The following is a 144,179-nucleotide window of genomic DNA, read 5'->3' on the forward strand; positions in this document are numbered from 1 at the left end:
TCCTTGAGCAATGAGAATAAAAACAAAAATAAACAAATGGGACCTAATGAAACTTAAAAGCTTTGGAGAGCAAAGGAAACTATAAACAAGACAAAAAGACAACTCTCAGGATGGGAGAATATATTTGCAAATGAAGCAACTGACAAAGGATTAATCTTAAATATATACAAACAGCTCATGCAGCTCAGTATCAAAAAGCAAACAACCCAGTGAAAAACGGGCAGAAGACCTAAGTAGACATTTCTCTAAAGAAGACATACAGATGGCCAACAAACACATGAAAAGATGCTCATATCATTAATTATTAGAGAAATGCGAATCAAAACTACAATGAAGTATCATCTCACCCCAATCAGAATGGCCATCAATAAAAAATCTATGAAAAATAAATGCTGGAGAGGGTGTGGAGAAAAGGGAACCTTCATTCATTGTCATTGGTAATGCAAATTGATACAGCCACTATGGAGAACAGCATGGAGATTCCTTAAAAAACTAAAAATATAACTAACATATGACACAGCAATCCCACTACTGGCCATATACCCAGAGAAAACCATAATTTGAAAAGACACATGCATCCCCATGTTCACTGCAGAACTATTTACAATAGCCAGGACATCGAAGCAACCTAAATGACCATCAACAGTGGAATGGATAAAGAAGATGTGGGACATGCATACAATGGAATATTACTCAGCCATATAAAAGGAATGAAATTGGGTCAATTATAGAGACATGGGTGGACCTAGAGACTGTCATACAGAGTAAAGTAAGTCAAAAAGAGAAAAACAAATATCATATATTAACACATATGTGGAATCTGAAAAAATTGGTATAGACACTCTTATTTACAAAGAAGAAATAGAGGCACAGACGTAGAGAATAAACTTATAGATACCAAGCAGGAACAGGGGAGAGGGTGGGATGAATTGGGAGATGGGAATTGACATATATACACTACTGGTACTATGTATAAAATAGATAACTAATGAAAACCTACTGTATAGCACAGGGAACTCTACTCAGTGCTCTGTGGTGACCTAAATGAGAAGGAAATCCAAAAAAGAGGGGATATATGTATACATATAGCTGATTCACTTTGCTGTACATTACAAACTAATGCAATATTGTAAAGCAGATATGCCAATAAAAAATAAATTATAAAAATAAGGACTGGGATATAATGGATAACATGATGACTATAATTAACACTGCTGTAGGGTATGTTTAAAAGTTGCTAAGTGATAAGTTTTAAAAGTACCTATCACAAGGAAAAAAACATTTTTTGTAAATGTATGAGGTGATGGATATTAACTAAGTTTACAATGGTAATCATTTCACACTACCATATGTAAGTAAAGTCATTATGCTGTACACCTTAAACTTATATGTGCTGTATGTCAATTATATCTCAAAACAAAAATATAAGTGAGAAAAATGCAATCATTTAAAAAGGAAAGTAATACTTAGGTGTAAGTCTGTCAAAACATTTTTGGATTTGCATGCTGAGAACTACAAAATGTTGATAAAGTAATTTAAAGATCTATATAAATGGGGAGACATATTTGTTCATGGATTAGAAGAACTAATATAGTAAAGATATCAATTCTTTTGAGATTAATATCCATGTTTAAGGCAATTCTTATAACCTGCCAAGCAAAATATTTTGCAGGTACAGACAAGATTATTCTAAAATTTATAGGTAAAGTCAAAAGTACTATAATAGCTAACAATTTTGAAAGAGGAGAATAAAGTGGGAAGAATGAGTCTACCTAATTTCAAGACATTATATAGCTAGTGTAATCAAGACTGTATGAAATTGGTGAAAGGATAGACATATAAATGAATGGAATGGAACAGAGAAGCCAGTAAACAGACCTAAGTCACTTTTTGATGAAAGTGTAAAAGAAATTCAATGGAAAAAGAATAGTCTTTTCAAAAAATAGTGCTGGAATAATTGGACAACCATATGCAAAAAAATTTAAAAAAACAAAAACAACTTAAGCCTCAAAACTTATGTAGAAATTAATTCAAACTAGGTCATGGGTTTAAATGTAAAATTCAAAATAATAAAATATTTAGAAAAAAATAGAGTATCTTTCTGATTAATGATTAGCAAAAGATTCTTTATTAAAATTGACACCAAAAACACATCCATTAAAAAAATTGATAAATTGAATGCTATTAAAATTGAAACCTTTTGCTCTGTGAAAGACAAGAAATGAGTGGATAAAATATTTGTGACTACACATCTGGCAAATAATTAGTATCCAGAATATATATAGAAATGTCAAAATTCAACAATTGGATTTTTTTGTTTTTGTTGAGACTTTTTCCTAATAGGTTTATATATGCATATATATTTTACTCTATATGTATGTGTGTATATATATATGTGTGTGTATATATATATATATATTTATATATAGTGTGTGTGTGTGTATATATATTCTTTGTATTGCCCCAGTATGTTTGGTAGATGAAACACATAACACATTTACAATTACTGGGACATTTTTTTTTTCAATTCTGGAGTGTGAGGCATATTCCTTTGTGAATGATTATAAATATCTACTTGTGTATATATTTGTGTGCTTGTAAAAGGTTAGGGAGAGCTGAGTGTGTATGTATGCATCTGTGTGCATTGTGTGCATTGGTAAAGCACTACAGTGACTCTGATTTACCCTAGAATATGTATCCCTTGTCACAAAGTTGAGAAAAATTCATCTAGAGGGAAATATATACAGGGAAGCTTTTGGGAAAGGATTGGCCAGGCCACTCTGCCTGTTTTTTTTTTTTTTTTTTTTTTTTTAATTTACTTATTTATTTTGGCTGTGCCGGGTCTTAGTTGCGGCACGAGAGATCTTTGTTGCGGCATGCATGTGGGATCTGGTTCCCTGACCAGGGATTGAACCTGGATCCCCTGAAGTAGGAGCACGGAGTCTTACCCACTGGACCACCAGGGATGTCCCTCACTCTGCCTGGTTTTATTTTAGGTCTTTACAAGCTAGCCTAAATAATCAGAATATTATTTCATCACTGTAGCATGCATTCTTAATGATATCACCCCCAAAGAGGCAAAACTTGGTTCTTTAGGGTCAAAACATTCTTACTTGTTTTATGGATAAAGCACAATTACATATTCAGTACATAAACAGATGTACAGTATATCTGTTGCAAAAAAACATGTAATGGGGATGCCATTAGGTGAAAACAGGCTTTTTGAGATGTGTGATAAAAAGATTGAGAAACACTGTTCTATAGTAATAAACAAAATGAATTGATTCCCTTGCATATATTCATTTGCATCTGTTTTGGCAATAGGTGGCTGCTTAAGGATTTGTGAACACAATATGCAGACCTAATAAAATTTCATGAATCTTAGCTAAAAATTGGCCTAATATTTGAAAATTATATAGTGAATGTTGACTAACATAGGAACAAATAACCTTTACAAAATCCATAGTCAAAGTGATTAACCTCATGATTAAAATAGGTCTTAAATCTTAGATGAGAAGGGGGGAAGGGAGAGACAGAATGAGATTTAAAAATGGGGAGATGCCGTGATGAGGAGTGGCCCCCGCTCACTGCAACTGGAGAGAGCCCTTGCGCAGAAACGAAGACCCAGCACAGCCATAAATAAATAAATGAATAAATTTAAAAAAAAAAAAGATCGGCAGCTTGAGCCATCTATAAAAAATAAAAAAATAAAAAATAAAAATGGGGAGATGGACTTCCCTGGTGGCGTAGTAGTTAAGAATCCACCTGCCAATTCAGGGGACGTGGGTTCGAGCCCTGGTCCCGGAAGATCCACCATGCCGTGGAGCAACTAAGCCTGCGTGCAACAACTACTGAAGACCGTGAACCTAGAGACCGTGCTCTACAACAAGACAAGCCACCGCAATGAGAAGCCCGTGCACCACAACGAAAAGTAGCCCCCGTTCGCCGCAACTAGAGAAAGCCTGTGTGCAGCAATGAAGACCCAATGCAGCCAAAAATAAATAAATAAATAAATTTAAAAATAAAAAGGGGGAGAGAGAAAATTCAATTAAAACAGAGTTGGAGTCACTTTATTATACAGCAGAAACTAACACACCATTCTAAAGCATTATACTCCAATAAAGAAAAAAAAAAATAGAGTAGGAGACCAGAAGGAGGTATTGTCATGCTCTGCAACAAAAGCAGAGTCCAAAAGAAGAAGAAAGATCTTTTTTATTTTCTGGCAAAAAAGACCACCAGTGTAACAAAATCGTTTTAGGGGGGAGTGAGGGAGGAAATGATATTATGTAATTTTCTTTAATATTCTGTTTCCCTCCACCACACATTTGATGATGATCCTTCCACAGAAAATACTGTTTGTTTTTGTTTCCTTTTGCTGTTATTGTTCTGTTATCACAATTCTCTTTTGATGGATATTTCCAAGCAGATAAGAGTAGTCTGAGATAATAACTCAGTGGCAAGCTCAGTAGGAAGGCACACTCTTTAATGACAAGAGCAATCTGACAACATCAAGTTGATGTGAGCACTCTGGTAAGGTCTCTAGCTTTCAGTGGAGATCATTCCCTTAATGACTGATATTATGAGATTGTGCTATATTTTGCTTCTTGGCAAGCCCATAAAGAATACTATATATAAATCATTAGCTTGGAATAATAACTTCACAGAATTTAATTACTTTAAATACTATTTAAAAAGAAGGTGAAAAAGGGTAGTCTCAATACAAAAGGGCATTAATGTTCTATTAGAATTCAAATGGTTGTTTCTCATGTAAGTAACACTAGATATGCCATCTAAGTGATCTGTAACATTACAGATGGCAGCATTATTTCATACAGAAGGTAGATTTATACACCAGGCTAATAGGCAATCAAGGCTTTAAGATAGATATCAATGTGCAGTGGGACAAACTCAAGGAACCCTAATTACATTTACATTAAACAATCAAGTAAAGCAAATTCCAGCAGAAATGTAAAAACACAAGGACAGCATTACAGGCCAATAGATGCATTACAGCATTACAGGCCAAATAGATGAGTAGTAAAATTATTTCAAAATGTAAGCAAGACTCTTCTCCTTCAAAATGATCTCTGATAGTGTTTGTGACATTGCAATTTATAACAAGAAGTATATATTTTGTCTTTGTTCTTTTTTTCCTGGTGCAGAACTCCTAAAATCCTTGGAATTTTCTAAATGATAAAACCAATAAAAGTGTCTTTTGTTATTCATAATAAGCCCTTTTCATCCACACCTGAGTTTATGTTAATGGAGTAATTTTTGGAAAGCTCCTAGGTAACCAAGGATAGGAGTTGGTTGCTAGGGGAACCAAAGATGTAATTAGAATGCTGTAACTTTCAGCCCTAAGTTTTGGGGGCTAGAGGTTCACTTAACCACACATGGCCAATGATTATTTAACTGTGGCTACATAATGAAGCTCCCTAAAAACCCCTCCAGCACAAGGTTTGGAGAACGTCCTGGTTGGTTAACATGTGGATATTCTTGGGAGGGTGGCATACCCAGAGAGGGCATGTAGGTTCTGTATCCTTTCCTCCATACCTTGCTCTATGCATCTGTCATATCTGGCTGTTCCTGGGTTATAGCCTTTATAATAAATTGGTAATCCTACTAAGTAAACTTGTCCTGAGTTCTGTGAGACATTCTAGCAAATGATGAAACACAAGGAGGGAGTTATGGGAACACTGGATTTATAGTTAATCAATCAGAAGCGCAGATGACAACCAGGACTTGTGAGTGTTGTCTGAAATGGGACAGTCTTGTGGGACTGAGCCCTTAACCTGTGGGATATGACCCTCTCTCCAGTTAGATAGAATTAGAGTTGAGTTAAATTAGAGGACACTCAGCTGGTGTAAGAGAATTACTTGATGTGGAAAGCCTTTCCAAAGATCTGATGTTAAAAGTGAAGTATTGAGAATAGAGGAGAAACAGAGTTTTTCCTTTCAATGTTGAATTTAAAAAGATTGTAAATTGTGCAGGCTTCTTAGAAGACAATACATGGATATCAAAAAATTGTATACTGTCATAGAATAATCATAACCTAGATTTCAGAAGTAGAATGAAAGATCATAAGATTAGCAGGAAAACACTGTGATAGAAACTCATTGAATATTCAGTAAGAACTTTGTTTAACAAATATGTTTGGCTCCTAGACTCTAGAAAATTACTCTATAGAGAGAGAAAAAGGTGAGATATGCACATAATACAAAGGTAATAATAGTAGAGATAAGGAAATTGAGCTAATGATCAAGGACCTGCAGCTTGTAGTCAAAATGACCTGCATTCAAAACCTAGGGAAATTTCTTACAAGCTTTGTGGTCTAATATAAGATTAGCAAACTTTTACTATAAAGGACCAGATAGAAAATATTTTAGGCTTTGTGGACCACATACGGTTTCTGACACATATTCTTTGTGTATGGCTGTGTATGTGTGTGTTTACAATTCTTTAAATTTACCATTTAAAAATGGGTCATATGGTATATTAGGCCTATGGGCCATAGTTTGCTAATTCCTGGTCTAGGCAAGTTACTGATCCTTACGATCCTCAGTTTTCTCAATTTATATTGGGAATAATAGCTCTCTTGGAAGTCTGCATTTAATATTAAATAAGATAATGCTTCCAAAGCATGTAAAATATGGTATCTGTTCAATAAACAGTAGGAACTGGAGTCCTTATGGTAGTAGTCATAGTTGAGCAGTTTAGTTTTCACATTATTATTATAAGATAATTATTAGTTTTATTAAATCATTACTATTATTATACAATTACAAAATTACTAATTTTTATTCTTCAGAGTGTAGTGGTTGTTTCAGAAAAATATTATGTCTATTTTCAGGGAGGGAAGTCTTTGAGAAGAAAATACTTCAGCTCTGTCCAGTATGTGTAATAAGTAGACACAGAAAGGGAAGTAGTAGATGTAATAGCAAGAGCAAAAGCTATTCAATAGAGTGCTGAGGATCACGTGCAGTGTGCCATTTCTAGCACATATATTCAGTGTGGTATTACATGTAATTTTAAGCAAATACATTCAGTAAAATATGAAAGAGTTTTTCCTGAACCTTAGTCAGGCTCCTTTGATTACTCTTCCCAACTAGGCCTTGGATTCTGTGCTTCCGTGTCCTACTTTACATTGCCTAATTTTAGCAAGAATCCCACTAAGCTGGTTTAGGCAGAATTCCCCACCCTCAGTACCTGATTACCCTTGATATCTGATCAGGTTCTTCATCTTCCATGATTCCCCAGATGATGTCTTATTACCTTGGCCTGCCTTCCGCAAGAATCCTATTCAGTTGGTTTAGCCAGAATTCCTCCTTACCTCTCTTAGTAATTTTCCATCCACTAATCCACACTCTCCCAACACTAACTCTACTCTTTGACTATAAATTTCCACTTTTCCTTGTTGTACTCAGAGTTGGGCCCAATTTCTTCCTCCTACTGCAAAACCCCATGTAGCAGTCCTCCTGAATAAAGTCTGCTTTACTGTTCTTTAACAAGCATCATGAATAATTTTTTCCTGAACTAGTATCACATGCAGGATAAGGTAAGGCTACATCATACAGGACTTTTGCAACACTGTAGAGCAGGGGGTATTACCATCTAGGAAAGGATCTAATAGAACTAGGCAAAGGATTTGAAGTATGGGAGTCATACGGGTCTTACTTTTTTATATTGTGCAAATACATGTGCAGATCTCTTGACCAAGAAAAACAGGTCATTCTGGCTTGAAAGCAAAGAATGAGTTAAACAAGGGTTAAAATGAGAGCAGTAAAAACAGTTAGAAAGTATGCAGATCAGTGATTATGAGTGTCTGAAATGGAAGGAGGAGTGGAGGGGCTAGCATTGTGGGCATGATTTAAAAATTTTTTTTCAAGAAATAGTGCTGGATTTTATCTAGTACATGCTACAGAGGTATGTAGGATGAGTCTTGAGTTTCTGGCTCAAATGCTACTTGGATGGAAGCACATTAATAGTGATTATGATGACAGGAACAGGCACAGATTGGGCAGAGAACATATAGTCAATTTTGGACATGTTGAGTGCTATGTCTACCATGGTCACATATTCAACAGGTGGTTGTATATTCAAGTTTGAAGGCCAGGTTTGAAGATGTATATTTTTAAGTCATTTCACCTAGGTGAGTTTTTAAACCATGAAAGTGAGTGAATTTGACCAGGAGAATAAGTGGAGCAAAAAGAAACATGGGTAGAAAAAATGTGGGGAAAAAAAATGGTTTTGTGTTAAAACTTAAAGGAAGTAGTTTGTGTCCCTTAATCCATACCCTTATCTTGACCTTCCCCCCTTCCTTCTCCCCACTGGGAACCACTAGTTTTTTTCTCTATATCTGTGAGTCTGTTTCTGTTTTGTTATATACATTTGTTTGTTTTATAAAATAAATGAGAAACAAAGGTATATTGTACAGCACACGGAAATATAGCCATTATTTTGTAATAACTTTAAGTGGAGTAAAAACTATAAAAATATTGAGTCACTCGGTTTTATAGGTTGAAACTAATACAATGTTGTAAATCAACTATACTTGAAAAAAAAGAAACATAAAGGAAGGACTAATTTTGCAGCTGTAGTTTATGTAAACTATGCTAGGAAAAAAGAATGGTGTAAGGAATCATGCAGTTGACAGTTTAACCTGATCACAGTCCCTGAAAATATTTCAATTTCTAAAAATCAATATATCGTAGAATTTCCCCAAATGCACTTTCAGTGTGCATTAACATTAATTCAGTTAAGTCTTGCAGTTATAACCCGCATCAAAATGACCCAAGAAGAAATTAGACAAGTGAAATTTCTATTATACGTAGTGTTAAGTAGGAACTGTCTTTTCTTTATGTACTCATTATCTCACATTGTTTTAAAACCAGTTAGGCCAATTAAATGAAGATCTTTCTGTTAATGCAAACAGAAAGACAAGTATTCTCCTTTTTACTGATCATAGGACCTTATTGGTCTTTAAACTGGCATGGAAAAAAGAGGCAGTTGAATCTGTTTGCCAATATCAACATTAATTATGTCAAAATCAGATGGATTGTATTCACCATAAGAAATTGATCTTTCTTAAATAATTCTACATAGCAGGACAAAACATGCAACAATGATGGTGTTCTGTAAGCTACAGGCAGGTTTTTCAATATATACAGCAGTGTGCTGGCATATTTTCTAAAGATTTTGCAGACCCAAAACACTCATATGGCACAAACATTTGCAGTCATGTATATAAATATTGAGATCAACCTGGTAAAGATAATATACTTCTTTCTTGTCTCAAATGTTCTAAATTAGAGCAGTCAAACAATGTTAGCTGGGAGGCCAGCTACTTCAAAATAGCACCTGCATACCTTGCTTGATGCTTGGTAACTTTCATTTTATTTGGTATAATTGAATCTGGCTAAGAAAAGCATAATCACCACTACCATAAGCACTTAATACAATTTTAATTATGGAAGGTAGTCTCCTCCAATCTTCACATGAGTTTACTCATTTAATTCTCACAGCAACTCTATGATTTAAATGAGGTTGTTATCAACATTTGTGAAGATAAGGGTGTATAGAAGGTATAAATACTTTGTTCACATGTTTGCCAAGTATCAAATATCTAGTAAATAGGAAAAGTGGGCTTTATGCTCCGTGGCATGTTTGCATGGTTCATACTTTTAATCACTGTCTCTCACCACACTAATACTGCCTCTCACCTTACTATAAAGACTTCTTAAAATTATAGAATCAGGGACAGGGAACAACAGGATTCAGATAGGTCACAGGCAGAAGAATGTCAGACCAGCAAAGATTGGGTTAGAATGTTACAAGATTTTCATCTACTTGGAGAGAGGAAATTAATTCCTTTCTTCAAGGAGGTATTCATTATCAGGAAAATGGAGACAGTTCATTTAATCCTTGCCTTTGAATGAGGAGGCAAAATTCAGTGGAATAAAGGAATTTCAACCATGGCTATTTCAAAAGTCTGTGAATAATGCTGATGGGTAGTTTGGGGCAGGTGAGCTTAGCAATCAGATGTCTCAGAGCCGTAAAGAATATCATGTAGTCTTCAAGTAATGTAACTTCCAGTTTTCTATGACTTTAGACTAGAAACAAGTATAACTTGCCAATTTATTTATAGACATGGAACTTACTGATTGTTTATGCAGATGTGAAAATAAATGAAATCCATCTAAAAGAGTACAAACAGAGGCTATTTATTCAGAGCTTGTTATAACATGGGAGTTAGCCACCATCACTTGCATTTGGCAGAGACTCAAAGAAAGGCAGAGGAGTGGGAAAGCTTCATAGTGAAAAATAGAAGGAAGCCACCATTGGTTATGTCTATGCTCTGATTGGAGGTTGTTGGCATGATGATGCTGGGGGCAGGCTAACTAGAAGTACCATTTTATATGATTGTTTGGAAATCATACTTGTCTTTTATCTGGTTTGTCCTGAGTTGGGAACAGGGGCAAAAGTGAAAAAGCTGACCGTCGTTGACCAAGTTCTGAATGTTCTGGGAAGATTGATTCAGAGGTTGTAGGTCAGAGTTCTATTAGTATATTTGGTCTGGTCATTGTTTGTATATTCAGTATCACAGACAAATTTTAAGTAGAAAATTGGGCAGACTTCAGATCTGTGTGGAAAATTTCTTCAGAGGTAAGAATGGTTACAGTGTAAGTGTAATGAGGAAAAGGCCAAGATCTAACTATTTAGGCACATAAAGCAAGAAGACACAAGATTTGTTCTCTTCGTGCATTTACAAAAATACAAGGTATAGAAGTCAGGATCTGGATGGAGCTGTGGTGTTAGCTACTGCCAACAGATGTCCCATCATGGGGCAGTGGTAGGTGTAGACCCAGGTGCTGGTTGTTCTCAGGAGTATTATCTTATCCTCTTTCCATGTGAGGTAATCCTAGCTATCAGTCTATTCTGGGAAGGATATAAAATATAGGAATAGATTACAATGATAGGAATGGCTCTTAACAGAATTTTCATGAAACCAAAGATTAAATAGTCATTGGCAAAGTTAAAAATACATTAATTAGTATGAAAGAAGAATGTTAAGCAATCAAAAGTGTGGTGGGGTGGGTTTGTGTGAGGTAGTAGTGGACTTGAGAGTTAGGGTATCAGAGAGCTACGGTAAGCCAAGTAGATGGTGGATAGTAAGAAATTTGGGAGGAACTAAGTAGGGCTCCCATTAAACCTTTAATAACCCACATATTTCCCTTTCACATAAATGAAGAGGACATTTAAAGGAGTAAAACAACATAAGCAGCCATGTTTGGGGGCATAGCACATGTTGAAAAAGACAAAGACGTTGTTACCATGGTTTTCAATAGACAGTTATTAAACACCCAGCTAAAGAGATCCATATAGATATTATCTATTTCTTCTAAGAAGCTGAGGAGCTATACATTAATACTTACGGGAGGTACAATAAATAATAAGAACACTGATCATTCACTCATTCATTCATTATTTTTCTGTAAAGTAGGTTACTAATAGCACCTACCTCATAGAATTTTTGTGACCTTTCAATGAATTAATTATGTGAATTTCCAAAGAGTGTCTTACACAGAGAAAAATGCTGTAAAGCACCAGCTATTATTATTATTTTTATAATAATAATAATATTTATTATTATCATTACTATTCAACAAACTTTGAGAATTGTACAAAAGACCAAAGAAACAAAAAGAAATAAGACATAGGCCCAACCAGAAAGAGAATGAGGCATATAATCAAATCATTACAATACAACTTAAGTGCCATGATTAGTGTTATATACAATGCACCATGGAAACAGAGAGGAGAAAGTCACAATTGGAATACTAAGCCTGGAGCTGGGACACTCTACTGGTGAAATTCTATTAACATCAAAATCATAATTTTGCTTTTCGTTATAAGTGTTCCAGATGGCAGGTGATTAAACTTGACCTGAGTGAACTTTCAAAAAGATGAATTCTGTTATAAGAGACGAGTGAAGGATTTGCTTTTTAAATTTCTAATTTAGAAGCTCTTTAATTTCACATAATTTAAGTCAAACTACTTTAAATTGAGACATGTCTCAGTAGGGCTGGTCTGTATTCATTGATTATTTGCATATGTAATTCAAATTACTTATCTTAGTTACTGCTCCTGGAGATGAAATTAAGTAAAAACAACATTACTATTATTTATTAAGCATAAATATATCACTATAGCCTCTAAATACTCTTATCGTAAGTGTATCATTAATTCCATTTAATAAATTAAGAAGTTTTATATCAAAAGATTGAGTAACTTCCCCCCAAACATTTGTCAATATTTTATTTAAACTCAGGTATATCTAATCTGAAGATAAAATTTTGGAATGATTTTTAAAATTCATGCTGCTTCCTATAACATAAACATCAATAATTATTGTCTAAATTAATACGAATACATATTTATAAAGTTCTTATCTATGGTATTTAGTCATAATATCATGATACACGTTTCCATACAATCTATTCTCTCTCTCTCTCTGTATATATATATGTGTGTGTATACATATATGTGTGTGTGTGTGTATATATATATATATATACCATTAACACATGTTTCCTTAAATAGATTAAAATTACTTGTTTGCAAGCATCTCTAAGCTTTTTTATTGATGTAGAGTTGAAGTACAATATTATACAAATTTCTGGTGTACAACATACTGATTTACAAAATTTTCAGGTTATATTCCATTTATAGTTATTATAAAATATTGGCTATATTCCCTGTGCTGAACTGTATATCCTTGTAGCTTATTTAATTTTTACATAGTATTTTGTACCTCTTAATCCCTTACTTCTGTCTTGCTTCTCTCTCCATCCCTCTCCACACTGGTGACCATTACTTTGTTCTCTATACCTGAGTCAGGTTCTTTTTTGTTATACTCACTAAATTATTTTATTTTTTAGATCTCACATATATGTGATATAATACATTACTTATCTTCCTCTGTCTGACTTATTTCACTTAGTATAATACCTTCCAAGTCCATCCATGTTGTTGCAAATGGCAAAATTTCATTCTTTTTTTATGACTGAGAAGTGTTTTCATTGTATGTGTATATATACATATATATATATGTATATATACACCACATCTTCTCTGATTTTTTTAACCGAGATAATGGTAAAGAAGATATAACGTTGTATTAAAAATACATGACTAGATTGAGTGAATGCAAGGGAGGAGGATAATATAAGAAATCCTCATATCAAAGAACAAAAACAAAATTGACCATATTAACAATGCAGAAAAAAATTCTTCTTGATAAAATAAACACCAATTCTTTTTTAAAAAAAAATTTTGGAGTATAGTTGATTTACAATGTTGTGTTTGTTTCAGTTGTACAGCAAAGTGAATCAATCATATATATATATATATATATATATATATATATATATATACACACACACTTTTTTAGATTCCTTTCCCATATAGACATGACAGATACTGAGTAGAGTTTTCTTGTGCTGTACAGGTTCTTATTAGTTATTTATTTTATATATAATAGTGTGTGTACATCAATCTCAATCTTCCAGTTTCCCCCCCCCCAACCTCCTTGTAACCATAAGTTTTTTTTTTGCATCTGTATCTCTATTTCTGTTTTGTAGATAAGCTCATTTGTACCCTATTTTTAGATTCCACATATAAGCCATATCATATCATATTTGTCTTTCTCTGTCTGACTTACTTCACTCAGTATGACAATCTCTAGGTCCATCCATGCTGCTGCCAATGGCATTATTTCATTTTTTTTATGACTGAGTAATATTCCATTGTATATATGTACCACACCTCCTTTATCCATTCCTCTTTTGGTGGACATTTAGGTTGCTTCCATGTCCTGGCTATTGTAAATAGAGCTGCAATGAACATTGGGGTGCATGTATCTTTTTGAATTATGGTTTCCTCTGATATATGCCCAGGAGTGGGATTGCTGGATCATATGGTAGCTCTATTTTTAGTTTCTTAAGGAGCCTCTATACTGTTCTCCGTAGTGGCTATACCAGTTTACATTACCACCAACATTATAGGAGGGTTCGCTTTTCTCCACACCCTCTACAGCATTAATTGTTTGTAGCCTTTTTGATAATGGCCATTCTGACAAGTGTGAGGTGATATCTCATTGTAGTTTTGATTTGCATTTCTCTAATAATTAGCAATGTTGAGTATCTTTTCATGTGCTTTTTACCCAAAACCACCAATTCTTGATACAAATATAAGCAACTAAGTATAGAATAAAACTTCCTTTGTCTGATAAAATATATTTATCATAATCTATAGCAAAAGAATATTTAGTGAAAATATAAGAAATATTCATTTTAAAATCAAGAATAAGTTAAGAATGCTATTATCATTATTTCCATTAAACATTTTACAGGAGGTCTAGTAGTTAATTTACCAAGTACTGTGATAAAATATTCAAAAAGAAAATTATATCAAGATAAAGAATAAGATGTCATCAATATTGTAATTGCATCGGTTTCCCTGAAATTGATTTATTGAATAAATGCAATTCTTATCAAAATTGAAACATTTTTATGAAACTTGACAAGCTACTTCTCAATTAATATTGACTAACAAAATTTGTATGGATTTTCATGGAGGAAATATAGAACCCTATGAACTAGGAGAACAGAATCAAGAGCCCAGAAACTTATCTATGCATATCTGGGAGCATGATATGTAATAGAAGATACATAACACTAGAAAAAATTAAACTGTTTCCTCACAGAAATTATAATATTTCCAGGTAGACCAAAAAAAATTTTAAAAACAGGAATATCTTATAAATGTTAAACAAGACATAAAAATCCCAAAAGAAAATGGGCTAATTTTAATAAAAAAGTTTTCCTAGATGTTAAAAGATATCTTGAAAAATTACAAACACAAACCACAAGCTAGGATAAGAAATATGAGACCCATATAAGTAAAAAAGAGTTAATACCCATAAAATACACACACACACACACACACACACACACACACATATAGAGAGAGAGAGAAAGAGAGAGAGAGAGAGGGAGAGAGAGAGAGAGAGAGAACATTAATATCTTTTCAAAGTGGAACAAAAAAGCTCAGTAGAAATTGAACAAAAGACATCAATAGGCTTTTCACAGAAAGGACATAGAAATGACCAATAAAGATGAAAATACTTAAAACATTAGTGTTCAGGAAATCCATACTAAAGCTCACTGCATTCCATTTAATGGAAACCAGACTGGCAAAAATTAAAAGGTCATCAAGTTTTGGAGAGTGCTTAGACTAGTAATAAGAATTTCTATCTACTGCTGGAGAATATGTAAGGTTATATAGCACTTTTGGAAAACAGGCATTATCTAGTACAATTGAAGTTGTACAAATCCTAAAATCTCAGCACTTCCTTCTAGGAGTGTAGCCCTCAGAAACTCTATCATATGTGCACTAAGAAGCATACATATGAATGAAAAGTGCAGCAATGCTTGAGTAGCAAAACACTAGAAATAATGCAGATATCCATCAACAAGGAGAATGGACAAAAAAAAAGTAGTTTTCAATGGAACACTATGCAATAGACTAAGTAATGAAATAACAACAAATTCATAAACTTTAATGAACTTCAGAAATATGATGATTTGTAAAACAAGGAAGCCACAGAAGAATGTGTTTTAATCTAATTTACATAAAGTTAAAAATGTCAACGTAGTTTTAAGGATGATACATACATGTAAAAAATCAGGGAATTATGTAAAAAACTACACAGAAAAGCAGGAAAATATAAGCATACAATTCAGGAGAGTCTTTGGTTTCCGTTCTGGAGGAGAAGGGGAATACATCATGAGATATGCAATCAGAGAGAGAGAGACTCAGAGTATTTCAATTTAATTGATAATATTTAATTTCTTAAGTTGAGTGATATGTCTTAGGTGTTCATTTTATTAATCTTTCTACTTTATGTCATAATATTTTTATATATTCAATATTTCATAATAAATAAAGAAGCAATTTGAGCATTTAAAGACTTCTGAGATATATTATCAAATGCAGTAATAAGAAGACAAAAGCAAGAACAAGTACAGACCTGGGTATATAAAATGCTGCTATTTTTGTAAAAAAATACTACATAGGATATTTCCTCATATATTTAAAGAAATTAACTCTAGAACTAATAGGCAAAAACATATTCCTATATCTCTTGAAATTGGGTAGCAAATGGACAAGAGATTTAGAACCAGAGAGGTTAAAAACCTTTCTCAAAGTCCCAAAATGCTGGCAGAGTCAGGCCTAATTTCATTCCTTCCTTTAGCAATTACTTGCTGAGTACCAGTTCTGTGTCAGGAATTGGTCAGGCAGTTTGGATGTATTAGAGAACAAAATGAAGAACTCTGTCTTTGTTTAATCAAATTCTAGCTGGAGGAGATGAGAATAAAAAATAAACACAATTCATAAATAAACAAGTAATATATCATGTTAGATATATGTTAGAATGTGATAAATGCCGAGCATATGATGACAGGGTAGAACAGCGTTGGACATAGTGAGGCCTGGGAGGGGGAGGGCAGTGTTAGCTTGCAGAGTTAAATAGAGCAGTCAGGGCAGGTCTCATCAAAAGGGTGAGGATTGAGAAAAGCCTTGAAGGAAGGAAGGAAGTGAGCTAAGCTAAGCATGTATCTAAAGAAAGAATATACCGGGCAGCTAAAGCAGGCCTTAAGGAGCAGATGCAACATGCAAGCTGATGAAGTCAAGTTTGCTGATTTAAAAAGTTTCATCATTGTCATTACTATGCTCCACTGATTACTCTGAGTTTTACTGTTTCTCACACTGGCATGGATTGTTAGACACAGCTTGTGTGAATAGAAACAAATTTTTCCTTTTAGAAATATCAACTAATTTGTAATTTAATATTTTAAATCAGTTGTGTATGGTCCTAAAATGGGAATAAATTTGTATTACACTATGGGGTCAACCCACAGAAATATCATGAAAGACTTGAGCAAGGATGATGTGCAGAGACTTAAAGCCTTTCCCACCTTTCCTATCATGGGGCACATATAAAACTCACTTGTTTCCAAAAACTGAATACATTAAATCCAGAATAAAGGAAATAGAAGAAACAATACTGCCTAGGCTTGCATCATTGTTTTCTCTAGGGTATTTGTAAGACAATGGTGGGAAGCTTTCTCTAAAACCTTCTCTTTTCAAGGAGAGTTTCTCAAAGAAAAATATCTTTTTGGGTTTTAAAAAATATATATCAGCCTATAAAGAAGAAATATAGCAGTCAATATTAAAAATGTAACATGATGTTAAAGGAGAAGAAAAACCCGCCCACAGTCTACCTGGGGGATTTGTAGAGGAAAAAGGAAAAAGAACAAGCATTGCAACTGTTATCCTCCCAAAATAAGCTGCTGTAAGGACTTGTTGTTTTAATCTTCTCTTTATGTACCACTAGTTTTCTTGACCTAGCAAAAGTCATTCAGTATGTGTTCATATATCTGTGAAAACAAAGGACAATGACCCCATCTCTCTGTGGATCCTTTGGGATAATTTAGTGACTTTAATATCTAATACCAACTTACTATTATGCCCATTGCCTTTGTTCTCAAAATTCTCACCACTACCTAATAATAGACAAAATGACAGTCATGTCTATAGCCACTTGCAACAAAAGACTCTCAGTAGTGTCGTATTGCAATATAATGAAGAGAAATTACAAATGAGTAGAGAGGCAGCAACTACCCAGAGACAATCTGAGGACTGAATGAAAAGAACAGTCTTGATGATGTCCTTATAAATGTGCCACCAGGCTAACGGGAGAGAAAGCATGCTTCCTAGTTAATTTTCCATATTAGTGTAATGAGAAGAAATAGATAAACTGCCAGAGAGTTCATTTGTCTAATGTTTCAGCCAGCAGACATGGCACACCTCCCACTTAAAGGGGTTAAAGGTGGACGAAAAATATATATAATTCTAAGCTGCTTGTTTTGACCTTAACAAATCAGGGCCACTATGGATAGTGGTTTGAGGATGACACCAGTCATTTATAGTTCATTTCTCCTACCAGATTCTGATTTTTACAAAATATTTCATTTTAGTAAACTGCTGGCTGAATTACACCTACAGGATCAAGGCTAGCCTTGTACTTCCCATTACTATGGATAGTTCCCTGAGCAGTCAAATAAATATGTTTTTGTAGATGCTCATTCAGCTGTTTTCTGAATAGTGTGTATTCATTATTCAAACCATATAGCAACTAGTCAACCTAAAGACCAACTTCTCTTAGAATTTTGACAAGGAACAAATGAATAAAATATAAGTATGTAGTAAATACTTTTCTTTGTTTATAGACTAGAAAAACTGCTGATCCCTAGCACAACTGCCTCATATTGTAGCCATAGAATGACTGGTTAAAGGACTGCGCTTATTAGGTCTAAACATTACAGATCCACTGGGAATACAATATTGGTTGTAAAGTATTTATATGTCATAGTTTTCTAAAATGCTCTACAATCATTAGCTACTCCTGACAACAACTCTATGAAAACAGCTCTATGTGAGGTGGGTTACTATCTGCTCAGTTCTACTTTGGGGAGTCTGGTGTGGATAGTATCTGTCCGAAAATTACCCAGGGCAATAATTCACAACAGGAGTTGGGCTGACATAAAGATATACTGTTACTATATCCACAGTCAATTCATTGACCAAGCTCCTCATTTGAGAAAACAGTCATTGCTTCTTGTTCATTTTGTTCCTTAAAACACTGAAATCCCAAGACTATTTCAGACAACTCTCTCTTTGTAATAATCATAAGAATTTAAAGATATTGATTATCTATAAATGGATTACCTTTTACTGATTATCCACCATGACCATGACTAATATGCTTGGTGTAATGGAAAGAAGAGAGGATTTGGAATAAAGCCTAGCTCTGCCATTAATTAAAGAGATTTTGTCAAGTAACTTCACTTCCTTTTGTTCATCTGAAAGATAAAAGATTTTGAACAACTGATTTCTAAGGTCCCTTCTGGCATTAAAAGCCAGTCATTTTATATCCTTTATGTTCATATAATGGCAAATTCTATGATTACATTCATTTTTTCCTGATTACGTTCTGGAAAAACATCTGAGACTATCTAATACATTAACCGATATTTCAGTGATTGCCTTTTTGGAAAATCATTGTATGTGGGCTGACGGTGTCCCTGGTCTTAAAGGACTGGGTTAATGTAACAAATTCATATCAACAGGAGAGATGAGATGGAGGTACAGGTAGATGACAAGGAACTGTGAGTAAATGCATGACCCATTGTGCACGTGAATGAAATCTATCAAATTTACTCTCAGTGGAAGAAAAATGGAGGAATACTCTTACACTAATTACATTTCAAAACCATATGTAAATAGTCCAAAATTGTTTTCAGCTCACTTTATTTAGCATAAACAGTTGGAATGTGGTCATGCTTAAACATCACATGTCCTTGTCTAACAACCCTGAAATAATTCACACTAATTTGATGCCTTGGGCTGTTGCTAAGCTTTCAAGCAATGGAGGGTAAAATGCCAAAATCTTTGAGCAAGGTATTAGAAGTTTTAAATGGTCATTAACACTTGAGTGAGAATTAATTTCTGTGGTTTACTAATCAGACTGTAAAGGAATAGGACATAAACATGTGATGGTGTGGTAGACAATACAGTACAATGTTTACAACTAGAGTAATTTAGGGAGGGCAGGTATGGATAACAAGAAAGAATGGGTTGCTGTTGAGGAAGTGATTCCAGAATCCTCAGATTGATGCCAAAAGAAGAAAGGAGCATAGAAAGATAGAATAACTTTCAGTATCCTTTTGTACTTTTCACTATTGCCTCTGGTTGATCTTGGCTTCATCAAATCTTATGTGGAAAATTAAATTATTGGTACTGATTCTTCACTTTCCTATTTGAAAGTGGGTATCCACATCCTTACCATGTCATCATGGTGAAATTCCACATACTTTTACTTTGGGCTTGGCTATGTGACTTTCTTTGGTCAATGGAATGTTTGTTAGTGGATGTGATGCTAACAGAGGCTTGAATTATGATTGCTTATTTTGACTTGCCTTTTATATTTGATAATTTGCCATGAGGAAAATATACACCAGATAGCAACAGACCAAAGAAGAACGAGAGGCATATAGACACAAGCTTCAGCTTTCAGTTAAGCCCAGCTAACCCACAGTCCGAAACAGTGCCATAAAGCTGCACAGCTGAACCCAGCCTGTGTTATTAGCAGGGCTGCAGTTGTCCTACAAACCCAGAGTAAGAAAATTCTTACTGTTATAAAACACCAAGTTTTAGGGTCTTTTTTTCACAAGATCAGTATATTGAACAATAATACTAAACCATGCTTTAGTAATGCCTTCTCACTTTTTCAGAAAACTCTTTTCTTGTTTATTTCTTGAATATCAAAACAATACATAATCAATGCAAAAAATTTAGAAAGTAACTTTGTATATTTTACCAAATATATGAACATATTTAAGCTTATAGCAATTTTGACTTGTATACATATAAAAAACAAATAAAATAACATTGTGTCTGTAAAAATAAGTCCATATTAAATAACCCTACTTTCACAAATAATTGCATCTGTATTGTAGATCTACAAAGAGATATCAGAGTTGAAGTTAGTCTTGAGCAGGAAGAAACATTCCTTGAATGTGGACTAATTTCAAAGAGGTTATAAGCAGAACTTATTTATAATAGTGTTTTTAATGGAAGTAAATAATCAGGTTACTTTAAAAAATTTGAACTAAATATTGACAGATTCTGTGTATATCTGAAAATATAAACTTGTGGAAAAATTCTGATAGTTGAAGAGATAGGTCTGTTACACACTCTCAAAAATGAGACCCAATAGTTATACATAATTTTCTTAGTAATTGTATTTAAAACTGTAATTTTAATTGATTATTTACTCCATTTTAATTTTACTCAGGTGTGCAAAAATACTTTATTTTAAATTTATAAATTTAATCTGAGCTGTTATTTGTAATATATTTGCACTGAGTTTTTTCTACTCTCTGAGTTTGCCAGGCCATATAAAATCAAACCATCTCATATCAGATGGTCAGTGAATAATGTGTGAAGAGTATGCGATGCTATATCTAGAAACAAAATTACATGTTTCAAAACTTGTATATTATACAATGATGGAAATAATATTAATTGTAAAATGCACCATTTTTTGAAGTGCTATTGTATCCCAAGCACTGTGATAAGCATTCTACATGGATTATTTTATTTGTTACAGCAGCACTTTGAGTAGGCCCCATTAATATTCTCATTTTAATAGCTGAGGAAGTTATGGCAAAATTCTCCATTTTTCTTAGATTTGCTTCCATATTGAAGAAAAATGTTCTTGTGTCTGTTATCAATATAAGGAAAATATGATCTATTGAAAACAACTGATTTACATAAATAACTGCTCTTCATGTTAGACCACCATAGAATAGGGTAGGGATTGGTGTGACCCCCATCTTCCAACCCTGTTATCATTGACATTATGTCAAAGACTTTCCAAATATCTGCCAACCCTCTAATAAGTATAGACTCGGCCACATTTTTCCTTGTTTGTTAATGATCGATGGTGTTAATGGAACAGCGTTGAAAATCTTGTTAACATCAAGATATATTTAATCTATTGCTTCTCCTTGATCTCCTAAGTCACTCTGACATATAAGGAAATTAGATTAATCTGACATGATTCATTCTTTATACAGCCTTTTTTATTACTCCCCAGTACGAGGTAGCTGCTGATGTTCATTTAACTGTTGTCAATTGATTTTTGATGATAAGTTCTATCTTCATTTTTTGTGTTGGATTTTAGTTAAAATGTATCATTACTTTGTGACCCTTATTTTAGATTGGGAAAAGGGTATAAATATATTTAATTGTATTGATCAGTTTTATTAAGAATTCTTAAAATTTAGTTTGTTGATTCTTTAATTTAAAAACTTTAAATATATATATCATGATTCAATTAATATCTTCATTATCAGAGGCTGTTGGTCACTAGAAACAAAAGGTTTGAACACATAAAATTCAGTCCTAATTTTTAACTCATTTAAATTTACTTCCGAGGATTAACCAAGATGGCGGAGTAGAAGGACGTGCTCTCACTCCCTCTTGCAAGAGCACCAGAATCGCAACTGGCTGCTGGACAATCATTGACAGGAAGACCCTGGACTTCACCAAGGAGGATACCCCACGTCCAAGGACAGAGGAGAAGCCACAGTGAGACGGTAGGAGGGGTGCAATCAGAGTAAAATCAAATCCCATAACTGCTGGGTGGGTGGCTCACAGACTGGCGAGCACTTATACCACAGAAGTCCACCCACTGGAGTGAAGGTTCTGAGCCCCACGTCAGGCTTCCCAACCTGGGGGTCCGGCTACGGGAGGAGGAATTCCTAGAGAATCAGACTTTGAAGCCTAGTGGGAATTGATTGCAGGACTTTGACAGGACTGGGGGAAACAGAGACCCCACTCTTGGAGGGCACACACAAAGTAATGTGTGCATCGGGACCCAGGGGAAGGAGCAGTGACCCTGGGGGAGACTGAACCAGACCTACCTGCTGGTGTTGGGGGGTCTCCTGCAGAGGCGAGTGGTGGCTCTGTTTCACCGTGGGGATAAGGACACTGGCAGCAGAGGTTCTTGGAAGTTCTCCTTGGCGTGAGCCCTCCCAGAGTCTGCCATTAACCCCACCAAAGAGCACGGGTAGGCTCCAGTGTTGGGTTACCTCAGGCAAAACAACCAACAGGGAGGGAACCCAGGCCCACCCATCAACAGTCAAGTGGATTAAGGTTTTACTGAGCTCTGACCGCCACAGCAACAGGGAGGGAACCCAGCCCCACCCATCAACAGTCAAGTGGATTAAGGTTTTACTGAGCTCTGACCGCCACAGCAACAGTCAGCTCTACCCACCAACAGAGCCTCCCATCAAGCCTCTTAGATAGCCTCAACCACCAGAGGGCAGACAACAGAAGCAAGAAAAACTACAATCCTGCAGCCTGTGGACCAAAAACCACACTTACAGAAAGACAGAGAAGATGAAAAGGCAGAGGGCTATGTACCAGATGAAGGAACAAGAAAAAACCCCAGAAAAACAACTAAATGAAGTGGAGATAGGCAACCTTCCAGAAAAAGAATTCAGAATAATGATAGTGAAGATGATCCAGGACCTCGGAATAAGAATGGAGGCAAAGAATGAGAAGATGCAAGAAATGATTAACAAAGACCTAGAAGAATTAAAGAACAAACAAACAGAGATGACCAATACAATAACTGAAATGAAAACTACACTAGAAGGAATCAATAGCAGAATAACTGAGGCAGAAGAACGGATAAATGACCTGGAAGACAGAATGGTGGAATTCACTGCTGCGGAACAGACTAAAGAAAAAAGAATGAAAAGAAATGAAGACAGCCTAAGAGACCTCTGGGACAACATTAAACGCAACAACATTCGCATTATAGGGGTCCCAGAAGGAGAAGAGAGAAAGAAAGGACCAGAGAAAATATTTGAAGAGATTATAGTCGAAAACTTCCCTAACATGGGAAAGGAAATAGCCACCCAAGTCCAGGAAGTGCAGAGAGTCCCATACAGAATAAACCCAAGGAGAAACACGCCGAGACACATAGTAATCAAAGTGGCAAAAATTAAAGACAAAGAAAAATTATTGAAAGCAGCAAGGGAAAAACGACAAATAACATACAAGGGAACTCCCATAAGGTTAACAGCTGATTTCTCAGCAGAAACTCTGCAAGCCAGAAGGGAGTGGCATGATATACTTAAAGTGATGAAAGGGAAGAACCTACAACCAAGATTACTGTACCCGGCAAGGATCTCATTTAGATTTGATGGAGAAATCAAAAGCTTTACAGACAAGCAAAAGCTAAGAGAATTCAGCACCACCAAACCAGCTCTACAACAAATGCTAAAGGAACTTCTCTAAGTGGGAAACACAAGAGAAGGAAAGGACCTACAAAAACAAACCCAAAACAATTAAGAAAATGGTCATAGGAACATACATATTGATAATTACCTTAAACGTGAATGGATTAAATGCCCCAACCAAAAGACACAGACTGGCTGAATGGATACAAAAACAAGACCCATATATATGCTGTCTACAAGAGACCCACTTTAGACCTAGGGACACATACAGACTGAAAGTGAGGGGATGGAAAAAGATATTCCATGCAAATGGAAATCAAAAGAAAGCTGGAGTAGCTATACTCATATCAGATAAAATAGACTTTAAAATAAAGAATGTTACAAGAGACAAGGAAGGACACTACATAATGATCCAGGGATCAATCCAAGAAGAAGATATAACAATTATAAATATATATGCACCCAACATAGGAGCACCTCAATACATAAGGCAACTGCTAACAGATATAAAAGAGGAAATCGACAGTAACACAATAATAGTGGGGGACTTTAACACTTCACTTACACCAATGGACAGATCATCCAAAATGAAAATAAATAAGGAAACAGAAGCCTTAAATGACACAATAGACCAGATAGATTTAATTGATATATATAGGACATTCCATCCAAAAACAGCAGATTACATGTTCTTCTCAAGTGCGCACGGAACATTCTCCAGGATAGATCACATCTTGGGTCACAAATCAAGCCTCAGTAAATTTAAGAAAATTGAAATCATATCAAGCATGTTTTCTGACCACAACGCGATGAGATTAGAAATGAATTACAGGGAAAAAAACGTAAAAAAGACAAACACATGGAGGCTAAACAATACGTTACTAAATAACCAAGAGATCACTGAGGAAATCAAAGAGGAAATAAAAAAATACCTAGAGACAAATGACAATGAAAACATGATGACCCAAAACCTATGGGATGCAGCAAAAGCGGTTCTAAGAGGGAAGTTTATAGCTATACAAGCCTACCTAAAGAAACAAGAAAAATCTCAAGTAAACAATCTAACCTTACACCTAAAGAAACTAGAGAAAGAAGAACAAACAAAACCCAAAGTTAGCAGAAGGAAAGAAATCATAAAGATCAGAGCAGAAATAAATGAAATAGAAACAAAGAAAACAATAGCAAAGATCAATAAGACTAAAAGCTGGTTCTTTGAGACGATAAACAAAATTGATAAGCCATTAGCCAGACTCATCAAGAAAAAGAGGGAGAGGACTCAAATCAATAAAATCAGAAACGAAAAAGGAGAAGTGACAACAGACACCGCAGAAATACAAAGCATCCTAAGAGACTACTACAAGCAACTTTATGCCAATAAAATGGACAACCGGGAAGAAATGGACAAATTCTTAGAAAGGTATAACCTTCCAAGACTGAATCAGGAAGAAACAGAAAATATGAACAGACCAATCACAAGTAATGAAATTGAAACTGTGATTAAAAATCTTCCAACAAACAAAAGTCCAGGACTAGATGGCTTCACAGGTGAATTCTATCAAACATTTAGAGAAGAGCTAACACCCATCCTTCTCAAACTCTTCCAAAAAATTGCAGAGGAAGGAACACTCCCAAACTCATTCTATGAGGCCACCATCACCCTGATACCAAAACCAGACAAAGACACTACAAAAAAAGAAAATTACAGACCAATATCACTGATGAATATAGATGCAAAAATCCTCAACAAAATACTAGCAAACAGAATCCAACAACACATTAAAAGGATCATACACCACGATCAAGTGGGATTTATCCCAGGGATGCAAGGATTCTTCAATATACGCAAATCAATCAATGTGATACACCATATTAACAAATTGAAGAATAAAAACCATATGATCATCTCAATAGATGCAGAGAAAACTTTTGACAAAATTCAACACCCATTTCTGATAAAAACTCTCCAGAAAGTGGGCATAGAGGAAAGCTACCTCAACATAATAAAGGCCATATATGACAAACCCACAGCAAACATCATTCTCAATGGTGAAAAACTGAAAGCATTTCCTCTAAGATCAGGAACGAGACAAGGATGTCCACTCTCACCACTATTATTCAACATAGTTCTGGAAGTCCTAGCCACGGCAATCAGAGAAGAAAAAGAAATAAAAGGAATACAAATTGGAAAAGAAGAAGTAAAACTGTCACTGTTTGCGGATGACATGATACTATACATAGAGAATCCTAAAACTGCCACCAGAAAACTGCTAGAGCTAATTAATGAATATGGTAAAGTTGCAGGATACAAAATTAATGCACAGAAATCCCTTGCATTCCTATACACTAATGATGAAAAATCTGAAAGAGAAATTATGGAAACACTCCCATTTCCCATTGCAACAAAAAGAATAAAATACCTAGGAATAAACCTACCTAGGGAGACAAAAGACCTGTATGCAGAAAACTATAAGACACTGATGAAAGAAATTAAAGATGATACCAACAGATGGAGAGATATACCATGTTCTTGGATTGCAAGAATCAACATTGTGAAAATGAGTATACTACCCAAAGCAATCTACAGATTCAATGCAATCCCTATCAAATTACCAATGGCATTTTTTACGGAGCTAGAACAAATCATCTTAAAATTTGTATGGAGACACAAAAGACCCCGAATAGCCAAAGCAGTCTTGAGGCAAAAAAATGGAGCTGGAGGAATCAGACTCCCTGACTTCAGACTATACTACAGAGCTACAGTAATCAAGACAATATGGTACTGGCACAAAAACAGAAACATAGATCAATGGAACAAGATAGAAAGCCCAGAGATTAACCCACGCACCTATGGTCAACTAATCTATGACAAAGGAGGCAAAGATATACAATGGAGAAAAGACAGTCTCTTCAATAAGTGGTGCTGGGAAAACTGGACAGCTACATGTAAAAGAATGAAATTAGAATACTCCCTAACACCATACACAAAAATAAACTCAAAATGGATTAGAGACCTAAATATAAGACTGGACGCTCTAAAACTCTTAGAGGAAAACATAGGAAGAACACTCTTTGACATAAATCACAGCAAGATCTTTTTTGCTCCACCTCCTAGAGTAATGGAAATAAAAACAAAAATAAACAAGTGGGACCTAAGGAAACTTCAAAGCTTTTGCACAGCAAAGGAAACCATAAACAAGACGAAAAGACAACCCTCAGAATGGGAGAAAATATTTGCAAATGAATCAACGGACAAAGGATTAATCTCCAAAATATATAAACAGCTCATTCAGCTCAATATCAAAGAAACAAACACCCCAATCCCAAAATGGGCAGAAGACCTAAATAGACATTTCTCCAAAGAAGACATACAGACGGCCACGAAGCACATGAAAAGATGCTCAACATCACTAATTATTAGAGAAATGCAAATCAAAACTGCAATGAGGTATCACCTCACTCCTGTTAGAATGGGCATCATCAGAAAATCTACAAACAACAAATGCTGGAGAGGGTGTGGAGAAAAGGGAACCCTCTTGCACTGTTGGTGGGAATGTAAATTGATACAGCCACTATGGAGAACAATATGGAGGTTCCTTAAAAAACTAAAAATAGAATTACCATATGACCCAGCAATCCCACTACTGGGCATATACCCAGAGAAAACCGTAATTCAAAAAGACACATGCACCCGAATGTTCATTGCAGCACTATTTACAATAGCCAGGTCATGGAAGCAACCTAAATGCCCATCAACAGATGAATGGATAAAGAAGTTGTGGTACATATATACAATGGAATATTACTCAGCCATAAAAAAGAACGAAATTGAGTCATTTGTTGAGACGTGGATTGATCTAGATACTGTCATACAGAGTGACGTAAGTCAGAAAGAGAAAAACAAATATCGTATATTAATGCATGTATGTGGAACCTAGAAAAATGGTACAGATGAGCCAGTTTGCAGGGCAGAAGTTGAGACACAGATGTAGAGAATGGACATATGGACACCAAGGGGGGAAAACTGCGGTGAGGTGGGGATGGTGGTGTGCTGAATTGGGCGATTGGGATTGACATGTATACACTGATGTGTATAAAATTGATGCCTAATAAGAACCTGCAGTATAAAAAAACAAACAAAACAACTAATACTAAACTTTCATTGGGTTATTTGTATGGAAATATGTTAATATAAATGTTTCAGACATTACATGAAATTTCTAAAAATCTTATATTTGTATTTGTATGGAAATATGTATGGAAATATGTTAATATAAATGTTTCAGACATTACATGAAATTTCTAAAAATCTTAGATTTGTATTTGTATGGAAATATGTATGGAAATATGTTAATATAAATGTTTCAGACATTACATGAAATTTCTAAAAATCTTATATGTTCTGGTATAATGTTATAAGTAATAATCCTAGTTATTACTTTAAAATGTATATCTCAGAAATAACTAATTCTCTTGTCAACTGCATTATTATGAACTTTCATCAAATCTTTAACCGTGGTCATTTTTAAGTCTTTTGTCATTTACACACAGTTCTGGGTGTACTCTGATGATTTTGCAAATATGTTCCTATAAAAGGGTTTCATCTTCAAGAAATTCATGGAAAAGACTCTGACAAGTACAGGTTTCTGGTAACTGACTGTACTGCTGAACTGAATGAATAAGCATTTTCAGAACTCTAATGAAAAACTGATGAACTCATAAAAGTGCTAACAAAAGATCAAGATGAAAAAAAAAATTAATTACATGGGACTGAGTGAACTGATGAGGATGAGTATAATTTTTGTGCCTTTCTGTCTGAATTAAAAAAAAAAAAAATCCCACAAGGACTCAGAGGCAAAGAATATACAAATCAATTTTCACTGCAAAGTAAAGGAGCTGTTACAGTGGAGGATTACTGGACTGAATGTCAATATTATGACATAGTATGAGTGTGTTTCATGTTTGGTAATTGCAATCATTGTTGCTTTTGTTGTGGTCATCCATGTACAATGCTTGGTGTCAGTCTATTTATCTCTTGTAAAAATAAAATACAGTGTGTGTGTGTGAAAAAAAATAAAAATAAAAAATAAATTTACTTCCTTCCACTCTGGATCAAGTGTAGCATTGTTTTTTTTTTTTTTTCTTTTTTCTTTTTCTTCATATTACTATAGTGGGAGTTTTAAAATAAAACTGAAGACAAAAATAACACTAAAAGTTTTGTGTTTTGAATGTTCTTTCTGTGTGTGGATACTTCAAGTTTGATAATTTAGCTAAACAACCATTTTAGAATTAATTTTGAGAATCCACCACATTATTCTTTACTCTAAAAGCATTGTGACCAAAGCAAGATATATAATGCATTATGTTTGTCTTCAAAGAACTTACGATGTTTTTTTAGTCAAAATAAACCAAGTAATTAAAGGATAGATTAATATCAGGTCATCAAGGTGCATAGGTCTGAAAACCTTGATGAAAAACTTAGTTCCTCTGATGCCCTACACTTATTTTACAGACAGGGAAAAGGACATCCACTATTCTTCGGAGAGGTAGAACAGGGGTTGAATTCTTGTGATCATTTTAAATCTTGCTCCTTCAAAAAACCTATATAGAACAAAAAATATTTCTGCTTAGGGTGGGAACCAGATATTTATGGCCCACCTAGTCATTTCCTGGTCCTATTGTCCACTAGTTGTCCAGATCTTTGGCCAACAATGCACACTACCCTTTCCATGCAGCCACTCTCTGGATATCACTTATATTTCATAGAAGTCTCCTAACCAGTCCTTCTGGATGCCACAGCTTCAAAGGTCACGCACTATTGGGAAGAAGAAAAATTATCTAAGATAATAATAAATAATATTTAAATCTTTAAAAACAAGAAAGCAGAACAGAAGAGAACAATTGTGTCTCAGAAAGAGTAGAGAGTAGGGGTGTAGGGACAATTTTATGAGCATGAACAGAGAGGTACCTAAAAGTTCTGCCATCACTCTCGCTCCCGTCCATAAATATGCACAAAGAATCTCATTTCCAAGTTGCCTCTAGATAATCCCTTGTTAATCTACTCTAAGGTGTTATCTTTTTCAGTCAGTACTCTCAGTTAAACTTTTCCCAATTTGGGAGCACAAAAAAAAATGTATGAAATTAAATGAAATAATGTAGGTTGACAGTGTTTGGCACAGTTGTTGAATATAAATACAGTACTCTTCAATATATTTCTAAAAATTATCTTTTGGGCTTAGCTTTTCTGATTGTATCCTAATGTATTATATTTTTTCATTTTTCATGTTTTTAGGGAAAAAGCCCTGTAGTATCTATTTAGCTTTATACTTCTTCCTACCCTTTCTTCATAGCTTGGTGTAGGGGCTGGAATGTTTTGTCATCTAGATATCAGTAATTTTTAATGATTTTCCTAGACTCTTCTGATGCTTATACTGCATTTCCATGGATCATCATCTCCTGTGATCTCCATTAAATCCTCTGAAATTCACTTTCTAGCACAGTATACTGAAAATTTCTAATGGTCTGAAAAGTGCACAGAATGACATCAGGTTGAAGAAGCAAAGAGAGGAGCTCAACAAAAAATCTCACTTCAAAAGTTCAAAGCCCTTTTATGCATTCAGCTGACTATTCACAGAGATTCTTTCTTCTACTCGGGTGTTGGAAGCAGCTTCTGAAGAATTTGCAGAGGTTGTCTCATTATATCTAGCTAGGCACATTGAAAACACATACAAAAAAGTGGTTCTATTATTATATGTTACATTTTGTGCCCAATAATGTTAACCATGGAAGAAAACATATATCAAACTCTGAGGTCAATTAAATCCTGGTAGTTAAGTAGGTGAGATTAAAAAAAAACCCAAAACAATGTATGTTTTTGAATATTATCTTTTTATTATCACAATGAAAGTAACTTAGAAACAATAGTTTTTTTCTAACACCAAAAAAAGAAAAAGAAAGAGGAAACCTCAAGAAATGCCTCTGGTATATACACTTTTCAAAAAAGAAGAGAGGAAAATGGTAATTTTTATCAAATTAATTTTCTAGGTCTTACAATTTTAATATTTGTTCTGTAAACTTGTTTCCTATGCATGTGGTACTTTTCCCTAGTTTATTAATTTATATTTTATCTTTATTAGAATGATTATAACTGTAACCAATTTTGCCCGCCCCTTCCACCCAGATGCCTTTGTAATAAATGAGGAATTGAATTTGCTTAAAATTTTAGAGGTTTGAGCCCAGTGAGATCTAACTAAGCTAATATTAAATTTAATCACAACTTATTTAATCTTTTAATGTTTTTCAGTATGGTTTTCAATATGATTAAAATGTAACAAATAATAATAATACAATTGATAGTCAAAAATGTGAAGAAGGGAAAATATGGATCATAAACAGGAACTATTAACATTTGTTCATCATCATTCCAGTTATTTCTATCAATGGACAGATAGGAAGATAGTAGACATATAGGTAGATACATAAAACATTTATTAGTATTTAATGATATTTTTAGTTAAATATATTAACTTTTGCATGAATATAAGAGGATATAATAAACCTGAAATGAAAAGGAAGACATTGCAGAACTTAAGGTCAAAAGTTTTTCATGAGGTAATAGTTCCTTAAAAATAATCCCTCTGAAGCTAATGGGGGCAGAGAAGTCTTGAAATATGTCAAAGATTGGAGTTATTGTAGTTTGTCTTTTAGCCAAGTGTTCTCCAAATGTCTAGCATTTCCAACATTTTAAAAATTTCCAGTGTTAACTTCCTGCCATGAAAGAACAAAAACCAGTGTATTGATACTTTTACTTCCCTTTCTCCAACCCTATTATCTTATGTGTTTATTATTTTTTACATTATTACATTTTTTTAAATTAATTAATTAATTTATTTTTTGGCTGTGTTGGGTCTTCGCTTCTGTGCGAGGGATTTCTCCAGTTGCGGCAAGCGGGGGCCACTCTTCATCGCGGTGTGCGGGCCTCTCAGTATCGTGGCCTCTCCTGTTGCGGAGCACAGGCTCCAGACGCGCAGGCTCAGCAGTTGTGGCTCACGGGCCAGGTCTCTCCGTGGCATGTGGGATCCTCCCAGACCAGGGCTCGAACCCTTGTCCCCTGCATCAGCAGGAAGACTCTCAACCACTGCGCCACCAGGGAAGCCCACTATTACATTTCTTAAAGTATAACTTCCACAGTTACAGGACTTTTGTCATTTTTGTGATTCACTTTTATTTCTTCTTTCCTCCATTACAGCCTTTATAGTTTTCATATTTGTGAATCTGTCACACTAGTGCTCAATAAATACTATTTTTCATTTTTCCTTCCCACCAGTAATACCAACTGATTTGCTCCATTACAGATCAGCTTTTTCTTTCTTTTTTTTTTTAGCTAACTTTTACTCTTCCAATGATTTCTCTGAATCAGTGTTGTGGGCATTTGTATCTCTCTGAATATATTATGATGAATCGTTAGAATTCTTTTTTCTCTGTGTCACATGTAAGATTTGCATGCACAACAAAAGCACAAATCATTACTTTTTTTTTTTTTTTGTTATTCACATAAGATGCATTCGGGGGGAGGGGAAATCTAAATTACAATGATTTAAAAGAATGTTCACTTCCCAGGAACATACCAGGAAGATTATTTCACTGTAGCATAAAAATGACTGATGACCTTGTAGGAATATATCATCTAAATAGTTTTGTCTTTGCAGTCTGTATTAATATGATTAGTAAACATTTGGGATTTATATTATGCTTGATAAACTAAAGCATCATAAAAATAAAACACATAGCTGATCTTCATTTTTGAAATGAATAAAAGTAATAAAATAATGAAATACAGGAGATTCTATATGACATATTTTTGCATAATTTAGAATACTTTTATTTTAGAGCAATAGTTTTGCAAGAAGAATTGCATCCACACAGAAGTGACATATCTTTTGTTAGTTATTGCTCCCCTCAATTCCAAGTTTAGTAACATTGATAGTAAGAAAGACTAGTAACATATATTTCTACTGCTTTATCTTCTAGAGGCACACAGACTTTCAATAATTGTGATTTTAGCAAGTATGATGTTCATCTTTTCAATAGCCACAGAAAGCAAATGGTAAGTGGTAAGAGAATCATAACAAGCAAGTAGTAAAAGAATCACAATGATCACTGTCTTAAAATCATTTTAAAGGCCAAATAAAATGTCCCAGAATAATTTATGACATAATCTAAGATTTTTAATTCCAGTTAAAGATGCTGAAGCAGAAGGAAGGGGCAAAGTAGAAACAAAATCCATAGAAAAGGGGAAGATAAAAAACACACACATGCATATACACAGGTGCAGGCATCCAAGGATATTTTAGGTTTTCAAATAAGACTAAAAAATATTATTTATATCTTCTCCTAATATCTCTTAATTAAACATGTCCAACATAATAACATCAGTAACAAATCAAGTAAATCACCATACATTTTACATATTTAAACTACCAAAGAGTCTTAGATGTATAAAGATACTTAACAATAATAGTATTACTCTGGTGTAAATTTTGCTAACTGCTCATTATTGGAAAATTTTAGTATTTTCAATGTCTTCAAAATTTTTGGAGTTCTGCATTTTTGCTATTAGTTCAAGGAATCCCCTTTTCTGAAACTTTCTGATGTGAAAAACCATGCTATTTTACCTAGTCTTACAATGGTAGGCCCCATTTGTTTTATTAAAAGCTTAACATTTTTTGAGAATTCATGAAGTGAAAAAATTATAAACACATTAGAAATAATTTATAACTAAATATTAATCTATATCAGAGAAGTCTATGAAAAATATTTTTATTGTTCTGATTTTATCTAGCTTTGTTTGGGTTGAAAATCTAAAAGCCCCTATTCTGGATATTTTCTGAACACATATGACTTTTCTGACCCTTAAGACAGAATAAAATAATATAATGACATGTTTATAGTTCAGATGTTAAACTAGTATAAGCAGTACTCTTTTTTTTAATTAATTATTTTTGGAGTATAGTTGCTTAACAATGTTGTGTTAGTTTCTACCGTATAGCAAAGTGAATCAGCTATACGTAGACATATATCCCCTGTTTTTTGGATTTGCTTCCCAGTTACATCACCACAGAGCAATAAGTAGAGTTCCATGAGCTATATAGCAGGTTCTCATTAGTTATCTATTTTATACATAGTATCAGTAGTGTATATACATCAATCCCAATCTCCCAATTCTCCCACCCCCTCTTTTCTGCCCTTGGTGTCCCATACGTTTGTTCTCTACATCTGTGTCTCTATTTCTGTTTTGCCAATAAGATCATCTATACCATTTTTCTAGATTCCACATAGATGTGTTAATATACAATATTTGTTTTTCTCTTTCTGACTTAATTCACTCTATATGACAATCTCTAAGTCCATCCACACCTCTACAAATGACACAATTTCATTCCTTTTTATGGCTGAGTAATATTCCATTGTATATATGTACCACATCTTCTTTATCCATTCCTCTATTGATAGACATTTAGGTTACTTCTATGTCCTGGCTATTGTAAATAGTGCTGCAATGAACATTGGGGTACATGTATCTTTCTGAATTATGGTTTTCTCTGGGATTACTGGGTCATATCATTGTTCTATTTTTAGTTTTTTAAGGAACATCCATACTGTTCTCCATAGTGACTGTATCAATTTATATTCCTACCAACATTGGAAGAGGGTCCCCTTTTCTCCAAACCCTCTTTATTGTTTGTAGATTTTTTTATTGATAGCCATTCTGACCAGTGTGAGTTAATACCTCATTGTAGTTTTGATTTGCATTTCTCTAATAATTAATGATGTTGAGCATCTTTTCATTTGTTTGTTTGCCATTTGTATGTCTTCTTTGGAGAAATATCTATTTAGGTCTTCTGCCCATTTTTTCATTGGGTTGTTTGTTTTGGGTTTTTTTTTTGATATTGAGCTGCATGAGCTGTTTGTATATTTTGGAGATTAATCCTTTGTCAGTTGCTTCATTTGCAAATATTTTCTCCCATCCTGAGTGTTGTCTTTTCATCTTGTTTATGGTTTCCTTTGTTGTACAAAAGGTTTTAAGTTTCATTAGGTCCCATTCGTTTATTTTTGTCTTTATTCTCATTACTCTAGGAGGTGGGTCAAAAACGATCTTGCTGCAATTTATGCCAAAGAGTGGTCTGCGTATGTTTTCCTCAAAGAGTTTTATACTGTCTGGCCTTACATTCAGGTCTTTAATCCATTTTGAGTTTATTTTTGTGTATGGTGTTAGGGAGTGTACTAATTTCATTCTTTTACATGTACCTGTCCAGTTTTCCCAGCACCACTTATTGAGAAGGCTATCTTTGTTCCATTGTATATTCTGACCTCCTTTGTCATAGATTAGGTCACCATAGGTGTGTAGGTTTATCTCTGGGCTTCCTATACTGTTCCACTGATCTATATTTCTGTTTTTGTGCCAATACCATACTGTCTTGATTACTGTAGCTTTGTAGTATAGTCTGAAGTCAGGGAGCCTGATTCCTCCAGCTCCATTTTCTTTCTCAAGATTGCTTTGGCTATTTGGGGTCTTTTTTGTTTCCACACAAATTAATTTTTTTTGTTCTAGTTCTATGAAAAATGCCACTGTTAATTTGATAGAAATTGCTTTGAATCTGTAGATTGCTTAAACTCTACTCTTGTCTAAGATACTGTTGTGCTAGTTAGCTTGATCTCAATTTTAAAATCTTTGAACTTTTTGCATGGCCAAAGCTTTCCTCCCTATATTAAGCCATGAGGTCAAGCCCCTCTCTGCTTCAACTGGTTATTAGAAGGAAATAAGCTATTAAAGAAAAAACCTCCACTTTTAATGTCATGGCACTAATTCAAAACCACATGGAGAGCTAGTTCTACTTTGAAAGACAGGGTGTTGGGACTTCTGAGAGAAGCTACTATCAATCAAGGGCTTGTGATGCTATAGAGCACATCTCCTTCTGTCAAAGATGGCTAAATAGCCATCAGGAATTCCTGGCATTTTCCCCATAAAAATGTGTCAAGTAACAAACAATGGAAGCACAACATAGAAAAGACCCATACAGGTGGGCCTTGACTATTTGTGACTGAGGAAAAACATCCAGTTTGTGAGACTATTTTACCTTAGGATTTTCTGTGGGCATCACAGAAGTAGTAATTAGAGCCATTTCTATTATTTCATTTTTGCCTTACATTTCCTTTAAAGTGCCTGGCATTAAAATATAACTAGATTTAGCCATGAGGTGAGTGTTTTTAAATTAAACTCACCTAAAAACCATTCTGTAATTAAGATCACATTCAGAATTTATCAGTTATAAATATCAACATATATCATTTTGACTGGACAGCAGTACTTCCTGTGAAATACAAAATATGTGAAATACAAATGCACTCAATTCAAATGCACTTTTATTAACCAATGCATTCGTGACAGCACAACATAATTAGCCTAGGTTACAATTATAAGCAGTTTGATATTACTTGCCATAAGCATAAACTAATATTTTATCTTTGTCCATCAAACATAGACTTTATGGTGAATGTCCTCTAAGTGCTTACATGTTGAGAAAATACATTGAAGACAGTTTTTCTTATTCTGCTTTTCTTATCCAAACAAACACTCCTGATTTTGCTACATTTTTAAGCCACAGCAGGCTACTCTGAAGGGTAGAAAAGCCTGGTTTGGCTCATGGGGTTTCAGTGTGTTTACCCTGTGTTTCCACAGTTCTTTCTAAAACACTTTGGCTTACATTTCTTGTACTCTAGCTCTTTGCTCTAATGCCTGATTTCACACCATTGTCCAGTTCCAGGAGAGCTGGGTTTGTTTGTTTTTTTCTTATTCATTGTCAGATAAATCCTAGAAGCTGACTCAATACTTTGCTAATATTGGTTCTCATACATATTCAAGAATAGATAGATTAATTAGTCTAGCAAGATCCTGAAATGTCGAACTTAAACTTAAGGCACATTCAAGCCACCACTGACAAGCAAATAAATTTATTTAATTAATCACTGAAGTATGGAGCACAAGCCTAATTTATGTACCTCCAGTGATTTCCCTTCAGCAATAGTTATAAAAATAATTTTCTATGTCATTTTGCTGAGATTCCATCAAATATAAATCTCTAAAATAGAAGAATGGACATAAAGATGCAGCAAGCAGATGAACATTTGTTAGAGCTGCAGACCAGTAAATATGCCTGCTCATAAGTAATGAATCCATTTTATATTTTATCTCACTGGCCTCTCCAAAACTCATGCCTCAATTTTTTGTTTTGCCTCTTATGAGTATCTTCTAAATATCTAAATATCTTTTTCTCTTAAATAATAAAGTTACATCTTATTGTTGGCACTTTATTTTCCCCAGGGTGAATAATTGAAAATACTAAAAGCTGGTGAGACCAAGAAGCAGGTGTATTTCTTATAGCATTCTACAGTGTTCTTTCCATCTGTCCAAGTTTTTGATTCAACTTGACAGGAACTAAATATGCTTAATTCCTGTGAGGAATAAAGTTCTCCTGGCGATCACCTTCAACCAGAGTTGGGAACATGCTGTAAGACTGAAAGCCAGGATTTTATTTTTGCTTGCCCTGGTGATCTTGTCTCCCCAAAGGCAAAACATATATCTGAGGAAACATCGAGGAGAATACTGTTTTACTTGGTGCCATGGACTCAAAGTAGATGTATGTTGATCTTCAGTATTTGTTTATACATACTGTCTTTAAATATAATGAGAAATATAGACTGTCTCTATTCTAAACTATTTCACTGCCTGTCAAGATGAAATTTACTCAGATTTATTGTTGCAGGGAGAAAGTTGAGTATTTTCAAGAGGTTGTTTGATTTGGCACCTGACTTTTCCTGTTTGTGAAGTGGGTAAATAACACCTCCCTTATAAAATATTTGTGAAGACTACATGAGAATGTAAATACAAATCGAAAGTGATATGTAGATTAAAATGCCTAGAACAGTTCTTCAAAGAGTGAAATTGCCCCCCAAATATTAATCTCATCATTCCATCCTTTTCATTTTTAATTTAATTCATTTTCATTTTTAATTTTTTCCTCTATTCCATTGGGAACCTGAAAAAAAATTAGTACTCAACTGTAATCTGAAAGACAGAAAAGAAACACCTAGTACTGTTGAGCTGCCATGTGACTAGATGATCAGTTAGGACAACGAGCCAAACTGAAAGTAACAATCAAGCCTTTCTTCACTTTCTGTGATAGTGCAATCAGGAGGCAAAAATTATCTCCAGCTTTCCAGTGTTTTATTTTCCTCAAGGAGCAGCACTGGTTGAGGAACGGATGACAAGGAGTGTAGGTACAAGAAATCTTCCCACTGCCCAGATGCACTAAACAAAAGTCTTCTGTCTTATCATGGATCCAGGGTACCAGGGGTGGGGAAGAGAGGCAGGGGGTGGAGTAGGAGTGGGAAAAGACTGAGTCAGAGTGGACAAAATGCCTCAGCTAAGGGCCCCTGATACAAAGTTCTCTGTGATGCACCTGGAGTAGGATTGCAAATCTGTACATGACCATGGCTGAGTGGGGGGAGGGGGTACTGAGTCCTTAACTGCAGTTCTCTCCAGAAAGCAATGCACTGTCTGTGCACCAAGTCTGGTGTGAGGAGGGTAGTCTTTCTCCTTGAGATCTGCCAGGCTAAACCTTATCTTTGCCAAAGGTCAGGCTTGAAAATTTACACATAAGATTTTTGCCTGGAGTTGGACTTCTCAGTTACTTTTGTGAATGTGAAATTGGAAAGCAGCTAATCCGTATTAGAAAAAAAATGTATATGCTAGAGAAAAGGTCCTTGTAATTCTAAATAACAAAGTAGACATAAATGACTTCAGGAAAAAATGAATGTGCCCAGTTTTGGGGCAATAGTTAAATAGATTGTGGTTCATCTACATAATGATATATTAAGTAGTAGCTATGAAAGGTGTTTTCAAGAATATTTAATGATGTGTGAAAATATTTGCAGTATAATGTGAAATAAAGACTGTAGAGTACTCTATGTGATATAAAGCATGAGCCAGTACCCCAATTTATAGTTATATTTGTGTGCATGTGTGAAACCTTGTGAAAGCATATCTAATGTTAAAAGTAGCTATTTCTGGTTAATTGGATTATGAAAAAAAACTTTGTAACTTCATGAGACTTAACAAATTCTCAATAATGAGCATATATAACTCATAATTATTAAGTATATTATTATAAAGGCAAGTATAAAAACTTTAAATATATGGTGTCTGAGTAAAGGGAAAAGGAGCTGAGAGCTTACACAGATGCACTTGTTACTACTCTCAGCACAAGCAGATGGAGCAGATGAAAAAAGGTCCCAGAGGTGTAAAGGAACATTCATTGGAACCTGCCTCTCAATGAAACTTATGTCTGCTTCTTTTCTGGGCTTTTAGCTCACCCTTTTTTGTGTGTGAAAATATTGTACATACATATAGTAATTTAGTAAACTAAATGTGAATTGACTTATAACAAATGAGCAGTGATGTTTGGAAGGATATGGGGGAAGAAAGCACTTTTTGAAATAAAAAGTGGAATTATGACTGTTAATTATGAACGAACCACTTCTTTACTCCCTCCTTATTTTCTCCTAGATGCTATGCTGCCTTCCTTCTTCAGGAATGTGTGCCCAGCTGAGTAGAATCCTGATTCTCTGGGTGCACACCTGAGAGGCTTGCTCACACTGTCTCTCTGCAGATGTAACCTCTGCCATTTTAGTTGTGATACATGCTATTGAGAAGAAAGGGTATTGGAGAACATCACTGCATTTTTTTCTATTTTGCGTCATCTTGACAACTTAAAATGTCCCCTAACAGCACAATCCTTCCATTACTTTTTGACTTTAAAATTTAAAATTAGAGATTTGTTTCAGAGTATTAAGAACTCTTCACCTCGGACTCACCCTTTCCTAATCAGTGGTCTTGATCCTGACATTCAAATTTTATTTTCCTCAAGAAATTCGAAGGCTAAATTACCGCCATTTAACAAAGCAAGAGGAGCAGATCCTGAAATAACAGAGGAGGACTATGAAGATTTTTCCTGAATAACTGATGTAGAACTGATGCCATTAATGCTTGTGTTTCTTTTCAAAATAATTCTTTGTGTACACAGCTGTTCTCTTCCTGTTCAAAATAATCCGAAACAGAAGCAAGTAAGTTTCAGAATTACTGGAAGCTCAGCTTGTAATCACGGAGCAAGTTAATCAAGAGAACACATTTATATCAATATGAATATAAATTTTTAACAAATTCCATGTGTAATGAGTATAGACAATCATGTATTCATTGAGGAAGGCCAAAAGGTTGGATATTTCACTTTATTGTTTTTCAAAATTGCCTTTAACCTTAGTAGCCACTATTTTCTCATTTGGATAGATACACAATAATGGAAATTTTAATATTTTAATAGCTTTGATTATGTACTTCATTTCATTCAGACAAGAGGAGAAATTGCTGCCTAGCTCCAAGGTATTTTAGAAGAGTAGGCCATCTCATAGATATAAGGATATAGTGGAGCCCCAGGCTATGAAGATAGGTGGAATGTAGTGTTTTCAGTGAAAGGAATAATGGATGTATACACAGACATGAAGTAAGCAGCTTGTATTCTTTGGCTTTTTTTTCTTTGATTTATCTTGAACCCCATTATCTCTTGTAGACTATGGTAGGCAGCCCTCTACTGTGTTTGAGGCAACCCTGCCTTTGGAAAGTCGCACAGGAGCCAGGATGGAGACTGAGGGAGACAAGAATCTGTCCTGACTCCTCTCTAAACCAAGAGGGAAGAATATTTCTTAGACCCTCTGGTATGTGACCAAGCCAATTTACTTAGAAAGAAGATGAGGTAGAATTTAGAGGGTAAAAGCCTGTCAATTTAATTAATTTCTTATCACTCCAACTCATTTTAGCTGCAGGATGAGTGAGTTAAAATCCTGTCTCTACTATTCATAGCAGTGTGATATGGTTACGTGTTTAACTAATCTGGCCATCAGTTTCCTCATCTGTAAAATGAGGCTACTACTTTGTACTTCCCTCAGAGGCTTGCTGAGATGATTAAATGAGTCAGTACATGCAAAGTGGGTCCTGACACATGCTGAGAACTAGGTATGTATTTGTCTTTTACCATTCCCTTTCTCTCTTTAGCTGGTTGAATAATCTGCATTCTGACCATTTCTTTACTTAGAGAAATGATGAATCATTTCAAAATGTCAAGTTAATTGTCTCATCTAAATCACTGCTACTTTACACTCAGCTTGGGTCTAGTCTTTGGCTAAAGAAATGGCATGGTACCATGGACATACTGTGGATTTATGAGAATGCAGAGCAGTTACTTCTCTGATCTCCCATGGACCAAATTTAAAACAGTTAAGTAAGCATTAGAGCAAATTGATTCATTTAAAATGTTTTCATTCCATTAATGTTATTTTTATTATTTTTAATGATGTTACTGTTTTGTTATAATTTATTTCAGATGCACAAAGTTGCTTAGTTCATGGTGCACTGGTAGCCTTGGTTTGCAAAATGCTTACCCCTCATTTTATTGTTATTATTATTATGTCATACTCCATCTCCTATCTACTTTGTTTCCCTCTCCTGTAAAGACCCTGGGCTAGTCATCACCTGTTAACTCTCAGACCCAACCAGTCTGCATTTCCCTCTGCCTTTCCCTTGGTCTGCTTTTTAACACAAGGAACTGACCACCCCCCTCCATAGAATACATGTCCAGGCTCCCTTACCCTCTGGCATCAAGTTAGGCTGGGTCAATGGAAGGCACAAGAAAGGAGGGAAGGGGAAAAGCCTGGTGATTCTCCTCCTGTCTCTCTCTATATATTAAACTACCTGACATGGATTCCATTTTCCTGACTGGGCTCTGACTATATATACACAAAGCTAGAGTATTAAAATATATTCTAAGTTATGCATGCATTTCTAAAAATTATATGCTGATATTTGTGTTTTTAAAATTAATATTAATAGTTTTGTGCTTACTTTAAACTTATTATTTTTTAAAATCTAATCACGGTGCTGTATAAATTTTACTTCTTTATTTTAGACCACTTTATAGTAGTTCATCCTTTACAAAGGCAAAATTTCTAGTATTGTTTCCCATAGTAATAGATATCTCAATTGTCTTCAACACCCCACTACACATTCGGATAGCAGGAAATTGCCTATATCTCATCCTAAGGTAATGCATTAAAAGTTCTGCTATTATCAGTCAGGGTAGGCTATTGCTTTTTCAAAATACAAATATTCCCTTTTTCTCCTTATATTCTGGAGTTTTCTATCAGAGATTAGGATTGAATCTTATTAAATGCTTTTTCTGCATCAATGAAATGATCATTCTTCTCCTTTAGTCCACTAATAGGATAATTTACATAGATGATTTTCTGATGTTTTAACTAACTTTCCCAGAGATATAACCTACACAATGATGTATTATATGCTTCATATATTATTATGTACTTTTAGTGTTGATTAACTAATAAAAGTACTTCTTACTAGGCAAATCTATTCTGCTCCTGAGTTTAGAGAGCGAAGATTCAGAAAAAATCTTAATTTTCTACTCTTACCCTCATTGTTTCTTATTATTTCTATCCTTCCTGTTTCTTTGCATTTACTTTTTTGCTCTTCTTCTATCTTCTGAAGTTTCACTAATATTTTTCTCAAAGGCTTAGCTGTATGCCATACTTTTTTATTTAGATTACTTCATTTTATTCAATACTTCATTGCCTTTCTTCTTCAATGAAGAATTATTTAATATAATGTTTTCAATATATGGAATTGTTTAGCTATAATAAATTTGCTTTTATATTGATTTCTAATATTATTGCATTATGGTAAAAAATATATAAATATATATATATATAGAGAGAGAGAGAGAGAGACTATATGTGGCATATTTTGTGATCCTGAACAGATCCAGTTTTTGAAAATGTCATATCTTGCTTTTATATCTTATATAGTTTGCTTAATTTACATCTTTTTGACATATTAGTTTCTAAGTATTAGAATAGAATATTAAAATTTCTGAATTCTAACAGATATTGATTTATTTATGATTTTATTGATAGGTTACATACATTCAGATTTTTTGATAATCTATTTTTTATTATTCCTTTAGCCAATATAGTATTCCTCTCATTTTCTCTTTTGATGTTTATCACCTAAAATTACACTTTTTTCTAATATTAAGATTGTTATCATGGCTGACCTGTATTTGGTTTATACAATCAGAGAGGCTTTCTCTTTTAAATTTGCAGTCTAATCCTTTTATAGTTATTATATTTACAATTATATTAGGACTTACTTTTGCCTTTGTATGTCAGATTTTCTATATATCATATTTATTTCAGACTCTAGTTACTTCATGTTCTTTCTTCTTTCCTAACTGCATTAAATAATTTAAATTTTCTTCCTCTTCTGATTTAAAAGTTTGTTCATTTGATTTTTACTCTTGGTGACTCATACACATATATATTTTTATGTATACTTATGTATATTTTTTCCCATCTCTTTCTTAAGGTCAAAAATATTCATTTCTTTCTTCCTTCTGCTTAATAGATAACCTCTCCAAGTCTATTTTTCTTCTCTTTTCTTAATTTTAGGACGTTATTTATTTAGACCACTGTAGAGCTTTGTTGACCCACTTATCCAATTTTATCTTCTAAATCTTGTTTTTTCCCAAATCCATTTCTATTTTGAGTACTTCCCCCAATATTGTTTTCAAAGAAAACTTTGCATAGTAAATTTTATGAAGTCTCATATGCCTGAGGATAATATTTTGACCTCACATTTAAATTATAGCTTTACTGGATAAAAATAAATGTTCAAATTTCTCTTCCATCAACACGTAAATATTATTCCATTACCTTCTGGCATGAAGTTTAGCTGTTGAGCTTTTCTCTCTGGAAGCCTTTAGAATGTTCTCTGTATTGGATGATCTCAAATATTATAATAATATACATATGTGTGGGCTTTTACCTTTATGTTTAATGCTATATATGCATTTTTCATCTTCTTTTAAACTGAAGATGTTTTATTGTTGTTTCAAACGTTTCTTCATTTCTACTTTTTTTTCTCCTTCTGCTATATGTATGCTATGGATGATGAAACTTCTATTTTTATTCCATATCTCTAGACTTATCCTTTATTTTGCCATCCTTTTAATATTTTTGTGTGCTTTCTGTAAAATATTACTTGACCTCATCCTCCAGCTACTAATTTTTTTCTTTATTCTATTTTTAGTTATTTATTTCCTATTTTATATTATTCATACCATCATTTCCAATTGGTTCTTCTTTATACAACTTACATGTCTGCTACTAATTTTATGGCTTATCTGAAAGAATATATATGCTGTGCTTTTTAAATTCAAAATTTGTATGGTTTATTATTATTTTATTTTTCTGACAAGTTATTCATTCTCTTATTTCTTTCATAGACCTTGAGCTCTTAAATGTCTTTCATTTTTTCCTATGATTTCTTATTCCCTTGGGGTGTCAGCTAACTTGTCTTTATTGTTTAATTGTTGTTGTTTGTTTTGTTTTGTTTCATTTTTAACTTTTTATTTTATATTGAAGTATAGTAACACAATGTTGTGTTAGTTTCAGATGTACAGCAAAGTGATTCAGTTATACATACACATGTATCTATTCTTTTTCAAATTCTTTTTCCATTTAGGTTATTACAGAATATTGAGCAGAGTTCTCTGTGCTATACAGTAGGTCCTTGTTGGTTATCCATTTTAAATATAGCATTGTGTACATGTCAATTGCAAAATCCCTATCTCCCCCCCTCCCCCCAGTAGTCATAAGTTCATTCTCTAAGTCTGAGTCTGTTTCTCTTTTGTAAATAAGTTCATTTGTATAATTTTTTTAGGTTCTGCATATAAGTAATATCATAATATATTGATATTTCTCTGTCTCTGTCTGACTTCACTCAGTCTGACAATCTCTAGGTCTATCCATGTTGCTGCAAATGACCTATCTTGTCTTTATTGTAAACCTGGAGAAAGGGTGGAAGCCACAGTCTTATGATAGGCTTGTCAAGGTGAGTTTAAAAGTCTTTGGGATAAGACTTCAAGGCCAAGAACTTCTGGCATTCCGATCAGGTCTCAACTCCATTTCCATCAGGTGATCTTGCCCATCAGAGAGCAGCAATACTTGCACTCCTATTTTCCAAGTGTTCCTTCCTTAGGTTGACATTGTGTGACTCCTGGGGTTAAGATGTGGGGGAGGCAGGATCATTCCAAGCCATTAGTCTTGTCTCCTACCCCAGCTGGACTACATTAGTTTACTCTGTCACCTCCTCTTTGTGTTCAGTTGGTGTTGATGGAGGAAAGAACGGAGCACACCAGAAAGCTCTTCCGCAGCATATTCTCTCATTTGGCTCTTGGCCCTGCTCCACCTTGGGTCCCCAATTTCTTCCCTCATAATGACCCTACCAACTTCCATTTCCCCAAAGGTCTTTCACAATTTTGCCTTATGCTCCAGATTCCATCAACTTCTTTCTAACTTCTGTGGTATGTTTAAGGCTAGTTTCATCAGCAGCTTAAACAGAGCTCTGATTTTGTTTCTTATTTTATTTAAAGATGCAGAAATTGTGTTCCTGGCATATGTTGATAACACTTGGTAATGTGTCACTCCCTAGCAAACTGGACATATATTAAAGCAGACCAGAGCCCTGAAATGGAAGTGATTTGTTTTCATATGAGGTCCAGATTTATATGTAAAGTTGAGTGATTATGCGGTAGCATTCAGTGTTTTCTTTTTCTCTCTTTTTTTATGTTCTGAATGTTTTATAATTTGGAACTATTCAGATGAAACTTTAGAGCTGTGTTGAATTGTTGTTGGTAATTTATTGATAGTAACTAAGTGACTGTGCCTGGTAGCAGAGCCAAGATACTCTGACATTCTGAAAACAATTAATATTTGTTTAACATTTTGCAAAGTATTATCATAGTAGCTGATACCACAAAACTGTAAAACAAGCTTTATTATAATTCTCACTTTATCAATGAGGAAACCAGGGTTAAGAAGGGCTTTTTGACTTTTCAAAATCATTCAGCCAAGAATAAAAGACAGGTAAATAGCATAAAGAAAATAACAGAACCTGGGCTGCCTCAAATGCTGGATTAAGCAGGCACAAGTACTGAGTATGCTAGTACTAAACCAAGCCAGCAAATGCAGAAGGGAGCAAATGCAAGAAATAGATATCTACTTATGGCTGCAAAACCTGAAAGAACCAAGCTGGTCTGGCTGCCAGAATTTAGCCTCCTCTATATCTCTATTTAATATAAGAAAAATACCTAGAAAATGTAAGACAACACACACTTAGTTTAAAATTGTCTTAGCAGTGGGGAAGCAGTGGGTGGGAGGGACAGGACAGTGGGAGGGGGGAACAACTCAGGTGCTTTCCCCACAGCTTTCCAAAGAGGAAAACATTTTGGTTACTACACTTATTTTTAAAATGTCAAAACAATGGCATTTTCCTTCTCTCCACACTACCCTGACTTCTGTTTCTACCTCACACTTTCCTTGACTGATTTTTGTGCTACATCCCTTCTACCTCCACACTTCTTTACCCCAGAAATTTCTATGCTATTAAGGTGCTTCTCCTATTTTACTCTATTTTTTCTCTTATTATTCTCTTCTGTTTCTCTTTAATCCAGCATCTGGATCATAATTATTCTACAATGATACATTAGGATCACCAACTCTGCAACATTTATGCCTAAAAGAAAGTTTTACAGTATTCTGATATTTGAGTTAATTTCACATTTTTATGTGTTCTTTCCAGTATGTAGATATTTTATTATTCCTAAATATTATTCCATTATCTGGGAGATTCTGAATAAAAGTGATGAAAGTGAGAGTCTTTATCTTTTCCCTGAGTTTAACAAAAATGATATATACCAGTTGTTCTGGGTATCTTATAAATATCTAAGATTTAGGAATTGTCTTTCTATCTTTACCTTAGTAAGTCTTTTGAATTTTATTTTGCTTTTAAATCAAAACAGGCATTTAAAATAATTATTTAAAAATATTTTTATTGTATATTAAGATAATCATCTTTTTAAAAAATTAATCATGAGCATAGTAACTCATGATAAATAATTGCTTCATTCTTAAGAAAAAGCTTACCAGGTACTATTTGTAAATATTATATTTAAAAGTTTAGCTTTTTGTTCATAATTTATATTGATCTATGAGTTTTCCTTTATGTGCACTACTTATTCAGATCTGATTTCAGATTTGCTTTAGTCTCCTTCAGGAATAAGTTGTTTTTTGTTTGTTTTTTTTACTTTCTGTTTTTCTTAAATTTGTTTCTAACACTGATGATATCTCTTCTTGAAGTTTTGGTGAAACTCATCTGCAAACTGTCTAGAACTGACATCCATTTTAGAGGTAGTACTTTCCATTGAATTTTTTTTTTCAAATTCTGTGATTATTAGTTTATTTAGTTATTTTAATTCTCCTTGAATTTTAGTATCTCTTTGTTAATGTATATTGTCTTAAAATATTAATTTAATTAAATTTAGTGACATAAATTTGCCTGCAGCAGTATCTTATTTTTTATAACTATTTTAATTTATGTAACTACTATGTTTTTAAGTCTTTTCTTCCAGTTTTGTTGTTGTTTGGTTGTTTTGGTCTTCTTCCATTTTTCTTGATCAGATTTCCCCAAGGCTTGCTAGGCTATTGATCTTAAATAAGTTGTTTAAAAAAATAAAATAAAATAAGCTTGTTTATAATAACCAATAACATTGTTTCTATTATATTGTTTCTTGTTTTTATAATTGTTATGCTCTCTCTATTTTTAATTTATTTTGCTTTTCTAACTTCTTAAATTGAAAATTGATTTGATAAATTTTCAAACTTTTTTGTTTTCTATTATACATATTTAAAAATGTAAATTTTCTCTGAGTGCCATTCTGGTCTCTGCCATGTTTAAATATACAAGTGATCTCATTGCCTACCATTTTAATGTACTTGCTAATTTTTACCTCATTTCTTCTATAACACAAGAAAAATTTAGTGGCATGTCACTTACTCTAGACATACACAACACTGGGAGAAAGGAGAGGAGGAAATGTTATTCTTTTGTTGAAAATGTCCAATTTTTCTCACAATGTTCATACAAGTAACATCTGCTTTGGGAAAGTTGTTGAGTTTCTTTAATGCCCAATATATGATCTGGTTTATCGACTGCTCTAGATTTATTTGAATATAAGTTTATTTCCAGTTTTTTGATACATAATTATATTTACCTGTCTATGACTATAAGCTGGTTGTTTTATTAACATCTCTCTATAATTTCTTTTAAAATGTGTTATCTCAGTTTCAGAGGGAGGAGAATTAATAAGATTTAATTATAATAGTGAATTTGTCAATTAATTTGTATAATTATCAAAAAATGTTTTTACTGTATTATAACAATTTTTTTAGGCCTAAATAGGCTTCTTATTACTATGGGTCTTCACAAATTAAATCTTTAATGAACATTAAATAATATTGAACATTTATTGAGCTTCCTACATAACAGGCTGTGTTTAATACTTTGCATTTCTACTAGGTTTATAGTGTCATTATTGTTATTATTATTTCAATTTTACAGAAAAGAAACCTGATGTAAAGAATGAATACCCAAAGTTACTCTCAGCTAGCAAACAAAGAGGCTTCCTGGACCCAATCCCACTGGCTCCAGAGTCATGTTCATTAATTATCACAATATGTGACTCATCATCAATATCATTCACAATTTTGTCTTTTTCTTGAATTCTATATTGTCTTTCCTTTATATGGTGGTTGTCTGGCCTACCTTTTCCCATTCTTTTGTTTTCAACCATTTTGTATTAGGTCCAATGCTTGTTAACATCATATAACTGGATTTTTAAAAACCAGTTTGATAGTCCCTCCTTTAATAAACAACAGAACCCCCCACCACACACACACACATTTTAATTATGGGTATTTTGACTTAATGTTGTTTTATTTTCCTATTTACTATATATGTATTAATTTTTAAATTTATTTTTTCTTGTCAAATGTTCTTTACTAAATAATATTCATTTACCTCTCCTAATTTTCTTCATTACTCTATCTTCATGAATGTCATAATCCTCTCCAGTTGTCTAATGGTTAGTTCAACATTTTATCTTGTGTTTCTCTGAAAAGTCTAAAGAAAATCAGCTTTTATTTCTTCCTCTGAAACAGGACAAGAAATTTAAAATATCTAACTCTACCAACATATGCTGGGGGGAATTTTGTGCCAGAGTTATTTTTTTAAATATTGAATATTATCAATAATTTATAGTTAATTAAAAATATTACTTTCGTCTCATCAGGGTTTCTTGTATATAAAAATCTATTCTTTTGGCTTTGCTTTTGTAAGACCAGAATGTCCATAATAATAACCTCTTTCATTTGAATAAAATTTTCTGTTTTCATTCCCTTTTCTTCTGTCTGACCTGTTCTGGGATTTCTATTACATAAATACTAGATTTCTTCAATTACTCTTCCAACTCTCCCATGTTAAGTGCATAATTTTCTTATCCTTATTCAATTCATTTTAGTTCCAGGGAAAATACATTGAGCTGATCATAAAATATCTGCATTTCTAAATTGTTTCTCAGTATCTCCATGGCACTTGAAATTTCTGTCTTTAATCTCCAAGCAATCCACTTGTTCTTTCATGACTTCTGGCTCTAGGTCATAGGTGTATCTTTTTTTATGTTTTAAAGATTAAATTTTCATTTGTTTCTTTGAATAAGTCTTATTTGTAAGGAAGTTATTCTTCCAACTGACTCCCCCAATTTGATAAATCATTTTACATGCCCAATGTTTTTTTATTTGCTTTCATTTTCTATCTTCTTCTATACATTGATTATAAAGACTGTGCTGAGTCTCCTCCCAGATAGTGTGAGCCTTTGATTTTCTCATGTCCAGCCAGACGGCACACATATTTTGAAAAAGTAAGACCCTTTTTTAATGACGAGAAGTGTGAAATGGAGATGGTAAGAGAGGGTTGAGAGAGAGGAAAGAGGTCAGAAGTACTTTTCATATAATGAGCAGGGGTTATTTTGCACACCAGAGGAACTGTGGTAATGCCTAGAGGCATTTTAGTTGTCACAACTTGTGGGGAGCTACTGGCATCTGGTGGATAAAGGCCAGGGGTGCTGCTAAACCACCTACAATACACAAAACAGCTCTCCAGATTAAAAAAAAAAAAATTATCTAGTCAAAATGTCAATAGTGTGGAATTTGGGAAACTCTGGTTTATAGAAATGAAAAGGAACTCACGGTTGAGGAAAAGCAGCAACAAAATAGTCAAAGAAGGGTCAGTAAGAGAGAACAAAGATCATTGCCACAAGAAGAATAAATACTGAGAACAGAATGCACTGGCAATTTTACATTCTCCAATAGAAAATAAAATATGATCCTTTTTTAATCTCCCTAAGAACATTTAATAAAAATCCGTATTGTTGAACCTACTTTGAGTGTTGCATTTCTGATGTTTTCCTATTTGGTTTTTCAAAATTATTCTAAGAATAACTCCCCAGCAGGTGAAGCAGAAACTGCCGAGCAGTCCTTGTAACAATATCATTATGCTTAGAATTATTGTAACCATATCAGAAGTTTCCTAGCTTCTGAGAGATAGTTGGAGAGCAACAGCTAGAAGATATGGCAAATAAGCTGAATTTCCATGTCTTAACACAAAATAAGTGGATTTCTATTTAGGGCTAATACAAGTGGTACTGGTCAGCAAGAGTCTCCTTCCATGATAATTTAGGTTCTGTTTATTTTTGGTTGGGACATCCCGGAGACTGCAGCATCAAGCCCGTAAATGGAAGATGAAAGAGTGAAGAAAGAACACACCCTTCTTAAATGCCTAAACCCAGAATTGATATACATTACACTTTTTCACTTTTCATTGGAGAGCACCAGTCACATAATGCCACCTAGATGCAATAAATGTAGGGAATGTAATACTTGATTGGGAAGCCACTTACCAGCAATTGCTCTAGATAGTAAATGGAGAGCATGTATTTTGATGAACAGTTGATACACATCATGAGATTTTTCATGTCCTTGAATTTATTTATTATTTTTATATTACCTGTGATAGTTTGACTTAACTGGGGAAATTCAATTATTCTCTTATTGACATACTTTTGGCCTTATTAGGAGGAAATGCTTAAATGTTCTGTTCCTATCAATAAGAACATGGTCTAGGTGTTGAGAAGGAGTCTCTCTTTTATCAGTTCTGTGTTGCCAAGTTTTCCTCCAAGTGGAAGAAGTCTGAGAAGTTCTACTTCTGGAGAGGTGTTTTTTATTCATTGTACAAATATGCAATGCATTCATACGTGTATAAGTTGTGAGTTTTTTGACCCTAGCCTCAATCTTATCTTACTTACATTATAACCTACAGAAACTCAAACATACTTGGAATGTATAGATTGTACCTTTGTCTAGTTTCTATGAAATATAAACTTTAAAAATTAATATTCATTTTTAATAAGAATTAGAAGAAAATGGCATAAATGAATGTGCTCAAAGTGTGCACATTCCTTTGTGCTACTGAGAGCACTACTTCTTCCAACATCCTGCTCTTGTTAGCTCCAAATATGAAAACATTTGAAGTGTCAGCCATTATTGCATGCATGGGATTCTGAAGTAAAACCAAGGAAGTTCCTTATCATATTAAGATATGTGTTGATTTCCTCACAGTTCCTGCTGGAAATGAAGTGAATTTAGTTGTTTCATTTATGAAAGGACAGAATTGTAGGCATCAGTTTTAAGTTGTGAGAAGACCACAATAGTGGTTTGCAACGAGCAAGATATTTAATGCGGTCTGATTTTTTTTTGTTTGTTTGTAATCACTGCTGTATGCATTCCAATAAAAGCGTTTTGCATAAAAGGGCTTGAAAAAAAAAGTGTTTACATGGCACTATCACAAACAGAAATTATCGCAAGCAAATAAGTATTTCCTGCCTTTTCAGAAATGCAGAGCATCCCTTTGAATCAAAAGGACTTTATTTAAAGATCATTAGATCACACAGAAAACAGTGTAATAAAAGCGCTTCACATTTCTTTACTGAGGACACAGAGAGCATATGTATATCTACCAGGGTATCACACCAACCCACGGGACACCAAGGGCATAGGGCTGGCCAGACCTAGATGTTCAACTCAGCACAGTTCTGGGATTTTACTGGTCTTCGTAAATATGTGTTAGGTTTAAGATAAATAACAGAAACAAAAGAATAGGCAGAAGAATAATTTCAGGGTGAAAGTTAGAAGACAGATTCTTAGAGATCACAAAATTAGAAAATGACATTAACAAGCAGAATTGATCCATTTTAATACAGTACAGTTTTCTCTGGGTTATACTCTCTCTGTCTTGACTTATTTGTGCTCAAAGATGATAATTGCATCCAAACAGAATTTAGGGTAACTCACTCATGATTGAGTAAAGGAAAGATATGCCCATTTGACTTCACATAAATGAATCTTAATAAGACCATAAGATTCTTTGAGTAACATTAAAGCCAGATTTTACTAATAGAAAATATTGTTTATTCAGCACCTACTCAAGACCATGAAGAGGAAACAACAATCTATAGGCATGTGCAAAATAAAAGCTTATAGACTACAGCAGAGTAGTTATGGCATCCACACCAATAACTGTATTCTAAGGTGCAAATTAATAACTGCCATAAGATTTTTGAAGACGAAATGATTTAAGAAATTCAGAAAACAGGGACACTGCCACTGCTTTCATATTGTAGGAGATGTCAAAAATATCATGGAAAAAGACATTTGAAGAGAGCTTAAGATAACAGGAAAAATAAGTTTGGAGAACTATATTTAAGGTATGTTAGTAGAGATCCTCATACCCTGGACTAAAGAGTTGAAACTGTTTGGTGCCCAACTGACAGCAAGTGCTGAAATTCTAGGAAGAGGGATAGGGAGTTCTACTTTAGGGAGATGCATTTTGCAGCACTGTAGTGTAATTAGAGGAAAGGAGACTATGAAACCGGCAAGGGCCATTAGTAGTTTATTGCAACAATTATGGTGGTGAAAGTCTGACTGCAGTAGCTGCTGTAGAATGGATACAAAAAGTGACTGGTAGTGGTGTTCCAGAACACTTGGCAGAATGTGATCACCATTGTGGGTGAGTACTGCAGAATGATAGCACTGATGTTTCAAATCTGGATATCTAAAAGGACAGGAATTCTCTTAGTTTGGGTAAGGGATATACAAAGAAAATATAGTTAGAAGTAAGTTTAAATACTAAATAAGTACTCAACATATTTAAAAGTTACTTCGATATTTTAACACATAAAATAATTTTTAACACGACTTTTTAAGGATTAAAACAATATAGCATGAACAAATCATATTTCCAAAGGAAAGTGAACACTGATTAATATATCTACCAATTCCATCCATTATCTATTTTAACACCTGATAATATTTATATAAATCATCTCATTGCTATATTCTGTGCTTTACTTGATTGAGAAGATTTATCCTTAAGAAGGCCAAAGGACTCTAGTTATGTGAATATTAATGGCTAAGTTGGTTTGTTAAATTATTTTTGCAAAGTAACCTTTGGCTTTTGATAACCATTAACAGTAAAAACAATGGTCATGCCCTTTGCAGATATATAGAATTTTTGACCTCCTGGGGAATAAGAATAAAATGAAATGAAAGAAAACTGTCATAGTGTGATTAGAAGAACTTCTAGAGCACAAAGAAGGCCATGTTGTCTACATCAATTTGAGAACAAAACCTTTCAGCTAAATAATCCTTAGTACCAAGAGAGGAGTTAAACATAGACTGGAGGAATTGGGAAGTGGAACCCAAAAGAATTCTAAGATTTAACTGGCAATTTTTTTTCCTGTAAAAGTAATAAAGAGACCCTGAAGTAAATTTTCACAATGCACAAAACACACATGCACAAATAACCTCTCCAAAATTAACATTTCAGTACTTATCCTTCAAATCTTTTCTAGGTACATATATTTAGATGTTTAAGGCATGCATTCATTATTAAGATCTAATTCTGTTCAATATACTGATCTAAATCAGTGGCTCTCAACTGAGGGCAATTTTGTTCCCCAGAGGACAATTGGAAATGTATGGAGATATATTTGGTTGTTATAATTTGGAGTAAAACTTGCGACTGGCAACTAGTGGGTAGAGGCCAGAGATGTTGCTGAACATCCTACAATTCACAGAACAGCCCTCACATCAAAGAAGTATCCAGCCCCAAATGTCAGTGGTGCTTAGGTTGAGAAACCGTAATATAGTTGCTAGGGATTCAGTAGTTTATAAAACAAAGTCTCGGTTTTCATAGAGATTTTCTCTATTTGCTAGAGTAACACACACACACAAATACAAACAAATACATAGGATGGAGACAAAATAACTAATAAAAGTTATTACAGAGTGATGATAGGGGGTGCCACTTTTATAGGGTGCCATGGAAGTTCCCTAAAATTCGTTATCATCCGAGCAGACATACGTAATGTAAAGGAGCTAATTATATGGGCATCTCAGCAAAGATACCACTGGGCAGAGGGTAAATAGGCACATATCCTGAGAAGGAAATGTGTCTAGTGTGTTCAAAGAAAAACAAGGTGGCCAATGTGCCTAGAATGTAGTAAGGAGGTAACTGGAAAGAAACAACGTCGGAAGATAAATGGCTGCCAGTAGCGTAGTACCTTGTTAAGCACGACAAAGGTTTGGGGCTTTTACTCTGGATGAGAGGGAAAGTCATTGGAAAGTATAAACAGAAGAGAGATATGATCTAATTTACATTTTTTTGTAAAGGATTATTTTTATTAATTTTATTTTTAATTTTTTTATAATCCATCATTTTTTTTTATTGGAATAAAATTGCTTTACAATGTTGTGTTAGTTTCTGCTGTACGATGAAGTGAATCAGCTACATGTATACCTATATCCCCTCCTTCTTGGACCACCCTCTCTCCCTTCCCTCCCCCATCTAGGTCATCACAGAGCACTGAGCTGAACTCCCTGTGCTATACAACAGGTTCCCACTAGCTATCTATTTTACACATGGTAGTGTATTTATGTCAAACTTAATTTCACAATTCTTCCCACCATCCCCTTCCCCCCTGTGTCTGCATGACCGTTCTCTACGTCTACATCTCTATTCCTGCCCTACAAATAGGTTCATCTGTACCATTTTTCTAGATTCTACATATATGTGTTAATATACAATATTTGTTTTTCCCTTTCTGGCTTACTTCACTCTGTATGACAGACTCTAGGTCCATCCACATCTCTACAAATGACCCAATTTCATTCCTTTTTATGGATGAGTAATATTCCATTGTATATATGTACCATATCTTCTTTATCCATTTATCTATCATTGGACATTTAGTTTATTTCCATGTCCTGGTTATTGTAAATAGTGCTGCAGTGAACATTGGGGTACATGTGTCCTTTTGAATTATGGTTTTCTCAGTGTATGTGCCCAGTAGTGGGATTGGTGTGTCATATGGTAGTTCTATTTTTAGTTTTTAAGGAACCTACATACTGTTCTCCATAGTGGCTGTATCAATTTACATTCCCACCAATAGTACGAAAGGGTTGCCTTTTCTCCACACTCTCTCCAGCATTTACTGTTTGTAGATTTTTTGATGATGGCCATTCTGAACAGTATTATGTATTACCTAATCGTAGTTTTGATTTTCATTTCCCTAATAATTAGTGACATTGAGCATTTTTCCATGTACCTCTTAGCCATCTGTATGTCTTCTTTGGTGAAAAGTCTATTTAGGTCTTCCACCCATTTTTTAATCGGGTTGTTTGTTTTCCTGACATTGAGCTCCATGAGCTGTTTGTATATTTTGGAGATAAATCCTTTGTTTGTTGTTTCATTTGCAAATATTTTCTCTCATTCTGAGGGTTGTGTTTTCATCTTGTTTATGGTTTCCTTTGCTGTGCAAAAGCCTTTAAGTCTAATTAGGTCCCATTTGTTTATTTTTGTTTTTATTTTCATTACTCTAGGAGGTGGGTCGAAAAAGATCTTGCTGTGGTTTATGTCAAAAAGTGTTTTTCCTATGTTTTCCTCTAAGAGTTTTATAGTGTCTGGTCTTACATTTAGGTCTTTAATCCATTTGGAGTTTATTTTTGTGTATGGTGTTAGGGAGTGTTCTAATTTCATTCTTTAACATGTAGCTGTCCAGTTGTCCCAGCGCCACTTATTGAAGAGGTCGTCTTTTCTCAATTGTATGTTCTTGCCTCCTTTGTCATATATTAGGTGACCATACGTCTGATTTGCATTTTTAGAAATCACTGCCTGCCATGTGAGTAGACTAGAAGGGAGATTGGGCAGCCAAATTGGATACTGTCCAGCCAAAAAAAATTATTGTGATTTGGGCTAATGAATAGTAATAGAGATAGTAAGAAATTATTGGATTCAGTGTATATTTTGAAAATAGAGCTAAAGCATACCATCCTTGGGGACTAAGAAGTCCAAATAGTAGAACTCAAGGCTGTCAGGATGGGAGTGATGTTGAATCTGGCCTCTGTACCCTGACACTAAATTAAATCTCGGAGACAGAGTTTTGGGTGCAGTAGAAAAGAATAGCTTTATTGCTTTGCCAGGCAAAGGGGGCCACAGCAGGCTAATGCTCTCAAAACTGTGTGTCCTGACCTGGAGGGGGTAGTGAAGAGTTTTATAGTAATGGTTCAAAGAGGAGGGCATGATTGGGCCATGGAAATTCTTCTGATTTGTTGGCAGTGAGGTAAGTGGGAATCAGCAACATCAACCTTCTGATTCCAACTGATGCTTGTGGGCAGCATACAGTTAACTTCTTTCACCTGGAAGGGTTTCAGTATTTGCAAAACAGCTCAAAGATATTGCTATGTATATCTCTTGAGGGGGAACCAGGACCCTGCCCCAAGGCTGCACTATTGTTTCTTGACTGCTCCTCCCTTGTCTCCATGTCTCCTCCCTTTCTGGATTAGCAACTGTTTGAACCTGCCCACTGGAACTCAAGGAAGGTCATGGAGGCTGAATGAAGCCTATTTCCTATAATCAAGAACTGGGAACACAAAAAGACTTTTGTGCCCAGAAGCCCCACAGGGTTCTGCTCGATTTCAGCAGCAAAGATTCTGTGAGTGGTTACTAAGTATTTTAGTGTAAAGAGACAGTTCTACTCTATTACCCATTGATTCCTGGGTTCATGTATTCTGGCTATGAAAGGGAAGTACCATTTAATGTATATGGTTCAAGAACATATATACTTCATTGGGTAAGCCCATTTTTTCAGGGAGTTGTTTCCCAAGTGGATCTGTAAATGAGTCTTTTGTAAGCCATCTTACCTTTGATTAGCCTAGCTGCTTCTTGGTGGTGAGGAATGTGGTAATCCAGTTAATTTTATAAGTATGAACCCACTGCTGAACTTTCTTTGCTGTAAAATAAGTTCTTTGATTAGAAGCAATTTGATGGGGAATGTTCTACGAGCCCACAGGTGGTGGTGCTGGCAGAAACATTAGGGGCAGTGAAGGCAAATCCATTTCCAGGATGCATGTCTATTCCAGTGAGGTTTAATCTGTACTCCATTGTAATCAACCTGTACCAAATAGTTGGCTAGTTTGCACCAGTAAATGGTGGCATACCAAGAAGAGTGGATCTCTGCCTTTGACAGATTAGGCATTTAACAATAATGTTAACAAGGTCATTTTTGGTGAGGAGCATGTTACCAAGTCCAAGTTTGCTCTGTTTGCTGCATGACAGGCCAATAAATTAGGAGGGAACGTGTTAAGGCAAGGAACAGAAACTTTATTTGGAAAGCCAGCAGACCAAGAAGATGGTGGACTAGTGTTCCCAGAAGCCACCTTATCAGGGTCTGGATGCCAGTTTCTTTTATAGAACAGAGAGGGAGAGGAGGTGAGGAAGTAAAGTAAAAAGGCCATTAGTTTTGCAAAATATCTCCTGGCTCGGGGCCAGCATCAGGGAGGGGATATGTTAATTTCTTCTTTTCTGCAGCCATTCACAGGTGGGCAGGGTCAAATTGTCTCCCTGTGAGCTGAACAAAGGCACTTTAGTTTAACATTCAGGCAGAGGGGCAGGGTTCCCTAAGGCAGGCCATTATGTATGATTATAATAGAAAAAGCAGTGGAAAGCAAAGGTTAAATTAGAAGAAACAGATCCAACATGGAGTCAGATTTTGCTCTTCCCTGTTACAAGAAGATTATGTTGTTGAGCCCAAAGTATAACTTCTAACCTTGTCACCACAGCTACTTTGTTCATGGGTCCATTAAGCAAACAGTGGGGTAGACAGAGAAAGAGGCTGATTAATGTGCACAAAGGGTATATGTCATTTTGTCTACCAGATTAGTAGGAGTCTCTCATGCAGTGGATACCTTTTGATGGATATTCACAAGGGACACAAATATCTTCACAGTCTATGCCCATTCTGAGAGGTCCATCCACATACTTCTTTACCAGACTTCACTGGGACACAGTGGCATTTTGAGTCTATGCACATGAGCATCAATTCAAAGCCAGTAATCTCTGAAAAGTCTGGATATTTATTTTTCTTCAATGTATAGTCATTTTGGTGAAGAGGCTTTTTGGAAAAGGGTTGGAGAAGATTTAGTATGGTGGGTGCTTTTGGCAATACTGCAAGTTCTTTCCTCAAAAGGACCCAGTCTTCAATTAAAAGATCTGTGAATTGACTTAGAACAGGAAACTGGATGAGAGGCTAGGACTCTCCACTGTGATTATTCAAGTCAGATTTTTGGCTGTCAGATTTAGTTTTTTCTTGTATATTGATCAAGCAATAATCTAGTGGGCTGTCCAACTATTTCATTTCTATAGATTTCATGATTAAATAGCCACTGTCAAATATCTCTGCACACCAAGGCATACTGATTACGGGTATGCCCTTGTAGCATTTTTCAGTAGTTATGCTCTTTCTGTCTTTGATAGTTAAGTGCCTCTAGGTGACCTCTGGAACTTCTAGATTTCATTATCCCCTTTGAAATCAGGGAGATCATCCCAATGGTGGTACCTAGGATCACAACTCTTCTGATGGAAAACCACACTTTGAGGTGGCTGGGAACCTGCTGCCCATTGGTCACTGCTGGCTGCAATGGATCGAAAGAGCCTGGCCAAATGACTAGACCAGAGACAGGAATAGAGTCTTCTTCCTCAAATGTCCCTCTAGTGTCCTCTACTGACCAAGTAAACACTCTGCTTAGTGACAAAAAAAAAAAAAAATTTATAGGGTTCAAATTCTTTATCACAGAAGGGTGGATTTGAAACTAAGAAACAATGCATTGATAACTAGCATGCTCTCTACTGTAAACATCCAAGTATGAGAATTTGGGGGTTTATCTGGAAGCTCCATAGTTGGGGAATCAGAATTTGTATTTTCTTATGCCCTCCACTTGGTTGAAGATGTTTTAAGACCACAGCCAAATACCGGAAAACAACATGGAGGAGGAAAGAGAAACATGCTTCCTTTTTTTAAAGCAGTGACTTGGAATTTGTACACATCACTTCCACATGCATACCAATGCCCAGAACATAGTCACCAGGACACAATTAGCTATGGAGACTGTATTATACAGTCCTTAGCTAGGCAGCCTGTGATCAGCTAAAATTCAGGAGCTTAATCCCTGTAGGAAGAAAGAAGAATGGATATTAGGAGTCAACTTCTTTTCTTCCTCTGTTATATTGTTTGAAATGCCTATTAGATATTCAAATGTCTTCCTCATATATGATTCCTAAACAGAAATCACACAGTACATGTTTCATAATTAATTTTTGTACTTAAAATGTATGATCATATTTCCATAACAATACCTCAATCTGAGATCTAATATTGCAACATGCTTTGTGTTGTTGCAGGAAGGGGGACCCCTTCCAGGGCCCGAGAATGGGCTCTTGTCTAACATTTGGAAATGAATTGTCCTAGGAGACACTTGCTGACAAAGCAAGAAACTTTATTGGGAAGGGGTGCCTGGGCGGAGAGCAGCAGGGTAAGGGAAACCAGGAGAACTGCTCTGCCACGTGGCTCGCAGTTTGGGGTTTTATGGTGATGGGGTTAATTTCTAGGTTGTCTCTGGCCAATCATTCTGACTCAGGGTCTTTCCTGGCGGTGCACGCATCACTCAGCCAAGATGGATTCCAGAGAGAGGGATTCTGGGAGGTTGATAGGATATATGGGCTGGTATCTCCCCTCTCCTTTTGACCTTTCCTGAATTCTTCCAGTTGGTGGTAGCTTGTTAGTTCCATGTTCCCTACCAGGACCTCTTGTTGCTAAGATAACTCATGAAAGTGGGTACTATCTTGCCTGGCCAGGGAGGGCAGTTTTAGTCAGTGGTTCCCCAACAGTGTTACTAACACCCTATAATGTGCTTAATCTGTCCCTTAATCCTAGACATTTTTACTGCTTCTAATTCTCAGTAGTAAATTAAATCTTCATATAGACAAGACCCTGCACACGTGTTTAATTTTTGTTTAAAATGCATTCTGAAAAACTGTATTACCAGTCAATAAATGTGATTTTTTAAAAATTTTATGTGTTGACAAACTATACTCTTATAATATAAACAATCTAAAATGATCTGTACGAATGCCCATTTCATCACACTTACACCACACTATTTTTATTTTGTTTTTATTATTTGTCCATTTGTTTAAGTCACTTGCAATTTTTCTTATCTATGTCTTCTTAAAGTACTTTATAAAATATATTGTCAAGTATCTTGATCAGAGATATGTCAGACATATAAGTATGGTACGTCTCCATTACATTTTTAAATGGAATATTTTTGGTATATAGAAATTACTGATTTTTACATACTCACTTGTTTTCCTTCACAAAGTACTTGATTCTTCCTGAATCTCTTTTGTTTTCCAGTTTAATCTCATATCATCTAAAAATAATAGTCAGATTGCCATCACTGTAATACTCCAAATTTCTTTTTTTTTCCTCTTTCCTCAGCTAAAACTTCTAAAACACTATTAAATAAAAGTGGGGGGCTTCCCTGGTGGCGCAGTGGTTGAGAATCTGCCTGCCAATGCAGGGGACACGGATTCGAGCCCTGGTCTGGGAAGATCCCACATGCCGCGGAGCAGCTGGGCCCGTGAGCCACAATTACTGAGCTTGCGCGTCTGGAGCCTGTGCTCCGCAACAAGAGAGGCCGCGATAGTGAGAGGCCCGCACACCGCGATGAAGAGTGGCCCCTGCTTGCCACAACTAGAGAAAGCCCTCGCACAGAAACGAAGACCCAACACAGCCATAAATAAATAAATAAATAAATAAATAAAAATTAAAAAAAAAAAAAGTGGGGACACTAGTTGACCTTGTCTAGTTTCCCAATATAATTAAAATGCCCATTTAATTTCACCACTAAGCATGATAATGCTATTGGTTAAAACTGTTATTTTTCCTTACAACTGAGAAGAATCTTTCCATTAACAACCTGTCAAGACTTCATTGTCCAAACTCATGTACTTTTTCCTAGTCAAGGCAATTATGTCAGCAGTGATCCAGGTAAGATCAGCCTGCATACATAATAAAGTCTCTATAAAGTTGTAGAGATGGTGGGATGGGTTAACAAAGCTTACTGGTGAGTATTACAGGTAACTCATTACCTGGTTATTTGGGTTTTTAAATTTGGAGGCAGTGACCTGACACAGCCATACCTAAACTGATGGAGGCAATGACAAGAATGACCTGGAATTACAAGTCAAAAGAAAGCCAATCTCAACCACATGAACAATTCAAGAAACTTTACTTTGCATTGCCTTTATATATAACATACACGTCTATTTTAACTCTAATGTCTAAGTGAGAACTTGGAACATAGTAGACACTCAATACACATAGATGACTGAATTTGGAGATTATATTTTTGAGAATGTTCTACACACACAAAACTCATTTGTAATATTTATTAGAGAAAGAATTGAGGCAAAGGGTTGTTCTTAGATTAAGCTTGTTTAGAAAAAAAGCCCAGCTATTTCTGTATTCAAAACTAACACATAATAGAAGAAAAGAGTGAAATACTCAAAGGAGACTCAAGGAGACACTTTAGAATCCATTTATTATTTTTTCTGCATCCAGAGCCAGACTGTGTTCCAAATATGACTTATGACTTAGTTCTTTGACCCTTTAATTAATTTTGGGCATGACAATTATATCTTTTCTGAATGTTATTTTATGTCATAATTCTACTTTTTAAAAATGTATTAGAATGTTTTGTCTTCGGCAATTCTGGAGAAAGTAAAATACATAACTCTTAATAAATGTCTCTGAAACCTGAGCCTTGTTTTCTATTTCAAAGCCTTATGTGCTCACACATACAAGTAAGTGACCTGCCCCACTTCAGGGCAATAATTCAGATATAATGTCAAATAAATATATTGTCCACGTTGAAGCTTTCAGTAGTCACTCTGCCTGCCAAAGCAAGACTCCTTTGGGAGACAGCCTTTTTCAGCATTGAGTCAAAAATTTCTATGCATCACACACATTTCACTGTCCCCACCATCTGTCACCAGAGGGAAAGTCCATGCCCTTTCCCCTAATAATCTTCTTACATTGATAATCATAGATCAAGAGAAACAGACTTCACATGCAAGCCACATCTTAATAGAGCTTAAATTAGCTGAGCTAAGTTTAAACACTTTTAACATATACCTGATGGTCCCAGTAAGTGATCATAAGTGGTTTCTGTGGCACTGGTGAGTAGAGAAATCTTGATGTCTGAACTGCACTTGTATAAGTTCCAGATATTATAAAAATGCAAATGATTTCAACTGTAATCATGGTCCGCACCACCGCATGGGAGCAACCCAGAGGACATTAACACTGATATAAATATTCAGCAAGAGACTCATTTCTGGCACATTTGTGAGTTATTACTTTTATAAAAATATGTATATAAAAACATACTTCTGTTATATTATTATTAGCCTCAAATTTAAATAGTGTATAACTATATTTTATTTAACTAGAACATGGATTTCAATAAAAGTATTAAGGAAAGAAACAATAAACTAGAAAATAAATGATTAATAATATTTGCGAATTAATATTCTTGCTATGCAGAATAAATTTTTAAATCAAAAGTTAAAACTTTAACATCAATATAAAAGTAATATTGGAATATTGACTCACAAAGTAGGAAATGCAAATGGTTAATAGGTATTTGGGGAAAAAAGAGGTTTTAACTTTAATATAAGAAATACTTTTTTTTTTAAAGAAACCAGTTTTCTTAACTTCTAAAATACCCAATGTTTTAAAAATGATCATCTTCATCTTCAATAAACTGAGAACTCTCATACAGTTCAGATAACTGGAATAACATTATAGAAAACAAGATATATATTCATTGCAATATTGCATATATATACATGGGGGGGAGGAAGAAAATTTTCTGTACCTTTTAGGTTTTTCTGATGGTTTAAGAATTAAACTGTCATGAGACAGATTAACAGGAGAAAATCAAACAAAGTTTAATAAGATGTATATGTGAGAGAGACCAAGAAATACTGAGTCACTGGCCTAAATGGCAGAAACCCTCACCTTAAATACCATTTTCAGCTAAAGACAAAAGAGGGTGTTGGGGGTAGGGGTTTGGGACTTCAAAATGGAGGAAGGGAATTCACATTGATAAATGGAATATTTCATGCCACATCAGTAAACAAAGGATGTCACAGTCATCAGTGATTGCAGCCACCACCAGACAGTGAGCTGGTGAACCCTGAGGGAACTCAGGAAGGAAAAGAATACCTGCCATCTAGCAGCCATCAGACTGCAGTCACTTCCTATGGTGAGCCCTGAGGAAATTCAGGATATGAAAACACATCCTGGCCCCAGATAGCTGAGGTACATATCAAAGGAATGATTTCAGTGAACCCAGACTCTTGTGTCTTCCCATATAGAGAAAAGTGTTAAATTCTTTTACTTGAGATTTCTAGTTTTCTTTAACTAACAATAATCTTTTGATGTTCAGACTACCTGTCCTTTGTTGCAAAGCTCTTGTATATCCTGGCTCCTCCCATTTCTTACCTCTTAGGAACAGTTCTCAGGTTTACTTGAGATGCTGTCTCCTGGGCTTGAAGTCCTAAAAATTCCCACCAACTAAGACATAATTCTCAAGTTTTAGGTTGTGAATAATTTTTTAGTTGACAGCATGAAGATGGAAAAGCAAATATTTGATAAACAAATGAGCCATGCAGAGACAATGGGGCACAGAGAGGCTCTGATCTCTATGCTCTTCTCCCTCCAACACACTTAACCTATACAGTCGTAGGAAGAGGAAATCCTTCCAGGGCCCAGGAGTGGGCTCTTGTCTAACACTCGGAAATGAATTGTCCAAAGAGACACTTGCTGACAAAGCAAGAAACTTTATTGGAAAAGGGCGCCCGGGCGGAGAGCAGCAGGGTAAGGGAACCCAGGAGAACTGCTCTGCCACATTGTTCACAGTCTTGGGTTTTATTGTAATGGGGTTAGTTTCCAGGTTGTCTCTGGACAGTCATTCTGACTCAGGGTCCTTCCTAGTGGCATGCTCACTGCTCAGCCAATATGGATTCCAATGAGAAGGATTCTGGGAGGTTGGAAGGACATATGGACTGGCGTCTCCTCTCTTTTGAACTTTCCTGAATTCTTCCAGTTGGTGGTAGCTTGTTAGTTCGGCATTCCTTACCAGGACCTCCTGCTGGAAAGTGGTTACTATCGGGCCTAGCCAGGGAGGGTGGTTTTGGTAGTGGTTTCCCTAACAAAATTATAGTTATGTATGTTGATAGCTCCCTTCCTGGAACAGGTTCTCTGGCTACACTCTTTAATCAGTTAGTGAGAAGGTCAAAGTTTCTTTCTGAGTCTTTTGAGCCTTGACTGTTTACAGCTGAAAATAATCTGCATGCCAAAGAGACATTTTGGAGTGGCAAGTTTGGCTCCCTTAATATGTATATGACATATATATATATATATGAAACTATCTACAGAGATGATAATGGAAGCTTTGAATCATCATTAAATTGAAAATATCCTAAATACCCAATAATAGGGAAATAGGTTATTCATTTATTTAATAAATATTTAATTTGACAATATGTCCAGACGTTGTGTTAAGGGTTCTATGAAAGATAATACTTTTTTTTTAGTAATTACTCTATGTCAGATGTGTTAAATAAGTTGCATATATGTTTATATTTTTCTTATCTCCTTTAATTCTTGCAAATGATATGTGTTAGTTACTTTTGCTTCAATTTTAACTTATGAGAAAACTAGATATAAGAGTTTAAGTAACTTGTCCAAAAGTTTATAGATAGTACATGAAAGAATCTGGAAGTGAGTCTAAAAGTTTAAGTCCATGCATTTAAGCAATAAACTTTCATAATAATAACAAAGTTAGGATGCACTTTCTATACGCCAACACTGTTCTGAAGCCTTCAGGTATATCATTTCATTTACAATGATAGCTTAGTAAGATAGATACTATTATTATGCTAGTTTATCACATGAGAAAACCATGGTACAGAATGATAAAGTAATTTGTCCAAGTTCTTCATCTAGAAAGTGAAAACCAGGATTAAAAATAGGCAGTCTGATTCTAAAGAATAAACTCTTTAATTTCAGGGGCAATGCTTAATTAAAACCCCATTATCGAAAATGATTTAAAACTTTGATCAATTATTTCTAATTGATGAATTGTATTGACCAAAACCTATAATTTGATAATATAATATAGACTTTTTTCATCAAAATAAATACTAAAAATAATTACACAAACTACTAAAAATACAGAAATTTATAAAACTGGAGCTCAGGAAATACAAAGAAGAAATAATAAAATAAATATAGTAGAAGAAAACTTCCTTGAAAAGGTCAGTGTCTTCAATTTAAAAGAGCCCCTTAAATACTTGTTAAACTAATTAAAAGACATACTGGCCTAAGTGAAATATAATTTCACTTTTCTAAATTTCAAAAATAAAGACTAAAATACTTAAATTTATTCAGATAGAAAAATATAGGTAAAATATAAATATAAAAAATATGCATATAATTATTACTTTTTCAAATACTAAATGTTGAAAGACAATGGAGCAATGTTTTCAAAATTTAGTATAAAATTGTACTCAGCCAGACTATATGTGAACTCTATAGAAAGATATGGGCTATTTGTTGAATCAAACATTTTCACAAAATATATTACCTTTTCTGGAAAGTAAACTCTTGACCAAGTACTCCATATAATCAAGAAATTCAAATACACACACACACACAAATCCACACACGAATCAAAAATAAGGAAGACATGATATAAAATTATAAACTGAGACTAATAAAAATAACAAAATGAACATTAACTTCCAAAGAATTATTAATAACTTTTACTAAACAATGAAATATGCAAGGGCATTTTTGAAAGAGAAAATATTATGCTGTATAAAGCAACTAATTAATAAGTTGGGTCTAATAATCACAGATTATTTCAATAGATCTGGAGCTCAGAATTGTTGGGAAAAGTTGAAGACTTGCTAAAGGTCTTAACCTATTAAGAGAGATCTTTTAGAATTTTTATGTCTTTCACATTAATGGAAAATCCTATTCATTTACAGTTCAATAGATAAAAAGTAAAAAATAAAAATTCATAAATAATTCATAAAGGTAGAGAGATATTTTAAAGAAAATAGCAAGAATTTGTAACATGTAGAAAGCATGACATAAAGCAAATGGATAGGGAGAAACATTACATACATAAACAATAAAAAAATATGGAGGGAGTAAAGATAATATTAGACAAAATGTACTTAAAAAGAAAGAATATGTAATTAAGGTTAAACAGGTCTTTAGATTAAATATTTATGTATGTATATTTATAGTCAAATATTTATATGTTAAATAGTATAATATTTATAGACAGGTATATTTATATCCATAAAATATAACATTCAAAATTAAGTTATAAAATTCCTGGATGTGGAGATATATATATATATATATATATATATCCTCAAACACACACACACAAATTGAAATAAAAGAAAATGATTGCTCAATAATTATTTACGGAGCATATATTATCTTAAGAGTAATGTAATTACTCAAAAAATGATAGACTTTTTGAATAAACAATAACTAAAGTAATCTAACAACTTTGAAATAATGAAATTAAGTTTACTTTGGTTAAAGAATTAATCAAAATTGCAAATTGCATTTCAAAGTAATCACAAATTATTATCAATGAGAATAACAAGATATTGGGAAAGCTGTACCAATTTATTTATTTTTAAGTTTTTAAGCAAGAAAAAATAAAAAGAAGAAAGTACAGTAAGATAAATGGAGTAAATGTAGAAGGAAGTAATTAATAATGATAGATATAATATGAGCATGTAATTTATTCAATAACAGAAGAAAAAAGAATTGACTAAATGAACACTTAATTTGTTAAATAACATCAATAAAATAGACAAAGTCTGTTAAGATCACTCATGACACAGTATGAAGGCAAAATTACAGTATATTATGTATGAGAAAAGGAATATATTAACACTGATATGTTTATTATATTAAAAATATAACCCAAAAATGCTAATTTGAAAATTACAAAGAAGTAGACTATTCTGAAGGAATTTATAATTTAAAATGTTATTCAAGAACAGGTAGAATAACTTAACAACTAATAATAATAGTTGAATGATAACGTAAGAAACTGTAAGAGTTTTCAAAGAACTAAGCAGAAAAGTGGTATCTCATACAAATAGTTTTAATACTAGGTTTTATGAAAATTCATTTCTATTATATTTTAGCTGCTCAGGGCATTTTTTAAAATCTTATAAAAAAAACACTCATTCACATACAAAAAATTATGGATGTGCCATACATAGGGAGTCCAAAATTCTAAATATATTAGCAAACAAAGCCAACTATATAATTGAGATCTACTCTGAGACTGGAAAGATGGTTGACTATTAGGAGATACATTAATAGAAATTATTATATTAAGTACACTGTATAGGAGAAGAGAGAATCTTGTCTGTTTTTATATACCACTTTATCCCTAATGACTATAACAATGTTAATTTTATGTTAATTGATAAATACTGTCTGAATGACTTTTCATCATCAATAAGCAAAGGAGAAAAAATAAATGTATAATAACACTAGCATTTTATTGATTGCTTACTTTTTAAGAGGTACACTTACCTGTGAAGTGGGTGCAAAAAATACTTGAGTAAAGGGAGGTATAGAACCAATAATTTACATAGTCAAGTGATGAGTAGTCAATGAAGGTAGTCTGGCTCTAAATTCCTAGAAACCAGACTGTATTTCTTATACAATTAACATGCCAGAAGGGCAACTGATGAATTCAATATTCTTTACTGTTTAAAAAATGTTTTTAAAATCTGTTTAAACAATACTACCAGATGGATTTTTCTTAAGACCAAAAAGAAAAAAAAAGATAGATAGATATTAGATAGATAGATAGATGATAGATAGATAGACACACAGATAAGCCAACATTATAGTGAACTATCTTAATGACTATGAAACATCAGAAGCATTCTTTTCAAAATTAGGAAATGATATACAGAATTACTGCAACATTATTTAGGAGTATATTGTAGTTTTCAATGAATTCATAATTAAGAACTCACACATAGTAAAGCAGTCAATACCGTTGCTATTTGCAGATAATCTTATTTTGGTTTTTATATAAAATTTTTTTACAAAATATTCAAAACACATAGATAATGACACCATTCTATCCTCTGCCAAAATGAAATAGATATGAAAAGTTTGCCCGGTGACTTCCCTGGTGGCACAATGGTTAAGAATCCACCTGCCAATGCAGGGGACATGGTTTTGATCCCTGGTCCAGGAAGATCCCACATGCCGTGGAGCAACTAAGCCCATGAGCCACAACTACTGAGGCCCACGCGCCTAGAGCCTATGCTCTGCAACAAGAGAAGCCACTGCAATGAGAAGCCCACACACCACAACGAAGAGTAACCCCTGCTCGCCACAACTAGAGAAAGCCCGTGCACAGAAACGAAGACCCAACACAGCCAAAAATAAATAAATAAAATAAATTAATTAAAAAAAAGAAAAGCTTGCCCGGTATTTATCTGATCTCTTTTCTATTAAAAACAAATTAAATGGAATATTACAGGTAAAGCTAAAGCTCCACCCCTGAAATACACTAGACACTGTCTCCTACACCATTTCTAAGTTCCTATTGCCATCTTGGTATTGCTATGAGCATTTCCCATACATGCTTATAGTATTTTCCTACATAAATGTGTATCTTACCAATGATAGGTAGTTTTATTTACAATTTTTATGATTTACATAAGTGGATTTGTTGTTTTCTTATATAAAGTCGCTTTCACAGCAATATATTTTTGAGTATTCAGGGACTTGATTTATTCATTTTAAGTGGTAAAACTGTATTTTTCCATGTGAACACACTACAAATGGTTTACAATTCTTTTATAAAAGGACATGAACAATAAACATCATTGCACAGGTCTCTTGTGCACATACACAAGAATTTCTGTAGAGTTGTCCCTTGGAAGTGAAATGTCAGAATTTGATAATGTAGGCAACTGCAATATAGTTAGACATTGCCAAAATTGTTATACAAACTTATCCTTCTACCAGAAAAGGGTTACAACTCTGTTATCCCCATCAGCTGATACTTAGTTTCCCACCCTGATTGGCATGGAATGTATCATTGACATTTACATTTGTATTTCTCTGTGTTGAAATGTGTCAAAATAAATGTCTAGGCCCAAGATGGGGCTGCTTTTGCCTGGTGCCATGTCAGCAAACCGAAACTTAGGTAACTTTCAAGCCACTATAAATTCTCCCCTGGACCAGAAACATATTATATGCAGTCAGCCAATCCCCAAACACCAAGCCAACTCTGGGCTCTATGCTTATTTCCTGTTCCTTATCATTTTCTATTTTTCTCTTCCCTGTTCCTTATTCTTTATCCTGCCTTTGACACTATTTTGCAGCTCTCTGCACCCTTCTAAGCAGAGAATGTCTGTTTCACAGAGTGTTAAATAAAGTTTGTTTGTATCACCTGACAAGTGACAAAACTAAAACAATTTTTAATAACGGGTTTAATGTTCTTTATTGAAGGGAGAACAATCCATAGACTGGGAGAGTTCAGTGCCTCACAAGAGTCAGGGGCAAGAGCCAGTTTTACAGAGGTTAGAAGAGGCAACATGGAAGCAGAGCATGATGGGTTTAGGAGGTCTGGATTTCCTTAGAAGGTGAGCAGGTTCTTCTTTCTAGGGTACAGAGAGCTAGAGAAAGAAGGGTTAGAAGATTGTGCTGGGTGTATGTTAGGTTTACTAGAGGTATGTTTCCTATAAATGCAACTGATTTAGGTTTGGATTTGTGATGTGGGCAGGGCCACTGGGGCAACCTCCATTTTGTGGGTCTCCATATGAATTAACTTTATCACACCTAAATTGTCTTCTTTGATCATTTTTAACATGTATAATTTACAGACAACAAGATTCACTCATTTTGAACATACCATTTCATGATTCTTGACAATCCAGGTATACCAAATGTCTATCATCCCACAATATTTCCTGTATCACTTCTCAGTGAGTATCTCCCTTCTCCCCAACTCCAGGCTTTCTGTCACTATTGACTAGATTAATATCCAACAACTTTTGGTCTTTGTAGGTAATTTTTTTTCTAGTTGCTTTTACAACTATGCTTCGTTCTGCAGGTTCACTCTTATGTATCTAAGTTGAGATATATTTTAAAATATTTTGCTTAAGAATTATTTTCCTTGAAACTTTCACCAATCTTGGAGAATTCTCAGCCATTATCTATTCTATTTGAGGAAATAAAAGTTCACATTTTAAGAAAAGAGAAATTTAAACATAAAACTTTTTTTCTGTCTTTGGCCTCCTCCCTCTCCTCAAATGTGTGTTATGCTTCTGTATTATGTGTTAACCAGACTTCCCCAATGGCAGAAATACCTGCTCAACCATAAAGATCAATTATTCTCCTTCTGACACCAACCATGTAGCTCCTTAGAAGATAACATTCCTTTTTGAATCCTGGAAGGGATCACGATGACCCACCACTCACCTCGTATGTGCAGATATCTTTGGTAAACTTTATGTACAATGCCAATATATCATTTCCTTTAGAGATAGCGATTGGTGCAGAACAGACTGGTCAGCAGATGTGGGGTGACAGTAGGCCACACCTAATGGATGTTCCTAGCTTAAATACTTACTTATGACCTTACTAATGTTATTAGCTATATTACTTGAATTCTGCCTATTTTACAAGGTTATAGTCTCTTGCATTACCAAATGTGTGACTGAGCCTCAGGTAAAATTAATGATGATTAGGCAACTTGAAACGATTGACCAAATATGGAGTCCTATAAGATCAATTTTTGTAATAGTGTAACTCTAGATATGGGAAGAAGCAACAAGGGAGAACCATTTCCTGGACCATAATAGACTAATAAAACAGGTGGCACAGAGGCTTTTGGTTACTGTTAACAGAGCTTAGCCAGTAATAGCACATTGAGTGGCCTATCAGGAAAATCCTTGCCTAACCTGGGAATGAGCATTCCTAGTGCCATTGGACAAACTGGTCACAAATTGCCGCCCAAACCTAGGTTGAAATTAAGACTGAAAAGGAAGGGATTGTAAAATAAAGAATGTTTCCTACCATCCAGTTCTACATGAGTCAAGTCATTGGTCACTGCAATTGCTGAGCTTCAATACTGAAGATTGGGATGAAGCACTCTGTGCTCTGGAAAAACTGGCAGAATAGCCTTCAGATAGATACTTTCAGGAGAAATTTTTTATGAACTTGGATTCTTATATTTTCCCATACTCACAAAAACACTAAAATCATTAACTAAGAAGTCTGTTCCTTCTGGCTAGCTGCAACCTTCTATTAAGATGTGTGCTTGGTTGTGTGTATCCCCTTCACCAAAATCACATGTATACTGACCTTCCCCCTTACCTCTTCAGAAAAGTTCTCAGAGCTCTCTGAGTAGATGTCTCCCAGGTTATAATCCTCAGCTTGGCTCAAATAAAATTTTCCATTTCTTTCTTTTTTTTTTTTTTTTCCAGATAAGGCTTTATTGGGACCCCTGCTGCAGCAGGGGGGAGCAAGAACAAACAACAGGTTCCCTTGCTTGCTCACTCCCTGAGGGGGGGTGAACTTTTTCCTTATATGGGGTAAGGGTAGGGGTGTATCCAGGCGTTGGGCCAGAGGGGTGACCTAGGTGTTTTGCCCATCCCTTAGGTGTTGTTGTGTGCAGAGGCATGCGCAGTACCCTGCTTTTGCTCCTAACCCCCTGCTTTTGCTCCAGGCTCTTCAAAAGTGGCAGTTCGGTTTTTTGGTCTCTTTGAATCTTTTGTCCAGGATTTGCCCTAACTGTGCATGCATGCAGTTATTTTTAGTCCTATATAGTTTCCTTGTATTTTGTTGCTCAAGGAGAGGTGTGTCCAGGCACAAGCATTGCAGCACTGTAGCAAAGGATCCCAGGTCCCAGCCTGTCTCATTCCCCCCGAGAGACTCTACACCCTTATTCTTAAGGGGTAAGGGGCCAAAGTTCTCTTCTTCTGACACTTCTTCCTGCTGGACAGGGGCTGCAGACCCTAGCCTACCCTAGAGATGTAAAAGTCCCTTAGTGACTGTTCCAAGAACCTGTAGGGACCTGGGACATCCTCCTCTGGAATGGGTTGAACTCCTTGAGCTATCAGGAGCCTTACTTCAAACTGCTGGAGCCTAGAAGACACAAACTCAACCAAAAGGTTAAATAAATAAGGGCTAGAAAGGAGAAGAACAACAATAGCCATTAAAGGGCCCAGAAAGGGAAGGAACAAGGTTAACTTTGGGTTCCTTTAACAGTTGACTAGAAAAGGGAGACAATATTGCCCCTGCCAAAATTATGAAGCCACTCTGCCTGAGGGTATATTTCCTTAATGTTAACTTTTACCTGCCCTGTTAGGTTGATCCAAGCGTGGCAGGAAGTATTACTTATTGCTCCATTTCTTTCTTAGATTGACTATTGATTGATGTTTTTTCTTGACATATTCTTTCCCACAATTTTCTTTCCCACAATTTCTTTATCATCTTTATCTCTAAACCCTAATATCCACATGTAGTATTTTCTCACTTCATCCTTAAAACTCATATTTTATAACAGTTTCATTCCTCATAATTTCCTCAGGTCTAACTTGAAATTGATAAGTTCTATTCCTAGACTTGTCTAATTTATTATACAATTCATCTACAGGTTTTAAAATTCATTTATATATTTAAAAATTTTAAGACATTCTGTTTAGCGCCTTTTCAAATCTAACTTTCTGTTTTTAAAGTTGTGATTAAATAATTTATGTGCTTAATCATTGTGAAAAAGTATTTCATATTCTCTTTCTGATGTATCTGAAATCCACGTTTTCTATTATTGCTGTTATTTCCTATTGCTGTTTACACCTTGTGTTTATTCTTGCTTTGTGTATTTGGTAATTTCTGATGGTTAGTTCATATTTGCCTTCTATTTTTTCTTTTTTAATTCCTTGTGCCTAAGGTTGTCAAAGTATCTTTCCAGAGTGATTCTGATTGTCTTCTGCCAAGAACAAAATGCATATAATTGGTTCAATAGCACTATTCATGTTAATTTCTCAGATTGTAAATTCCAGGGCCACAATTGAAACATCAAATTTAAGCAAATTGTATACTAGAGGTTTTAAATTCTTAGAGCAGAATTTTCTACACCAGACCTCAAGCAAAGATGCACATTTTTGTCATCTTAAATCAATTTTTAATATTTATATTTATTTATGAAAGTGAACAAAGTTTCTGGATCCAGGCAGGTTATCATTATTACAGAAATAACAACATCATTTTCCCTTTTCCCCAATTCTTCCCTCTTCTAAAGTTATGCACGACAGGAGAGGGACCTTGAACTAGGAATCTGGGAGTTTTTATAAGAGAGCTTGCACAGCAGCCCCTCCTCCCCTCCAAGAGAGGAGTGGAATAGTTTGTTTATCAGTATAAACAAATCCTTTGTAATGTAAATGATAGCTCCAGATATAATCTCCCTTTGAAATGTAAACATATACCTCCAGGGAAGTAAATCTCTGTTCCAGAGACATCTAAATCATCTTTTAACTTGCAAGACTCATCCTTTAATCCAAGTTTCAATTTTCTTTGTTTGGAAAACCCTAACCATGCAGAAACATCAAAATATTTTCTCAACAGTCTTATAGTTTCCCAGTGTAAGTCAATTTTTTGAATATTCCCTTTTCATGAAGGGTGTATGCAGACTTTCAAATAGTCCCAACCAAATATAGGGCCTTCATACCTACTTCACAACTCACTCAATATGAATGCATCATTTGTTTTACCTGCATGGGTATTGAAACTCCGGCCTTAAATTGCCAGAATGAATAATAGCCTCAAATTCCACTCTAAGGCAATTATGGTAATTCTCAGTTCTTTATTCCTGGCACCTGAGGATTTTCCTTTGCTTTTTACCAGTTCTTTTATGCATCATTTACTTATTTATGTTCAAAAATCTCATACAGTATTTCTAAATATATCTGAAAGATATTCAGGTTATGTTTATCACATTGTCAGAAACGAGCAACCAATGATTGCGTTTTGTAATTGTAATAATAGTAGGTCCATGAGGTGGCTGCATAAAACATAAATTCAACAGACGTTCTATATGCCAGCATTAAGCAGTGTGGACAAAGAATGACACCTACCCTTTTAATAAACAAAGGATGTTTTAGCTATAAAGCATCAGCTACTGCAGCTGCCCCCTGATGGTGCACCCTGAGGAGTATTCAGGATGGAGAAAAACAGGATACTGGCCCTAGATAGTGAAGGTGTATATCAAAGAAATAAATTAAATAAGCCCAGACTCTTGCATCTTTCCATTCATAGAAAAGCACTAAAATCATCAACTTAAGATGTCTGTTTTTTGTGATTAGCAGTAATCTTTTGATGTTCAACTACATGTTTTATTTCTCAGCAAATTCCTATATACCCTGGCTTCTCCCATACCTCTTTGGAACATTTCCTCAGATCTAAGAGGCTGTTTCTAGGCTATAGTCCTCAATAACTCCCCAAGTAAAACAAAATTCTCAACTTTAGGTTGTGCTTTTTTTTTTTCAGTTGACAGCTGATAAACAATAGTGATGAAATCCCATTCAACATAGTAGCAAACATATGCTCAAGGTTATCCAGTGTTCTGCAGAAAGAACTGGGGAAAGAAGCACTCTTGATGGGAGAGGAGATTTGGCACTTTCATGAAGCAATTTGCCATTTTCATGTAGCAATTTGTCAATGGTCATTAAATATCCTCACAATATTTATACTTTCTGCTGTATTAATTCATAATCTAGAAATTTATTCTAAGAAAGTTATGATGGATATGTGCAAAAATGTCTGTAAAATATGTTTATAAAAGTATTTTTTATAGATAAGTAGATCTGATTGATAAAAATGGAAAAAAAAAAAAAACCCCTAAATGCTCAACAATATGGTATTAGGTAAATTATGGTATGCAGTAGTAAATTGCATGTAAAAGTTTTAAATTATATTATACAGAATATTAACATGAAGAAATATTCATAATATAACAATTCATGAAAAAAGCAAGACACTGAAGTATATGTAGAGTTCGACATGATTTTTCATAAAATATATGAGAATGCTTAGAAAATTTACTTAAAATACATAAAAACTTTAAACAGTATTTATCTCTGAGAGCTGGATTCTACTGAATATTTTACATTTATAAATATTCTTGTTTCTTTTCTTGCATTCTGCAACAGATATATGTAATTTTATAATTAAAATATAAATTTTAATGGCATAATAATTCCACTTTTAGGAATATGTTAAAGCAATATTTATAATAGTGAATCACTATTTATAATAGTGAATCACAATATTTATAATAGTGACTCCAACTCTATTATATCTCCATGTAAAGAAATAATATGCAACGATTAACAAAATGTTCTTAAGGAATATGTAAGATTGTGAGAAAAATGAAAACAGTATAAGGTTAGGTTAAAAAGTACATGATTGAAGATCATAGCATAATTTTCATTTATGTTCATTTCTTTTTTATTTTATTTTATTTTTGAATTTTAGAATTTTATTTATTTTTTTATACAGCAGGTTCTTATTATCCATTTTATACATATTACATTATCCATTTTATACATATTAGTGTATATGTGTCAATATGTTCATTTCTTAGATAAAAGTTTATAAATGGTCTTCAAGATTTTAAATAATAGCTTAGGTTATCATAAAATATGTTCCTTTTTGTATAAAATACTTATCTATATTCTGTGAGATTTTACAGGACTGCAATACCCTAGAAGCAATCACTGTGATCTTATAGTTCATTAGAAGATATTTTGTCCCCTAGATAGGACATACTCCTGTAGGTCTTTGAAATTTAATCACTGAGTCAAATGCATAGCTTGTGCTGTACAATACTGTTGTCACTAGCTCCACCTGGCTATTTAGATTTAAATTAGTTAAAATTGAATAAGATTAAAATTGTGTTCCTTATGTTACAGCAGGTAGGTAGCTAGGTAAGAGCAGAGAAATGGGAGCAGGGGCCAGGTGGCAGGAAATCATGCTTCTTGTAAACAGCGGGGGTCCATAGGCAGGCAAAGGAAAGCAGGAACCTGCAGACTGACGAGAAACCACACATTTTGGGTGATAAGTGTCTGGGTAGCAGAAAAAGAAATGTGGGAAAAAGCGGGAACCTCCTGAGTCTGAATGTAACCTGTTGCTCATTATGTTCTTATTACTATAAAATTAGCCTTACAGATAAGAAGTACCCATCATGCACTGACGCCATGACACTTCTGATCTAAGCTAAATAAGTACAAAAATCCCTCCTCTGCTCTGGAAAATGAAGCTGGGATGAAAATCAGGGAATGCGACCCCCAAACTCCCCCTTCCCCAGTGAATATTCCACCCCTTCATTTGTAGGCCCCTCATAACCAGCTTGCCAAAAATACCCCAGGGCAACAGCTCCTCACCTGTCCGCCCGCTCTCCCTCTGAGAGTGTATCCTTGCTTAAATAAACTCTCACTTTACTTTCTTAACCTCTCTCCTTCGTCTCTGAATTCTTTCTTGACGAAGAAAGAACCTTAAATTCACCGGGAACACTTAGTCACATAGCCATGTTCCAAGTGGTCGATAGCCACTTGGGACTAGTGGTTGCCGTAACAGCAGTTAGCCTAAGAGCAGAAGTGCCATTATATAATATTTCTATCATTACAGAAATTTAGGGAGAGTGCTACATAGACTTTTCAAAATAATTCCCAAATGTCTAAGGAAATATAAAATAAAATAAATGATTAAATCTTCATATTTAAGGGAACAAAATTATTATTATTATTTTTAACAATACTAGTTATATGCTGACTCAGAGAACAGTCAGAAAAATACAAGCCACCCTAGACATTTCAACAAGAAGAGATTTCATGCAGGGAATTGGCACATAGATATTTAAAGTTTGAATAAACAAAAGGGTACCAGATAATATGGTTTCTGCAAGAAGCAGATATTATTCATACGACTATGGTAACTTAGGTAATAATAACTGAGGAATCTGAAAAATGGAAGAGGTAGTGGTATCTAAACCTAGGAACTCATAGGTGGGGCCCCAGATTGCTGCTTCTTGGACCTCTGAAGGATACATTACATGGTTGGTACAAGGATTGCTGAGGGAAGCATGGCCAGCTGGGGCTGGTACTTCCGGGGCTGGAAGGACCAAAAGAAGGAGGTGGAGGATGACATTGTAACAGTCATCTGAAACTGAAGTGATAGTAACATGAACTGTAAACAGAAGGGAATGTCTATTCTCCCCTCATCCTGCTTTCCTATCTTCTTCTAATACAGCTTCTTATAGAGCTAGGCGGACATCAGTAGTAAAGAGATGTGAAAATTGTAGTTTGCAGATCTCTGTGAGCGTCCCAGAGCCAAATACGGAAGAGAGGATTTGAAGCTGAAATATAATAGGTAAGTCGCCTATATACACTTACACAAAATAAACCTGAAATCACCTCATTATGTATGGTCCTCTAAAGAGAATAACTGCATTTAAATAAAACAAATATATATACTCATCTATATAATATATTAAATGTACATACACATGTATATTATATATATATACCCCCACTAGTTAAAACATACTTCATGGAATAGCTTTATTAATATTTCTAATGGCAATGTTTAGGATTTTGTATTCAATATTAATATTAAAACATTAATTATTTATTAATTAATTTTTAATTGCACTACTTACGTAGGTACTCTTTACATGTGTTATCTCATTTACTTGTAACAAAAATCCTATAGAGTATTATTTTACCATTTACTACATGTGAAACTGAAGTTTGGTAACATTCCCAAGAATTCACATTCAGGAAGAAGAAGACTGATATAAAAACTGAGCAATTAACTTCAATGGCCATCTGGCAATAAGGGATAGTCTGAGGTTATATGTTCCTATCACTCATTTAATATGTAGTATTTTGACTAATTATTGCTTAAGAAATGAAGGCAAACAAAACAATCTAATGATTAAAGTGTTAATACAGTAGTAGGCACTTAAAGATTCATGTAACTGCATACTAATTTTGACTTTCCTTACATAAGGCCTTGGAACATTTAGGGTACTCTATTAGTCAATGTATGAATATTGCATTTAGAGCAGTTTCCCCTGTCATTTTTATTTCCCATAATGTATCCTTTTATCTATAATGTTAGAATAATTTTTCCATGGTCATCCGGGGAAATCATCATTTTGGAGATCATTACAACTGATTTTTATACTATTTTTATTTTGACTAGAGATTATGCATGTGTCAACAAGTACAAAAGAGCACTGTCTTTTGGTAAAAACAAACTTCCAAAAATCATACTATCATTGCATCTAGAAGCATACATATTTCTAGGACCATGAGTTTTTGTACAGAACTGAAATTAAGAATCTGTAAGAGAGTAGAATAAGAAAATGAAAAGGAATTACATTTTATTGCATTCTTACTATCCAGCAAGTGTTCTGAATATGTGCTTTCCATTAATCATCAAAGTAAGCTTTTGAGAAAAATATATTATTTTACCTTTTATATGTGATAAAACAATTTCAGAGGGTGGGATGAGTACTTCTGGCAAATCTAGAGCTGGGAATCCAGTCCAGTTGGACCCCACAGACAATATACTCTCCTCAACACTAGGTAGGATTCTAGCTATTCATTTGGTGCTGGCTTCACTCTCCATTCACTGATTGAACCCAATTTTAAGAACCTAATATATTAACTAAGCACTCTGCTAGTAACTAGAGATGCTGAATGCATTGAGACATCATTCCCAACAAAAAGAGCACTGAGCCAAAGGACATAGAGGAGACATGCAATCAGACAAGTGCATCCCAGTGAGATAATTACTAATAAGAGGATAACCTGAGTCCTGTAGGGGAGATAGAGGAAGCCTACTTTTGCTTTCGAGTTTGGGAAGGCTTTCTTGAGGAAGTGGTAGACATTTACAGCACAGCAGAGTATTGTCTATTAGATGTGGAAAGCTTCATGCCTAGTAGGTTCCTAAAGGCAGCTGCAAGTTCTGACCACACTCCTCTGTACCATCCCCGTTTAAAGTTTGCTGTGATCTCCACATGGGAATAATGCAAATTTAAAGTAATATATTTAATTTTCAGAATCTCATACCCCACTTGGAGATTTCACAACTACCATTATCCTTGGTAATATCAAAGATTTGAAGAAATATAAAATAAATCTTATGTTTCTCTCTCACTATTGATTTGATACAAAACTCTATTTACAGAACTCTCTTTTCGCCCCGATTCATTATTCAACACTCAAAAAATTAAACCTAGATAAGCACTGATATAAAAAATTATGTAATATATATTAGATACTGAATAAGAAAATAGAAAACTTTACAAATATCTTCTTAAATGTTTTAAGATATCCTAGGATAAGCTATTTTATAGCATAATCAGCTTATGTTACTTAACCTCAAATATGTCTCCAAGTAAGAGCTATCCTTCTACATCCAACCTCATATCTGAACAAAACCAAGTTCAACATCTTTTCTCCTTTTGTACTCCAGAACCTGTTTTTTTTTTTTTTTATCAACATTTATTCAAGCCGTAAAAATGAAGAAATGCTAGACACCTTCTTCAACTTCACCCAATGGGTCACCTTTTCCAGTCAACTGTATTTCTTTCTCTATACTTGCATAACGATTACTATCATTTGAATCTTCATTATTTATCTTATGTTTACTCATAAATGGATCACTGATATTAATCTTACCTACAGGTACCTTAGTTCAAATACTCATCATTTCCCATCTGAATTTTTATAATCACTCCCTAACTGGGCTCCATGTTTAACCTCACTTTGTTCCCAATGCAAATCTAATAACATGATTATCTACTAAAACAGTCCTATATATAGCCCTTATGTATGAAATTAGTTCTATGTGACTTAGCACAACATGCAAAGTTCTCCATAATCTATCTCATTTCTAATCTTTCCCATTGCATTTTCCATCCATGAACATCATCCCATGCTTCCAAACTCCAACCCATATTGAGTTTCCCCATTTCTCAATGAGCTCTTCTCTTCTCTGACTTTACATATTTTCCTTTTCACCTATTGTTTCTCTGCTTGGAATTCTCTTCTTACTTCTCGAACTCTTCAGCACTTCAAATGTTACCTCTAGTGCTTTCTTCTCTGGTCAAACCCTTCTACTTCACCAGGTAAAGTCATGTATTTCTTACTCTTTGTGTAAGTTTTCTGGAGTGTATTTGTTTGGGTGGGTTCTGCTTAAGTGTTCCCCAACAGCTCAGCATTTTAAACAGGGTGACATTAACAACAATGTCTCCTATTTTTTTTTTTTTTATTCCCAAGCTCTACTTCAGAACTCCATATTATTGATGACCTCTTATTACTCTGGTTGTCCTTAGTTATATCACATCTGTCTTGACAAATAAGGCTGTTTAGCTAAAATATATTTAAAAATAACAAACTCTTATGACTTGTGTGATATTTTGAGGTTGAGAGCAGAGACAAAACTACTTTCAGCCCTCCTCCCCTTACACAGCTCGGTCCACTGATGTTTTCCATTCCTTAATACCACCTCAATTTCCAAGTAAATCTTAACTCAAGTAGTCAGCATAAAAATACATGCTGGAGAGCTTAAAAATAAGTTCTCCAACCAGATGGGGATTTAGGTTTCCTAGCGTAGCGTGAATGTTAGGCTTGTTTATTTTTCTCAAGAGCCCTCTGAACCTTAGATATCATGTACCTAGGAAAACCTTCATGTCCATGCTCATTAAAAATCATTACTACACACCAACTGAGGGTCCACAAGTGCAGGTCTTGCTTTCCTGATTTAAGCTTTTGAGATATAAGAATAAGCCAGATAAATATTTGTTAAAAGATAAATTAAGGATATATCAATTTGTTTGGAGTAAGCAATGTTATCTAGATACAGTGAAATAATTAGCCTCACTTTTCTGATTTCTCATCTATGGCCACATTGGCTGATTCCCTAGGTTCTGATCCTCCCCTGTCTCCTATTCTCAGCTCTCTTCTATACTCAAACTCATGGCATCTCCCATTAACTTTGGAATATTCAGACTTTGGGGACCATTGAACCTCTACTTCCAGCATCACAAACTGAGCCCATCACCTTCTTGTCATTGGCTGATACCTTTAACTACTTTCCTTCAATTTTTACTCTCAGCCTTCTCTGTTCCAAATTATCATAAACTTGTATACAGGAAAGTACTGCAAAGGAAGTCCTAAATAGATGATTTTATCTTAACTCATTACAACCCAACTTCATCAACCTTGTCTTTGAAAGCTGCCTAGATGTTATAAAAGTTAGTGGTAAAAGAAAAAACCAACATATTACAAAAATTAACTTTTAGTTTATTTTTCTTAGTTTATTTTGTTTATTTCATACATAAAAGTACTTATTCATTTCATTTAAAAAATTCTTTAGTGCCCCATGTAATTAAGAACACTGTAAGTCTAAATACAGTTTAGAATTTATTTCTCTACTACTTTCTAGTAGAGTCTAGTAGAGTTTTGGTTGTAATGAGTTAATATTAGGAAAGATGATCTGTAAGCTGCCTATTCTTTTGCAATGGCAAACTATGTCTGCCACTAATAAAATAATAAACTTAGGACTTCCTTTTCAGTACTTTCCTGTCTCTAAGTTTATTGTAATTTAGAATATAGACAGAAGGCTAAGTGAAAATTGAAGGAAGTTTATGAATAGTCAGTATCAGTCATAACAAGAAAATGATGGGCCTCGGGTTTTTAATGCTGGAAATAGAGGTTGAATGGTCCCCAAAGTTTGAATATCCTAAAATAAATGGGAGATGCCATAAATTTGGCTATTGAAGTTCATATATTACCATATATTCATATTACTATATGTAATGTTTCATGTTTGCAGTTGATGACAATTAGCCCTAAATCCAAGATATATATGGTGATTGAACTCCACATATAAAGAAATTTCTTAAGTTTGATTGTCCATCATTACCAACAGATTACTTCCTTTACAAGCTATCAAGTTGACCTTCAGATCCTGGAATATCTCCAGTGGCTCAGAAGAGTTTGAAATACCACTGAACACACTAGTCTACCATTTAGAATAGCATGGTTTGAATGGTTTTGTTTCTTTTAGAAGACTTGTAGGTATAAATTGCCAGCAAAAGGCAAACCATTATCTTAATAATAAATATTCACTTTAGCACAAGTTTTTTTCTTTTGAACTAGTCTCCAGAAAGAGATTTCTACTTTGATAGTGAACTACAGCATCTGAAGCAGAGCCAGAAATAATATCTCCCATAGTTGCTACCATTGCTATCTGGCTCTCTTGTCAGCTACTCAGTTTAAAGTATTTTATTAGCCAATTTCCCAGTTTTTCTCTATTTATCAAGCTGTGCTTGGTAACACATGGGAGAAGTTGCCAGTTTATAGGATTTCCATGACACAACCCATGCCCAACTGTTACATTAAATGAAAAATAACTATTGGATAGCTTACAAAACATTTGGCAAGGTACAAATAGGTTAATTTGATTTTACTAACACATAATAATCTTATAGCCAGTTTCCAAGTTTACTTGTGCACTAAACAAAAATTTTCAATTTACTAGAGCTCAGCAAAATTCATCTTAAAATTTGACTCTTGTGCATCAGACTAAAGCTATTTGGATTTTCAAAATTGTATTTTATGGCACACAGAAACATGGCCATATCAAAAGGTCACAATTTAGTTTTGTCCCAGACCCAACAAAGACTCAATAATTATCTTTCAAAGTATTATTTGAGCAGAGAATGCAGAAATATCTTCATATGCTTATTTTTCCCTTTACATCCAAGGGGAAATGTCATATGCAAGCATGCTAATTGATCAACTGATTGCTTATTTTGGACTTATTTTAAAATTATTGCTCAAAATTATTGGTGATAATAGAAAATGTAAAGCACAGCCCTTGTCCTCAGTGAGCTCAAAATCTGAACAGAGATGAAAACCAGTTCTTAAAAAATTAATAAATAGAAGAAGCTAAGGACTAAACTGGGTGGAAGGATGTTGGTAAGCAAAAATTCTAAAACAAGGAAGGTTTCTTGAAAAAGTTAGAAGTTAGGGAGGCTATGAAGACCAATTGAAAAGGAGAGCTCATGCAATGGCAACATAGTATGGGATTCTTGTTCTCAAAGTCAAGTCAGACAGGCTCTCAGAACCTCTCAAGACCTTGCTATGTCATTATTAAGTCAGTTCAATGCACAGTGGTAGATATTCATCTGTGAGAGAAATAAACTCTCATTATTGCTTCCTATGTGAATATGTCTCTAATAGAGTTTTCATAATGTAAATAAAAGTGTTTCTGTTTTTATGAGTTTCTTTCTATTACACAAATACACACACATCCAAATATTTAGTTTTTAAAAGTATATACTTCTCTTTTACCTTTGTTTTCTGTCATTTGCTATTCAGATTTTTTTGTTGTTGTTGGTATTGTCTGAAGTTATTTGATTAGGGAGGCCTCAGGAGTAATCTGGTTACAGATTTGTTTTCTTTGTCCATTGATGTTATTAGAAATTGGATTTGTTCCCGTTAGAGAACATCTATCCAGTTAGAGAAGTCCCCAATAGATCCTATTATTTTATTGCAGTCACTCTGTCTATTGAAGGAGCCTTTATTCTCCTCCTATATGTCTTTAAATTCTCACAAGAAATAATTTTAACAGTCTGAAAACATTATGGGTTTTATATTTTAGAGTTAAAGATAAATATCATTTAGCAAAATACTCCTCTGATATATGACTAAACAAAATTTCTTCATCTCATTACCGAAATGTCTACCTGTAGGCTTTTTTTTTTTTTTTTAATTAACCTGGGATCTTAGGCCTAATTTATTGTTAATTTTTACATAAAATATATTGTCACACAAAAATTACTTATGCATTATTTGTATCCATATTTAGAAGTGATTTAATTTATACTATGTTTAAGAGTTTAGTGTCTGAATTTTCCTATATCATTTATTTTTATTTATCTATTAGTTGATAGTTGTACTTACTTAAACATATATACACTTGTTTGCTTTTATTCCTGTTGACCTTGTCTCTTCTTAAGAATAACCATCATCCATATATTTCATATCCATTGTCTGTCACCTTTGTCTATTGTATTTTGATGTTCCTTTCTTTTATTTTTTACTCCTTTTCTTCTATCTTCTGGTAGAAAGTATATACCCTGTCCCTGATTCAGTTCTTCTTTTTGTTAATTTCTATTTTTATCTTCAAATAAAATATATTTGACTTTGTTAACTTTAGTTTACTTAAAACATTTCTTTAATCTATATAGTTCTTTTATATCTCTTTCTGCGTTCTTCTCATCATATTCTTTACATGTTTTATCTCACATTTTATCTGCTTTCATAGACCATACATTTCATTGGGTTTTTTTGCAAGTAAAAAATATACTTTTTTTCCCTCCTTCTCAAGCATACTATTTATCTCTGTCATTTGCTTGCCAAAATATTTTGTAGGCTCACATTTTGATTTTGTTTTTAGGTGCCGAAGACTTTATTCTTTATTTGAGGTAGATCTATTATGGTTTGTTTCGTGCTACAAAAGAGTACAGAGCATTCTCCTTGATTTCTCCCAATCATAATAGAACTCTCCTTATACATACTAAATTAGAGAAGTGGTTAATAGACCAATTAAGAATAAGAAAAATAAAATATTTTATGTAACTTTCATTTATTACTTTTCTAATGCTCTCCCTTTCTTTTCATAGATCTTAATTTCTGACTGATACCATTTTCTTTCTTTTTGAAGAATTTATTTTAACATTTCTTGCAAAGCAGGTCTACTGGTAACAAATTTTATCAATTTTATTTTTTTTTCTGGGAAGTTTTTATTCTTTTCTTTTTAAGGGTAATTTCACTGGATATAGAATTATAGGTTGTTTTTTTCTTGCTTGCCTATTTTCTGAAGAGAACTCTGATGTAATTTTTATCTATACTGTTCTACAGGTAATGTTTTATTTGTTTCTTTGTTTCCCAGCTTCTTTCAAAATTTTCTTAGAAAATTTCTTTGTCTTTTATTTTCTGCAATTTAAATATGATATGCTCAGTTATAGATTTTGTAGCATTTTCATGTTTACTTGTCTCTGAGATTCCTGAATTTGTGGTTTGGTTTCTACATTAGTTTTGGGAAATTCAAACTCATCAATTGCTTCAACTATTTCTTCTGCTTCTTTCTCTTTCTTCTTCTTGTGGTATTCCCCTTAAGCATATGTTACATGTTTTGTAGTTTTCCCATAGTTCTTGAATATTCTGGATTTATTTTAATTCTTTTTTCACTTTTTCAGTTTTTGAGGTTTCTATTGACATAGGTTTTTGCTTGTTTGTTTGTTTTAATTAATTTAATTTTTTTATACAGCAGGTTCTTATTAGTTATCTATTTTATGCATATTGGTGTATATATGTCAATCCCAATCTCCCAGTTCACCCCACCACCACCCCCACCCCACCCCCGCTTCCCCCCTTTGTGTCCATACATTAATTCTCTACATTTGTGTCTTTATTGTGCCTTGCAAACCAGTTCATCTGTACCATTTTTCTAGATTCCACAAATATATGTTAATATATGATATTTATTTTTCTCTTTCTGACTTACTTCACTCTATATGACAGTCTCTATGTCCATCCACATCTCTACAAATGACCCAATTTCGTTCCTTTTTATGGCTGAGTAATATTCCATTGTATATATGTACCACATCTTTATCCATTCGTCTGTCAATGTGCATTTAGGTTGCTTCCATGCCAGGCTATTGTAAATAGTGTCACAATGAATATTGGAGTGCATGTATCTTTTTGAATTATGGTTTTCTCTGGGTATATGCCCAGGAGTGGGATTGCTGGGCCATATGGTAATTCTATTTTTAGTTTTTTAAGGAACCTCCATACTGTTTTCCATAGTGGCTATATCAATTTACATTCCCACCAGCAGTACAAGAGGGTTCCCTTTTCTCCACACCCTCTCCAACATTTGTTGTTTGTATATTTTCTGATGATGCCCATTCTAACTGGTGTGAGGTGATACCTCATTGTAGTTTTGATTTACATTTCTCTAACAATTAGTGATGTTGAGCAGTTTTTCATGTGCCTCTTGGCCATCTGTATGTCTTCTTTGGAGAAATGTTTATTTAGGTCTTTTGCCCATTTTTTGATTAGGGTTTTTTTTTTTTTTTTTTAATATTGAGCTGCACGAGCTGTTTATATATTTTAGAGGTTAATCGTTTGTCCATTGATTCATTTGCAAATATTTTCTCCCATTCTGAGGGTTGTCTTTTCATCTTGTTTAGAGTTTCCTTTCTGCGCAAAAGATTTTAAGTTTCATTAGGTCCCATTTGTTTATTTTTTTGTTTTTATTTCCATTACTCTAGGAGGTAGGTCAAAAAAGATCTTACTGTGATTTATGTCAAAGAGCGTTCTTCCTGTGTTTTCCCCTAAGAGTTTTATAGTGTCCAGTCTTACATTTAGGTCTTTAATCCATTTTGAGTTTATTTTTGTGTATGGTGTTAGGGTCTATTGACATAGCTTTAAGCTCACTGATTTTTTTCAGCTGTGTCCAGCCTATTAAAAAGTCTATCAAAGGTATTATTTGTTTCTGTTACAGTGTTTTTGATTTCTTGTATTTCTTTTTGATTCTGTTTTAGACTTTCCATCTGTCTGCTTACATTACCCATCTGTTCTTGCATGTTGTTCACTTTTTCTATTACAGCCCTTAGCACATTAATCACAACTGCTTTAAATTTCTTGTCTGATAATTGTAACATCTCTGCCATATCCCTGTCAGGTTCTCCTTCCCCTGTCTCTTCAAACTGAGTTTTTTGTCCTTCAGTGTGCCTTGATTTTTTTTTGTGAAACCTGGACATGATGTACTGGGTAAAAATATGGGAAGTAAATAGTATTTTAGTGTGAAGTTTGATGTTTACCTGGCTAGGAGTATGACTGTGTATATTATTGCTGTGGCTGCAGAACAGGAATTCCCAATTTGGCAGCATTTGGTAGAGGGCAGCCTGGTCCCATTGGGTCATACCTTAGGGAAAATCATAGAGTGATATACATTTTGAGACTTGTCACCTCTGCCAAGGTATAGAACAAAAAGTACTATCAAGCAGATTTATTAACTGGCTTAGGGTTAAATTTAGGGCATCTAAGGGCACTCATCTGCAGCACAATATGGCGTGTGTGGAGTTTGTCAGCTGAATTGTGTTTTTTTCATTAACAAGGACAAAGTATTGCACAGAGTCAAAAAGTTTTAAACAATAACTTTGCATACAAATGAATAAAATATAATATTTGATTGGGGTGTTATAGTAAGTAACCAGCATGCTCAAACCCAGGAATAAAGGAAGAATCATATAGACTCTAGATATAAGCCTGCAATCACTTTTATTACCATAATCTCCTAAGAAGCTCAGAACTAACATAACTGGCTGCAAACAGATTCTTGTGAACACAGGTCCATAATAATAAATGAAATGACATGTTTTCAAACAGGTTGGAGTAATGCTTAATATACATTTGTTAGAAGCTCAAGTGTCTAAACAATGAAAAAAGAGAATTATGAGTTAGACTGGCAGTTGAACACTTGAGTCCATGTTATGATATTTATTGGGCTGCTCCTGAAGGCTGTAATTGTGCACATTTGGTTGATTACATAAACAGCTGCTGATATTCTGACTAAAATCAGGTTTGATATTTATAAAGGTTTTATTGAATATTATAGTCATTGGATATGGCTGAGCAATAGGTTCCAATGCTTACTGACCCATCAGAATGAAAGAACACATTGGTTAAGTTTTACAATGAGATACATACTTTTACTAATTATTTGAGTCAGTAATGCAAATAAAGAATTTGCTAAAAACAGAAAACACATTAGTTTGAGACGGAAGTTCTGTACTCTACTTCTACATCTATGACTCCTCTTAGTTTGGTCTCATGTTCCCATTTGCAAGTAAGAAGCTGCATTATATGACCTCTTAACGTTTTTTTTCAATCTTGATAACTCATCAAAAATATTTGGCAAGGCTTTTATAAAACTAGGAATACTTAGTTGTCATCTAGGCCAATGGGAACAGACTAACTATCAAGTAATTAATCCATTTATTTATATATTATTTTGTTTTCTCATTTTCTTTCTTTTCCTTTTTTTTTTAAATTCTACAAGTGACTCTGTTGCATAACCAACATTTAGAACCCCTCTTGTATGTATCCTCTAAGTTCAAAATGGATTAGTGTCCAACTGGGCATTAGTATCCCTAATAAATTTCCTATCCATGTGGTACACCTCAAGAGAATAAGGACTAAATCTAGGAACAACCTGAAGCAACTACCCAGGCAAAGATCGTGACAAAGAGTAACAATGAAATCATAAGTAGGAAAAAGTATATGGAAAATTTAAGGCAGCTTCAGACGCCTTAAGTGCCCAAGATTTGTTCTGATTTCAAACATTGGGAATCTAGGGTTGGGGTGCATTTCAGAGAATTGAAATTAAGAATCTTCAAGGTCTGATGCAATCCAGATAATTAATCAAGATCATCAATTTATGCAAGACAGGGAAGTCAATAGAAAGTGTACAACCCTGCGATAGAGCTGGTAAGTCTTAAAAAAATAGGACAGGTTCTCATTAGATGACTCCTTAACCAGGCTTAATATCCCTGGAGGGTAGACAGTAAGTCTCCATTAGTTTTCCCACATCAAAACCACTGTAGTTGGGAAACTATATATATGGGAGTGAGGAGGAGAAAGTGTTAGATTTAGGTGTTAAATTAGTTCTAAAATGCCAGAAGGAGAACCTTAATTAGGATTTGGTGTTTTAGCCCTAGAGCAAGAATTTTTCTAAACTCTATTATTTAACACAACAACAATGTATTTCTTTCCAACCTGTCACATAAAATCTAGTTAAATATTTCTCAATTATCTTCCCTCATCTCAAGTCCTCACTTGTTTGTCCTAGTCCAAATCCTTCTTATCTCCATCCTAATTAGTGCTCCAGCTTCCTCACTGGGTTGCCCTGTCCACTCTCTCCATCTTGCAGCCCAGTTCATCTTCCATATTCACTGAAGTAAGTTGTTTTTTTTTTTTTTTTTAATTAAATTTGAGATATGGCTTGAAACTTTTAGTTGTTGTCTGTCACCGACAGGACAAATATTCTCTGCCATGTGAGGCTGGTCTTTTACCATCTGCTTGCTTCTCAAGACTCTTTTGATGTGTCCTCTATAAGTGCTCAGTTCCAATCAGGCACATCCACTTGACTATTTCCTCTTAATGATCCATGTTGAAATGGCAAGTGGAGGCTGAAAATGATAATCCCCCAAATTGGAATGAGGAAACCAAGGCTTCTGGGGAATAAGAATAAGGATGCCAGATATAATTGTGTCAGCCTCTTCTCTGTGTCACAGAAGAAGACCCTCCCCAGTCATCTACAACCCCCTCAGGGCCAGGGAGGCCAGTTGCCCTTTGGGCCCCTGTTTGGTTGTGTTTTAATGACTAATTACCATATTTCTGGCTCAGACGATTTCCTCCAAAGATATGAAGAGAGAGCATTGTTGAGTTCACCAGGTCCAGTAGAGATGAGCCTAGCTTCATGGCAGGACTGATCCCCAACTTCTTTCCTGAAGGGACAACTCTTTTTCCAAACTCCAACTTCATAAACGTTGATTATTTGCATTGAATCAATAGGAAAGGCAGGATTCTCTGAGTTACTGAGGAAGAGGTGAATCTCTATTGATACTGACTTACAAAAATGACACAATAGAATTCTGATCTTTGCAGGAGGAGGCACTGGGTGTCAGCCATGCTGCCTCATTACAAATTGATGATGTCCAGATGCAGAGACACAGAGTTGTAAAATGGATAAGTATGGGAAAATAGTCAATGATAAAAATTTATGTTAATGCCTACCTTATTTTATGTGTGCTAGTATTCTTTTTCCTAGTGGTCTTATTAGGCAAATAGAAAGTGACAACAATGTCAATTATCTTTTTATCTTCTCATTGTGCTGCTTTATTATGTTTGTCTGTCTGATACCATTGAATAGTTCTAATTGAATCAAAACTCAGAAGTTGGGACAGAATTATAGTTTATTGGTCTCCCAAATTCAGTCATCTGAGGAAAATGTACAAAGTATATCAGAATTTGTACATTGACTTATTACACATTTTGTTTCTAAGTAGAAAAAGAAAACTGCCTTCTGATTATGTCACCTTTCTTTTCACCTTGTCTGTGGAAAAAAATACAGTGGTTAGACCCTAGTATGTATTTTTATTCAGTATTTTTCTATGAAATTAAGAAATTGGCACTCTTGTTGCACATAATATTTTCTAAATGTGTTAATCTGGTTACACCACAAACTTTATTGTAATCACCTTTCAGATTTCCCCTCAAATTCACCTATATTTTGAATAGTTTTAAGAGAATGTAATAGTTTAATAAAGATGAAAACTAAATAATATGCTTTCTTAACTCTAAGAGCTCAAAGTACAAGATCTGTTTTGCTTCCCAATGATAATTGTTTATATATGTGCAGCACTCCTGCATATATTCCCAATTTTTATCCTCCAAAGGATGTTTTGAAAGTAGCAGAGCAGATGTTAGCCCCTTTTTTACATTTTACTGAAGCACAAACTTGGAATTAGATGGGTTTGAAGATATGCCTAAAGTCACTTTAAAGAGCAAAAGCCAGTGAAAACCAAGCCTTACAAGGCCCAAGCGAGGCCATCAGAGTACCTGGGTGTATTAATTGACGCTTTTGGTGTGCAAGTGCTAAAGATGTTTGTTTAGGTAGTTGACATGACTTAGAGCTCTAAAATGAACACACTGGGGAAGTGTCACAGGGCCTTGATGAGAGAAATTGCAGGATTTTACATTTTTGAAGGATCTTTCTGGCTGCTTTTATGAGAATAGACTGTAGAGGGTGAAAGATGGAAGTAAGGACACCTGTTGGGTGACCATTGCAGTTATCTACGTGAGGGATGATGGGAGCTTGGACCAGGGAAGTGAACAGTAAAGATTCTGAGAAGTGATCTGACTAAATATATTTTAAAGAAAGAGTCAATAGGATTTTTTGATAATCATGGGACATGAGATAAATGAGAGGAGTAAAAGATAACTCAGCTTTTCATGTGTGAGATGCACAAAGTATGCAATTAATTAAGTGAAATGGGGAATAATGCTGGCGGAGAAACTTTGGAAAGGAAGATTAGAATTTGAGGCTTAGACATGTTATGTTAGAAACATTTTTGGACATCTAAGTCAGGATGTTAAGTAGACAGTTGTCTATGTAAACCTGGAGTTCAGAGGAGAGGTCCAAGTGGAAATATAAATTTAGGAGTCCTATCTGCTTTGTCCTTCTCTCTCTGGAGAACTTTCTCTGCTCCTTAGTTCACAGAAGGTACTATGCACTTTTTTCTAATTAAGAAGCAGCATAAACAGAGTAAAATTATTTGGTCCCAATTCTAATTTATTGAAGAGAATACCTGATTGGCCCAATGTTACTCAGGGGCGTCTACACTTTGACCAACTAGTTGCAGCCAGGGAATGGAATGATGAGGCAGACACATGGTCTAGCCCTGTAGGAGTGGAAAGTAGGTCCTGAACAAGAGTTAAATAGACCACCCTGTAGGTGACCACAATACACAACCAAGAGCTTTTAATAGGTGAGAGAGCTTAGTATATCTATTAATGAGTTATAAGAAAAATGAATGTAACTAACTTTGACAGGGTAGAGAGAAGTATATATTAAAGGACTGTAACAGAGTACAGACATGTATAATAATTCTTGATTTAAAATAAATCATAAAATGCAAGAAAAATTGCAGGGAAAATAATCCAATCAACCTTCACTAATGTCAGCCCAGACAAAAACAGTATCTCAATAGCAGATGCTTTGTTACATTCTAATTTGATAGCCAAATTCATATTCAAATTTGATCTGGTGATAATGTTGAGACTCATTATTTGCTATCAAATTTGAATATAGCAGCCATTAATGAGTCTCAATATTATCTCCAGATCACTAAATTCTCATTAAATTTTACTTAAAATAAACTTTTGTTATAGTTGTTAAAAAAATTATAAAATGTCTTTCTCTTATATCCTACACCTTTTTTTCCCTTGATTTTATGTGTGACTTATGGAAAAGACGCATTTAACATGTAGTAAAAATAAAATTATAAATTTCTATGTATGCAGAATTAATGATTAAAATTCCTTATTTCTTTCTGTTCAAAGGGCTGAATATCCATTCCATGTTAATGACGACCAAGGCTGATATTATCATTGACATGAACCCAACAACTATTTTGTAGGTCAAGCTATCAGAGAGGTGGCACCATAATTGATTAATAGAGCCAAATAATGGTTTTGGAAATCATCAAAGATCTCGTTATTTTAAAGACAAGATTCGTGTTAAAGTTGCTGTAAAAAGTGATATTGTACTTACTTCCTTAGAATAAAAATTACAATGTGTTAATACCGTCTGTCCCTTTCCAAAAGTAAAAATAAAGATTTTTCTGTAACATCTCTTCTTAGAGTGTGGCCTCAACAATACATTTGTGCTAAAATTACATATTTCTTTGTCTCACCCAGATCTCTGAGGTAAGACGTAGTGTGAAATTTGCATTTTTAACAAGCTCTCAAAGGTGACTCTTATGTGCAATAGTTTAAAAGCCATTTGCTGAGAGTCAATATAACTGAATTTATTTACAAATTCAGTATAAGCCAAAAAAAAAGCCAAATGGAGAATGAGATGACAGGTCGTGTTTCACAACCTTAAATGTTAGTGAGGAAAGAAGTACAAGTGTTATGATAAAAGTGGGCAAAAAGCCAAGATCATTAAAATTCTGATTGGGTTCCTGCCTGATTTCCCAATGACCTGGTCATATTTTAAGCAATTCATCAATCAAGAATAAATATTTAGTGAGATGTGTGGCATGTTCTAGGTGTGGTGTGATTTCTTCTGGTCCCTGGACATATGTTATATTTGCATGATTGATTATGCATGATATCTCAGTATTTATCCACCCCGTTGGCAGGATGAAACTGCTACTATACCCAAATTGCCTTTAACAGGCTAGTTATGAAGGGAAGGAAGAAAAAAACATTAAGTAAATAAATGTGTAAGGTTTACATATTAGGCAAATCCAATAGGACCATGTTGAATGCTGCTAAGATTTTAAATCTGTTTGGGGATGAACACAGAGAGCCTGGACTTTGACAGCATTCTCTGACTTTTTTATCATCACATTGACTAAACCATCTATTGAAACTATATTGATTAAAAATATTTGTTATACAGACCAGCTGAAGTTTAAAAAGCAAACAATTTGGAATTCAATGATCTGGATTTAAGCTTGGCTGAGTTTCTCCAATACGTTATCTTTAAAATGAGGAAAATTATGAGTTCCTTATGGAACTGCTGGGACAATGAGAAAACAAAAATGTGATAATGTATCAAATGGTGAAGCATCATGTGAAGGGCTACAAAAATGTTATTTGAAAGAATCAACTGTTCATTTCAGGTAGACCCATGACAAGAACTGAAGTTTAAAGCTTATCACTTGCACTAGGATTTGATAACATGCCCTGTGAAAACTATGATAATTCAGAAATTGGCAGGATTTTTGGCTCAACGTGTAGGTATTTTCTGAGGAGATGCATAGGGCTAAGATCCAATTAGGGCAGAAAATATCCAGCAAACAACAGGCAAATGTGATGCTAGGAATATCTTGTGGAGTTTCACCACCCTTAGCTCCAATATGACCATTGTCGTTCATTATAGTGATTTTATCTGTCATTTGTCATTCTTGGTATATTCTCTTGGTTCCTTCATATTTATCTATTTATCTTCTATTTATCTATTATTCACTACCACGTACTGCACTGAGCAATTTACTTGCAATAGGTTATTTAATCTTTATAACACCAATCTGAAAAAGACACTAAATTGGCACCATTTTCATTTATAAAGAAAGTGAACTCCAGTAATGAGAAGTAGCTTGTCCACTGTTATACAGAAAGGAAAATGTGAAGCTGGAATTTAAAACAAAACCATCTTTACTCTAGAATGCACACTGTGAAATACCTCATTATACTTCCTCCTAGGGTTTTTAATTATTTTGAATAACATATTAAAAGATGTGTTAATTATGGTTTTTGTTTACATTTTCATAAATGTCATGTATCTCAAATTTTTTTCTATTGAAATATTTTTAACAATTTAAATTGGATTCCTTACATATTGAATTCTAAGCTCTAGAACTGGTTCTCAGAAATAATTCATTATACCTTTAATAATAAATAAATGGGTGATACACCTTACATTTTATAATATTGATTTTTTTAACATTAATTTTTTTTTCAATAATATGTTTACATCTATTTCTAGGGTTAAAGACTCCAGGATGTAATCTTCCCTCTGAACTTTATTCCTGTCCCCAAAATAGGCACATAAAAAAGATAAAGTTGTGAGAAGTTTGTTCCTCAAGTCAAAGGAAATTAGTGATACAAAGTGAGAAAAGATCCAGGCATGGAGAAATAGGGAAAGAATTGGATAAGGCCTGCCCATCACACCTGGATAGACTCCAAGGACTGGTAGGCCAGAGGGAGCACTATCCTCTTAGAAATGAGCCTGCAGAGTCTTAGCCAGCCCCTCACTGCCAGTAGGTAGGATGGCTAAATATGGTCCAGTGTGCTGGGAAAGAAATGATGTAATCATCTAACTAAATCACAGATTATATTCTAAATATTCTTTTTTATAATATGACTGTTGACTTGAGTCCTAGTCCTGTCGTTAGCTATTGAATGATCTTAAGAAAGATACTTAAATAATCTCTACCTAAGTCTCCTCATGAGTAAAAGGGGGCTCATAATAATGCCTACTTCATTAAGTTATTGAGAAGAGAAAATTTATTAATACATGCAAAAAATAAACAGAAAGTTGTCTGGTCCATAGTAAGTACTCAGTAATTGCTAGCTATTGCTTTTATTACCTATTTTTGTCTATCTAGTCCAGACTGCACTGCATGGAAAGATGAGCCTGGCACAATACTTGGCACAGAGATGGTGCTCAGTAAATGTTGTTGAATTAAATAATATATTTAAGCTTCCCCCAGTGAAATTACTTAACTATTCATAAAAATATTAAATGATCTATATTATAAGAAATTCATTAGGTTAGAAAGAATTCATATATAATCTTATCTTTATTGGTTACTGCTAGAAATGTTTTTTTTTTTTTTTAATTTATTTAGTTTTATTTATTTATGGCTGTGTTGGGTCTTCGCTTCTGCGCGAGGGCCCTCTCCAGTTGCGGCAAGCGGGGGCCACTCCTCACCGCGGTGCACGGGGCCCTCACCATCGCGGCCTCACCTATTGCGGAGCACATGCTCCAGACGCGCAGGCCCAGCAACTGTGGCTCACGGGCCCAGCTGCTCCGCCTCACGCGGGATCGTCCCAGACCAGGACTCGAACCCGTGTCCCCTGCATCAGCAGGCAGACTCCCAACCACTGAGCCACCAGGGAAGCCCTAGAAATGTTTTATTAAAGTCAAAGCTAAAGCTATTTTCATGAAAATTCCACAGCTGATGGTCTTCAAGGTATATAAATCTTTAGATTTCCAATAAAAGAGCTCTGATGAGAAGGAATGATTTGCCTCTGCCTGCTCTCTTCTAGAAGAATTCTGAGCTACTTGCCTGACAAATCATTATTAACAGAAATGCCTGGTTGAGACACGATTTGTTGTCAGTAATAGGACTGTCTTTCAAAGCAGGTCTTGTAGATTTTTAACCAACAAATTAAGCTCAAGAAAACATTGTGTTTAATTGTATTTTTTCTCTCTCTCTTTGTCTTTCATAAATTGTATCCTCCTACATTACTGTATTAGAGGGATATAAAATAAAATCTCTAAGCACTAAACATACAAGCAAGTTTGGTCTCATATCCACTCCAATTTTCCAGAAGTTTAGCCCAAAGAGATACATTTGGAGGGGTCTCTACCTCATACTACAAACCTAGAGAAACACGCTCAGCACTTCTCTTTGTTATATAAATATTCTCTCTCTCTACCTGAGACAGCTTGAGTTTACTTGAATCCACCAGTCCTCCTCTAAGTGATAAGAGAACAGTGCACAGCTTGTATATGCTTAGTATTATTCACTAGAACTGCGAACACTGACAGCCTCCCCAGCACCCACTTTCCCCTCAGCTGCCAGTAGAGTTGATGCTGCCAGTGTCTGTAGCTGTTTCACAAGTCTTCCTTACACTTGTTCTTCTTCCAGAAAGACATTATATTTCATGAAAGAAGCCTGATCAGGCAGCCAGGGACAAGAAAGTAGAAAGAGAAATAATAGTGTTCCAGGTTTATTAGAAGTAAACTAGTAAGAACAGAGGTGCAGCAGTGGTGGTAGAAAGCATTCTCTAGCCCAGGGCTGCTTCCTCTGCTATCAAATTTACAGTACTTTGGGCCAAGGCAAGACCTCGTTTATAAACTTAGTATGTTAAATTAGGTGACCCCTTAAGTCTTTTCTCATTCAAAAATTACACTAATTTAGAAATTCAACTAAACATTGGAGTTTTCAGTGAGAAAAGGAGTTCAGTGTGCCCTGAGTCCTATATGGAATTTGTTATATAGGCCAACATGAAAAAATGTAGTCAAACAACTTCATTTTACGAAGAATAAAACTAAAATCCAACAAAGTTAAGTAGGATAGACTCAGGATTATAACTTAGTTGATCTAATTTTCAATCTAGTGTCCTTTCCATAAAACTTCATCAAAATTCCCACTGGACTGTTTCCAGGCATTATCTGGTAAGTTGTGGAAAGGGTAATTTAAGATTTAAAAAAAAAAAAAAAAAAAAAAAAAAGACCTTTCTGAAGTCACTTAATTCATTTTGTGGGATTTATCCTGTATTCAGCTCTTAAAACACTCAAACCAATTGGCGTTGGCTTTTGTAGGGCTGGTTTGTTCACTTTATATGGGAATGCCTATAGGACAGGTGACAAGGTAGAGATGGCCAATCCCATAGGTTACAAGTATAATACATGTCTCTGAAGGTAAAGTCTGGATAAATTTTACCTCTGGATAATATTTTAAGTAAACATAAGCAGCTGAGGATTATATTTTGAAAAAGATTTCCTGTCCTTTGCCTCCAAATTTCAAGAACATATTCAAGGTATTTATTCTACATGATTTTATCTCATAATATATTCACTTTTACAATTTTAACTTTGAGAAATTTATTCTTTAGTGCCTCAAATTTATAAAATCTAGAATAAAAATTTCCTTCTAAACACCTATACTGGGCATCTGGGCTGAACTGAAATCCCTGATATAAATGAAGTCCTTGGAGATGATCATTGTGGTCTCCCAGGGAAGTCAAGACATCTTTGTTCAAGTTTTCTCATGTATAGATCATGAAGTCCAGACAGGGAGCCAGTCTTTATGAATTGTAGCCAGTTTAGAGCTATACACCATTTATAAACAGGGCATTATATCCTTCACTGTGTGTATATAAAGAATGAAAAGACATAATTAAAATAGATCTGGTCAAGAGTAATGAGGTATTAGGTGAGAAGGAGACAAGGCTAAGTAAGTGAATAAAGAATAATATTCAAACTCTTTTTTATTCTCCTAGCCTGAAATAAACCATTCCCTGAGTAGATTGACTGTATCAGTTTAGGCTAAATTATGAAATTATAACAAACAACCCAAAAATCTCAGTGACTCACAACGTGTTTCTCTCTGAAATTACGTGTCAATCATGAGTTGGCTCTGATTCTTTTTCATGTTATTTCACTCCAGTATTCAGGCTTACAGTAGAGCCCTTATGTAAGACATTACCAATCTCATGTAGAAAATGTAAGTGGGAACTAATGCAGAAATAATTTGTGGGAAATAGCATTGGCATTTTCTCTTAAATCTCAGTGGTAATTGATTGGTCAAAGTAAGTTATGTGTTTGTGTTTGAGGCTAATAAAATAAGAATTACACTCCAAAGGTAGGGTCACCACAAAAAAGAATGCCCAAGAAGGGGCAACAAGTATGTTGAGCCATAACGCAACTTACCACATTGACCTATAAGTCAGAAGAGGAATGAATTACAGTTGAAAATGTCATGCAGTCTCACATCATCTCTCAACAAAAATAGCTTTGAAAATACATATCCCTCCCTCCAAAAAAAAAAAAAAAAAGAAAGAAAATCAAGACTTACTAGACTTACTACCAACCAAATGCCAGACTCTTGATTGATTGATTGATGGCACTAGACCAAGTAAACAGATAATCAACTAATAGTTTGTGCGTAGCATGACCATGTGTCCCAGTTTGCCAGGGACAATCTCCTTTTACTGTCAAAAGTGTCTTGCAGTTGTATGTTAAAATAAATTTATAATGAAATGTTAGGGAAAAAAAATGTGTCTCAGACTGATGGTCAATTATATGGTCACCCCTAGGGATATCTAATGACTGTCTGGACATGCTTATGTGCCAGATATATAGGTCTTAAAGTCATGGAATTTGACAGCCTTCAGCTTGCCCTGGGATGATGTCTATGAGGGTCTGGAAGGGCTCTTTTCCCACATATCCATGTGCTAATATCTTTCTGCAGTTTGATAGAAATAACTGAACAAAACTGAACTATCACTATTAGACCAAGCAGAAGTAGTGAAGAAGTAGTCCAAAATGACACTGTAAGTGTGACTGAATACAGGAAGAATATTTGGAAATTGTTATCTTTATTTCCTCCCTCAAGTGCAAGTACAAGAAAGTCAGGCTGTTTAAGAGCAGAAAATGAAACTTTTTCACAAAAGATGAGTAAAGTGGAACAACACTTTACAAAGGACAATTTGTTGATATTAATTCTAATTCTAAGCAATGAACATGCCATTTATTTCAACAATTTTTCTTCCAGAAATTTATGCTAAGGAAACAATCACAGCTATAAGCAAAGAAGAGTTGAAGCAATTACTTTCTATACCATTTAAAAAACACAATGGGCTAAGACAGTACTAAGCACTTTACACACATTTTTAATCTAATACTGACAACAATATTAAGTCCAAATGATCATCTCCTTCTTCCACTTTGGTCTAAAGACTTTTTTTTTTTTTTCAAAGAGGTGAGCAAGAGGGAAGCCAAAGTCTTTTTTTTTTTTTTAATTATTAGCAGCTTTAATTATTTATTTATTTATTTATTTATTTTGGCTGTGTTGGGTCCCTGTTTCTGTGTGAGGGCTCTCTCTAGTTGCGCCAAGTGGGGGCCACTCTTCATAGCGGTGCACGGGCCTCTCACTATCACGGCCTCTCTTGTTGTGGAGCACAGGCTCCAGACGCGCAGGCTCAGTAGTTGTGGCGCACGGGCCCAGTTGCTCTGTGGCATGTGGGATCTTCCCAGACTAGGGCTCAAACCCGTGTCCCCTGCATTGGCAGGCAGACTCTCAACCACTGCGCCACCAGGGAAGCCCTGGTCTAAAGACTTTTAATGTCACTTATCCCATAAGCAGAAGTGGGAGAGTAAACATTTCAATCTAGATATATCACAACAGCTTCCCTACACTATTCTCAGAAAACTAGATACTACCTAAAAGGGAAAAATAACCATCTATTACCCACATTATATTTCAAATATTTTACAAGCAGTAGATAATTACAGTTTTTACAAAGATATTTTAGAAGAGACCACTAGAACAAATGGCAGAGTAGGTAGCTCCAAGAATTCATCCACAGGAACATTGAAAAATGAAGCAAACACTGTTAGAATCAGTTTTGTCAGAATGTTAGAAAATAGTCAAAGGATTACAACAACCAAGTCAAAACTGAATGAAGAGAATGATAATTTAGAAACGTAGAAAACTCCATGGTGTTTTTGCTTGCATTTGCCCAACCCCCTCCCTGGCTTAAGGATGATCTTGAAGATGGCAGCCTACTTCCCAGTATGGAACCCTGGTCACTGGTTCCATAGGGAGCATAATAGACCTTATTCTCAATCATGTTTATCTGTTCTAACATGTATGGGGCTACATGAAGACTGACATAATTTCTTAATTTCATTTTGCCTAAAATAGAACTCACACAGTATGGAAAGTTGTAGGCATTTCAAAAAAAAAAAATTTTAAGGCAATTGAACAACTTTAATTGAATTTAGCCTGTGGTTAAAGATTACAGTTATGGTAAACAGTAAAATATCTAAATTCTGGAATAAAAGTTGAGGAGAGAGGGTTTTTTTTCCTTTTTTTTTTTTTGTTTTTTGTTGTTGTAGTTTTTGGAATTCAAAAAGGCTCATGTGTACTGGAGACTTTAGAAAGCCATGGGCACCCCAGGGCAGAACACATGCTCATAAAAGACCTGAGAGGACCCAGTGCTGAAGTGAGACTGTGTGAATACAGACCTTACAAAAATATTGTAGAAAAGTTGCCAAATAAACAGCTAAACAACACAGCAAACAAAAAAAAATAAAGACTGAAGATGGGGGAAATTTGACTCCAAGAGTTATCACATTATATAACTTAAATGTCCAATATTTTACAAAAAATTAGAAAGAATGAAAAGAAACAAGAAAGCATGGCCCATTCCTAGAAGAAATTTCCAGAAACTGTAGGCAAAGACTTTAAGTCAACCGTCTTAAATACGCTCAAAGAATTTAAACAACACAATCAACCTATTATTTTAAAAGAGATATACAGAACACTCTATCCCAAAACAATAGCATGTACATTCTCTTCAAATGCAGGGACATTTTCCAGGATAGACCATATGTTAGGCCATAAATTAAGTTTCCATAGATTTAAAAATATAGATACTCTACAAAGTATCTTCTTTGACCATAACAGGTGAAAGTTAGAAATCAACAAGAGGGACTTCCCTGGTGGTCCAGTGGTAAAGAATCCCACCTTACAGTGCAGGGGACATGGGTTTGATCCCTGCTCAGGGAACTAAGATTCCACATGCCACAGGGCAACTAAGCCTGCGTGCTACAACTACTGAGCTCATGCACCTCAATGAGAGAGCCTGTGTGCCACAAACTACAGAGCCCACGTGCTCTGGAACTCACGTGCCACTCTACAGAGTCCACGCACCCTAGAGCCTGTGTGTCAGAACTAGAGACAAGAAACTTGCACGCCATTGCTAGAGAGAAGCCCACATGCTGCAACAAAGAGCCTGTGCACCACAACAAGAGATCCCATGTGCCTCAACAAAGATCCCACATGCTGGAACTAAGACCTGACCCAGCCAAAAATAAATAAAATAAATTTAGAAAAATAAAATAAATCTAAAAAAAAAAAAGAAATCAACAAGAACTGGAATATTCATAAAATTTTGGAGATTAAAAACATGCTTTTAAACAACCAATAGATCAAAGAATAAATCACAAGGAAAATTACAAAATACTTAGAAATGAATGAAAATGAAAATACAACATACCAAAACTGTGAGATACAGCAAATGCAGTGCCAAGGAGGAAATTTATGACTATAAATGCTTACATAATAAAATGAGAAAGATCTCAAATCAATAATCTAACTTTACAATTTAAAGAACCAGTAAAAAGAACAAACCAAAGTCAAATTGAGAAGAAGAAAGGACATATGATTACATCAGAGATGAATGAAATAAAGAATAGAAAAATAATAGAGAAAATAATAAAACCAAAGTTGGTTCTTCGAAAATATTAACAAAATTGTTAAACCTTTAGTTAGATACTAAGAAAAAAGAGGGAAGACCCAAATTACTAAAATCAAAGAGGGGTCTGGGCAAGATGGCAGAAGAGTAAGAGGTGGAGATCACCTTCCTCCCCACAGATAAATCAGAAATACAGCTACACGTGGAACTGTTCCTATAGAACACCCACTGAACACTGGCAGAAGACGTCAGACTTCCCAAAAGGCAAGAAACTCCCCACGTACTTGGGTAGGGCAAAAGAAAAAAGAAATAACAGAGACAAAAGAATACGGACGGGACCTGCACCAGTGGGAGGGAGCTGTGAAGGAGGAAGGGTTTACCACACACTAGGAAGCCCCTTCACGGGCGGAGACTGCGGGTGGCAGAGGGGGGAAGCTTCGGAGCCACGGAGGAGAACGTAGCCACAGGGGTGCGGAGGGCAAAGCGGAGAGATTCCTGCAGAGAGGATCGGTGCCAAGCAGCACTCACCAGCACGAGAGGCTTGTCTGCTCACACTCTGGGGCGGGCAGGGGCAGGGAGCTGAGGCTCGGGCTTCGGTCAGATCCCAGGGAGAGGACTGGGGTTGGCGACGTGAACACAGCCTGAAGGGGTTAGTGCACCACAGCTAGCCTGTAGGGAGTCCGGGAAAAGGTCTGGAGCTGCCGAACAGGCAAGAGACATTATCTTGCCTCTTTGTTTCCTGGTGCGTGAGGAGAGGGGATTCAGAGCGCTGCCTAAAAGAGCTCCAGAGACGGGCGTGAGCCGCGGCTATCAGCGCAGACCCCAGAGATGGGCATGAGACGCTAAGGCTGCTGCTGCCGCCACCAAGAAGCCTGTGTGCGAGCACAGGTCACTATCCACACCGTCCCTCCTGGGAGCTGGTGCAGCCCGCTACTGCCAGGGTCCTGTGATCCAGGGACAACTTCCCCAGAAGAACGCAAGGCGCACCTCAGGCTGCTGCAACGTCACGGTGGGCTCTTCCGCCACAGGCTCTTCCCGCATCTGTACCCCTCCCTCCCCCCAGCCTGAGTGAGCCAGAGCCACCGAATCAGCTGCTCCTTTAACCCCGTCCAGTGTGAGTGAAGAACAGACGCCCTCAGGCGACCTACAAGCAGAGACGGGTCCAAATCCAAAGCTGAACCCCGGGAGCTGTATGAACAAAAAAGAGAAAAGGAAATTTCTCCTAGCAGCCTCAGAAGCAGTGGATTAAAGCTCCACAAACAACTTGATGTACCTGCATCTGTTGAATACCTGAATAGACAACGAATCATCCCAAATTGAGGAGTTGGACTATGGGAGCAGAATATATTATTTTTGCCCCTTTTCCTCTTTTTCTGAGTGTATATGTGTATGCTTCTGTGTGAGATTTTGTCTGTATAGCTTTGCTTTCACCATTTGTCCTAGGGTTCGGTCTGTCCGTTTCTGTTTTTTTTTTTTTTTTTAACTTAAAAATTTTTTTTTCTTAATAATTTTTTTCTTATTTTTTATTTTAAAAAATTTAAAAAAAATTTTTCTTAATAAATTTTCTTAATTTTTTTTATTTTTTATTTTAAAAAATTAAAAATATTTACTTTAAAAAATTAAAATTCTTTTTCTTAAAAATCTATTTCTTATTTTTTATCATAATAGCTTTATTTTATTTTATCTTACTTTATTGTATTTTATTTTATTTTATCCTCTTTCATTCTTTCTTTCTATTTTTTCTCCATTTTATTCTGAGCCGTGTGGATGAAAGGCTCCTGGTGCTCCAGCCAGGTATCAGGGCTGTGCCTCTGAGGTGGGAAAGCCAACTTCAGGACACTGGTCCACAAGAGACCTCCCAGCTCCATGTAATACCAAATGGCGAAAATCTCTCAGATAGCTCCATCTCAACACCAAGACCCAGCTTCACTCAACGACCAGCAAGCTACAGTGTGGGACACCCTATGCCAAACAACTAGCAAGACAGGAACACAGCCCCATCCATTAGCAGAGAGGCTGCCTAAAATCATAATAAGGCCACAGACACCCCAAAACAAACCACCAGACATGGAGGTGCCAACCAGAATGACAAGATCCAGCCTCATCCACCAGAACACAGGCACTAGTCCCCTCCACCAGGAAGCCTACACAACCCACTGAACCAACCTTAGCCACTGGGGACAGATACCAAAAACAACGGGAACTACAAACCTGCAGCCTGTGAAAAGGAGACCCCAAACACAGGAAGATAAGCAAAATGAGAAGACAGAAAAACACACAGCAGATGAAGGAGCAATGTAAAAACAAACCAGACCTAACAAATGAAGAGGAAATAGTCAGTCTACCTGAAAAAGAATTCAGAATAATGATAGTAAAGATGATCCAAAATCTTGGAAATAGAATAGACAAAATGCAAGAAACATTTAACAAGGACGTAGAAGAACTAAAGAGGAACCAAGCAATGATGAAAAACACAATAAATGAAATTAAAAATACTTTAGAAGGGATCAATAGCAGAATAACTGAGGCAGAAGAACGGGTAATTGACCTGGAAGATAAAATAGTGGAAATAACTACTGCAGAGTAGAATAAAGAAAAAAGAATGAAAAGAACTGAGGGCAGTCTCAGAGACCTCTGGGACAACATTAAACGCAACAACATTCGAATTATAGGGGTCCCAGAAGAAGAAGAGAAAAAGAAAGGGACTGAGAAAATATTTGAAGAGATTAGAGTTGAAAACTTCCTTAATACGAGACAGGAAACACTTAATCAAATCCTGGAAGCACAGAGAGTCCCATACAGGATAAATCCAAGGAGAAACATGCCAAGACACATATTAATCAAACTATCACAAATTAAATATAAAGAAAACATATTAAAACCAGCGAGGGAAAAACAACAAATAACAGACAAGGGGAACCCCATAAGGTTAACATCTGATCTTCCAGCAGAAACTCTGCAAGCCAGAAGGGAGTGGCAGGATATACTTAAAGTGATGAAGGAGAAAAACCTACAACCAAGATTACTCTACCCAGCAAGGATCTCATTCAGATTTGATGGAGAATTTAAAACCTTTACAGACAAGCAAAACCTGAGAGAGTTCATCACCACCAACCAGCTTTACAACAAATGCTAAAGGAACTTCTCTAGGCAAGAAACACAAGAGAAGGAAAACACCTACAATAACAAACCCAAAACATTTAAGAAAATAGGAATACGAACATACATTTCAATAATTACCTTAAATATAAATGAATTAAATGTTCCCACCAAAAGACACAGACTGGCTGAATGGATACAAAAACAAGATCCATATATATGCTGTCTACAAGAGACCCACTTCAGACCTAGGGACACATACAGACTGAAAGTGAGAGGATGGAAAAAGATACTCCATGCAAATGGAAAACAAAAGAAAGCTGGAGTAGCAATACTCATATCAGATAAAATAGACTTCAAAATAAAGACTATTACAAGAGATAAAGAAGGACACTATATAATGATCAAAGGATTGATCTAAGAAGAAGGTATAAGAATTGTAAATATCTATGCACCCAACATAGGAGCACCTCAATACATAAGGCAAATATTTACAGCCATAAAAGGGGAAATCAACAGTAACACAATCATAGTAGGGGATTTTAACTCCCCAATTTCACCAATGGACAGATCATCCAAAATGAAAATAAATAAGGAAACACAAGCTTTAAATGACACATTAAACAAGATGGACTTAATTGATATTTATTGGACATTCCAACCAAGAACAACAGAATACACTTTTGTCTCAAGTGCTCATGGAACATTCTCCAGGATAGATCATATCTTGGGTCACAAATCAAGCCTTGGTAAATTTAAGAAAATTGAAATCATATCAATTATCTTTTCTGACCACAATGCTATAAGACTAGATATCAATTACAGGAAAAGATCTGTAAGAAATACAAACACATGGAGGCTAAATAATACACTACTTAATAACGAAGCGATCACTGAAGAAATCAAAGGGGAAATCAAAAAATACCTAGAATCAAATGACAATGGAGACACAATGAACCAAAACCTATGGGATGCAGCAAAAGAAGTTCTAAGAGGGAAGTTTATAGCAATACAAGCCTACCTCAAGAAACAGGAAGCATCTCGAATAAAAAACCTAACCTTTCACCTAAAGCAATTAGAGAAAGAAGAACAAAAAAAACACCAAAGTTAACAGAAGGAAAGAAATCATAAAGATCAGATCAGAAATAAATGAAAAAGAAATGAAGGAAACAATAGCAAAGATCAATAAAGCTAAAAGCTTGTTCTTGGAGAAGATAAACAAAATTGATAAACCATTAGCCAGACTCATCAAGAAAATGGAAGAGCACTCAAATCAATAGAATTAGAAATGAAAATGGAGAAGTAACAACAGACACGGCAGAAATACAAACGATTATGAGAGATTACTACAAGCAACTCTATGCCAATAAAATGGACAACCTGGAAGAAATGGACAAATTCTTAGAAATGCACAACCTGCCAAGATTGAACCAGGAAGAAATAGAAAATAGGAACACACCAATCACAAGCACTGAAATTGAAACTGTGATTAAAAGTCTTCCAACAAACAAAAGCCCAGGACCGGATGGCTTCACAGGATAATTCTATCAAACATTTAGGGAAGAGTTAACACCTATCCTTCTCAAACTCTTCCAAAATATTGCATAGGGAGGAACACTCTCCAAATCATTCTACGAGGCCACCATCACCCTGATACCAAAACCAGACAAAGATGCCACAAAGAAAGAAAACTACAGGCCAATATCACTGATGAACATAGATGAAAAAATCCTCAACAAAATATGCCCTAACAGAATCCAACAGCAGATTAAAAGGATCATACACCATGATCAAGTGGGGTTTATTCCAAGAATGCAAGGATTCTTCAATATACGCAAATCAATCAACGTGATACACTATATTAACAAATTGAAGGAGAAAAACCATATGATCATCTCAATAGATGTAGAGAAAACTTTCGACAAAATTCAACACTCATTTATGATAAAGGCCCTGCAGAAAGTAGGCATAGAGGGAAATATCCTGAATATATAAAGGCCATATATGACAAACCCACAGCCAACATTGTCCTCAATGGTGAAAAACTGAAACCATTTCCACTAAGATAAGGAACAAGACAAGGTTGTCCACTCTCACCACTATTATTCAACATAGTTTTGGAAGCATTAGCCACAGCAATCAGAGAAGAAAAAGAAATAAAAGGAATCCAAATCGGAAAAGAAGAAGTAAAGCTGTCCCTGTTTGCAGATGACATGATACTATACATAGAGAATGCTAAAGATGCAACCAGAAAACTACTAGAGCTAATCAATGAATTTGGTAAAGTAGCAGGACACAAAATTCATGCACAGAAATCTCTTGCATTCCTAGACACTAATGATGAAAAATCTGAAAGTGAAATTAAGAAAACATTCCCGTTTACCATTGCAACAAAAAGAATAAAATATCTTGGAATAAACCTACCTAAGGAGACAAAAGACCTGTATGCAGAAAATTATAAGACACTGATGAAAGAAATTAAAGATGATACAAATAGATGGAGAGATATACCATGTTCTTGGATTGTAAGAATCAGCATTGTGAAAATGACTCTACTACCCAAAGCAACCTACAGATTCAATGCAATGCTTATCAAACTACCACTGGCATTTTTCACAGAACTAGAACAAAAAATTTCAGAATTTGTATGGAAACACAAAAGACCCTGAATAGCCAAAGCAATCTTGAGAACGGAAAATGGAGCTGGGGGAATCAGGCTCCCTGACTTCAGACTATACTACAAAGCTACAGTAATTAAGAGAGTATGGTACAGGCACAAAAACAGAAACATAGATCAATGGAACAGGATAGAAAGCCCAGAGATAAACCCACGCACATATGGTCACCTTATCTTTGATAAAGTAGGCAAGCGTATACAGTGGAGAAAAGAGAGCCTCTTCAATAAGTGATGCTGGGAAAACTGGACAGGTACATGTAAAAGTATGAAATTAGAACACTCCCTAACACCATACACAAAAATAAACTCAAAATGGATTAAAGACCTAAGTCTAAGGCCAGACACTATAAAACTCTTAGAGGAAAACATAGGCAGAACACTCTATGACATAAATCACAGCAAGATCCTTTTTGACTCACCTGCTAGAGAAATGGAAATAAAAACAAAAATAAACAAATGGGACCTAATGAAACTTAAAAGCTTTTGCACAGCAAAGGAAACCATAAACAAGACCAAAAGACAACCCTCAGAATGGGAGAAAATATTTGCAAATGAAGCAACTGACAAAAGATTAATCTCTAAGATTTACAAGCATCTCATGCAGCTCAATAACAAAAAAACAAACAACCCAATCCAAAAATGGGCAGAAGACCTAAATAGACATTTCTCTAAAGAACATATACAGATTGCCCACAAAAACATGAAAGAATGCTCAACATCATTAATCATTAGAGAAATGCAAATCAAAACTACAATGAGATATCATCTCACACTGGTCAGAATGGCCATCATCAAAAATCTAGAAACAATAAATGCTGGAGAAGGTGTGGAGAAAAGGGAACACTCTTACACTGTTGGTGGGAATGTAAATTGATACAGCTACTATGGAGAACAGTATGGAAGCTCCTTAAAAAACTACAAATAGAACTACCATACGACCCAGCAATCACACTACTGGGCATATACCCTGAGAAAACAATAATTCAAAAAGAGTCATGTACCAAAATGTTCATTGCAGCTCTATTTACAATAGCCAGGACATGGAGGAAACCTAAGTGTCCATCATTGGATGAATGGATAAAGAAGATGTGGCACATATATACAATGGAATATTACTCAGCCATAAAAAGAAACAAAATGGAGTTATTTGTAATGAGGTGGATGGAGTTAGAATCTGTCATAGATAGTGAAGTAAGTCAGAAAGAGAAAAACAAATACAGTGTGCTACTACATATATATAGAATCTAAGGGAAAAAAAAATAGGTCATGAAGAACCTAGTGGCAAGATGGGAATAAAGACACAGACCTACTAAAGAATGGACTTGAGGATATGGGGAGGGGGAAGGGTAAGATGTGACAAAGAGAGAGATTGGCATGGACATATATACACTACCAAATATAAAATAGGTAGCTCGTGGGAAGCAGCCGCATAGCACAGGGAGATCAGCTCTGTGATTTGTGACCACCTAGAGGTGTGGGATAGGAAGGGCGGGAGGCAGGGAGATGCAAGAGGGAAGAGATATGGGAACATATGTATATGTATAACTGATTCACTTTGTTATAAAGCAGAAACTAACAAACCATTGTAAAGCAATTATACTCCAATAAAGATGTTTAAAAAAAAGTACCAAAAAAAATTAAAAAAAAAATAAAATTAAAAACAAAAGTTTGCACAGTACTACCAATTCTGCAAAAATAAAAAGGAGTATAAGACAGTATTATGAATAATTATATAGCAAATACTTGTATAACCTAGATGACATGGACAGATTTCTAAAACAGCAAAACCACCAAAGATAAACTCACAAAGAAATAGATAATCTGAAAAGACCTATAACTAGTAATGAGATTGAATCTGTAATCAAAAATCTTCTAACAACAACAACAAAAAAAGCCCAAGACTTGATGTCTTCACTGATAAATTCTACCAAACATTTAAAAAATAACTACATCAACCCTTCTCAAACTTTCCCAAAGAGTTGAACAGAAGACAATTCTTCTTAATTAATTCTATGAGGCCAGTGTTACCCTGATACCCAAGCAAGATGAAGACAGTACTAGGAAATAAAACCATAGACTAATATCTCTCATGAATATGGATGCAAAAATTCTCAACTAAATACTAGAAAACCAAATTCAGAACCATATTAAAAGGATTATACACCATAACCAAATGGCATTTATTCCTGGAATGCAAGGATGGTTCAACATATAAAAATCAATCAGTATAATACATCACATTAACAGATGGAAGGGGAAAAAAACCCACAATTTCCTCAATTAATGCAGAAAAAGCATTTGACAAAATTCAAAACTATTTCATGATAAAAATACTCAATAAACTAGGAATAGAAGAAATTATCTCAACATAATAAAATCCATGTATAAAAAAACTCATGGTGAACATCAAACTCAATAGTGAAAGACTTTTCCTCTATCATGAAGAAGCAGGCAAGTATGCCCACTTTCACCACTCCTATTTAACATAGTACTGGAAGTTCTAGCCAGACCAGTTAGGCAACAGAAAGAAATAAAAAACATCCAAATTGGAAAAGAAATAATATTATCTCTATTCACAGATTATATGATCTCATATGTAGAATACCCTAAAGATGCCACCAAAAAAAACCTGTTAGAAGTAATAAATAAATTCAACAAAGTAGCAGAGTACAAAGTCAACACATACACACACACTCACACACAAAATTCTAGCTATACCCTAACAGTGAACAATATGAAAGGAAATTATGAAAATTATTAATTTATAATAGCATCAAAAATAATGAAACACTTAGGATTAACTTCACCAAGAAAGTGAAAAATGTATACAATGAATACTACAAAACATTGCTGAAAGAAATTGAAGAAGGTATAAATAAATAGAATACATCCCATATTCATGAATTGGAACACTTAATATTGTTAAGATGTTAATACTACCCAATAAAATTTACAGAATCTATGCAATCCTTATCAAAATTCCAAAGAATTTTTTTTTCTTTTTGCAGAAACATAAAAACCCATCCTAAAATCCATATGCAACCTCAAAAGAACCTGAACAGCCAAAACAACTTTGAAAAGGAAGAACAAAGATGGAGAACTCATACTTCCTGATTTGAAAACTTAATATAAAGCTAAAACAATTAAAACAGTGTTGTAGTGGAATAAAGACAGACATACAGAAAAATTAAAAAGAATAAAGAGCCCGAAATAAACCCATGGATATGTAGTCAAATGATATTTTACAAGGGCATCAAGACCATTCAATGGGGAAAGGATAGTATTCTCAAGAAGTGGCACAAGGAAAACTGGACACCCCAAAAAAAAAAAAAAATATGAAGTTGGAACTTCACCTAACACCATATACAAGAATTTTTTTTTAATGTTTCAAAGACCTAAAAGTAAGAACTAAAACTATAAAAGTCCTAGAAGAAAACATACGGCAAAATCTTCACAACTTTAGAGTTGACAATGATTTCTTGGACATGGCACCAAAGGGAGAGACAACAAAACACAACATAGACAAATTGCACTTTATGAAAATTTAGAATTTTGTGCATCAAAAGACAATATCAACTGAGTAAAAAGGCAACCCACATAATGGGAGAAAATATTTACAAATAATCTATCTGTAAAGGGATTAATATTCAGAATGTATAGAGAATTCCTAAAACTCAACAACAGTAAAATGAACTGCTCAATCAAAAAATCAGCTAATGATTTGAATAGACTTTTTTCCAAAGACATATGCAAATGGCCAATAAACACATAAAATGTTGCTCAACATCACTAAGGAAATGCAAGTCAAAACTACAGTGTGGGGGAGACCTTCAAGATGGTGGAGGAGTGAGATGTGGAGACCGTCTTTCCCCACAAATACATCAGAAATACATCTACATGTGGAACAACTCCTACAGAACACCTACTGAATGCTGACAGAAGACCTCAGATTTCCCAAAAGGCAAGAAACTCCCCACGTACCTGGGTAAGGCAAAAGAAAAAAGAAAAAACAGAGACAATAGAATAGGAACAAGACCTGCACCACTGAAGGGAGCTGTGAAGGAGGAAAAGTTTCCACACACTAGGACGCCCCTTCACTGATGGAGACGGGGGTGGTGGTGGGGGAAGCTTCAGAGCCATGGAGGAGACTGCAGCAACAGGGGTGCAGAGGGCAAAGCACTGAGATTCCTGCACAGAGGATCAGTGACAACCAGCACTCACTAGCCTGAGAGGCTTGTCTGCTCACCCGCTGGCCAGGATGGGTGGGGGCTGGGAGCTGAGGCTCGGGCTTCAGAGGTCAGATCCCAGGGAGAGGACTGGGGTTGGCTGTGTGAACACAGTCTGAGGGGGCTAGTGCACCACAGCTATGCAGGAGGGAGTCTGGGAAAAAGTCTGTACCTGCCTAAGAGGCAATAGACCATTGTTTCAGGGTGCGCAAGGAGAGGGGATTCAGAGCACTGCCTAAACAAGCTCCAGAGACGGGTGCAAGCCATGGATATCAGTGCAGACACCAGAGACTGGCAAGAAACGCTAAGGCTGCTGCTGCAGCCACCAAGAAGCATGTGCGCAAGCACAGGTCACTATCCACACCTCCCCTCCAGGGAGCCAGTGCAGCCTGCCACTGTCAGTCCCGTGATCCAGGGACAACGTCTCCAGGAGAACACAAGGCATGCCTCAGGCTGTTGCAATGTCATTGCGGCCTCTGCCCCTGCTGGCTTGCTCCGCATTCCATACTCCTCACTCCCCCTACCCTGAGTGAGGGAGAGCCCCCTAATCAGCTGCTACATTAACCCCGTCCTGTCTGAGTGAAGAACAGACACCCTCAGGCAACCTACACGCAGAGGTGGGGGCAAATCCAAAGCTGAACCCCAGGAGATGTGCAAAAAATAAGAGAAAGGGAAATCTCTCTCAGCAGACTCAGGAGCAGTGAATTAAATCTCCACAATCAACTTGATGTACCTGCATATGTGGAATACCTGAATAGACAATGAATCATCCCAAAATTGAGGCAGTGGACTTTGGGAGCAATGATATATATATATATTTTTTATTCGTTTTTCTCTTTTTGTGGGTGTGTATGTGTATGCTTCTTTGTGTAATTTTGTATGTATAGCTTTGCTTTTACCATTTGTCCTAGGGTTCTGTCTGTCCGTTTTTGGTTTTTTTTAGCATAGTTTTTAGTGTTTGTTATCATTGGTGGATTTGTTTTCTGGTTTGGTGGCTCTCTTCTTTCTCTCTCTCTTTCTTGAATTTTTTATTTTTAATATTTATTTTTTATGTTTTACTTTAATAATTTTCTTTTCTTTCTTTCTTTCTTTCTTTCTTTCTTTCTTTCTTTCTTTCTTTCTTTCTTTTTTTCTCCCTTTTCTTCTGAGCCATGTGGCTGACAGGGTCTTGGTGTGCTGGCCGGGTGTCAGGCCTGTGCCCCTGGGATGGGAGAGCCAAGTTCAGGACACTGATCCACCAGAGACCTCCTGGCTCCACATAATATTACATGGCAAAAGCTCTAGCAGAGATCTCCATCTCAACACTAAGACCCAGCTCTACTCAAAAACCAGCAAGCTAGAGCAATGGACATCCTATACCAAACAACTAGCAAGACAGGAACACAACCCCACCCCTTAGCAGAGAGCCTGACTAAAATAAAAATAAGGTCACAGACACCCCAAAACACACCATCGAATGCGGTCCTACCCACCAGAAAGACAAGATCATGCCTCATCCTCCAGAACACAGGCACCAGTCCCCTCCTAAAGGAAGTGTACACAACCCACTGAGTGAACCTTAGTCATTGGGGGCAGAAACCAAAAACAATGGGAACTACGAACCTGCAGCCTGCGAAAAGGAGACCCCAAACACAGTAAATTAAGCAAACGGAGAAGAAAGAGAAACACACAGCAGATGAAAGAGCAAGGTAAAACCCACCAGACAAAACAAATGAAGAGGAAATAGGCAGTCTACCTGAAAAAGAATTCAGAGTAATGATAATAAAGATGTTATAAAATCTTGGAAATAGAATGGAGAAAATACAAGAAACGTTTATCAAGGACCTAGAAGAACTAAAGAGCAAACAAACAATGATGAGCAACACAATAAATGAAATTTAAAATTCTCTAGAAGGAATCAATAGCAGAATAATGGAGGCAGAAAAACGGATAAATGACCTGGAAGATAAAATAGTGGAAATAATTAACACAGAGCAGAATAAAGAAAAAAGAATGAAAAGAATTGAGGATAGTCTCATAGACCTCTGGGACAACATTAAATGCACCAACATTTGAATTATAGGGGTCCCAAAGGAAGAAGACAGAAAGGGAGTGAAAAAATATTTGAAGAGATAATAGTTGAAAACTTCCCTAATATGAGAAAGGAAATACTTAATCAAGTCCAGGAAGCACAGAGAGTCACATACAGGATAAATCCAAGGAGAAACATGCCAAGATGCATATTAATCAAAATATTAAAAATTAAACACAAAGAAAAAATATTAAAAGCAGCAAGGCAAAAATGACAAATAACATACAAAGGAACCCCCATAAGGTTAACAGCTGATCTTTCAGCAGAAACTCTGCAAGCCAGAAGGGAGTGGCAGGACATATTTAAAGTGATGAGGGGGAAAAACCTACAACCAAGATTACTCTACCCAGCAAGGATCTCATTTAGATTTGGTGGAGAAATCAAAAGCTTTACAGACAAGCAAAAGCTAAGAGAATTCAGCACCACCAAAACAGCTCTACAACAAATGCTAAAGGAACTTCTCTAGAAAGGAAACACAAGAGAAGGAAAAGTTCTACAATAACTAACCCAAAACAACTAAGAAAATGGTAATAAGAACATACATATCGATAATTACCTTAAATGTAAATGGATTAAATGCTCCAACCAAAAGACATACAATGGCTGAATGGATAAAAAAAAAAAGACCCGTATATATGCTGTCCACAAGAGACCCACTTCAAACCTAGGGACACATACAGACTGAAAGTGAGGGGATGGAAAAAGATATTCCATGCAAATGGAAATCAAAAGAAAGCTGGAGTAGCAATTCTCATATCAGACAAAATGGACTTTAAAATAAAGACTGTTAAAAGATGCAAAGAAGGACACTACATAATGATCAAGAGATCAATCCAAGAAGAAGATATAACAATTGTAAATATTTATGCACCCAACATAGGAGCACCTCTCAATATATAAGGCAAATGCTAACAGCCATAAAAGGGGAGATTGACAGTAATACAATCCTAGTAGGGAAATTTAAAACCCCACTTGCACCAATGGAAAGACCATCCAACATGAAAATAAGTAAGGAAACACAAACTTTAAATGACATATTAAACAAGATGGATTTAATTGATATTTATAGGACATTCCATCCGAGAACAACAGAATAAAATTTCTTCTCAAGTGCTCATGGAACATTCTCCAGGATAGAACATATCTTGGGTCACCAATCAAGCCTTGGTAAATTTAAGAAAATTGAAATAGTGTCAGGTATCTTTTCCAACCACAATGCTATGAGACTAGATATCAATTACAGGAAAAAAATCTGTAAAGAATACAAATACATGGAGGCTAAACAATACACTACTTAATAACCAAGAGATCACTAAAGAAATCAAAGAGGAAATCCAAAACTACCTAGAAACAATTGACCATGAAACACGACTACCCAAAAACTATGGGTTGCAGCACAAGCAGTTCTAAGAGGGAATTTTATAGCAATACAATCCTACCTCAAGAAACAAGAAAAATCTCAAATAAACAACCTAACCTTACACCTAAAGCAATTAGAGAAAAAAGAAAAAAAGAACCCCAAAGTAAGCAGATGGAAAGAAATCATAAAGGTCAGATCAGAAATAAATGAAAAAGAAATGAAGGAAACGATAGCAAAGATCAATAAAACTAAAAGCTGGTTCTTTTGGAAGATAAACCATTATCCAGACTCATCAAGAAAAAAAGGGAGAAGACTCAAATCAGTAGAATTAGAAATGAAAAAGAAGTAACAACTGACATGGCAGAAATACAAACGATCATGAGAGATTACTACAAGCAACTATATGCCAATTAAATGGACAACCTGGAAGAAATGGACAGATTCTTAGCAAACCACAACTTTCCGAGACTGAAACAGGAAGAAATAGAAAATATAAACAGACCAATCACAAGCACTGAAATTGAGACTGTGATTAAAAATTTTCCAACAAACAAAAGCCCAGGACCAGATGGCTTCACAGGCAAATTCTATCAAACATTTAGAGAAGAGCTAACACCTATCCTTCTCAAACTCGCACAAAATATAGCAGAGGGAGGAACACTCCCAAACTCATTCTACAAGGCCACCATCACCCTGATACCAAAACCAGATAAAGATGTCACAAAGAAAGAAAACTACAGGCCAATATCACTGATGAACATAGATGCAAAAATCCTCAACAAAATACTAGTGAACAGAATCCAACAGCACGTTGAAAGGATCATACACCATGATCAAGTGAGGTTTTTTCCAGGAATGCAAAGATTCTTCAGTACACGCAAATCAATCAATGTGATACACCATATTAAAAAACTGAAGGAGAAAAACCACATGATCATCTCAATAGATGCAGAAAAAGCTTTTGACCATATTCAACACCGATTTATGAAAATAACCCTCCAGAAAGTAGGCATAGAGGGAACTTTCCTCAACATAACAAAGGCCATATATGACAAACTCACAGCCAACATCGTTCCCAATGGTGAAACACTGAAAACATTTCCTCTAAGATCATGAACAAGACAATGTTGCCCACTCTCACCACTATTATTCAACATAGCTTTGGAAGTTTTAGCCACAGCAGAGAACAAAAAGAAATAAAAGGAATCCAAATTGGAAAAGAAGAAGTAAATCTGTCACTGTTTGCAGATAGCATGATATCATACATAGAGAACCCTAAAGAAGCCACCAGAAAATTATTGGAACTAATCAATGAAGTTGGTAAAGTTGCAGGCTACAAAATTAATGCACAGAAATCCCTTACATTCCTATATACTAACAACAAAAAATCAGAAAGAGAAATTAAGGAAACACTCCTATTTACCATTGCAACCAAAAGAATAAATTACCGAGGAATAAACTTACCTAAGGAGAGAAGAGACCTGTATGCAGAAAACTATAAGAAACTGATGAAAGAAATTAAAGATGATAGAAACAGATAGCAAGATTTACCATATTCTTGGACTGGAAGAATCAACATTGTGAAAATGACTATACTACCCAAAGCAATCTATCGATTCAATGAAATCCCTATCAAACTACCAATGGCATTTTTCACAGAGCTAGAACAAAAAATTTCACAATTTACGTGGAAACACAAAAGGCCCCGAATAGCCAAAGCAATCTTGAGAAAGAAAAACGGAGCTGGAGGAACCAGGCTCCCTGACTTCAAACTATACTACAAATCTACAGTACTCACCACAGTATGGTACTGGCAGAGAAACAGAAATATGCATCAATGAAACAGGATAGAAAGCCCAAAGATAAACCCACACACATATGGTCATCTTATTTTTATAAAGGAGGCAAGAATATACAATGAAGAAAAGACAGCCTCTTCAATAAGTGGTGCTGGAAAAACAGGACAGCTACATGTAAAGAATGAAATTAGAACATTCCTTAACACCATACACAAAAGTAAACTCAAAATGGATTAAAGACCTAAATGTAAGACCAGACACTATAAAATTCTTAGAGGAAAACATAGGCAGAACACTCTATGACATAAATTACAGCAAGATCCTGTTTGACCCACCACCTAGAGAAATGGAAATAAAAACAAAAATAAACAAATGAGACATAATGAAACTTTAAAGCTTTTGCACAGCAAAGGAAACCATAAACAATACAAAAAGACAACACTCAGAATAGGAGAAAATATTTACAAATGAAGCAACTGACAAAGGACTAATCTCCAAAATTTACAAGCAGCTCATGCAGCTCAATATCAAAAAAACAAACAACCCAATCCAAAAATGGGCAGAAGACCTAAACTGACATTTCTCCAAAGAAGATATACAGACAGCCAACAAACACATGAAAGAATGCTCAACATCACTAATCATTAGAGAAATGCAAATCAAAACTACAATGAGGTATCAACTCACACCAGTCAGAATAGCCATCATCAAAAAATCTACAATCAATAAATGCTGGAGAGGTTGTGGAGAAAAGGGAACCCTTTTGCACTGTTGGTGGGAATGTAAATTGATACAACCACTATGGAGAACAGTATGGAGGTTCCTTAAAAATCTAAAAATAGAAGTACCAGATGACCCAGCAATGCCACTACTGGGCATATACCCTGAGAAAACCATAATTCAGAAAGAGTCATGTACCACAATATTCATTGCAGCACTATTTACAATAGCCAGGACATGGAAGCAACCTAAGTGTCCATCAATAGATGAATGGATAAAGAAGATGTGGCACATTTATGCAATGGAATATTACTCAGCCATAAAAAGAAACAAAATTAAGTTATATGTAGTGAGGTGGATGGACTTAGAGTCTGTCATACAGAGTGAAGTAAGTCAGAAAGAGAAAAACAGATACCATATGATAACACATATATATGGAATCTAAAAAAAAAAAAAAAAAGGTTATGAAGAACCTAAGGGCAAGACAGGAATAATGACACAGATGTTGATAATTGACTTGAGGGCACGGGGAGGGTGAAAGGTAAGCTGGGACAAAGTGAGAGAGTGGCATGGACTAATATATAATACCAAATGCAAAATAGATAGCTAGTGGGAAGCAGCCGCATAGCACAGGGAGATCAGCTCGGTGTTTTGTGAACACATATTTGGGTGGGAGAGAGAGAGTGGGAGGGAGACTCAAGAGGGAGGAGATATGGGGATATATGTATATGTATAGCTGATTCACTTTGTAATAAAGCAGAAACTACCACACCATTGTAAAGCAATTATACTCCAATAAAAATGTTAAAAAAAAAAATCTACAATGTGATAGTACCTCATGCCCATTGGGATGGCTACTGTCAAACAAACAAAGACAAAGAAATTAAGTGTTGGAAAAGATACAGAGAAATTGGAATCCTTGGCACTGTTGGTAAGAATGTTAAATGTTACAACCACTGCAGCAAACAGCATGACAGTTTCCTAAAAATGGAAAATAGTTTTACCATATAATTTAGCAATTCCTTTTCTGGGCATATATTCAAAAGTATTAAAAGCAGTCTTGAAAAGATATGTGTACACATATGTTTGTAGCAGCATTATTCACAGTAGCCAAAATGTGGAAGCAACCCAAATTCCACTGATACATACAATGGAATATTATTCAGCCTTACAAAGGAAGGAAATTCTGGCATTTGCTACAACATGAATGAACCTTGATGACATTATGCTTAGTGAAATAAGCCAGTCATAAAGAGACAACTCTATGATTCCACTTATGTGAAGTACTTAGAGTAGTCAAAATCCTAGAGACAAGTACAATGGTGGTTGCTAGGTACTGGGAGAAGGAGGCATAGGGAGCTATTTTTTAATGGGTATAGAATGTCAGCTTTATAAGATGAAAAGAGTTATAAAGATGGATGACGTTGACGATTGCACAACATTATGAATGAGTTTAATACCACTGAACTGTACACTTAAAAATGGTTAAGATAATAAATTTTATATTATATATAATTTACTATAATTATTTTTTTAAAGAAGCCAAACAGAAATTCTCAAACTGGAAACTAAAATAACTAAAATGAAAAACTCACTAGATCATTTTAATAGCAGATTTGAGCAGGCAGAAGAAAGAATCAGCAAGCTTGACGATAGGTCAATTGAAATTATCCTGTCTAAGAGGCATGTGGGACATAATCAATCACATTAACATATACAAAATGCGAGTCTCAGAAATAGAGGGGGAGAGAGAAATGAACAGAAAGAATATTCAAAGAAATAATGGCTGAAAACTTCCCATATCTGATTAAAAAAACATGAATATACACATCAAAGAAACTAAACAAATTTTAGCAAAGTTAAACTAAAAATATTTATGCAGACACATTAAAATCAGATTGTCAAAAGTCAAATACAAAATGAGAATCTTAAAATCAGCAAGGGATATGTGATTGTCACATACAAGTGATTCTCAGTAAGATTAATAGTCAACTTTGCATCATAAACCCTGAAGGACAGAAAAAAATGGGACAGCAGTTTTAAATTGCTGAAAGAATTATCTGTCAACCAAGATTTCCATATCCAGCAAAATTCTCCTCCCAAAGTGAAGGGGGTATAAAGACTTTCCAAGATAAACAAGAATGAAGCTAGATTCCTACCTTGCATGATACACATAAAATTCTCTCAAAATGAATCAGATACCTAAATATAAAACTTAGAACTATAAAACTCTTAGAAAAGAATATAGGGTTAAATTTTTATGTCCTTGGATTTGGCAATGGAGTTTTATATATGACACCAAAATCATGAGCAACAAAAGAAAAAAAAAAAGAAAAACAGATAAATGGACTTCATCAAAATTTAAAACTTTTATGTATCAAAGGACATTATCAAGAAAAGTAAAAAAAAAAAAAAAACAACCTAAATAATGGGAGGAAATATTTGCAAAATCATGTATATAATAAGTGTCTAGTATCTGGAATATATAAATAATTCATGACTCAAGAACAAGAGACAAAAAGTTAAATTAAAAAATTGGCACAGAACTAAAGTAGATATTTCTCCAAAGAAGATATACAAATAGGCAATAGCACAAGAAAAACTGTTCAATATTAGGAGTCAATAAGGGAATGCAAATATAAACCACAATGAGCTATCACTTCACACCCACTAGGATGACTATAAGTTTTAAAAATTGAAAATGTGTTCAAAAGGATATAAAGAGATTGAACGTTTTGTACATTGCTGATGGGTATGTAAAATAATGCAGCCACTAACAAAGCAGTTTGGTAGTTCCTCAAAAAGTTAAATACAGAATTATTATGTGACTCAGCAATTTTCTTCCTGTATATAAACCCTTAAAAATTTAAAATAGGAACTTAAACAATTACTTGCACATGAATGTTCATAGCAGCATTTCTCACAACAGCTGAAAGATGGAAACAACACAAAATCCATCATCTGTTGAACAGATAAAATATTTTATATATATATATGGAATATTTTCAGCCATAAAAGGAATGAAGTGATGATATGTGCTAGTACATGGATGTACCTCAAAAGCATTTTGCTAAGTAAAAAAAAAAGTCAGACACAAAACATCACATATTGCATAATTTCATTAATATAAAATATTAAGGATATTCAGAAATATTCAGAGATAAAAACCAAATTTGTATTTTCCAGAAGCAAAGGGGTGGGGGAAAAGAAAGTGACTACTTACTTGATATGAGATTTTTCTTTTGAGGTCATGAAAATGTTTTCGACCTAGATAGAGGTGATGGTCACAAAGTGAATGTATCAAGTGCCATTGAAGTGTACACTTTTAAATTGTTGATTTTACATTACTCCTTTATTTTACTTCAATTTAAAAAACACAATGTTTTAAATATTTTATGACACAAAAATTCTAACCATGCGTGTTGTTAACAGAATATGGATTAAGATGTTATGTGTGTATTTGTGTACCTGTGTCTCAGATTATATACCCTATAGGACAGAGGGTTTTTGTTTTTTTTTAAAATCTGTTTCGTTTACCACTATATTGCCAGGAACTGAACCTGACATTAGTATGCACACAAAAACATTTGTTGAATGAATGAATAAATCTGTGAATTGATGGAAGATAAAGAGACAGACAATTTAGGTAAACACCAAAATGCCTGTTGCTATCTCTCAGGGAACTGTGGATGGTTTTTATTTTCTTCTACTTGCTTTTTTGTACTTTTCTAAAATTTAGTTCCTTTACATAAATATGTATAATTTTGTAGTGAAAACTGATTAACAACGAAAGTGTTTTAAAAGGAATCGAGGTTTTTAAATTAAGGATCCACAGAATTCAGCCCCTTCCTATTCCAGTTAAATAAAAAAACAACAACTAAAGAGGCAGATTCCAGCTATATATTTTAGCAGCACATAATACAAAACAGCCAATAAATCCTTCATGAAAGACATTGAAAATAATTTTCTTTGGGCACTACTAATAATGTCTTAGTGCTCCAAATATGAAGCAGTTATTTCTTTCGAGAAGAAAAAAAACTAGTGATGAATAGTAAACCTTTTCTAGTAGAGAGATCTCTGATATAAAAACAATAACAGAATTTGATGATCATGTCATCATTGTGCACACAAATTGCTGAAAATATAAAACAGCAAAAGCAAGGTCAATAGAAATTAACATACAGTTATTCAGAGCCCCAAGCAGGCAGATTAATGGGCTACTTAATAAAGTACAAGTCTGTCAAAGCTGGCTGTTTAATGAACAATTATAGCATCCCAGATATTAGAGAAAGGATGGAAGACAGCATAGTATTTTGGAACTCATAATGAGTCCGGATATAATGAAATCTACTTCAGTAATGAGATGACAATAGACCTGAAACATGGATCCCTGAAGCAGTGATGAGTTAACCTTTAAAAATCATTTGTGAGATCTAGTTAAGAGAAAGAGGTGAAAGCTCAGATTCTTTAATCTCATTAATTGGAAATTCTACTGCACACTCTAAAAATCAGGTTCATTATAACTGGAAGCCTCAACTATATAGGAATAAAAATTGTCTTTACCAGGATATTATTTGAAACTAAACTCAGGAATTTAAATTAAGGAGGAAAGAGCCTTAAACATTCATGTTCACTGGGAAAAAATAGATTAAAGCAACATTCTGGACTGGTTTCATTTTATCAGAATTTACTTTTCTACTTCAGCTGGAGGCTGTCATATTTCTCTAGAGAAATCATTAATGATGTATTTGGAGTTCTAATAAAAATTTAAAGTGAGAATATAACAGGAGCTCCCTGTCCATGATGACAATTAATGTCAACATGTTTAATATGACATTATCTTTCCACATCTGTACTGAAATGGCCAAATATAATAGGAAAATCCAACATATCATCTAGAGGTTTTAATTGCAAGCAATAGAAAACCTGAAATTTATTGGAAGGATATTAAGTCACACACAGAATCACCAGGTATCCTTAAGGTCATACTTGGAAAACAATTGGAATTAAGAGCAACTATACACTATGAGATCTATCCAGTGCCACTCTCATTAAATGCTGGATGTTCTAGCTTGCACCACTGATGCTAATGTGCAGGATAGAGGATGTCACCTTATGCACTGTTGCATCTGGAAAGCTGATATTGCTGCCATCACCACCATCACCAAAATTGAGTTTATGATATTTCCACATCTATGTAGCACTAACTCCCATGTCAGGTTCAGAGTGTGTCTCTAAACGTTAAGGCTTAAATCCTTTGCCTGCCCTTTTGGTGCAAGAAAGGGTGTTTTCTCGGTTTCTATAGGGGACAGGTGATTCTGGTTCCCATGAAGACTTAAACACAGTTGCCAAACATAAAAGGATATTCCAGTGATGAACGGGTAAAAATTATTAATGTTACCTACAATCTAAAACTTTGGTTGTTCAACATCAATGTATGTTTTTTGCACTTCAAAACAATGATCTTGCTTCTCACAATTCAGCTATCTCATATTGCAAGCAAAATACCTCACCTTATCACCAAAAGGAGGCATCCAAATCATGGTATGTGTTGTGTCACCATTATCTGTGGGAGATTTGTGTTTCCTTACTTTGGCCTGAATACCACCTGTATATAGGCAAACTACTGACTAAGTCATACAGGTAGCCAAACCCATTTTATTCAACAATGGGTAAAATGAGAGAAATTAAAAAGAAAAAGTCTGTCTCCCAACACACATACACACATGTATGGGAAGGAAGAAAACATATTTATAGTATAATATAGTCCTTAATTCTGGGACTACTCATGAGAGAATTTATTATTTCCCTTATCTAATAACAACTAAAGATTACTTCTGTTTTCACCAAGCACCTAAACTGATCAGAGATCTGTTTACAGTGGGATAGACCAAGCCTTCAGTCCTAACAGATCTGAACCCTTAGTGGTTCCACCTGTGTAGCATTGCAGCGGTCTTATATTACTGTTACTCTTGAACCTAGTAGTAAAAACATGTACCCTAGGGCATCCCATGGGTGCCATCTGTGCTCCCCTTTGACTCCACAACACAGATGCAACCCAATTGCCCCTTGATATTTAAAATATATCACCTGGACAACATAATAACACCTTTCTGGGGGCTTATGTATAAACTGACCTCAGAACAACAAAGTGGCCCTGTAACAGACTTACTCAGCTTCCAATTCAGGGGAAATATTGTTATGTCTTTAGTGGAAATATTCTCCATAAGCATTAAAATTTCTGAACAGAGTTCAGAACAGAAGCAAGAATTTTACAAATAAAACCTGAGGGCTAATCATGAAATGTTCTACCCTGTAGATATCAGCCTTCTCTAAACGTCCCTCCCAAATACAGTAGACTTCAGACTGGCAAAAATATTTTGCTTTTCATTTTATCTCAGGTAAAGAGCATATATACATGTACCAAAAGTACCCGCATACTTTCTGCTACCCAAAACACAAAGCCCTAGTTGACAATGCAGGTGTTTGAATCAGACAGCCCTGGGTTAATTTTAGTCAAGCCAGTTACTGGCAATGTGATCTTAGACAAGTCACAATATCCTTTGAGTTTTAGTTTTCCCATCTGTAAAATGGAGATAACACCAACTATTCATGGATGTTGATTTCTTTTTCTTGTAATAAGATTATATAGTTAAAGTTCTTAGCACATTGCCTGCTAATGTGAGTGCTTGATTCATAGAAGCAGAGGTAATATTTAAAATATTTTGCACATCATAGTCACAAATCAATTAAAGCAGATTCAGGTTGTGATGTTAGAACAAGGTCTTGGGGGTCTGGCATCATCCCTTTTGATAGCAGACATTAGGGAGGTTCAGGGAAGGGGCTAGGACATCAGGAGCCATGTGAGGAGCTCTAGGGCAGCCGTATTTTACTAACCATGTAGGAGTATTCAATGCTATATTAACTGGTGCAGCTAGAGTATAATAACTGATAACCAGCCTCTCATTAGAGACACGTAGTAGTAACAGGGATGGTGAGGGTGGTAGTGGGAACTGTAATAAAACATTCTTTTAGTAAGGATAAGCAGAAAGAGATGAATCATCTAACACATGAAAAGCTAAGAAAAAACATAATGGTAGTAGGATAAAAAAAGAGGACAGTCATAACTTGAATGCAAATGATGTTCTTGAAATTTCAAAGCAGTACAGTTGTTCAGTAGTTTTTAACTGAATAAAAATGTGACTCATTATTCTTGGAAATAGGAACACTCCATAAAGTTTGGGGTTTTCTTTATGAAACAATTAATTTTTAAGGGAAATTTAATTTCGTTTGCCAGTGTTTTCTTCTAGCCAAATAGAAAATTCTTACCAAGAGTTAATTATATTTCATTTTCTAAAATGTGTGAGAAAAGAGGAAAACAGTTTCTGAGCCATGTGTTCTGCTGCACAGAAGAAAATAATACTCATAATCAACTTTCAATGTTAGTTTTTATACGTTTATATTTTAAAACAATAGCTATAATTAAAGATGTATTCTTCTCTTGAGAGACTATATTTCAAGTCACATTTATTGAGCATCTACTACCTATTAGGTAGACAATGGGGTACTGTGATTGATAGATCATGGTGTTTGTTAGGGAAGCCACCATTTCAGCTCAATGACGTCCAGCATGATAGACCAGACCCCTGGCTATCTCTCTGAACTCCTATCAATTCCTCCTTATTTACTATGTTCCAGAAAGATAGTTTTCCAGTCCCTGGAGGAGGCCTAGCTTATAGTTGCCTTAAGGTCTTTGCATTTACTCTGTCCTCCCTCTGGAATACTCGTCATGACTGTCTTCTTTTCAACATTTACCTGAAAAAACCCACCTTCTCAGAGAGGCCTCATATGACAATCATAGCTAAAGTAGCAACAATCCCCCAACTATCACACTCTATCTCATAACCTTGTTTTGTAGACACTTTTAAGAGATACTTACCATTATCCAAAATATTTATGCTTATATATTTATGATTTACCCTTGAAATAAAAACTTTAGTAGGCCAAGATTTTGTTGTGATATCCTTCGTAATATGAACAGTTCTTGGCACGTAGAAAGGTTCATAAATAATTATTTAATAAAAGTAGTGACACAAAGCAAAACTAAATCACTTGATTTCCAGCTATGTAAGTTTTGAGATTGCTTGAATTTTACACCACATTAGAAAAAGGTTAACTGCCATTGTATGCATCAAGTACTTGAAGAAACAAACATGAAGCTATCCTTGGGAATGGTATGTGTGGCTATTCCATGTGAGTTCTTTGACTATACTACTACATCTCAGTAGTAGATAGGGCTTGTATTAAAACAATTAAATATAAGCCTCAATTATGTTTCTTAGAATTTTCAACATTTTAGAGACCTGTTCCTGAGACCTTGAACTAATTTGCATTCATCTATTAATTATGGTGCCACTGTATGCAATCCCATGCTGTGAGGTTGTGATAATAATGGTTTATTTAATTTTTAAATCCAGTGTTCAAAGGGGAAACAAGCATTTTTCTCCTCTGGCTCCTTGTGGGGAGATAAAATGACTCAAGGGATGAAAGAACAGTAGATCAAATGTGAAACCACACATCTAAAGCTAGAGGAAAAAGTCAGAAAAAGAGATAGCCAGATACCAAATTTTAAAAAGAGAGATATTTATATTAAAGAAAGATAAGAAAAAAGGGGAACCAGTTCTGCTGTATAAACTTTTCCACAGCTCATAAAAATACAAAAAAATTATGCATTTTAATATTTAACTAGCAAATCATTGTCATTTAATTGCTGACACAATTTTAAAAGATTGTGCACATAATAACAGTATTTAAATAACAGGTAACTGTTAGAAAATAAATATCTCAAGTACAATAACAAGAAATGTAATATGCATAAAAATATCATAACAATAAATGAGAGACATATATAGAAAGAATAACAATACCCTATTGATGTCAATAAATTAAAAGGATTTGCTTGCTATTATTACTGAATAGTATGAAATATGTGAAATATATGAAAATGAAACCCACATTAGTTGAGTTTAATTCAATTCAAGTTAAAATCCTAATTATGCATTTTTTATAAAGTTTTACAAAATTATTCTAAAATTCCTCCAAATTCAATATTAAAATGGGTGGTAATTCTCTCTGAAATAATTTTTATGTAATTTATTCCAGGGAAAATATGTATGATTGATTTTGGAAAAAAATGATTGAAAATTTAAAATTGGAAGAAAAATATAAAGACTACATGAAGGCTAGTCTTAAATAATATAAAAGTTATCTATGCAGTTAAGATAATCTAAATAGTATGATTCTGGCAATTGGAAAACTAAATAAGGAAATTGAACAGAAAGCCTAGAAATAAACCAGAATATGTAACTATTTAGTATATGAATGAGATGGTATTAAATACCAAGTTAGCATTAAATAACCAAGTTACTCTATAAATGGTGTCAAACTAATTGACCAGTTCTTTGGGGAGAGGAAAGATGTTTACCTCACTTTGTGCATCAACATAAATTTCAAAATGATTAAAGAATTAATAGTAAAACACTAATACAAAAATATTACTAGACTATAAATGTTAATATAGAATTTAATCCAGAGAAGGCCTTTCTATACGTGACACCAAAGGTAGAAATTATAAACAGTATTGATAAGTTAAAATCTTCCTCATCAAAAACATACAACTAAAAGACAATGAAAAAAAATTGGAAAAAAAAATGTCATTCAAAATTAACTAACCTTTATTCTTTTGTAGAATTTATAAAGCTTGCTGTAAAATATTAAAACAATTTGTAAAAGTATAAAGAAATCAAGAAAAATTACTTTCAAACACACAGATTATTACATAGTTAGCATTTTGATAAATTTCCTTTCAAATATTATCTTCTCTGCATTGATATACATCAAATTGCAAGAATATAACTTTTCTTTTTAGATATGTTGTTCTGATAACCTACTTTTTCCAAAAAATATATTTTGGAAGAATTATTTATATAGCATTTACATTGTATTAGGTATTATAAGCAATCTAGAGATGATTTAAAGTATATTGGAGGATGTGTGTAAGTTATATGCAAATACTATACCACTTTACCCTTTTTATAAGGGACTTGAGAATTCCTGGATTTTGGTATCTGCGGGGAGTCCTAGAACCAATCCCACACAAACACCAAGGGGTGACTGTGTATATTATTCCATCATACAACTTGTACTAAAATTCAATTAATCAGTCCCTTTTCTTCTATTATAATATGTGTAATTATTTCTTAACATTTTCTTCCTTGCTACATAGTGAGTGTCCTGACAACAGAGATGGTCTCTGTCATTTTTTCCTGCTGTAATCCCAGCGCTCATTGTGGGACCCAGCTAATGCTGAGTTCTCTAGAAGTAGTTATTGGGTAAAAGGATAGAGGTAGATTAAATATGTAAGGCTACATAATTTTGAAAACAAAATGGAGACTCTATATAGTCCGTGGGGGCCAGTAACAGGATTTAAAACCCAGATTTTTTAAGAATGAGTGGTAAAGATAACAGGTGATAGAAAAATTATGGGAATTGTTCTCATCAAACCATGTGACTATGAACCTGACTTCATTATACCCTTGATGAAACTAAGGGACAAAGTAAGTTTTGTTAATTAATTTATATCTGTTACTAATAAGATAAATTACATATTGGTTTTTCAGCTGGGGTCAACCATGTAGCTAAGGGAATTAATACACAAGGACTCCACAATTTTGGCAAAATAATCTTTTTTTGAGTTCCTCACAATGGAACTGGGTAAGGAGAAGGAGCTCACTTTGAAGTCACTAGCTGACCCATCACCATTTCCCTACAGAAACTTCAAGACAGTCAAACATTAATGTACAAAGATTGTAGAGCAGAGTTACTAATAATAGAAAAATGATGGACAAAGCCTACATAAACAGTGATAAAAGAATGGTTTAATCAAGTCTGTGATTAGCAATGTCTAATCATAAAATGAGGAAATGGTGACCAGTTTTCTGTCTCTAGAGCTCCTCAAACTATCTGTGGTGTAGATTTTTTTTTTCAATTTCTAATTTGTTTCAGACTTATGTTCTATAAAATACAATTAAAAGTTTTCAGCAATATCAAATTGCTGTAAATTTTCTTAGTGTTTCCCCTGATATTCTGTACTTATCCGTTTGTGGACCAATTACAAACAGTTCAGAAACTGTCATCAGTCCATGGACCACACTTTGTGTAGCACAGTTTTATACAACTTTGGTAAACATGCTCATTGATTCGAAATGGAAATGTCTTAAAAAAATTTTCAATCTCAAATATACCAAATATCACATGAACTTTCTTGGAGTATTTTCCATTATGGTATATTCATCTTAAAGTGACAGTGTGTAACACTGACTACACTGGAGAATATGGAAGTTATTTGTCATCAACTGGTTTTGTGTCACAAATATCAAAACTGGGAACTTTGTTGTTACCCACGTTTTGTATAGCAACCAGGAGTTGATATTTAGTATACTTTATGATATATATAACTATTCTTTTGCAGATAAAATATCTTGACTTTTACTTTGTCCATTTTCCCTCTATAAATAAAACTATCATTCAAGTCTATTCTTGAGAAAATGTTAGCTAGGGTTCATGTACAACAGGAAACAAATAACTACTATAATCCTGGCCAGGAATTGTTTCCAAAGAGCTAATTAACTCCGAGTATTTGAAGCCGACAGGATTGCCCACCTTCACCCTAGAGAGGGCAAATAGGCCTTATTTCCATGTAATACACTCATAGCCTCTCTTAAAGTCTGGCAGTAGAAATCCAGCGGTTGAGTTTTTAGTGCTGTTAGATTATCCCAGGGCAGCATCAATTTCTGGCAGTGATAATGCATGCAGTGGCTTTCCGGCAGGACACAGCCACAGGGTTCCTGGCAAAGCTACTGAGCAAGGTTTTTGTAAGCAGATCCGTATCAGTTTTGACAGGGCTAACATATGGCTTTGAATTTCTGGCCAAAGCCTGCTTCATGGTTGCTATCAGAAGAAACCCTACATGCTCTCTGGCAGCACTGCCATGCAATGTAAAGAATTTAATTCCTGGAAGTATATTGCCACAATGGTTTGCTACAGAACAAATTTCGAAGCTGGTTTCCTGCCAACATAAAATTCTATAGGTCATGTCAAGGCCAATACTGCAGTGAGTTTTCAGCAATAAGATATTGAGCTGATCTTTTAATAGCCTTCATACTCACATTTTGCAATACTCTTTAAGTGTTTCCACGTACACTGAATGTAAATGAACTATTTTCTACATGAAAGGATATTGCAGTCAGTATGTATTTTGTGCATTGGCTTATATGAGCATTTTCCAGCACCTCTCACTTGTCCATCTAATACAATGAATTGCAATTATTTCACACTTTCACTTTAAATTGTAAAAGAACCAACGCATGTTCATGTTAACAGTAAGTATAGAAAGAACAACAACATCCCGCAGTTCAAATTGCAGCTTAATTCTTTCATCTTTTTATTCTGACCACAGGCTAACTCAGCAGCTTAACTGACTGCAAATATCTGAGGGGAAGAAGCCCTGGCTTTGAAAGGTGATTAGAATTCAAGATACAGGACAGAAAGTAGCAGTATATCCTTCAGTGGGAGTGATGCATCATTGTTTTTTTCCTAAAACAGAACTATGCACAGTGAATATATTTAAAACACTGTTCTAGTACTGCTTTCATGATACTGACATTGACAATGTCACATGACATTTTCCTGATAATTTCATCACAACTGAGATCATCCTGCTTAGGCTTAACTTAATAAATACTGATTCAGACAAGAGATTTCTCAAAGATCACAGGATCATTACATTTCGTTTGATTTATATAAAATACTAAACAAACTAATGAGAAAAGCAAGCTCAAAATAAAAGTGCTTTTAAAAGTGGTTATTATGGGGCTTCCCTGGTGGTGCAGTGGTTGAGAATCTGCCTGCCAATGCAGGGGACACGGGTTCGAGCCCTGGTCTGGGAAGATCCCACATGCCACGGAGCAACTGGGCCCGTGAGCCACAATTACTGAGCCTGCGCGTCTGGAGCCTGTGCTCCGCAACAAGAGAGGCCGCGATGGTGAGAGGCCCGCGCACCGCAATGAAGAGTGGTCCCCACTTGCCGCAACTAGAGAAAGCCCTCGCACAGAAACGAAGACTCAACACAGTCATAAATAAATAAATAAATAAATAAATAAAAGAACGTGAATTTCTTTAAAAAAAAAAAAAGCAAACTGGGCTATTCATTTCAGTAACAGTCAAGTGGTCTTAGTTTGCATTCAATTTCCAATCAGTTTCTCAATCTAAAAAAAAAAAAAAAATGGTTATTATGCAACTAAAGCAAACAAAAAATTATTCTAGGTTACTTCTTGTCTGTTTCATGGTGCCGCTGAAGTCTTATTATAACAATTAATTCAGGGTAGTTTTTTAAATCTGTTTATTATCATTCTTATAAAAACACTGTCCCCAAATCAAAGGCTAGTCACATTTGAGTAACCCTTAAGATATATGTGGATTAACTCTAATGTGTAAAATGATTTGTGGGCAAAACGTCTCAATGAAATATAAAGCTATAAAACTTACAGGCAAATTAAGGTTATATGTGTGAGACTTGTTTCTTTGTTGTTCATTTTGATATGCCTAAGGAATATAAAGTTTAGAAACAATCAGCAAGAATATTTTCTGAGTGCCATAGACCAGCGCACTGTACTGATGGATGTACTATAGTTATAATTCCAAATCAGCTCTTAACCTCACTAGAGTCCCTTCAACAAAGCCTGAAAAATATCTTTGAAGCTGATGTCTCTACTTCTTTTTTGTCAACAGCTGCAAAGACATTCTGAATTATGTGAAACTCTGGTTGTTCTTTCATAATCATTCTAATAATTTGGAATTGTCTTACTATATCTGATGCAAAATTTGACATGTGTCACAAACCCTCAATATTTCATTCATTTATTTGCTCAGTCAATAAATAATAACTGAGTAGCAATTATGTGCCAGGTACTTAAGATTCAGTGATTGGTATGGAGTGTCCTCACAGGGTTCAAAAATCCTGAACCTCATCTTTGGACCATTATAAGGGAAACCTTGGAAGTTATAATTAATTTTTGCCCTAACAAAAGAAATAGGTCAAAAAAGAAGAATGAAAGTGTAAGATTTACAGTCCAATGAAGTTGGAAGATCTCAAAATTTTCCAGTAAATCACGGTTTAATTTGAAAAACAGCATGTCATACTACTCTACTAAATACATGTACAATGTAATTTACTGCAAATAAGATAAAAGAACTTGGCACCAGGAAAAAGCAATAACTTACCTATTACTAACCAACACTTTATTTTACAATTTTCTGTTAATGCAGGACCATCTCATACAACTCACTAAATGCTAATGTTTCAGTCAAAGAGTTTGAGAATCACTTATCTGGCTGGTTCATTCAACAATGGCTCAAACTCAAAAGACAGCTAAAACACAGAGGAGCAATAAATCTGGCTTGGCAAAATCACTGAAAATGACAGTAGCTCTCAGGTGATAGGAAAAGACTCTTGGTCTTTGGCCTTTCTTTGACTTTGTATGTTATAACTTTGCATGCCTGGGTTTCTTGGTAGGTAATTATAGAGCAGTAGGTCAATAACGTGTAGGTTCATCCTTCTGATAACTGAGATATCAAAAGGGAGTCAAACTCTCTCCCACCTTTGACAGGACAACAGGAAGGGACCACCAGGTAAATTGGTCAGAGTTAAGTGAACTACTACAAGAGTGATGAATATGTTTTTAAACAAGAACAATGGAAAAGACTTTGTGATATCAAATGGAAATATGCACCCTTTTCCCCTGAGAAAAGGCAATCACTATGATTTTCAAAGCACTTACTAGGCACTAAAGAAAATTTTCAGATATTATTATGCTAATTTAAGAATGAGAAAAGCATCCTTACAAGTTAAATAAATAACCCAAGAATGCAGAACCAGCACCTGTCAGAGGCAGTGTTGGCATGCAGCAGGTTGGTGTCACTTAGATACAGCTGCACCCCACCCCCCCAACCAGACTTTCCCTAAGCTTTGGTTCCTTTTTACCACTGGGAGTGAATGACAAAGGCATCATTTTCCCACCTATTTTAGAGCACAGATTTGCTAACTATATTTCTCATTTCCATTCTCACAAAGCACCCAAAGTGCTTTTGTATGGGGTCAGGAATATCAGATTTCACCATGAAACCCTGGATTCTTAAACACATGATGTTTCTTTTAACAATTTTTTCCATAATTAAAAAATAATGACCATAGGAGAAACAATATTAGCAAATCCATTAATTAGGGCATTTCCTCCCCTAGGAAAATAATTTTAGATCAACTGTTCAGCCATCATTAAAGCCATTACATTCTATAGAATAGAAAATATGTTTGAGCTTCCCACTGCTGTGTTTTCAGTTGGATTGTCTCCTACTCCACATTTTATCAAACTATGGTATAATCAAGGTACAGGTTAAGGTAACACATTATTAGGCTTCCCAAGAGAAGTGTAAATGAACTCTGATCTGTAAATTGGCCAATTATTTTTGTGCTACATCATTAGCTGTAGAAAGTCCTTAGACTCAAATGTATTACTGACAGAAAAATTCAAGCCTATCATTTATAAAAGGGACAACAGCATTATTCAAGGACATGTAATAGCTGAATCATGAAAGAATTTCTTTAATTCTTCTTAATTTAAATTATTTTCTTACTCTAAATGTAATAACTGTTCATTGTAAAAATATAGGAAGATGCAGAAAACCACAAAGAAGAGAATAAAAATTGCTTGAACCCCACAACTCAGAGAAAACTACTATTACCATAACCAGTCTTAAAACATATATATATTATACATAACATATAAACATATACATGTTTAAACATATATATATGCAAATGTATTTATATGCTTACAAAATTGGGACAATAATAGACTACTGGTTTATAGCCTAATATTTTTTTTCATTTAACAATAAACCAGGAGGTCTGGGCAAGATGGCGGAAGAGTAAGACGCGGAGATCACCTTCCTTCCCACAGATACAGTAGAAATACATCTACACGTGGAACTGCTCCTACAGAACACCCACTGAACGCTGGCAGAAGACGTCAGACCTCCCAAAAGGCAAGAAACTCCCCATGTACTTGGGTAGGGCAAAAGAAAAAAGAAATAACAGAGACAAAAGAATAGGGACGGGACCTGCACCAGTGGGAGGGAGCCGTGAAGGAGGAAAGGTTTCCACGCACTAGGAAGCCCCTTCGCGGGCAGAGACTGCGGGTGGCAGAGGGGGGAAGCTTCAGAGCCACGGAGGAGAGCGCAGCCACAGGGGTGCGGAGGGTAAAGCGGAGAGATTCCCGCACGGAGGATCGGTGCTGAGTAGCATTCACCAGCCTGAGAGGCTTGTCTGCTCAGCCGCCGGGGCGGGCGGGGGCTGGGAGCTGAGGCTCAGGCTTTGGTGCTAGCCGGGAGGGAGTCTGGGAAAAAGTCTGCAGCTGCCGAAGAGACAAGAGACTTTTTCTTGCCTCTTTGTTTCACGGCGCGCAAGGAGAGGGGATTCAGAGCACCGCCTAAACGAGCTCCAGAGACAGGCGCGAGCCGCGGCTGTCAGCACGGATCCCACAGCAACAGGGGCACAGAGGGCAAAGTGGAGAGATTCCCGCACAGAGGCTCGGCGCTGAGCAACACTCACCAGCCCGAGAGGCTTGTCTGCTCACCCGCCGGGGTGGGCGGGGACTGGGAGCTGAGGCTCGGGCTTCGGTCCGATCCCAGGGAGAGGACTGGGGTTGGCGGCGTGAACACAGCCCGAAGGGGTTAGCGCACCACAGCTAGCCAGGAGGGAGAGCAAGAAAAAGTCTGCAGCTGCCGAAGAGGCAAGAGACTTTTTCTTGCCTCTTTGCTTCGCGGCGCGCAAGGAGAGGGGATTCAGAGCGCCACCTAAACAAACTCCAGAGACGGGCGCGAGCCGCAGCTATCAGCGCGGACTCCAGAGGCGGGCACGAGCCGCGGCTATCAGCGCGGACCACAGAGACGGGCAGGAGATGTTAAGGCTGCTGCTGCCGCCAACACGAGGCCTGTGTGTGAGCACAGTTCACTCTCCACACCACCCCTCCCGGAAGCCTGTGCAGCCCGCCACTGCCAGGCTCCAGTGATCCAGGGACAACTTCCCCGGGAGAACGCACGGCACGCCTCGGGCTGCTGCAACGTCACGCCGGCCTCTGCCGCCGCAGGCTCGCCCTGCATCCGTACCCCTCCCTCCCCCCAGCCTGAGTGAGCCAGAGCCCCCAAAGCAGCTACTCCTTTAACCCCGTTCTGTCTGGGCGGGGAACAGACGCCCTCAGGAGACCTACATGCAGAGGCGGGTCCAAATCCAAAGCTGAACCCCGGGAGCTGTACGAACAAAGAAGAGAAAGGGAAATCTCTCCCAGCAGCCTTAGAAGCAGCGGATTAAAGCTCCACAAACAACTTGATGTGCCTGCATCTGTTAAATACCTGAATAGACAACGAATCATCCCAAATTCAGGAGGTGGGCTTTGGGAGCAGGATATATTAATTTTTTCCCCTTTTCCTTTTTTTGTGAATGTATATGTGTATGCTTCTGGGTGAGACTTTGTCTGTATAGCTTTGCTTTCACCATTAGTCCTAGGGTTAGGTCCGTCCGTTATTTATTTATTTTTTTTTAATTAAAATTTTTTTTTCCTAATAAATATTTTCTTAATAATTTTTTCCTTATTTTCTATTTTTAGAAATTAAAAAAATTTAATAAGTTTTTTCAAATTTTTTATTTTAAAAAATTAAAAAAAAATTTTCTTAATAAATTTATTCTTAACAATTTTTTTCTTATTTTTTATTATAATAGCTTTATTTTATTTTATTTTATCCTCTTTCTTACTTTCCTTCTTTCTATTTTTTTCTCCCTTTTATTCTGAGCTGTGTGGATGAAAGGCTCCTGGTGCTCCAGCCAGGCATCAGGGCTGTGCCTCTGAGGTGGGAGAGCCAACCTCAGGACACTGGCCCACAAGAGACCTCCCAGCTCCATGTAATACCAAACGGTGAAAATCTCTCAGAGATCTCCATCTCAACATCAAGACCCAGCTTCACTCAAAGACCAGCAAGCTACAGTGCTGGACACCCTATGCCAAACAACTAGCAAGACAGGAACACAGCCCCATCCATTAGCAGAGAGGCTGCCTAAAATCATAATAAGGCCACAGACACCCCAAAACATACCACCAGATGTGGACGTGCCCACCAGAAAGACAAGATCCAACCTCATCCACCAGAACACAGGCACTAGTCCCCTCCACCAGGAAGCCTACACAACCCACTGAACCAACCTTAGCCACTGGGGACAGATACCAAAAACAATGGGAACTACGAACCTGCAGCCAGTGAAAAGGAGACCCCAAACACAGTAAGATAAGCAAAATGAGAAGACAGAAAACCACACAGCAGATGAAGGAGCAGGGTCAAAACACACCAGACGTAACAAATGAAGAGGAAATAGGTAGTCTACCTGAAAAAGAATTCAGAATAATGAAAGTAAGGATGATCCAAAATCTTGGAAATAGAATAGACAAAATGCAAGAAATATTTAACAAGGACGTAAAAGAACTAAAGAGGAAACAAGCAATGATGAAAAACACAATAACTGAAATTAAAAATACTCTAGATAGGATCAATAGCAGAATAACTGAGGCAGAAGAACGGATAAGTGACCTGGAAGATAAAATGGTGGAAATAACTACTGCAGAGCAAGATAAAGAAAAAAGAATGAAAAGAACTGAGGACAGTCTCAGAGACCTCTGGGACAACACTAAATGCACTAACATTCGAATTATAGGGGTCCCAGAAGAAGCAGAGAACAAGAAAGGCACTGAGAAAATATTTGAAGAGATTCTAGTTGAAAACTTCCCTAATATGGGAAAGGAAATAATTAATCAAGTCCTGGAAGCACAGAGAGTCCCATACAGGATAAATCCAAGGAGAAACACGCCAAGACACATATTAATCAAACTATCAAAAATTAAATATAAATAAAACATATTAAAAGCAGCAAGGGAAAAACAACAGATAACACACAAGGGAATCCCCATAAGGTTAACAGCTGATCTTTCAGCAGAAACTCTGCAAGCCAGAAGGGAGTGGCAGGATATACTTAAAGTCATGAAGGAGAAAAACCTACAACCAAGATTACTCTACCCAGCAAGGATCTCATTCAAATTTGATGGAGAAATTAAAACCTTTACAGACAAGCAAAAGCTGAGAGAGTTCAGCACCACCAAACCAGCTTTACAACAAATGCTAAAGGAACTTCTCTAGGCAACAAACACAAGAGAAGGAAAACACCTACAATAACAAACCCAAAACATTTAAGAAAATGGGAATAGGAACATACATATCAATAATTAGCTTAAATGTAAATGGATTAAATACTCCCACCAAAAGACACAGACTGGCTGACTGGATACAAAAACAAGACCCATATATATGCTGTTTACAAGAGACCCACTTCAGACCTAGAGACACATACAGACTGAAAGTGAGGGGATGGAAAAAGATATTCCATGCAAATGGAAATCAAAAGAAAGCTGGAGTAGCAATTCTCATATCAGACAAAATAGACTTTAAAATAAAGACTATTACAAGAGACAAAGAAGGACACTATATAATGATCAAGGGATCGATCCAAGAGGAAGCTATAACAATTGTAAATATTTATGCACCCAACATAGGAGCACCTCAATACATGAGGCAAATACTAACAGCCATAAAAGGGGAAATCGACAGTAACACAATCATAGTAGGGGACTTTAACACCCCAATTTCACCAATGGACAGATCATCCAAAATGAAAATAAATAAGGAAACACAAGCTTTAAATGACACATTAAACAAGATGGACTTAATTGATATTTATTGGACATTCCAACCAAGAACAACAGAATACACTTTTGTCTCAAGTGCTCATGGAACATTCTCCAGGATAGATCATATGTTGGGTCACAAATCAAGCCTTGGTAAATTTAAGAAAATTGAAATCATATCAAGTATCTTTTCTGACCACAATGCCATGAGACTAGATATCAATTACAGGAAAAGATCTGTAAAAAATACAAACACATGGGGGCTACACAATACACTACTTAATAACGAAGCGATCACTGAAAAAATCAAAGGGGAAATCAAAAAATACCTAGAAACAAATGAAAATGGAGACACGACCACCCAAAACCTATGGGATGCAGCAAAAGCAGTGCTAAGAGGGAAGTTTATAGCAATACAAGCCTACCTCAAGAAACAGGAAGCATCTTGAATAAACAACCTAACCTTGCACCTAAAGCAATTAGAGAAAGAAGAAGAAAAAAACCCCAAAGCTAGCAGAAGGAAAGAAATCATAAAGATCAGATCAGAAATAAATGAAAAAGAAATGAAGGAAACAATAGCAAAAATCAATGAAACTAAAAGCTGGTTCTTCAAGAAGATAAACAAAATTGATAAACCATTAGCCAGACTCATCAAGAGAAAAAGGGAGAAGACTCAAATCAATAGAATTAGAAATGAAAAAGGCAAAGTAACCATGGACACTGCAGAAATACAAACGATCATGGGAGATTACTACAAGCAACTCTATGCCAATAAAATGGGCAACCTGGAAGAAATGGACAGATTCTTAGAAATGCACAACCTGCCGAGACTGAACCAGGAAGAAATAGAAAATATGAACAGACCAATCACACGCACTGAAATTGAAACTGTGGTTAAAAATTTTCCATCAAACAAAAGCCCAGGACCAGATGGCTTCACAGGCGAATTCTATCAAACATTTAGAGAAGAGCTAACACCTATCCTTCTCAAACTCTTCCAAAATATTGCAGAGGGAGGAACATTCCCCAACTCATTCTACGAGGCCACCATCACCCTGATACCAAAACCAGACAAAGATGTCACAAAGAAAGAAAACTACAGGCCAATATCACTGATGAACATAGATGCAAAAATCCTCAACAAAATACTAGCAAACAGAATCCAACAGCACATTAAAAGGATCATACACCATGATCAAGTGGGGTTTATTCCAGGAATGCAAGGATTCTTCAATATACGCAAATAAATCAACGTGATACATCATATTAACAAAGTGAAGGAGAAAAACCATATGATCATCTCAATAGATGCAGAGAAAGCTTTCGACAAAATTCAACACCGATTTATGATAAAAGCCCTGCAGAAAGTAGGCATAGAGGGAACTTTCCTCAACATAATAAAGGCCATATATGACAAACCCACAGCCAACATTGTCCTCAACGGTGAAAAACTGAAACCATTTCCACTAAGATCAGGAACAAGACAAGGTTGCCCACTCTCACCACTATTATTCAACATAGTTTTGGAAGTGTTAGCCACAGCAATCAGAGAAGAAAAAGAAATAAAAGGAATCCAAATCAGAAAAGAAGAAGTAAAGCTGTCACTGTTTGCAGATGACATGATACTATACATAGAGAATCCTAAAGATGCTACCAGAAAACTACTAGAGCTAATAAATGAATTTGGTAAAGTAGCAGGATACAAAATTAATGCACAGAAATCTCTTGCATTCCTATATACTAATGATGAAAAATCTGAAAGTGAAATTAAGAAAACACTCCCGTTTACCATTGCAACAAAAAGAATAAAATATCTAGGAATAAACCTACCTAAGGAGACAAAAGACCTGTATGCAGAAAATCATAGGACACTGATGAAAGAAATTAAAGATGATACAAATAGATGGAGAGATATGCCATGTTCTTGGATTGGAAGAATCAACATTGTGAAAATGACTCTACTACCCAAAGCAATCTACAGATTCAATGCAATCCCTATGAAACTACCACTGGCATTTTTCACAGAACTAGAACAAAAAATTTCACAATTTGTATGGAAACACAAAAGACCCCGAATAGCCAAAGCAATCTTGAGAACGAAAAATGGAGCTGGAGGAATCAGGCTCCCTGACTTCAGACTTTATTACAAAGCTACAGTAATCAAGACAGTTTGGTACTGGCACAAAAACAGAAATATAGATCAATGGAACAGGATAGAAAGCCCAGAGATAAACCCACACACATATGGTCACCTTATCTTTGATAAAGTAGGCATGCATATACAGTGGAGAAAAGACAGCCTCTTCAATAAGTGGTGCTGGGAAAATTGGACAGATACATGTAAAAGTATGAAATTAGAACACTCCCTGACACCTTACACAAAAATAAACTCAAAATGGATTAAAGACCTAAGTGTAAGGCCAGACACTATCAACCTCTTAGAGGAAAACATAGGCAGAACACTCTATGACATAAATCACAGCAAGATCCTTTTTGACCCAGCTCCTAGAGAAATGGAAATAAAAACTCAAATAAACAAAAGGAACCTAATGAAACTTAAAAGCTTTTGCACAGCAAAGGAAACCATAAGCAAGACCAAAAGACAACCCTCAGAATGGCAGAAAATATTTGCAAATGAAGCAACTGACAAAGGATTAATCTCCAAGATTTACAAGCAGCTCATGCAGCTCAATAACAAAAAAAACAAACAATCCAATCCAAAAATGGGCAGAAGACCTAAATAGACATTTCTCCAAAGAAGATATACAGATGACCAATAGACATATGAAAGAATGCTCAATATCATTAATCATTAGAGAAATGCAAATCAAAACTACAATGAGGTATCATCTCACACCGGTCAGAATGGCCATCATCAAAAAATTAAAAACAATAAATGCTGGAGAGGGTGTGGAGAAAAGGGAACACTCTTGCACTGTTGGTGGGAATGTAAATTGATATAGCCACTATGGAGAACAGTATGGAGGTTACTTAAAAAACTACAAATAGAACTACCATACGACCCAGCAATCCCACTACTGGACATATACCCTGAGAAAACAATAATTCAAAAAGAGTCATGTACCAAAATGTTCATGGCAGCTCTATTTACAATAGCCAGGACATGGAAGCAACCTAAGTGTCCATCATCGGATGAAAGGATAAAGAAGATGTGGCACATATATACAATGGAATATTACTCAGCCATAAAAAGAAATGAAATGGAGGTATTTGTAATGAGGTGGATGGAGTTAGAGTCTGTCATACAGAGTGAAGTAAGTCAGAAAGAGAAAAACAAATACAGTATGCTAACACAGATATATGGAATCTAAGGGAAAAAAAAAAAAAAGGTCATGAAGAACCTAGTGGCAAGACGGGAATAAAGACACAGACCTACTAAAGAATGGACTTGAGGATATGGGGAGGGGGAGGGGTGAGATGTGACAGGGTGAGAGAGTGTCATGGACATATATACACTACCAAACGTAAAATCAATAGCTAGTGGGAAGCAGCCGCATAGCACAGGGAGATCAGCTCGGTGCTTTGTGACCACCTAGAGGGGTGGGATAGGGAGGGTGGGAGGGAGGGAGATGCAAGAGGGAAGAGATATGGGAACATATGTATATGTATAACTAATTCACTTTGTTATAAAGCAGAAACTAACACACCAGTGTAAAGCAATTATACTTCAATAAAGATGTTTAAAAAAAAACAAACAAACAATAAACCAGGCGCAGATCTCTGTTATTAAAATATTTTGTATAAAGTTATATTTATGTCCATAAAATTCATAATGTACCAAAACGTTTAGTCAATATAATTATTTATTTATTCATTTTCAAGTTTTCAAACTATTATAAACAATCCCAGGAGGAATATACTTAAAGAAAACAAAATGACATCAACCTCTATGATGACTTCCTAAGAATAAATTAATGGAAAGAGTCAAAGAATATGTATTATTAATTTTTTTTTCCCCAAATGTCATACCAGTTTAATATCTACCGACAGGGAGGTAAGATTGTTGATTTCTCTATCTTTGCCTAAAGTGGTTATTATCAAAACATTTAAACTCTTACCAATTTAACAGATTAAAAGTTTTATCTTGTTTTTATTTACCTGGAGGTCTTTGAGTATTAAGTGGAAAAATTTTCAATATAGTCATTGGTTATCTGCAATGAATTATATTTTACTTTTTTGTTGTATTCATCTCATCATTCATTTGTTCATCCATTTATTCATTTAGTAAGTACCTACTGTGCTGCAGTCAGAATTCTTTCAGTTGCTAGTGAAGAAAAACTTCTGTTCACACGCTTCTGAAGGGAGCCAAATAATAAGCAAAATATCAAAAAAATAAGTTACTTTTGGATTACTTGTATTAGTTTCTTAGGGCTGCTGTAACAAATTACCACAAACTGGGTGGCTCAAACAACAGAAATTTATTCTGTAACAGTTCAGAAGGCTAGAAGTTTGAAATCAAGGTGTCAGCAGGACTGTGTTCTCTCTGTCTCTAGGAGAGAAAATTTCCTTGTGTATTCTAGCTTCTCATGTCCCCCAGGCATTTCCTTGACTTGTGGCCTCTTCGCTCCAATCTCTGTATCCATCTTCTCTCTGTGTGTATCCTCTATATCTCTGTGTCCAAAGACATCCCTCCTTTCTCTTATAAAGATATCAGTCATTGGATTTAGAGACTACCTTAATCCACTATGACCTCATTTTAACTTGATTACATCTACAAAGAACTTATTTCCAAATAAGGTTACATTTACAGGTATTGGGGCTTAGGACTTGAACATATCTTTTAGGGGAGCAAAATTCAATTCGCTAGACAGTGACAAACACTAGAAGGAAAACAAAGGTTTGAATTAAACTTCTATGATAGAACGTGATCAAGTATGGGCTGGGAGACCTATTTCGATGTAGTGTTCAGGGGAGACATCTCTGGGAAGGTTACCACTGAACTAAGACCTGAATGATGAGCAGAAGCCAGTCATGCAGAGATCTCCAAGCAGCAAAAAAACAGCTAGTGCAGTGTCCCCAAGGGGTGGAGTGTTATGGGATAGGTAGGGGCTGATCATACAGGACTTTATAGACCATGGTGAAGAGATTTTATTCAATCAGGGTAGAAAATAATCTTTTAAAATAACTATAATTGGATGGTTATTATATGTCAGGAAATATTGAAACAAGTTTTATATACCATACCTCATACATACAGAGAAAATAGTTTATTACTCTCTTCAAGAATAATAAAGGCTCAGATATTCTAAACCAGTATTTTTTAAGGTTAAAAGATAATTAGGAACATTTCTAATCATTTCATCAGTACTTTTTCTATATTAAGTATGCTAATCTATATTTCTTTTGATGTGTAATTTCCTTTAATTAGTCTTTGGGCTTTTCAACCAGTACATACTAATACAGTTCTACCTATAAATGTACTTAGCTATCTACTTATCTATTATTTTATGTTATGAGCTCTTCCTTGCCTTGTATGACTAGGGAAAAGAAAAACCCTGCAACATCAGGGATTAAAATAAATGATGGTCTACATTTTATCTTTTCTGTTTGTTTGTTTGCTTGCTTTTTGTTTGTTTTTCATTTACTTTATATGTACTTCTTTCATTCATCTGGAAAATATTTTTGAACTAGAATTAATTTTGATATCCTGAACATTATATCAGAAAAAAAAGTGGTGTCATAATGAAGGCCTTCTCTCTGGTACAACATTTACCCAAAGCCCATGCACACAACTGCCCCAAACCTAAATCTGCAGTGGCAAAAAATCATTTTCTATACCAGGGCATGGCATAACCACATCTTGGTCACTTCAGGCTGCTATAACAGAAATACCATAGACAGGGTGACTTTAACAACAAACATTTATTTCTCACAGTTCTGGAGGCTGGGAACTCCAAGATCAAGGTGCTCACGCAGCCCATGTCCATTGACAGTCCTTTTCCTGGTTTGAAGATGGCTATCCTCACTTAGCATCCTCATCTGATGGAAAGAAGAAAGAGGAAGTTCTGATGTCTCTTCCTCTTCTTGTG

This window comes from Eschrichtius robustus, chromosome 15 (genome assembly GCF_028021215.1).
Source record: "Eschrichtius robustus isolate mEscRob2 chromosome 15, mEscRob2.pri, whole genome shotgun sequence".
NCBI classification, from domain to species: domain Eukaryota; kingdom Metazoa; phylum Chordata; class Mammalia; order Artiodactyla; family Eschrichtiidae; genus Eschrichtius; species Eschrichtius robustus.